Source organism: Sorex fumeus, unplaced genomic scaffold (assembly GCF_029834395.1).
Source record: "Sorex fumeus unplaced genomic scaffold, SorFum_2.1 ptg000009l, whole genome shotgun sequence".
Classification (NCBI taxonomy): Eukaryota; Metazoa; Chordata; class Mammalia; order Eulipotyphla; family Soricidae; genus Sorex; species Sorex fumeus.
Genome location: NW_026606066.1, coordinates 33,066,961 through 33,211,139, shown reverse-complemented (window position 1 = coordinate 33,211,139; position 144,179 = coordinate 33,066,961). Strand labels below are relative to the sequence as shown.

The following is a 144,179-nucleotide window of genomic DNA, read 5'->3' as shown; positions in this document are numbered from 1 at the left end:
GACATAGGAGCTTATATTCAAAATACATATGGAACTCACAAAACTCAACAACAACAACGACAACAAAACAAGCCCATAAAAACATTGGGAAAAGAGTTGAATTGATACTTTTCCTAAGAGGATATATAAAGGGCCAATAGGCACATGATAAAATTCTCACTCTTATTAATGAAAAGCACATCAAAATAGCAGCGAAATAGCACTACACACCTGGGAAAAAGGTCTGCATCAAAAAGGCTAGAAACAAATGTGAAGAGGCAATGAAGTAAAACTAACCCTGACACTACTGTGGAAATGTAAATTCACCCTGCTTCTATGAAAATAGCAACGATATTTCTGAAAACACTAAAAATGGATCAACCCCCTGAGCTGGCAATTCCACTCCTACATATCTATTCAAAGTACACGGAAACACTAGTTCTCAAAAAAATCCTCTATAAAAAGATATATGTATGCATAACTCTGTTCATGGCAGCACCATTTGCAATATAGCCAAGATATGGAAAGAGCCCAAATTCTGGCAACCGAATAAAAGATGTGGCGTATATACATACTGTAAGGAAAAACAACCTTTTGCCTTTTGTAACAATGTGGATGGAACTAGAAGAGACCATGTCAAGTCAAAAAAGTCAGTAGAAAGACAAATATCATATCAGTTCTCTTTTATGTGGAATACAATTAGTAAACCAAAGGAACAGATAAAAACTCGTTGATCACAGACCTGAAATTCCCTGAGGGAGGTGGGAAGAAGAGTTATAAAAGGAGGGGTCAATAGCAAAGGGTTATTGGTACTTTGCTGGTGATTATGAAGTGGTGACACGTACTTTTAAAAGACATGAAACTGTACCCCTAAAATTACACACACAATTGTGTAAATTTTATTTCAATATAAGATAATAAGGAGTGGTTCCTGAGTGCAGAGCCAGGAATAACCCTTGAGCATCGCCGAGTGTGACCCCAAAATAATATTAATAATAAATAAATAAATAAATAAATAAATAAAATCTTTAAAAAATTTTTAGAATTCACTTCCCCAGGGACTAGAGCAATACTACAGCAGGTAGGGCGCTTGCCTTGCATGTAGCTGACCTGGGTTTGATTCCTGGCACCCCATATTGTTTTCTAAGCCCCATCAGAAGTGATATCTGAACACAGAGTCAGGAGTAACCCCTGCTGGGTATGCCCCCAGCGCCCCCCCCCAAATACAGTTTGTCAATCCAAAGAGATAGCTCAGTGGGCTGAGCACATGCTTTGCATATCGAGGAACTTTGGTTCTGTCCCCAGTGCCACAAAGTCTCCAAGTCCTGACAGGTATTGTCTCAGCAACAAGCTGGGAACAGCCCTTAAGCCCTGCTTGAAGCAACTGCTGAGCACTAAGTCAGGAGTAAGCCCTGAACACAACCACGTGTGGCCCCCAAACAAACCATTTTTCCCAGAAAGAGAGGAAGTAAGGCACTTAGCCCTTCATGTGGCCAACCCATTAGATCTCTGTCACCACATATGGTTCCCTGAGCACTAAGCCGGTGTGATCCAAACACACACACTCCTAAAAAAAAAATCAGCATCTTATTTGCTTTTCTTCGTGTACTAGTATCTTTAGCGATAGCACAGCGAGTAAGGCGTTTTCCTTGCACGTGGCCAACCTGGGTTGGATTCCTCCGCCCCTCTCAGAGAGCCGGACAAGCTACTGAGAGCTGAGAGTATTTTGCCTGCAGGGCAAAGCCTGGCAAGCTCCCTGTGACGTATTCAACATGCCAAAAACAGTAACAAGTCTCACAATTTGTTGTGAGACGTTACTGGTGCCTGCTCGAGCACATTGATGAACAACGGGAGGACAGTGCAGTGCTATAAGGTAATATGAAAACAATTTTAAGGGCTGGAGAAGAGTACAGCGGGTAAGGTGTTTGCCTTGCATGCGGCCAACTCGGGATCGATTCCCAGCATTCCATATGTTGGTGTTCCTGAGTACCGCCAGGAGTAATTCCTGAGTGGAAAGCCCGGAGTAACCCCTGTGCATTGCCGGGTGTAACCCAAAAAGCAAAAAAAAAAAAATTATAGGGCACCAGAGCAGCTGATGTACATTCCATTCCCCCATGCCCCAATATTCCTTCTTTCTTTTCCTCGAGATCAAGTCACAAATGACCTCACCTCTTCATAAAATCTAAGAAGATATAAGCACACATCTCTCCACACTCCATTTCTAGCTGTTGAATTATAAACAGGATCATAAATTGTCTCAAGATTGTGTAGTCAATATAAATTACTGAAATGATAGTGTATTTAGCAATAGAGTGGTAGGCACAATGAAATACTAAAAACTCCACACCAAAAGCCTTCAAATTTAAAGGGGAAAAATGATACACAGGTCAGGGAAATGCCCAAAATACCAGAGCACATACTTTGCATGCAAAACCGTCAGGTTTGATCCTCAACACCACTTGGTGCCCCAAGCATCAAACTGGACGTAACCACTGAGCACACCCACTGTGCTGGCTCCTTTCAACAAAAAATATATTAGCCAAAGAAAATACACCAATGGAGTAAATTCTGCTATGGTTCTATCCGTGTTCTCCGTAAGATCTCCTCACACCCCAAAATTCAAGTTTCTGATACAGTTCTCATGGTATGGGAAAAGGCTCTAACAGAATGACGGATTGAAAAGGAGATCTTGGGAACTGATGTCAAAGGTTCCTGAAAGTAACAATAAATGAAGCGACCATCTAGACAGTGCTATTTCTATTCATAAAGCCACACACATTTTGCTTCTATCTGGGACTTTTCTCTGGACAGATGCAAAACAGTCATCTTGCAGAATTTTTCATATTCTTCATATTCATATTCTTAATTTTAAAGAAGAGAACTGTGTAGTGTTTCTCAAAATTTCACTTATGATAGCTAAATCAAAAATGTGACTTAAGGATAAGATTTTACTTTGCACTATATATATACATATATATATCATCACAATTATTTGCTTTAAATATGTACAACTTGGTACTGAAGCAATAGAAAGCAAGTAGGGTGCTTACCTTGTACACAGTTGACCAGGTTCAATCCACAGCACCCCATATCACCAAAAGTGATCCTCAAGTGCAGAGTCAGGAGTAAGCCTTGGGCACCACTGGGTGGCCCCAAAACCCAAATAAATATCTACAACTTTGTTAATAGGCTAAAAAACTAAATTTGAGTTATTTTTCTTTATTTTGTTTTATTGGGCCACACCTAGCTGTGTGAGTTTTCTTTGTTGTTACCATTTTATCTTTCTTCTTCAATTCTAGTAAGAAAGATCAAGATGACTTAAGTGACATAGGAAGTTTCTATAAGTGAACTTAACCTCATGTTTTGTCCAGAAGAATAACCAACTATTTTATAAGATTAGATGAGGCAAAGTGTGGAAAAGAAAATGAATGGGAAAAGGGGAACATTATAGGGGATAAAAGGTGAACATTATAGGGATATAGGAATAAAATCATAATCTGTGACTGGTCCTGGGACTGAGAGGACAAGAGTAGAAAAGAAATGGTGTCTGCCTCAATAACATAGAGTCTTACTCTCCCTATCTTCCCACCTTGCTCCAATCTTCTGCCTTGTATTTTTATAAATTGAAAGATAATGAGAGAATGAGCAAAAAATGAGAAATGAGAAAATTTTAAGAAAGAGAAAAGGAAAGACACAATAGAGAAGGTCCTAGACTATGGTAGAAAGGAAGGAGGTCCTGGGAACTGGGTTGCTTTGTTTGTTTGGTTGGTTGGGTTTTTGACCATTTGGTGAAAGGGAAATCCATCATCAATTTGAGCCAAAGTTTAGGATTGTAATGTTAGCCAAGAAAAGCTTTCACAGGCTTTCATCTTTATATGTGGTCTGCATTCTATAAAGATTCTATCAGTGTTGCAAATTAAGCACTTCAAGATCCTTCTCCCCCACATTTAAAAATGTTCATGATCGGTTACTCTTTAGAAATAGTTTCATGCTACTCTTCACGTAAAAGTCAATTATAGATGGACTTCTTGTCAATTATAGATTCAAAGAACATTTGAAAGTATTCACTTGATTTCAAAACAAAGGTGTGTGTGTGTGTATGTCAGTGTGTGTTTGTGAGTCTGTGTGTCTGTGTGTGTTCATTACACCTGGTTTATGTTACTGAAGTCAAGCGGAGAACTTTTTCCATATTCCTTTAAAAAGAACAAGCTTCCCTTGCTATCTTAAAGTAGAATTTTATTTATTTATTTATTTATTTATTTATTTGTATTAGTGAAACACCATGAGGTACAGTTATAGACTTACAAATTTTTGTGCTTGGGTTTCAGTTATACAATGATCAAGTACCCATCCCTCCACCAGTGCCCATCATCCACCACCACGCGTCCCAGTATCCCTCCCACCCCCTGCCCCCCCAACCCACCCTGCCTCTGTGGCAGGGCATTCCCTTTTGTTCTCTCTCTCTCCTCTCCTTTTGGGTCCTGTGGCTTGCAAGAGAGGCATTGAGTGGCAATCATGTTTGGTCTATAGTCTACTTTCAGCATGCTTTTCCCATCCTGGGAGGATCCTCCCAACACCCTTTATTTGGTGCTCCCTTCTCTATCTGAGCTTCCTTTTCCCCTAGCACGTGTGGCTGGCCTCCAAGTCATGGAGCAAAATTCCTGGTACTAATCTCGTCTACTCCTGGGTGTTACTCTACGATTTTGTTATAAAGTAGAATTTTTTTATTTGGTGCGCTTTGGTAAGTTATTTTTTGGTTCTGGAATGTCAAAAAATTTTCCAGTTAAATTATTTGGTAGCTGCTTCCTTGACCCCAAAACATAATTTACCATATCAAACCACAGAAAATTTCTTTGGTAAAATGGTAAGAGGAAATATGTAATAAAACTTATTGAAAGGTAAAATTTATTAAATATTAAATAAACTAATCCAAAAAATTAGGAGAAAAATGCTTACAGCATTAATTTTTGTAAAACTAAACAAGATATATTAACTGGAACCCGTGGCCTTCACTATTTCAAAAGGAAAAAAAAGGAAGTCAACATCTCAGTTGACAATTTTGCTTGGAAGCCTCTCAGAAACTTTTAACTTGGTACAAACATTTTCTGCCAATGGAAATTATGCAATAATTTTTACAGATTAAAAATTCTCTGCAACTACATTTCCTTTGAAAAAATAAACTTAATAGTTGGTGCACTGAATTATTTAAGAATGTCTTAAGTAGATTTAGTGATTAAATACTTATTTAAAAACTGTCAGACACATTTTTTAAGTTACCATTCAGGATCATTGAAGGTAAAGAGGCAGAAATTTATTATCAAAAATATACTTGACAAGTTGATATTACCTAGCTGGAGCGATAGCACAGCGGGTAGGGCGTTCGCCTTACAAGCGGCCAACATGGCCGACCCGAGTTCGATTCCTCTGCCCCTCTCGGAGAGCCCGGCAAGCTACCGAGAGTATTCGATATGCCAGACACAGTAACAACAAAGTCTCCAATGGAGACGTTACTGGGCCCGCTCGATAGTTCCTAATACCTTGAAAAATAAAAAATGTTTACAAGTCTAAGAAGTCTAAAAAGCTATTAAAGCCATAGTTCCTGTTAACCTAGAAGTTGATCTTTTTATCTGCTGTGTAAATTCAAGGCATTAGAAACAAAATCAAGAAGCAATACACTGGTATAGGTAACAATATTGTATCACCAACTGGCTAGGTAAACAAAACAAAGAACAAGGGATATGAGAAAAAGAGCATTCATATGAGAAGAAATCCACTAGATGATAAACATAAAAAGTATTATGATTTATATTTCTTTGGGGCTGGAGCGATAGCACAGTGGTAGGGCGTTCGCCTTACAAGCAGCCAACATGGCCGACCGGAGTTCGATTCCTCCGCCCCTCTCGGAGAGCCCGGCAAGCTACCGAGAGTATTCGTTATGCCAAACACAGTAACAACAAAGTCTCCAATGGAGACGTTACTGGGCCCGCTCGAGCAAATCGACGATCAACGGGAGGGCCTTTACCTTTACCTATTTCTTTGGGGACCACACCCAGCATTACTCAAGGGCTTAATCTTGGTGGTACTCTAGGAACAATTGCAATGTCAGGGATTGATAAGAACTAGTCATATGCAAGACAAATTTGCCTTACTAAACCCCCTGTATTATCTCTCTGGTCCTGTGATTCATATTTCTTAAAAACAAGAGATTCTAGACTCAGACAAGTTAGATACAAATCTAGGTATATGGTTTTGGATAAGTTACTGATCTCTAAGTCTTAGTTTCATCTGCAAGTATAACTAGATGGTCAAATACTCTAACTGATAGGAGTAATGTCATAGTGAAAGAAACAATAACTTCAAGGGAATTAGAAAAAAATTTCCATAATTTATTCAGTCAGTACATTTTTGCTGTTATTATTTTGACAATCACGGTCATGGTCCTCTTGTTGTTCATCGATTTGCTCGAGCGGGCCCAGTAATGTCTCCATCATGAGACTTGTTGTTACTGTGTTTGGCATAACGAATACTTCACGGTGTGGGTGAGATACTCTCAGTAGCTTGCTGGGCTCTCTGAGAGGGGCGGAGAAGTTGAACTCTGGTCGGCCATGTTGGCCGCTTGTAAGGCAAATGCCCTACCGCTGTGCTTACTATTTTCAGAAAATAGATTCAAATTTGCCAGTAATCTGTAATAGAGTAGCAAAATTTTACAAAGGAATGGATAATAAGGTAATGCTTTTATAATGACTGTTGGCAAGAGTAAATAAATACACAATTTTTAAAAAAAATTTTCATAGATTTAGGCATTAATATGTGTTCAAGTTTATGGTATTAATACACCACCAAATCGTCGATGATCCTCTGCTACTGTCTTTATTTCTCTTCTAATCTGGTCTTTATATCTCTTCTGTCTGGTCTTCATATCTCACATAGTCTGACCTTATTTCACCTCCCCCACTTGCTTGGTAATTGGTTCTATACTCTAATGTCAAGAGTTTGTCATTGTTCACCATTGTGTATCTCTCTTTTGACTTTGCACTCCACAGATGAATGAGATGGTCCTGTATTTATTCTTCTCCCTCTGACATATATCATTTAAAATCCTCCAATTCCATTGAAGTTGCATAAAAGCAAATGTGTTCTTACAGCTGCATAGTATTTTCTTACAGTTGTGTAGTATTTCATTGTGTCACAACTTCTTGATCCATTCACCTACAGTTGGATATTGAGATCATTGTATCACTGTCATCCCATTGTTCATCAATTTACTCGAGTGGGCACCATTCATCCCAGCCCTGAGATTCTAGCAGCCTCTCCTTACTTGTCTTTCCCAATGCTGCAGTATTGGATATATCAGTAATATGTTAATCATTATCATTGTTACACTTCTCCTTGCAACTATATAAGGGAAATCGTTCGTTTGATAAATTAGGAAAGATAAAATAACAAAATAAATATATAAAGACACCTCATGTTTGTGTATGTTTTCGTGATAGAACATTACTAAGTTTCTTTAGGTATTGAAATTAAATATATATATAATAAAACAATCATGTGATCTCTATTGTTTCCATATCATATTGTATTTGCTCTGTAATATTGACTGCACTTAAAATTTTCCTCTCTCTTTCTACTTTTTTCCATTCAGAATCTTTCCCAAGATTTTATTCCTCTAACTTGAATCAAACTCACTTCATCCATTATGATGGGGAATTTCCCATGATCACAGTCTTTTAAAAAAATAAAATAAAACAAAATAATTAACTGTTAAAGAGTAGCCATGGAGCTGTGGAAAGAAAACTAGTCCAGTCAAGAAGGCTGAGTTGTGCCATATTGAAACCTGGCTGCAAATCAATTTTGTCATCTGCAAAGCATAAGAATACTGAAATTGTAATATGGGAAAAATATATCACTTCCAAATTCCTGTTTTTTTAATTTTTGAAACAATTTTCCTCTCTCAGCTTCTATTACAATAGTTCCTGACCTTGCAGGGACCTTCCTTTGCCTCATCCAAATCTAAGAAAGGCAAGACTTTCTCTGGATCAACGCTGAAACATGATCCTTGGATTCAACATTACCTTCATGTGAAGGAGGGTTACAAAGAAAGAGATGGTTTAAAGAAGTGAAGTTCGGTTTGATTTTAAAATAGGATCAAAGTTCTCTTACTCCTCTTTATGGTGAGGAACAAAAGGATGATAAATTAAATCAGAGGGGTCAACTTTCTTGCACTGAAGAATAAAATCAAAAGAGACAAGCATGAAAAATGTGGTAAAATCAGTCTGGCAGTGGAAGATGGAAGGAAGCACAAGACTAAAACCACTCTTGATCTCAATCTAAAATAAAAAAATCCATCAGATCTCTGAGATGATAAAAGAAATGAAGGGTGAGCAAGAATTAATGATGTTCTAAGCTTAGCCACAAGGTACTCAAAGGGTGTTTGAGATTTCTGAGATTGAGAATTTAGTTTCAACCTGAATAATACAAAGGTTCTAGCTTTGAAGTCACATGAGAACTTGACATGGCCCTCTCTGTTCTCCTTTCTTTACATACACACACACACACAGAGAGAGAGAGAGACAGAGACAGAGACAGAGACAGAGACAGAGAGAGACAGAGAGAGAGAAACATTTCCACATACAGTCCCTATGAAAAGCTTCAATTCCTTAAATTTTCAGTCAAAGTTAAGGTTCTAGAACAATGTCTAGAAGCCTGATCTTTCACCCCTCTGGAACTCTGTATGTAGAATCATTTCATTTCATTTCATCATCCTGTTAATCGTCGATTGCCTCAAGCAGGCCCCAGTAACGTCTCTTTCATCCTAGCCCTGAGATTATATTAACGGCTCTTTAGGAGAATGAGACCCATCATTGTTACTGGTATTTGGCATATTTGGTACACCACGGGGAGTTTGCCAGACTCTGCCCTGTGGGCAGGCTACATTCGATAGCCTGCAAGTTTGTCCAAAGTAGGAATGAGATAATAAGATGTCATAAAGAAAATATGTATGTAGAAAATATGTATGTAGAATAATAAAGAAAATAAAGAAAATATGTATGTATGTAAATAAAGAAAATATGTATGTAGAATAATCTATTTTAATCTCAAAGCATTTGGGGGTTTGAGAACAGAGCTTTGGGTATTATTTTTACCTATGCAATCAATATTACCTCACAAGTGAATGCCTATGTACAATCAGAATCCCCCAAAAGATACTCTCTCCTAAAATTACTGCCCAATGTGGCTAGGGAATTTTAAATTGGCAAAAAAGACTTTTAAGTCTATAAAGGACTTTTTTTTTCTCAAGTCAAGAAGTCTTAATGAAAACTGGGAGTGTTACACTGAGTGCCTACACTCCCAAAGATTTATTCTCAATAACCTCAGGGAATGGCATGAGAAGTACAAGAAGTACTCATTTGAATCATTAAAATTGTTAATTATCTGCCATTAACTTGCTGTCATGGTTGATGCAATCTGAGAATGTGTCCTAAAATAATAAATGGGGTTATTTTAACATTAATTAGCTAATACAGAACATTTTGACTTTTATATGTCTTAAGATCCAAAAAGGGTAATGCCCAATTGCTGTCAACAGCACAAAGTCAAAATTTATTTAATTTCTTTCCCCTTTGGCTCTCTCCAAATGTCATCTATGTTGTACTTTTTCTCTTTGAGAAGACCCCCTCAGTACCCAAACTCTGCACCCCTCCCCATACCTCCCAATAGACACAGAAACTTCCAGGTAGGGTCCTCTGTTGACTCACTTACTCCAAGCAGGGAATCACTGGCTAGGAACCTTATTTCACATTCATTTCTGGCTTTTAGTTTTACTGGGTTTTGTTTTGTTTTGTTTGGGTGTAATGGGGGTGTCACATCAGATAGTACTTGGGGATTATTCTTAGCTCTGTGCTGTGGTTTGTTCCTGGTGGTGCCCGGGGCACCATGCAATACAGGAGATGGAACCCAGCGTCCTTGCATTCAAAACACATTGACAGCTCTTGGAGCCTCATACTCAATGCTAATCAAAACCTGACTTCTCATCATACATTCTGCTCTTACCATCTTCTGTTTTCAGTCTGAAAAATTTATTAGTAAGAAGTTAATTAAACTTTATTACTCATTAGTTTTATTTGTTTTATTTGTCATATTAAACACTAGTATATTAAAAACAAATTTAATAAATCACACCGTATTTTTCCACAAGATACTTTTCCAGTGTTGGTGACTAAGAAAACTTCAGAAGTATCTCTCTCTTCAAATATATCACCCAAGAGTTGTGATATGCATTAAGGCACAGTATCCTGAAGGGTGCAGATTAAGGTAACCCTGTAATATGCCTTGAACGCACCCTTTCCCCCAGTATAAGTAGAAGGAAGCATTTATGAATGTAATTAAAAAATCATAGAAATGTGACTTCCCATCCTGCATTTTCCCTTCATTTTCGGTAAACCATGAAGACCCAGTCTTTCAACTTAGGATACCTTTGACTAGGCAACAGGAGCAGGGTACTATCTCTGAGAAAGAGAAAACTATTCTGGATGCCAAGACCTGGGTCTTTTGATAATTTTAAGGGATTTTCATGAAAGAAAATTAGAAGAATATTCAGTATGAAAGTCATGTTTAGAAGTCAAGGTTGCATTAAACCAGGAGCTTTTTCATTATTATATCTCTTGAGAATTTAGGAATAGCAATATAGAGACTGAGACTGGCTTAATGGAAGACAATAGGCCCTCTAAGTGAATCACTAGTCTTTTTTTCTCAACAATAAATTCTTTTGTTTTATAACTATTTCTAGTTCCTTTCTTATTATGTTGCTTCCACACAGTAACTTAAGCAATTTATTTTTGTGTTTATCTCTAGTTCACATATTAAATTTATCATATATTAAATTTCTAGATTTTTAATAGACTTTTTAAAAACATTCCCTTTCTATTCTTCATGAAATCAAAATCCTAAGCCTCTTTGGACAAGTGAAATTTAGATCACTAGAAATCTAGAGATTTTAATAACAAATAAATAAAAAATGATACCCATGAAGCATTTAAATCTATCAATAGAGCTCATGCTATTTTCCCAATGAACACAACTTGCACAGTGATCTTGTCTTGTGGAATACAAGGACCTTAGAAAAGCAATATTATAAGAGAACTATTAACTGAAAGATACAAGAGAAAAACCAGGTATTTCCATAGCAATATTTGAAGACATTGATGCTCATATTTTAAAAGTATGTTAATAAACTATAAAAAATGTAGGCACCAGAGAGCTGGCTCAGCAGGCTGAGTACATATTTTGCAAGAAAGACTCCCAAGTTTTATCCCAAGTACTAAGGCACAAGTCCCTAAACGCAGAACCAGGAGAAGCCTCTGAATACTACCATGCATGACCCCAAAACAAGGATAGAAAAAAAAGATTATTAGCGTGAAAATCGAAGACTTGAATAACACTAAAAACTAACTATATTTATCAGATATTTATATAGTATTATGTCTAACAATAAGAGAATATATCAGTTTCCAGTGTGTATATGAAAGATTTTCCAAGATAAGTCATATACTAATCCGTATAAAAAATCTTGGAAATTTAAAAGAATACAAATAATACAAAACAATGTTATTAAACAAAATGGAAGGCTGGAGCGATAGCACAGCGGTAGGGTGTTTGCCTTGCACACAGTCAACATGGCTGACCCGAGTTCGATTCCTCCGCCCCTCTCAGAGAGCCCAGCAAGCTACCCAGAGTATCTCGCCCACATGGCAGAGCCTGGCAAGCTCCCCGTGACGTATTCGGTATGCCAAACACAGTAACAACAAAGTCTCCAATGGAGACGTTACTGGGCCCGCTCGAGCAAATCGATGAACAACGGGAGGACAGTGACAGTGACAGTGACAATCAAAATGGAATCAAAATAGGGACAGAATGATAGTTCAGTGGTTAAGGTGCTTGCCTTGAATGAAGCTAAATCTTGGCACCACATTTTTTCCCCAGAACCACACATTTATCTTCAGCCCCACCAAAAGTGACTATACAAGCACAGAGGTGAGAGTGCTTCTGAGCATTACCAGCTGTGACCCAAGCCTCCCCCCACAAAAAAATGAATAAATAAATAAAATAAAAAGAGAAATAAATAGTAGGGAAAAAGTGGGATAGCTCATATATTTGGAAATTAAACAATACATTCATAAATAGCTATTGGATGAATAAAAAAATTTAAATTAAAAGGAAAAAGCATATTTTGAGATAAATGAAGATAAAGACAATGAAATTTATGGGATAAAGTTAAGCAAATTTTAGAGAGATTACTACATTTAAAATAACTATATGGGGGCTGGCAAGATAGTAAAGCAGGTAAGGCAGGTGCCTTGCAAGCAGCTGGCTCATGTTCAGTATCCCCCCCCCCCACACACACACACATAGAAAACCCTAAACACCAACAGGATTTATCCCTGAGCACAGAGCTGAGAATAACCCCTGAGTTGAGGTCCCACCAAAGAAAAACCAAATAAATAAATAAACAAATAAATGAAGAAAAGAAAATCTCAAAGAAAAAACCCCAAACTTCTATCTTCAAACACTGGGGGAAAAGCAAATAAAATTCTTAATGAGGGAAATAAAAAAGAATAGAGCAGAAATTAAAGAAATCGAGAAAACAAAAATCAATGCAAAAATATCCAGGAAACTCAAACCTAGTTTATAAAATAATCAACAACACTGACAAATCCTAGACATATCAAGCAAGAAAAAAACGAAAGACATGCAAATTATTAGATTTAGAAATGAAAAAGATAAAACAGAAAAAGGGAAAAAAGGAAGTGGGTAGGAGACAGACAGGACTTGGATCACACCCTGAAGTGTGATTGGAAACAGGACATAGATCACACCTCCTGGACTACTCCCAGCTGGTCCTAGCTCTATATTTGTGATTTTTTCCTAGTTATTCTCTGGGAACCATAGGTGTGTTGGGATCAAACTCAAGCCTCCTCTTGCAAAATATGCTGAAATATCTTTCTGGTTCATGAATACAAATTCTTGCAAAAGAATATTATAATATATTAGACAATTTATATGAACCAATTTTGGAAGAACACAAGCTACCAAAACACCCTCCACCCCCCCGCCATGTCCTTTTTTTAAAGTTCAGCAAAAAGCTGGAGAGATCGTAAAAAAGTGAAAGCACTTGGCTAGCATGTGGCTGTGGCACCAAAACTTATCAAATCCTAGTACCAAGGGTGGTCCATTGAGCACCAGGCATGAGGCCTCTTACCGAAAACTCATGGCTGCAAGTTCAAATATAAAAATGAATTTGATTTACATACACTAGTGATGAAAAATCTGAAACAAAAAGAAGAAAACAAGTCCATCTAAAATAAATGTAAAATAAATTACAAGCACACTTTTAAACCAACAAAGCAGTAGAAAAATTAACTACATAAAGGGGGATGAACCATGATCACAGATGAGAGGCATACTACTGTTAAAATAGACATAAATGGATGAAATACAATTTAGGGTCAAGGTTGGTTAGCCATAGAGACAGAAATCATGTCTCTATGGCCAACTAATTTTCAGTAAGGATTATAAAACCATTTAATGAGGGAGTAATTTAAGGGATGATCCTAGAATTATTAGATATTCACATATAAAGGGTTTAAAGTAGACACTCCCCAACTATATATATAAGATATCACAATCACAACCATCCTGTTATTCGTCGATTGCCTCGAGCAGGCCCCAGTAACGTCTCCTTCGTCCTAGCCCTGAAATTTTTTTTAAAAAGTGCCATATTCAAGGCTCTTTCAGAGTTAGGAGAATGAGACCCTTCATTGTTACTGGTATTTGGCATATTGGGTACGCCACGGGGAGTTTGCCAGACTCTTCTGTGTGGGTAGGTTACATTTGGTAGCCTGCCAGTTTGTCCAAAGTAGGAATGAGATAATAAGATGTCATAATAAGATGTGGCGTGGCCGCAAATGTGGCTGTGCGGTTCTGGGAGCTGGGTTTTATAGTCTCTAAATATATATAGAATATATAAAGTTATATATTCTTTAGAAATATTTTGAAATAAAATTGGAGAGAGAAACTCAACGTATTAAATGTTTATACTATTTTAAAACATAGAATTCTAAAATCAATAATCTAAGTTTCCTCTGTAAGATCTAGATCTAGATCTTATAAGATATATATACGTATATATATATATATATATCTTAAAAAATAACTCAAAATTGTTTGGACAGGCTTCACTGTAAGAGCTAAAACTATTAAAGTCTTTAGAAGAAACTGAAGAGTCCACTAGATCCTGTATTTAGCAAAGAAAAAAAAATCATGGATATGTCATGAATGCAAAAGGAACAAAAAAAATAGTTTAACAATCAGAAAATAGGAAATATTTGCATTTATTTATTGCAAAAATCATTTGCAAATAATATAACTAATGAAGAAAATAGTTCACAAATATACAACAACTTTGACAACTGAATAATAAAAAATCAAATAAACCACCTATTTAAAGGGCAAAATAGCTAAACATATATCCAAGAAATATCTACAAATAAGCACATTATAAGATCCTTAAAACCACACTCACCCGGGAATATAAATTAAACCTAGATGAGATACCACTTCATTCTTACTAGGAAGTTATAACCTAAAGCCGAATAATAACTGTTGCCAAAGATTAGAGAAATATGAATTTTTTTTATGTAGGAGTACTGCCACTTATTCAACCACTGATTAGGCTGGTTGAATTGGGCATGAACTCCACCTTACCTTTTTTTTCATTTTGTATAATTTTATTTACTGAATCACTGTGAAAGAAGTTACAAAGCTTTCAGTTTTAAATCTCGGTCACACAATGAAACATCGGTAACTTCACCAGTGCCCATTCTCCACCACCAAAACCCCCAGTATAGCCCCATCCCACACTCTCCCCCTACCTGTGGGGCAGATGATTTCTACATTACTCTCTCTCGACTTTGATTAATTCAATATTTTGACACCAGACCCACCATTATTATTTGGGATTTTACCCCAACACTCAGATCTGCTGAAAAGGCAACAGTAGACAATTTGTTTTCTATTGCTGGTTATGAATAATATATGATGTTGTGCGGCTGCAGTAGTGGCCCGAAATTTTGAAATTCCAAAATTTTAACAATTAAATCTGGAGGGATTTCTGCCAAAACCTGCTGGGTTCCAAGATTTGTTCCTGAGTCTCTTGGATCATGGTCATTAAGCAGCTTGATCAGGAACCACAGAGGCCATTCGTGAGTGAGACTCGGGGTCTCATTGGGGCAGGGAGGAAGGGCCGGCTCCACCCCATCCCATGAGGCCGCACTTGTCTCGTCACTGTGAGCCCAAACCTGACTGTCCATGTGGCCTCTGGAGGATGGCGGCCACAGGGTGGCTAGGGGGAGCAGGCCAGGGACGAAACCTATTCCCACCTGGTCCAGAGCTGGTAACCTACTGCAGGGACCGGACGCATTTCTGCCAAAAGCCGCTGAGTTTTGAGATTTGTTTCTGAGTCTCTGGGATCATGACCATTAAGCAGTTCTATCATGGCCAGAAAGGCCATGCCTCCAATTATATAGCTGAGCCCGAGGTGGTTTGTGGGTATGTCTCCCACATACCAAACTTGGCCATTTACTTTCTTGGTAAACTTGGCCCCAAGGTTTTTTGGTCTGGCCAAAGACACAGAAGCAATTTTGGGGTATCTGGAATTCTGAAGGCACTATCAGGCTGCTGATGCAGTCGCCTCACAGGTCCAGATTGACCTGCTGGCGGCACCATACCCCCAGAGAAATATAAATTCTATGCACTGCTGTAAAAAATTAACATAAGAATGTAAAATAGAGGGCTAGAGATAGTAGAGCAAATAGGACATTTGCCTTGCATGCAACGAAGCCAGGTTTTAGTCCCCAGCATCTCATTTGGTCTCTTGAAAACCCCCAAGTATAATTCCTGAGCACAGAAAAAGGAGTTATTCCTGAGCATCATTGGGTGTGCCTCCCCATCCCCTCAAAAAGAATGTAAAATAGTACATTTGCATTATTTCTCATACTCTTTTTTTGAGGTGTCATACCTGGCAGTGCTCAGGGCTTACCCTGGCTTTGCACTCAAGGATCATTTCCGGTAGTGATTGGGGATCCTATGGGATGCCAGAGATTGAACCCTGAACACTCACTTGCAAGGCAAGAACAGTGACTGCTGTATAATTGTTCCAGGAGTGATAGTACAGCGTTTAGGGTGTTTACCTTGCGCCAGCCAGCCCAGCCGAGCCGGGTTCGATTCCTCTGCCCCTCCTGGAGAGCCCGGCAAGCTACTGAGAGTATCTTACCCACATGGAAAAACCTGGCAAGCTACCAGTGACGTATTCGATATGCCAAACACAGTAACAACAAGTCTCAAAAATGGAGACGTTACCCGGTCCACTCGAACAAATCAATGAACAACAGGAGGGCAGTGTCTGTTTGTTTATTTGTTTGCAGTTTCTCAAACTCATAAACATAGGGTTAGCATATGAGCAAGCAATTGTACTTTTTATATATGCCCAAAATAATGAACATAGATAATAACTGCACTAAAATGTTTAATCAACATTCTTCATACAACTTCAGAAAGGAAAAAAGATAGACAAAACTCACACCTCTATCAACTGAAGACCGAATAACTAAAAAAAATGACAAATTATATTATTCTATCCACATAATATGCCCAAAATTGAGAAAATAAATAAAAAGTATATTAGTGTTGCCTCGGGCTCTAAAGGGAATAAAAAAAAGGGAAGTAATAACTAAACTACAATCTCTTTATTGAAGTGATGAAAATGTTCTCAAATTGACTGCAGTGAGTGATGACAAGCAGTAGTATGTATTGTGAATACACCGAAACGCAATATAAATTATACATTTTATTAATTTATTTACTTCTTCCCACCCCTGCTTTTAATTACACAGATAAATTACATGGTATATAAACGATATCTCAATAAAGTTGCATTCTGAAAAACACTGCTCTAATTCAAAAAGTAAAAATTATTGCTCCAAACATAAGACAAATAATTAAATGTCTACCAGAAAGGCATTTATTTATTTAATGAAGCATTAAATAATAATTACATTACTCTGCAAAGCAATTTATAGGTTAGAATGTCTTATTTCAAACTAAATCCACGGTAAGACAATTGTTTAGAAATCAGAGCTAACCATAAATTAAACTATTCAAAAAAAACTTTAAAAAAAATTTACATTCTTTTCACTGGGCAGACATTAGATTTAAAGTGTAATGTGGTACATTTAAATTTTATAATATAATACTAGATTTTCAAAAGTTTTGGTAGCTAACAAGTCATAAATTCAATTTTATCAAGTCTTTCCCAATAAGCACATGATCAAACACTTTGCCAATAAAGATGCCTACTGATTTTATTAAGCCTGAGCAATAGCATAACAGGTAGGGCATTTGCCTTGCACGCAGCTGACCTAGGTTTAATTTCCCTGCCCCTCTTAGAGAGCCCGGCAAGCTACTTATTCTGCCCGAGAATATTCTGCCTGCACAGCAAAGCCTGACAAGCTCCCTGTGGCGTATTCGACATGCCAAAAACAATAACAAGAAGTCTCACAATGGAGATGTTACTGGTGCCCACTCAAACAAATCTATGAACAATGGGAGGACAGTGACAGTGACTGATTTCATTATCAATTCCCAGACACACCAGCACATTCTGGTTTCCAGAGACAGGTTCAACTTTCTCCTCCAGACTTTGATCATTAATTCATGCTACAATAGGTAAGCAATAAATGAAGTGAAACTAGGGAAAATGATGATAGATAAACCACTAAGTAATTAGTTTATTTTCATCAAATAGCCTTTATAAGAGAAATTGTTTTTGTGTAACAAAAGAAAAATTAACAGGGTGGGATGGGGGGATGGAGCTGGGAGGGATGCTGGGACCCTTGGTGGTGGAGGATGGGCGCTGGTGGAGGGATGGGTACTTGATCATTGTATAACTGAAACCCAAGCACAAAAATTTGTAAGTCTATAACTGTACCTCATGGTGCTTCACTAATAAAAAAAATTTTTTTTTAATTAAATCTGCATCAGAAAGATAGTAGAGTGTGTAAGGTACTCATCTTGCACATGGCTAACCGAACTTCATTCCTGGCACTGCATACGGTCCCCTAAGCACACAGCCCTGCTTGAGCATGGTTGGTAATGGTTTCAAAACAGAAACAGAACAGGGTGGGTGGGGGAGGAAAGGAAGGAGGGGGGGAGGGAGGGAGGAAAAGGAGAGGAAAAAAAGGAGAGGGAAGAATGAAGGAAGGAAATAAGGAAGGAAGGAAGGAAGGAAGGAAGGAAGGAAGGAAGGAAGGAAGGGAGGGAGGGAGGGAGGGAGGGAGGGAGGGAGGGAGGGAGGGAGGGAGGAAAGGAGGGAGGGAGGAAAGGAGGGAGGGAGGATGGAAGGAAGGGAGGGAGGGAGGGAGGGAGGAAGGAAGGAAGGAAGGAAAGGAGGGAGGGAGGATGGAAGGAAGGGAGGGAGGGAGGGAGGAAGGAAGGAAGGGAGGGAGGGAGGGAGGGAGGGAGGGAGGAAGGAAGGAAGGAAGGAAGGAAGGAAGGAAGGAAGGAAGGAAGGAAGGAAGGAAGGAAGGAAGAAGAAAATTAAAACTACAGAATTCATAGATCGCCGTTGGAGGGATAAAACAGCTGGCAGAGTGCTTGATTAGCACACTGCTGAGCTGTGTTCAAACCCCTGGCACACCATTTGGTCCCCAGAGACCCCTCAGCTATAATTACTGAACACAGAGCTAGAAGTAACACCTGAGCACGGCTGGGTGTGACACAAAAACAAAAGAAAAAAGAATCAATAGCTTAGGGGGTATAACTATTGACAAAAAATGAAGGGAAACTGGTAAGATATAAATATTTCTCTTTGCTAAAATAAAATTTTTGCTATTTTAATCTTTTTAACTCAAACAATTATCAAAAAAAGAATGCTAAAATTAGCTTTGAATATACAATGTCCTATATTTGGATCTCTTATCTTTCTTTCACTGTATAATTTTGGACAGTTTCCCAAGTCTTTAAACTTCAGTCCTCTTATCTGTAAAGGTGGGAAAATTATAGATGAAAGGTCTATGCCTAGCAATGGGAAGCACTCAGAAACTTTTCCACCTAAATCTAGAATCTAAGTGTATCATGGATAAACTTTCAGAACCTGTATTTTGAAGTACAATGTCCAGAAGGATATATATATATATATATATATATATATATAGAGAGAGAGAGAGAGAGAGAGAGAGAGAGAGAATAAGAGAATAAGTGTCTCTGCCATAGAAACAGGTTAGATGGAAGGGTGAGGTGGGGCGTTGGGAGGGAGGAAACCTGGGGACATTGGTGGTGGGAAATGTACACTGGTTAAGGGACAGGTATTGGAAAAATTTATCACTGAAACTCAATCATGAACAACTTTGTAACTGTGTTTTTCAGTTTTTCATGATGATTCATCTTTTAAAATGTGTATCATGGATATATATATAATGGCATCATTGGATCATTGTTTTTTTAGTTTGTTTGAAGGGTTGATTTTGTTTTGTTTTGTTTTGTTTTGGGAGGGTGTGGTTTTTTATTTGTTTTTGGTTTGGAGTTCACACCCAGTAGTGCTCAGGGTTTACCAATGCCTGCACTCAGGGATCACTCCCGTTGGAATTGGGAGATCAGATGGGGTGCCAGCGATTGAACTTAGGAAGGCACATGCAATGTGAACATCCTTCACACTGTGCTATCTTTCTGGCCCCTCGTTGGGTCATTCAATACGTTGCTTGATCCCTTGTAACTAAGATTTATTTTTTTCCTTCAAAAATACTAGTGTTAGATAAGGCATTACTGGTAGTCTCATTTATATTTATATACATATTAACCTTCCTTTACCGTCTACTTTATGATAGCAATGGTAGCAATGAAGGAGTTCTAAAATTATCTCTGTGAAAATGGAGAATAAATTCCAAAGTAGGGCAATTATTGTAGTACACATGATAATAAATATGCAATGTTCCTTGGACCATGCTCACAATAGGATCATTTGGATCATTACTCCTTAGATTGCACATAGTTTAAGGGACTTACAGGTGACCATCAAGCTAAGTATTATTTGCATTACACAAATCCCAGAAGGTGGAGGTAGAGAGGAAAAGTCAGAAAGCATGACTGAAAACTTTCTTTGTCTTGAGAAAGTAACTAAAAGGCATTTAGATCCAGAGGGATGCAATGCTTTTGGTGAACAAAGTGTCTTCGAATGCTCCTCTAGAAGACTAAGGAAACAAATTTATTTTCTCAGGCTGAGGTGCAAACTTAAAGGATATTGTAAAAGGGACAAGTTGACAGAATCTTAGAATATAACAATGCACAGTATCAATATGCATACTCGGATGAGCTGATATTTATTCCATACATTTTCTCAATGAAATTGATATCATGTTCCTTCTGATACAATGCACTGAGAAAAAATTGCTTATTATAATTTTATAGCATTACTAAAAAAATACACTTCATAGCAATATAATCAGGACAAAATACTAGATAAATACAAGTTTAAACACACAAAAGTAATTAGTCAAATGTTCTACAAAAAAATGACATTATTAGGAAGATAGAAACAAGCAGCTCTTTAATATTAAAAGAGACTAAAGTCAGAAAGAGAGGGATAGACATAGAAAGTTTGCATTCATCTGGGGAACATAAAGTAACAAAACAGGAGACTAACACCCAAGAATGGCCGAAATTAGTATCAGGAATTTTGCTCCATGGCTTGGAGGCCAGCCACACATGCTAGGGGAAAAGGCAGCTCAGATAGAGAAGGGAGCACCAAATAAAGGGTGTTGGGAGGATCCTCCCAGGATGGGAGAAGCATGCTGAAAGTAGACTATAGACCAAACATGATTGCCACTCAATGCCTCTCTTGCAAGCCACAGGATCCAAAAGGAGAGAGAGAACAAAGGGGAATGCCCTGCCACAGAGTCAGGGTGGGAGGGGGGGATGGGGGGTGGGAGGGATACTGGGATCCGTGGTGGTGGGAAACGGGGACTGGTGGAGGGATGGGTATTTGATCATTGTATAATTGAAACCCAAGCACAAAATTTGTAAGTCTACAACTGTACCTCATGGTGTCTCACTAATAAAAATTTAAAAAATAAATAAATAAAAGAGACTAAAGAGAAATGACAATTGAAAACAGCATGTGAGCCAGGATTTTTTTTTTGTCAGGAGTACAGGTGTGGAAATAAAATGTGAAAAAGCCTGTAGATCAAAGACAATTTTATCAATTTTTAAACAGATTTTAACTATTCTGTGTTTAAAAAATATTTTATTTTTAGAAATATTATGTATACTATATCACTGTAATCCCGTTGTTCATCAATTTACTTGAGTGGGCACCAGTAACGTCTCTATCCATCCCAGCGCTGAGATTTTAGCAGCCTCTTCTTACTCGTCTTTCCCAATGATTGGAGGTTCTTTCAGGGTCAGGGGAAAGAGATCTGTTGTTGTTACTGTTTTTGGCATATCAGATACACCATGGGGAGTTTGCCAGGCTCTGCCCATGCGGGTGGGATACTCTGAAAGGCATATATATATGTGTGTGTGTGTGTATATATGTATGTACATATATGTGTATATATGTATATATACATACATATATGTATATATACATACATATATGTATATATACATACATATATGTATATATACATATATATATTTCCCTATGATTTGTTACCTACTGTCTGAACCCCATCAAATATGGTGTGGTAATTATGGAAAATGGGTAGAAAGTGTCTCATGATGTGTCACATGGCCTGGAGCATGAAGGTGGTTGGGCAGTGGAGGTCGGCTGCCAGGGCTGGGTCCCTTGGGGCGGGGAGGGCTCTCACCCACTGCCCTCTGGGGCGTCCTGAGTGAAAACAGCCTAGTGCAGAGTCCGGTGGCAGGGCTATGGGAGCCTCATTTTATGCTTCCTTCCGGGAAAAGCAGCCCTGAGTTCTGGAGGGTGGTCGATGAGGAGATTATCTGGTGCCCAGCAGGGAGTGGCTTATGAGAGTGACCCCTGGGTCACTGGAATGAGAAATAAAGATTGAAAAATTTAAAGGAAAAGAGAAGATTTTTTTTACAACTTCCTCACAAATGATTTTGAAAAATATATTATAAATTTTATACATAAATATAACATTGTACTTTGAATAATCTGAGAGGAAGTTCTAAAATATAAGTATATATCATCTTAGATATAATTTACATATATGTTCATATATATAAATATATGAATGTGTATGTATAGAGAGTAAGAAAGAATGATAAAGCAGATATAAAATGCTATGAGAAATCTTGCTTAAGGATACAAAGAATTCACTGAATCATTCTAATAAAATCATATTATTAGTTAACATGGTTACAATACTATTGTATATGGTGTTGATGAACACAGTTACTGTACCTATCACTACTAAATTGTCCTAAGCTTTCCACTACTGTCCTGAGGTTACTTTCAATTCACCTTTTTATTCACCCAGATCCTGCTCAAACTACTACTTGGATATATTGTTCTATAATTCAGGGCCAAAGATTTGTTATCATCTGCTATTCTATCCCATTGTTTTGTTTCTCTCTATGTATACTAGAAATAAATGAGATATATTTTTCATTCTCTCTCTCTCTCATTTATTTTATTAACATGATACTCTCCAGTTTCACGTAAGTTTCAGTTAGCTACAAGGTCTCATATTTTCGTACAGAGGTATATATATACCACAACTACTTATTCCATTCAACTGTCTTTGGACATTTGGACTTTTCTCATATCCTTGCTATTGTACTGAGCACCACAGTGAACATAGGTGGGCATTTATCTTTTCGAATTAAAATTAGTTTGTGTTTTAGTGATAGATGCCAAGAAGTAGAATTCCTGGGTCATATGGAAGCTCTATTCTTACTTTTCTGAGAAATCATCATTCTGTTTTCCATGAAGATCAAGAAAGACTGAAAATTTCCACCATGGTTTCTTTTTTTCACCATATTCCCACTAACACTTATTGTTTTCCAGATAGATAGACAGATAGATAGATAGATAGATAGATAGATAGATAGATAGATAGATAGATAAACTGACAGACAGACAGACAGATAGAGGTATGAGGTAGGTAGGTAGATAGATGATAGATAGATAGATGATAGATAGATAGATAGATAGATAGATAGATAGATAGATAGATAGATAGATAGAGTTTAGGGCTGGCTATTCTGAATTATGGCTTGATGGATGAGGCTCACCTTCAGGGTGTCCGCTACCCGCTGCAGCCTCTAGGGGGATCAGAGTCTAGTTGCTTTCTTAGAAATGGCTCTGCCAAGGGGCCAGAGCAATAGTACAGTATGTAGGGAAGCTTGTCCTGCACGTGACCAACCCAGATTCAATAGCTAGCATCTCATATGGTTCCCCAAAATTGTCAGGTGTTATTCCTGAGTGCAGAGCCCCAAGTTTAAACCACCTTCTGGTGCCACAAGTTTACAAAGCAAAGCTCCATGGTCCAACGAAGCAACCACTGAGCTAAAGCCAGTTTGAGACACCCCAAGTTTAAACCACTCTGTGAACCCCCGAAAACAGTAACAAGAGCAAAAACAGGAATGGTGAAATGCTTTGAATTGAAAAAGAGAGGAAGAAAACAGCACCTTTTCGGACCGTTTGTATTCAGTGTCTTAATATACTGGCACTGGGTTTTAAATCATTTGGTAGGCATTTTTCTTAGTACAGCTTTGACTGTTTGATAGAATATGTCTAGAATGCTAATGTGAACTCATTTTCTGAGTTGATATATAACTTTTGAAATGCTCTGATGTAGTATTAAATTTTAACTTCATCCTTACCTAAACTCCAGGCAGTGAAATCCCTATTATTGCCTTTTCATTCTACTTAATCCAAAGATTATAGAATACATGCTGCAGGATTGAGTAAGATTGCAAAAGCACTTCATAATATACTCAACTATTTTTTGTGACTGAATTGCTCGTTGAAATGTCCGTAATTTCATCAAAGTATGTTATGTCGAATTTAAGCAAGGAAAAGCTCCTCCTCCTTGGTACTTATTTTTCCCTTACAATCTTTTCTTTATACTTAGTCTCTGTCTCCAAATTTTGTTTCAATAAGAAACTGGGTTTATCAAGTACAAGTACAGAGTTGAGAATTGATGGAAGGGACCCTGAGATAACGCTGAAGGAAAGAAGACACTGGTAGAGGGTGTGGATTGGAAAGCTGCATGCAAGAATCCCTATCATTAACAGGATGGGGGTTTTAGGAAAGCAAATAGGAAAGAAAAGCAGACCTACATCATCCTTTGTGCTGTCTTTCTCCTGAGGAATGAGCAATGAAATGAGGAGAAAGAAAACAAATGCTATTATTTACTTTTATTGTTGAGTGAAGTTAACTGAGACTTGGTTGGTTGGATTACTTAGCTGGTAACTGAGGCTTGGCTGGTTGGGTTATTTAGCTGGTATGATGGAGCAGTCTCTAGATGACTCCTGACAGTAAGTCACCTGTTAAACTTATCCCTCCCCTTCTCCTCTTTCCCCACTCGCCCTCTCCCCGTGTCTAAAGAAGAGACTAGCAACTTAATTCCAACAAGGGAAATATGGTAAAAATGATAAGCTTTTGAGATTCACTGTCACTGTCACTCTCCTCCCGTTGTTCATCGATTTGCTCAAGCAGGCCCAGTAACGTCTCCATTGGAGACTTTGTTGTTACTGTGTTTGGCATATCGAATACATCACGGGTAGCTTGCCAGGCTCTGCCCCTTTCCTATTTTTTAAAATGGAAATCAGTGGAATTTTGTGAGCTGCTCCTGGGAGAAGTCCACATCAGTGGTAAGGAACAAATATTTACAACTAATATCCTGAAAAGACCTACGGCTGATCACCAACCATGTGGATGAGCCTAGACATATCTTTTCTCCCAACTGGGCCATGACGCAACTAAATTCCTAGCTACCTTCTTGATCTCAGCCTAGAGAGAGAGACAAAACCAAAGGACCAGATAAAGTAGCATCAGAATTACCAACTTGCAGAAAATCGAGATAGAAATTATTGCTTTAAGCACTGAACTTTAGAGTAATTTGTTACATGACAAAAATTAATATAGCTAGTAAACAAACATTACCGGACACTGGGTGTGTTATACTAAACTCTTTTGCTACTTTTTTGGAATGGGACTCTCAGCCTTTCTTCACAGGCCAGCATTTGCTGCCGGGTTTAGTTTGATCCCTCCCACTTTCCCATGACCCCAGAGAGCGCTGAGAGCCTAGCACACAGCACTAACCATAATCAAAGCCTTCTCTTGCCCTAAAAAAAGATCACTTGTCCTCTTGCCATACCACAAGATCGTCATGAAAGTTCCTGTTGAATTATGACTCAGAAATACCCATTCTTCTTAGTCTTTCATTTATTTCTCTGCTTTTTTTTTTTTCACTTTCATGTTCCTGTGTTTGCTCTTCCCGACTCCTAGACCCCTCCTTTATTTTTCATGTCTAATTTTCCTGTCCTGTAAACTGTTTTTGCACTGCTTCTGATTCTGCTTGCAGAAAAAAGACTCTATTTGCCTTGAAAACTTTAACATTTATCTAAAAAGAACAGCTTTCTGGAGACATCATTAGAAAGAAAAACACAGGTGTTGGGGGAGCTTGGGAGGTGGTGCAAGAGAATCCTCTTCAGTAAATTTTTATTTTGGTTTTGTTCCCACTCACCTCCCATATATCAAAACATCTCCTCTGGCACTTAAAAGCTGTTGGTCACCACAATTAAAGTGTTTTCTTAGAAACTGGGAGAAGTCCACATCTACAACTAATATCCTGAAAGGACCTGCAGCTGATCAAGAGCACATTTAAGCTATTACATGTGTGTTACATAAGCACTGAAGGTTCATTAAAATTTTCAAAATATAATACAAATTAAGTCACAGAATAGTGGGCCAAAACTTTAGCTTTTAGTGTGACTAACACAGTCATCTAAGTTTTAGGCACCCTGAACAAAATTTATCATAAGAAGAATCAATTAAAGGATATCTTGTGTCCTTCCAGGAAACTATACTCTAAGCTTTTGAGAAGATGGCAAAAATGACTTTATACTTAAGTTAACCATGCTTTTAAGTATAGCTCTAACAGCACCAATAAAACTACAAATTGGATATGGGAAGCAACGATAATTCTTTATTAGATTTGGACTAATAACAAATCTAACCACTACCACTAGGCTGCGTGGAGAAAAGAAAAAACAAACCAGTAAGCCACTCCTTTCAACATAAATTCACAGTATGATTTAAATAACAATTGCCCTTTCCATTTTTCTCATGATAACTCAAGGGGCAAAGGTTGCATATGCCTCCCTAGAGCTCTGAAGCACTGCTTGTTCTCTCCTCATCCCAACTTCTACAAAACACCAAGAGCAATTTGTTTCTCCATCCTCCCCCCAACCTCCCCACATGGTGGAAAACTTACCGAGACCTTCCTAGCCTAACTCTACTGCAACAGCAACTGAAAGTACAGGCCTCAGTATAAAGAGAGCAGAAGATAAAATTAAATAAATGAAATGACAATACCATCTATTATGTCACTGTCCTCCCGTTGTTCATTGATTTGCTCGAGCGGGCCCAGTAACGTCTCCATTGGAGACTTTTTGCTGTTACTGTGTTTGGCATATCGAACACATCACAGGTAGCTTACCAGGCTGTGCCATGTGGGCGAGATACTCTCGGTAGCTTGCTGGGCTCTCCGAGAGGGGCGGAGGAATCGAACTGGGGTTGACCCTGTTGGCTGCATGCAAGGCAAATGCACTACCGCTGTGCTATCGCTCTAGCCGGCAGAGTGGTCTAAGGCGCCAGACCACCTATTAGAAAATCACAAATAGTTAGACTCTCTAAATTGCTAGTACAGAATTTTAAAAAGCAAATAAAAAAGAAAACAGATAAATTTAAAGTAGAAAAGTGGGCAGACAAAATTATATAACAGATGGCAATTTGAGACCCAAGAGAATATGACATCATAGAAGCTACCCTGGTAAGCTACATCATGATGAGAACGACCGTTCACACCCATTCTCAAGTACATTAGAATTAAGTAAACCAAGTAAGAGTTCAGAATTTCCATATAAGATAAAGAAACTTTTTTTTTCCCCTTTATTTTATTTTATTTTTTTTAAAGTTGTAGATTTACAATTTTTTGTGCTTTGGTTTCAATTATACAATGATCAGATACCCATCCCTCCACCAGTGCCCATTTTCCACCACCATGGATAATATCCCTCCCACCCCCATCCCCCCATCCCCCCTGTCTCTGTGGCAGGGCAATCCCCTGTGTTCTCTCTCTCCTTTTGGGTGTTGTGGTCTGCAAAAGAGGCATTGAGTGGCAAACATGTTCAGTCCATAGTCTACTTTCAACATGCATCTCCCCTCCTGGGAGGATCCTCCAAACATCCTTTATTTGGTGCTCCCTTCTCTATCTGAACTGCCCTTTCCTCTAGGATACCCGGCTGGCCTCTAAGTTATGGAGTAATCCTCCTGGTGCTGATCTCAGCTATTCTTGGGTATTAATCTCATACTTTGTTACTTTATATCCCCCAGATGAATGCAATCTTTCTATGTCTATCCCTCTCTTTCTGACTCATTTCGCTTAGCATGATACTTTCCATATTGTACCACTTATATGTAAAGTTCATGACTTCATCTTTTCTAACAGCTACATAGTACTCCATTGTGTAGATGTACCAAAGTTTCTTTAACCAGTCATCTGTTCTTGGGCATTCAGGTTTCTTCCAGTTTCTGGCTATTGTAAAGAGTGCTGCAATGAACAAACAAGTGCAGATGTCACTTCGACTACACATTTTTGCCTCTCTGGGATATATTCCCAGGAGTGGTATTGCTGGGTCAAATGGGAGCTCAATTTCTAATTTTTTGAGAATCGTCCATACTGTTTTCCAGAAGGGCTGAACCAGTGGACATTCCCACCAACAGTGAAGGAGTGTCCCTTTCTCGCCACATCCACGCCAGCATCGGTTGCTTTTGTTCTTTTGAATGTGGGCCAGTCTCTGAGGTGTGAGATGGTATCTCATTGTGGTTTTGATCTGCATCTCCCTGATGATTAATGATGTAGAGCATTTTCTCATGTGCTTTTTTGCCATTCGGATTTCTTCTTTGAGAAAGTTTCTGTTCATTTCATTGCCCCATTTTTGGATGGGGTTGGATGTTTTCTTCTTGTGGAGTTTAACCAGTATTTTGTATATCCTGGATATCAACCCCTTGTCAGATGTGTATTCGGTGAATATCCTTTCCCATTCTGTAGACTGTCTTTGTATTTTGGTCACTGTTTCTTTGGAGGTGCAGAAGCTTCTTAGTTTAAGATAGTCCCATTTATCTATCTCTGTTTTCACTTGCTCGGCCAGTGGCGTGGCATCTTTGAAGATACCATTAGCTTCAATGTCATGGAGGGTTTTGCCTACTTTATCTTCAATGTACCTTATGGTTTCTGGTCTGATGTTGAGGTCTTTAATCCATTTTGATCTTACTTTTGTACATGGTGTTAGGCAGAGTTCTGAGCCTATTTTTTTGCATGTAGCCGTCCAGTGATGCCAACACAATTTATTAAAGAGGCTTTCCTTACTCCACTTCACATTACTTGCACCTTTATCAAAGATTAGATGAGCATATGATTGAGGGGAGATGTCAGTGTATTCAACCCTGTTCCATTGGTCTGCAGTTCTGCCTTTGTTCCAGTACCATGCTGTTTTAATTATTACTGCTTTGTAGTACAGTTTGAAGTTCGGGAGGTTGATTCCTCCCATTTTCTTTTTCCCAAGAATTGCTTTAGCTATTCGTGGGGGCTTATTGTTCCATATAAATTTCAAGAGTGTTTGCTCCATTTCTTTGAAGAATGTCATGGGTATCCTTATAGGGATTGCATTGAATTTATACAATGCTTTCGGTAGTATTGCCATTTTGACAATGTTAAGTCTCCCGACCCATGAGCAGGGGATATCTTTCCATTTCCTCATGTCCTCTTTTATTTCCTGAAATAGCGTTTTGTAGTTTTCTTTGTACAGGTCCTTAACTTCCTTAGTTAAGCTGATTCCTAGGTACTTGATTTTCTGGGGCACAATTGTGAATGGGATTGTTTTTTTCATGTTGCTTTCTTCTCTCTCACTGTTTGCGTATAGGAAAGCCATGGACTTTTGGGTATTGATTTTATAACCTGCAACTTTACTATACGAGTCTATTGTTTCTAGGAGTTTTTTGGTGGAAGTTATTGGGTTCTCTAAGTAGAGTATCATATCATCTGCGAATAGTGAGAGCTTGATTTCTTCCTTTCCTACCTGAATGCCCTTAATATCTTTTTCCTGCCTAATCGCTATTGCAAGTACTTCCAGTACTATATTGAACAGCAGTGGAGAGAGTGGGCATCCCTGTCTCGTCCCTGATCTTAGAGGGAAGGCTCTCAGTTTTTCCCCATTGAGGATGATGCTTGCTGTAGGCTTGTGGTAGATGGCTTTAATTATGTTGAGGAAGGTCCCCTCTATACCCATTTTGGCTAGGGTTTTCATCATAAAGGGGTGCTGGATCTTATCAAATGCTTTCTCTGCATCTATTGATATGATCATATGCTTTTTATCTTTTCTTTTGTTGATATGGTGGATTATGTTGATTGATTTCCGAATGTTAAACCATCCTTGCATCCCTGGGATGAATCCTACTTGGTCATGGTGTATGATCTTTTTAATGAGTAATTGGATTCTATTTGCTAGTAGTTTGTTGAGGATCTTTGCATCTGTGTTCATCAGGGATATCGGCCTGTAATTCTCTTTCTTTGTGGTATCTCTGTCTGCTTTTGGTATCAGTGTGATATTTGCTTCATAGAAACTGTTTGGAAGTGTTTTTGATATTTCAATTTCGTGGAAAAGCTTAAAGAGCATTGGGAGTAAGTCCTCTTTAAAGATTTGGAAGAATTCACTAGTGAATCCATCCGGGCCAGGACTTTTGTGCTTGGGGAGACTTTTTATTACCATTTCAATTTCCTTGATGGTGATAGGTCTGTTCAGGTATTCCAGGTCTTCTTGGTTCAGCCTTGGGAGTCTGTAGGAGTCTAGGAATTTATCCATTTCCTCGAGGTTTTGATGTTCCGTGGCATAAAGCTTCTCAAAGTACTCCCTGAGGATCCTCTGAATTTCTGTGGTTTCTGTTGTAATGACCCCCTTTTCATTTCTGATTCGGTTTATTAGGGTTTTCTCTCTCCCTTTCTTTGTGAGTTTTGCTAGAGGCTTATCAATCTTGTTAATTTTCTCGAAGAACCAGCTCTTGGTTTCATTGATCTTTCGGATTGTTTTTTGGGTTTCCATCTCGTTAATCTCTGCTCTGAGTTTTATTATTTCCTTTCTCCTGTTCGGGTTGTGCTCCTTTTTTTGGTCCTTCTCCAAGCTCTTAAGCTGTGAGGTTAGGTTACTTATGTGTGCTCGCTCCTCCTTCCTGAGGAATGCTTGTAGAGCTATAAACTTTCCTCTTAACACAGCCTTTGCTGTGTCCCATAAGTTTTGGTAACTCGTGTTCTCATTTTCATTCGTTTCTAGGAATCTTTTGATTTCCTCTTTGATTTCCTTTCTAATCCACTCGTTGTTCAATAGTGCACTGTTTAATTTCCAGGTGTTTGATTTAGTTTTCTGTTTTTGTGTGTGATTTACTTCTAATTTCAGCGCATTATGGTCTGAAAAGATTGTTGATACAATCTCTACCTTCTTAATTTTATGGAGGCATGTTTTGTGGCTCAGCATGTGGTCTATCTTGGAGAATGTTCCATGTACGCTTGAGAAGAATGTGTATTCAGCTTTTTGTGGATGAAGTGTCCTGTATATATCTACTAAGTCCCTTTCTTCCATTGTTTCCCTCAAATGAAGTATGTCCTTGCTAAGCTTGAGTCTGGTTGATCTATCCAGAGGTGACAAAGCAGTGTTGAAGTCTCCCACTAGTATTGTGTTGCTATTGATGTCTTTTTCCAAATCTATGAGTAGTTGTTTTAAGTACTTTGCTGGTCTCTCATTAGGTGCATATACATTTATTATTGTAAGTTCTTCCTGTTGTACAGATCCTCTGATCAATAAGAAATGGCCTTCACTGTCTCTTATGACCTTCCTCACTCTGAAATCGATGTGGTCTGATATAAGGATGGCTACCCCAGCTTTTTTATGGGAGCTGTTTGCCTGTAGGATTGTTTTCCAGCCTTTGACTCTGAGTCTGTGTTTGCTTTGACTATTGAGATGCGTTTCTTGCAGGCAGCAGAATGTTGGGTTCAATTTTCTAATCCATCCTGCCACTCTATGTCTTTTAATTGGTGCATTTAGCCCATTGACATTGAGAGAGATTATTGTTATGGGATTTTGTCCCATTGTTCTGTTAAAATTTGGTGTATTTGAGGGGCCTTTCTTGCCTTAAAGTAGCCCATTTAGTTGTTCTTGTAACCATGGTTTTGAGTCTATGAAGTTCCTGAGCTGTTGTTTGTCTGTGAAACTGTGTGTTGTTCCTTCTATTATGAATGAGAGTCTTGCTGGGAAAAGTATTTTGGGGGAGGCATTTATTTCATTGAGTTTTTTTACTATGTCCCACCACTGTTTTCGGGCCATGAGGGTTTCATCAGAAAAATCAGCTGTGAATTTTAAGGATGCTCCTTTGTAAGAGATTTCTTTCTTCGATCTTGCTGCTTTCAGAATTTTGTCTCTGTCTAAGGTTTTGGTCATTTTGATCAGAATGTGTCTTGGGGTATTTTTATTCGGATTTCTTCTAGCTGGTACCCTTCGGGCCTCCTGAATGTGGTCACAAGTTTTCTTCAGCTCTGGAAATGTTGTAACAATGATGTCTTTGACAGTTTCTTCTTCATCGAGGTTTTCTTCCTGTCCCTCTGGGACTCCAATAATTCTTATGTTACCCCTCCTGGCTTCATCACGATCTTCTCTTGCCATCTGTTCCCGAATTGTGAGTCTCTTTTCCATTTTCTGCTCTTTTCTGGAGAGTCTCTGAACTTCATCTTCGAGCTCACTGATTCTGTTCTCAGCCGCTGTTACTCTGCTGCTGAGGCCTTCCACTGAGCTTTTCAATTCGCCTACGAGATTTTTCAGGTCTGACATTTCTAATTGCATTTTCCTCATTTCTGCCTTCAGATCCTCTTGTCTTCTATTGGCATTGGTTTCCATTGTTTCTTTTAATTCCCTAAGCATGCTAAGTAGCTCCCTTCTGAATTCCTTGTCAGAGAGGTTGTCTAACACTACAGTACTGTTGGTGTCATCTGGGCTAGACTCTTCAATATGAATGTTTGGTGGGCTTTTGCGTTGCTTTACCATTGTGAGAGGTGTGGTTTAGTCCTTCACGTTCAGTGTTACTATTCTGCTTGATATGCAGTGTGAGTTAAGATAGGCTTATGAGTTATTGGCAACTGTGTTTCTAGTGGCTGAGCTAAAATAGAGAAGTTTCCATCTAAGAAGTTAGCTTATGGTTCCTATGGCATATGTAGTGTGAAAATATTTCGCGGCCGCGTCAGCGGCCGTGGCTCCGGAAATAGTCCCTGGCACTGGGCGAGGAGTTGGGAATGTCTCCTGTTTGGAATTGGAGCCGTTCAGCTTTGTTGCCCAGAGCTGGGCCTCTGTGCCCGTCCCACGCGGATCAGGGGTTGAAAACCGGCTGTCTAGGGGCTGTTTCTAGCTGCACGTGCCCAGAGAGGAACCCAGGCCCTTGGGGGCGGGCTGTACCTGTTGGAATTGGAGCCGTTCAGCTTTGTTGCCCAGAGCTGGGCCTCTGTGCCAGTCCCACGCGGATCAGGGGTTGAAAACCGGCTGTCTCGGGGCTGTTTCTAGCTGCGCGTGCCCAGAGAGGAACCCAGGCCCTTGGGGGCGGGCTGTACCTGTTGGAATTGGAGCCGTTCAGCTTTGTTGCCCAGAGCTGGGCCTCTGTGCCAGTCCCACGCGGATCAGGGGTTGAAAACCGGCTGTCTCGGGGCTGTTTCTAGCTGCGCGTGCCCAGAGAGGAACCCAGGCCCTTGGGGGCGGGCTGTACCTGTTGGAATTGGAGCCGTTCAGCTTTGTTGCCCAGAGCTGGGCCTCTGTGCCCGTCCCACGCGGATCAGGGGTTGAAAACCGGCTGTCTCGGGGCTGTTTCTAGCTGCGCGTGCCCAGAGAGGAACCCAGGCCCTTGGGGGCGGGCTGTACCTGTTGGAATTGGAGCCGTTCAGCTTTGTTGCCCAGAGCTGGGCCTCTGTGCCCGTCCCACGCGGATCAGGGGTTGAAAACCGGCTGTCTCGGGGCTGTTTCTAGCTGCGCGTGCCCAGAGAGGAACCCAGGCCCTTGGGGGCGGGCTGTACCTGTTGGAATTGGAGCCGTTCAGCTTTGTTGCCCAGAGCTGGGCCTCTGTGCCCGTCCCACGCGGATCAGGGGTTGAAAACCGGCTGTCTCGGGGCTGTTTCTAGCTGCGCGTGCCCAGAGAGGAACCCAGGCCCTTGGGGGCGGGCTGTACCTGTTGGAATTGGAGCCGTTCAGCTTTGTTGCCCAGAGCTGGGCCTCTGTGCCCGTCCCACGCGGATCAGGGGTTGAAAACCGGCTGTCTCGGGGCTGTTTCTAGCTGCGCGTGCCCAGAGAGGAACCCAGGCCCTTGGGGGCGGGCTGTACCTGTTGGAATTGGAGCCGTTCAGCTTTGTTGCCCAGAGCTGGGCCTCTGTGCCCGTCCCACGCGGATCAGGGGTTGAAAACCGGCTCAAGATAAAGAAACTTTTAAGGACAGAAAAATCAGTGATAAAAGAGAACTCAGAGTACTAACAAAAGATATGGAACAAAATACAGAAAAAAACTAATAAGCTAAGAAAACTCCATAAGCAGAAGGTAAAAATTTATATTTAGGGGCTGGAGAGATAGCACAGTGGGTAGGGCGTTTGCCTTGCACACGGCCAATTCGGGTTCGATTCCCAGCATCCCATATGGTCTCCTGAGCACCGCCAGGAGTATCTCCTGATCGTAGAGCCAGGAATAACCCCTGAGCATCGCCGGGTGTGACCCAAAAAGCAAAAAAAAAATTATATTTAAATAGAAAAAGTACAGAATTCAGTATGTCAAGGACTTTGACATAAAGGGAAGAGTTCTAAAAAATGTTATTGCATCATTTCAAATAGGGAAAAAATTCACTGAGCTTGATAACATAATGTACAAATGATTCAGGTTGAGAAGAGAGAAAAATAATATATTTTTAAAAACACAGAAGAATATACAACAGATTTAGAAAAGGTCAAATAATCCCAGAAGTAGGAGAGAAATATAAGGGAACATAATATTTATTCAAAGAAATAATAGCAATAATTTTCCAGACCTGCAAAAAGAACTAAATATACAAAAAATATCCATGAAGTAACAGGTACCTGATTGTCCAAACGTAAATAAACATACACCAAAACACAGAGTAGTGAAACTACTATTAAAGATAAATAGTTCCAACCACCACATATGTTCCCTGAGCACCAGCAAGAGTGACCCCTGGGCAGAGAGTCAGGAATATCCCAGAGTACTGCTGGGTGTGGCCCAAAACGCACTCCACCCTCTGAAAAAATTCAAAATACAAAAATAATAATGAAAGAAGAAAGCAATAAGTGGTATAAGGAAGAAAACATAAAGGCTTCCCATCAAAGATTAATCAGATTTCTTATAAGATTTCTCATTGAGTAAACAAGATGCAATCACTTGATCACTTGACATCCCATTACACATTGATTTGCTCAAGCAAGCACCAGTAACGTCTCCATTTGTCCCTGTTGCGTGCAGCTATAGCCCAGTGGCGCCTGCTCACTCCAGGAACACCAAGAGCCTCAAATCGATCGTTCAGGGTCTTGATGAAGAAATCTGACCATCTCATAGGTGGGTGACCACGCGATCTTTTTTTTTTTTTTTTTTTTTTTTTGCTTTTTGGGTCACACCCGGCGATGCACAGGGGTTACTCCTGGCTCTGCACTCAGGAATTACCCGTGTCGGTGCTCAGGGAACCATATGGAATGCTGGGAATCGAACCCGAGTTGGCCACATGCAAGGCAAATGCCCTACCCGCTGTGCTATTGCTCCAGCCCCCACGTGATCTTTTGACGTCCCGTGGAATCCAGACTGTAATGGCTCTAGTCCAGTGGTCATCTCCAAATCTCATTACATGTCCAGCCCATCTGATCTTCAATGCCTTGGCAAACGAGACAGCGTCCCTGATTCTTGACCATCAGTGGAGGTCAGAACTCCGGATTCTTTCTCTCACTTGAGTGAAGCATAATACTCCAAGCATAGCTCTTTCAATTCCTCTTTGGGAGACCCAAAGAGCGTTCTCATCCTGTTTTCATAGGGCCCAGGTCCCTGAGATGTATGTTAATGCAGGAAGAACAGTGTAATCTAAGAGAGGGAGGGAGGGAGGGAGGAAGGGAAAGAAGGAGGGAGGAAAAGAAGGAAGGAAGGCCCTTAATGCAAGTGACACATTAAAAGGAAATTTGTTTTATTTTGGTTTGGTTTAATTTAGCTTGGGTTTTTAGGCAATAGCCAGTGGTGCCCAGGGCTTACTCCTGGCTCTATAATCCTGGAGGTGCCAGGATGGTGTTTGGGGGCATATATAGTGACAGGAATTGAATTGATCTGTCTCAAAGCAAAAACACTCCCTGCTATATTATTGCTCCAGCCCCCAAAACTCCAGTATTAATAAACAAAAACCTGTTAGATTTCCATATGCAAAATAATGAACTGTCAGAAGGAGAAATGACCAAAAAAAATCTCATTTGTAATTTCATCAAAAAGAATTAAATATCTTGGTTAAATTCGGCCAAAGAAAGGAAAGACTTGGTCTTGAAGAACTATGTACTTGTACATGAAGAACTATGGAATTAATGAATAATAATTTAAAAAACCACAGAAGACACAAAGAGATGGATAAGTATTTTGTGCTCCTCATATAGAATAATATACATTGTTGACATTGCTATATTACATAAAGCATTCTTCTATATGTATATAGGAGTTCACCACAATCTCTCAAAGTTCCATTGGCAATAGTCACACAAGTAGAAATAGGATGCAGAAATAAAAATGAAAATAGAAATAGGAAAAAACCATAAACTATTTGAGATTACAAAAAAAGACAAAAACAAACAAAAATACCTCCTGAGTAGAGGCACCTGTTGTCTGTGTTTATTCTAGGTTTTTTGAGTTCAGGGAGATATGGGCAATGAAGAGAAGTCATTACCTTAGCAGAAGGAGTTAACTGATCAAAAAATAGAAGGTTTGTGTTTCAAAAAGGCTGAACCAGTTGGCATTTCCACCAGCAGTGAAGGAGAGTTCCCTTCTCCCCATATCCACACCAACACTGGTTGCTTTTGTTCTTTTGGATGTGCGCCAATCTCTGTGGTGTGAGATAATTGTTGTTTTGACCTTCAACTCCCTAATGATTGGTGATGAAAATCATTTTTTCATGTGCCTTTTGGCCATTTGAATTTCTTCTTTGAGAAAGTTTGTGGTGGGAATGCCAACTGGTTCAGCCTTTGTGGAAAATAATATGGACATTTCTCAAAAACTAGAAATTCAGCTCCCATTTGACCCTGCAATACCACTTCTGGAAATATATTCGAGAGATGCAAAAAATACAGTAGAAATGACATCTGCACTTGTATATTTATTGCAGCACTATTTACAATAGTTAGAAAAAACTATTTACGATAGTTAGAAAAAACCCCGAGTGCCTGGGTAAATGACTGGGTAAAGAAACTATGGTACTTCTACACAATGGAATACTATGCAGCTGTTAGAAAAGATGAAATCGTCAAATTTGCATATCAGTGGATCGACGTGGAGAGTATCATGCTAAGTGAAATGAGTCAGAGAGAGGGACAGACAAAGAATAACTGCACTCATTTGTGGAATATAAAGTAACATAATGGGAGACTAACACCTAAGGATAGTAGAGGATGGCTCCACTGCTTGGAAGCTGGCCTTACATGCTGGGAGCAAAGTCTCCTGGGATAGAGAAATGACCACCAAGTAAATGATGCTTTAGGGCTTGATTGGGATGAAAGATGAGTGCTGAAAGTAGACTATGGACCAAACATGATGGACGCTTAGTACCTGTATTGCAAACCATAACACCCAAAAGGAGAGAGAAAGTAAAAGGGAATGTGCCTGTCACAGAAGCAGGGGAGGAATGGGGTGGGGGTGCCGGGAAGGATACTGGAAATATTGGTAGTGGAGAATGGGCACTGGTGGAGGGATGGGTACTCAATCATTGTATGACTTACAAGTAATCAGGAATGTTTGTAAGTCTATAACTGTATCTCATGGTGATTCATTAAAAAATTAAATTTTGATTCAGCTGAAGAGAAGAACAACATGAAGGGCGAGATCCACAGATCCCGAAGGAAAAAAAAAACAGGTTCCAAAAAGAGCCGAGATCATCGGGAAGCCCCAGATGGGGTAGGTACCGCATCCCGCCTCCCCCAGATGGAACCCCGGTGACCAGAAGCCTCTACAACCACAGCTCGAGTATGCGGAAACTTGGACTTTTCCTCAAATGTGCCAGGACTGCAACTCCCAGGTAACCTCAGATTCCGGAAGTCACGCCCACAGCCCGCCCCCCAGCGCCATATTTACAGCATTCAGCTGAAGAGAAGAACAACACGGAGGGCGGGATCCACAGATACCGAAGGGAAAAAAAAAAAAACAGGTTCCAAAAAGAGCCGAGATCATCAGGAAGCCCCAGATGGGGTAGGTACCGCATCCCGCCTCCCCCAGATGGAACCCCGGTGACCAGAAGCCTCTACAACCACAGCTCGAGTATGCGGGAACTTGGACTTTTCCTCAAATGTGCCGGGACTGCAACTCCCAGGTAACCTCAGATTCTGGAAGTCACGCCCACAGCCCGCCCCCCAGCGCCATATTTACAGCATTCAGCTGAAGAGAAGAACAACATGGAGGGCGGGATCCACAGATTCCGAAGGAAAAAAAAAAAACAGGTTCCAAAAAGAGCCGAGATCATCGGGAAGCCCCAGATGGGGTAGGTACCGCATCCCGCCTCCCCCAGATGGAACCCCGGTGACCAGAAACCTCTACAACCACAGCTCGAGTATGTGGGAACTAGGACTTTTCCTCAAAACCGCGCGGCCGCGTGAGCGGCTGCACGACATCTCTCTATATACAAAGTGATCCATGGGAAGTAAATGACCCAACGTTTCTCTCTGAAAATCATAGTTAAGTTTGGAGCACGGCCACAGCCCAGAAACACAAGGACTTAATGCATAACCCAGCAGCTTGGAGCAGAAAAGTGAACGGGCTATGCGTTAATCCAGGCCATCATGACTGTCCGGAGGGGAAAGGGTGTTGCCCCATTCGCCTTCTCCTCTCTGGAAAGAAAGATGGCGGCCACATGGGAGCCTTGTGGACAGCAGGTATGAGCCGGGGGTGTGGGGGCGACTAAAACCTCATGGGAAAGGGGGCGTTCTGGTCCATCCTTCACGCCCTACCGAGGTCACCAGTTGCCCCCCGCGAGTGGCTCTCCAGCACGGCCACAGCCCCAGAAGCACAAGGACTTAATGCAGAACCCAGCAGCTTGGAGCAGAAAAGTGAAAGGACTATGCGTTAATCCAGGCCATCATGACTGTCCGGAGGGGAAAGGGTGTTGCCCCATTCGCCCTCTCCTCTCTGGAAAGAAAGATGGCAGCCACATGGGAGCCTTGTGGACAGCAGGTATGAGCCGGGGGTGTGGGGGCGACTAAGGCCTCATGGGAAGGGGGGCGTTTCGGTCCGCCCTTCACGCCCTACCTAGGCCACCACTTGCCCGCCATGAGCGGCTCTCCAGCACGGCCACGACTCCAGAGCACAGAAACCAATTTCTTAACTATCTGACTTTCAGTAGAAATACTTCCAGGGTCAATAAGTAAAATAGCAGAAATCCAAAACCAACATATAATTCTTGAACCCAGCTCTAGAAAGCAAATCACTTCACAATGCTTTGTCAGCATGTCTGATTCGGGGGGGGGGGTAAACTCTAAATAATAGTGGTGAATCTTTTATTGAAACAATGAATCTAATCAAAGCAGATAGAGTGTTAACTAGAATTCATCTGCCCCACAGGGACTGGGAGGGGTGGGGGGTGGGGTTTTATTGGGGTTCTTCATGGTAAAAAATAAGTTTTGGTAAAGGGAAATGTGCTTGATATTTGCATGACTGAGACCTAAACCTGAAAGCTTTGTAACCTTTCCCATGGTGATTCAATTAATAAATAAGTAAATTTAAAAAAAAAATTAAATTTTGAAAAGAGAGAGGGTTTGAAGCTACATAAAGTGGTCAAATAAGAATATTTGTAGTACTCAGTTCATCCACTTGTGTACGTCAGTACTTCCTTGTCCAACAGACTGCATCTGGGGCAAAAGTAAAAATACTGAGTGTGAAGGGAAATTATTTTGAGTCTTAAATTTCATACAAGTAGGGTATTCACAGGTTTAATAACTAATACTGGTAGAAGTGGAAGTTAAACCTGAGGGTAACATGTAATGAATAGTGAAGAGGGTGAAGAAATTCAGTTCTGACTTAAGACCAACTACAAAGATGGAAACTTTATAGTTTATTCAAAAGACTCTCTCCTCTAAATGTCTCTTCAGAATCAGAGGCTCACCAGCACCCTGGAGAAACAATTCCCTAGATGTGGAATTTACACGATGCAAAATGTCTTCTGTTCAGGGTCGAATATACTGACATCTCCCCCTAAACATGATCATCTAATCTTTGATAAGGGGGCAAGAAATGTGAAGTGGAGCAAGGAAAGCCTCTTTAACAAATTCTGATGGCAAAACTGGAGAGCTACATGCAAAAAAGTGGGCTCAGATCTCTCCCTAACACCAAGGACAAAAGTAAGATCAAAATGGATTAAAGACCTCAACATCAGACAGGAATCCATAATGTTTATTGAAGACAAAATTGGCAAAACCCTCCATGACATTGAAGCTAATAGTATCTTCAAAGATGTCACACCACTGGCCAAGCAAGTGAAAACAGATATAGACAAATGGGACTCTCTTAAACTAAGAAGCTTCTGCACCTCAAAAGAAACAGTGACCAAAATACAAAGACAGTCTATAGAATGGGAAAGGATATTCTCCGAATACACATCTGACAGGGGGTTGATATCAAGGATATACAAAATACTGGTTGCACTCCACAAGAAGAAAACAACCAACCCCATCAAAAAATGGGGCGACGAAATGAACAGAAACTTTCTCAAAGAAGAAATCCAAATGGCTAAAAAGGCACATGAGAAAATGCTCTACATCATTAATCATCAGGGAGATGCAGATCAAAACGACAATGATCACACCACAGAGACTGGCCCACATCCAAAAGACCAAAGGCAACCTTTGTTGGCGCAGATGTGGTGAGAAATGAACTCTCCTTCACTGCTGGTGGCAATCCTGACTGGTTCAGCCCTTTTGGAAAACAGTATGGACGATCCTCAAAAAATTAGAAATGGAGCTCCCATTTGACCCATCAAATACTACTCCTGGGAATATATCCAGAGAGGCATACACATAGTATATAATATATGTATGTGTGTGTGTATATATATATACATATATATACATATATATAGTAAAGTAAAGTAAAGTAAAGGCCCTCCCGTTGATCGTCGATTTGCTCGAGTGGGCCCAGTAACGTCTCCATTGGAGACTTTGTTGTTACTGTGTTTGGCATATTGAATACTCTCGGTAGCTTGCCGGGCTTTCCCAGAGGGGCAGAGGAATCGAATTCGGGTCGGCCATGTTGGCCGCTTGTAAGGCGAACGCCCTACCGCTGTGCTATCACTCCAGCCCTATATATATATATATATATATATATATATATATATATATATATATAGCACAGCGGTAGGGCGTTTGCCTTGTGCACAGCCAGCTGGGTTTGATTCCTTCGCCCCTCTTGGAGAGCCTGGCAAGCTACCGAGAGTATTTCACCTGACAAGTTACCGGTGATGTATTGGATATGCCAAACACAGTAACAACAAGTCTCACAATGGAGACGTTACTGGGCCCACTTAAGTAAATCGATATATAGTATAATCGAAGTGACATCTGCATTTGTTTGTTCATTGCAGCACTCTTTATAATAGCTAGAATCTGGAAAAAACCTGAGTGCCCGAGAACAGATGACTGGTTAAAGAAACTTGGTACATCTACACAATGGAATACTATGCAGCTGTTAGAAAAGATGAAGTCATGAAATTCATGTACAAGTGGTACTATATGGAAAGTATCATGCTAAGCGAAATGAGTCAGAAATAAAGGGATAGACATAGAAAGATTGCATTCATCTGGCGAACATAACAAAATAGGAGACTAACACCCAAGAATAGCCGAGATAAGTACCAGGAGGATTACTCCGTGGCTTTGAGGACAGCCACACATGCTTGGGGAAACGACAGCTCAGATAGAGAAGGGAATACCAAATAAAGGGTGTTGGGAGGTTCCTCTCGGGATGGGAAATGCGTGATGAGAGTAGACTATAGTCCAAACAAGATTGCCACTCAGTGTCTCTTTTGCAAACCACAGCACTCAAAAGGAGAGAGATAACAAAAGAGAATGCCCTGCCACAGAGGTAGGGTGGGATAGGGGTTTGGGGGGTGGGAGGGATACTGGAACTGGTGGTGGTGGAGAATGGACACTGGGATGGGTATTCGATCATTGTATAACTGAAACCCAAGCACAAAAATTTGTAAGTCCACAACTGTACCTCATGGTGTTTCACTAATAAAATTTAAGAAAAAAAATGTCTTCTGTTCAGACACAGAAATATGCTTCTCATAGACATCTTCAAGAAAGTCTTTTTGTTTTCCTGGGAAGAGTGTGGTTAGGTGACATAGTTCAATTGTAAATTCTTTGAAGCCCACCTTTCATTTCGATGGAGGCCATATTTTGCCTAGGGTGGTTCCAGCCATCACTGAGGAAGACTTGAATATAAAAGTCCATTCATTTTTATCTCAGTGTGAATCTCTCCATCTAGAGCTACCTGGTCCCAAACCAGTATCTTCCCTTCTCACCTTTTACTTGAACCAGTCTCCTCCCTTCTCACCTTTTACTTTCTTTACTCTATCTATCTGTATCTCAGTTGTTGTATTGTATTGTCCTCCCTTTGTTCATTGTTGTTCATTTGCTCGAGAGGCCACCAGTAACATCTCACAACAAATTGTGAGACTTATCTGTATCTCAAATGACTCAAATGATAATCTGTTTACAAGCTTCCTCTAGTTACCCTAGATTCAGCTTTATTGCCATTTCTATTGACAGCTAGAGGTGATATTACCCCAGTTCCTGGGACAAGCTGGTACTTTACTGAAAAACAGATATAACTGTTTACTGATTCATCTTCTGTGCCCTGCACTGCTACAACTAAAATGTATTCACCAGGCAATACTCAGGGACTACTCCTGGTTCTGTGCTCAGGGATTACTCCTGTTGGTGCTCAGGGGACAATACTGGGTTCTAGTAGACTGCATGCAAGGCAAACACCCTACTCTGTATCATGGTACCTTCCCTTACATTTTAAAAGATAAAACAGAGCTTTATGACCAGACAGTACAAAGATTATAGTGTTTGTCTATATGTGGCTGCTGCAAATTTGTTGGTCCCTTGAACATCAGAGGTTACTACTGAGAACAAAGCCAGACACATCCCCTTCAAGCCCCGTACAAGCAAACCAAACAAACACGTTTTTATTATTTTTTAGGTCATCCTCGGTGGAGCTCAGGATTACTCCTGGTTCTGTACACAGGAATCACTCCTTGCGATGCTCCCAGACCCGTATGGGGTGCCTAGTTTAGAACCTGGGTGAACTGTGAGCAAAGCAAGTGTCCTACCCGCTGTTCTATCACTCCGACCCTCACACCTTTAACTAAGGCCAAATAACTTAAATAAGAAAAAAGACAGATAAAATACAGAAATTATCTTGAATGCATATAATATATTGACTAATATATTTAAAAAAAATTTTTTTTTATCTAACATGAAACCCAGTGTGAAATACTTTTCCAAGATCAGTTGTCCATGATGATATTAATAGGCTCACAGGATTTTGTTTTGTTTTGTTTTGTTTTTGGGCCACACCAGCAATGGTCAGGGGTTACTCCTGGTGATGCTCTGGGTACAGTATAGAGTAAAGGATTTTGAACTCACATCAGCTGTGTGCAAGGCGAGGCCCTAGCTACTGTTCTACCTCTCTGGTCCCAATAAGTTCAGGATCTAACCTAAGTAGAGGAATTCAATATTATGTATAGTCTATATACACCTTGGTGAGGTGGGGGGTGCACACCCAGTGATGTTCAGGTGTTACTACTGACTGTGTTCAAGGACCACTCCTGGCGAAGTTCCAGGGATTCAAACTGGTGCTGGGCTTGAATCCAGGTCAGACGTGTGCAAGGAATGCGTCCTGCCTGCTGTATTATTTCTCTAACCTTTAATGTTAATACTCTTTTGGTCCTTGGAAGGTATCAATCTCAAACTATAATCTGTTAGTGTTTGGGAAACCATACTGGTTATACATAATAGGGAAACATAAAGGTACAGGCTTAGGGAAATAAAATACCTCCTTCCCCCACACTAATCTGAATTCATGGGTTTTTGTTACTCTGGGAATCAAATTTTAAATAAATGCTTCAATTTCTCACCTTTTATTTCAATAAAGACTATTTCCAAGGGGGTATGGTGCTGCCAGCAGGTCAATCTATACCTGTGAGGCCAGCCTGATGGTGCCTTCAGACTTCCAGATACCCCAAAATTGCTGCTGTGACTTTGGTCAGAACCCAAAAACTTGGGGCAAAGTTTACCAAGAAAGTAAATGACCAAAAGTTAGGTATGTGAGAGACACACCCACAAACCACCTCAGGCTCAGCTATATAATTGACCTCTCTGGTTCCTGATTGAACTGCTTAACGGCCATGATCCCAGAGACTCAGAAACAAACCCAACGGCTTTTGGCAGAAATGTGTCCAGTCCCTGCAGTAGGGGGCTGGAGCGATAGCACAGCGGGTAGGGCATTCGCCTTACAAGCGGCCAACATGGCCAACCCGAGGTCGATTCCTGCGCCCCTCTCGGAGAGCCCGGCAAGCTACCGAGAGTATTCGATATGCCAGACACAGTAACAACAAAGTCTCCAATGGAGACGTTACTGGCCCGCTCGAGCAAATCGACGATCAACGGGAGGGCCTTTACCTTTTACCCTGCAGTAGATTACCGGCGCTCAGCCAACCCAAGTGGGAATAGGTTTTGTGCCTTGGCCTGTTCCCCTTGGTGGCCCAGTGGCCGCCATTCTCCAGAGGCCACTGGATAGTCAGGTTTGGGCCCGCAGTGAAGAGACACACGGGGCCTCATGGGATGGGGGTGGAGCTGGCCCTTTCCTCCCCAACCCAATGAGACCCAGAGTTGCTGCCCACAAACGGCATCTTTGGCTCCTGATCAAGCTTCTTAATGGCCATGATCCAGAGACTCAGAAACAAAACTCAAAACTTAGCGCCTTTTGGCAGAAATGTGTCCGGACCCTGCAGTAGGTTAATAACACCAGGCCACCCCAGGAGGGAAAGGGTGCTGTCCCTCTACCTGCTCCCCCTTGGCGGCTCAGCTGCCGCCATCCACCAGAGACCATTGAACAGTGAGGTTTGGGCCCTCAGTGACGAGACACATGGGGCCTCACGGGATGAGGGTGGAGCTGGTCCTTTCTTCTCCACCCTAATGAGACCCCAAGTCGTCGTCCATGAACGGCCTCTCTGGCTCTTGATCAAGCCTCTTAATGGCCATGATCCAAGAGATTCAGAAACAAATCTCGAAACTGAGTGGCTTTTGAAAGAAATGAGTCCAGTCCCCCCAGTAGGGTACTGTCGCTGAGCCATCCAGGGGGGAAACAGTGTTGTCCCTCCTCCTGGTCCCCTTAGGCAGCTCGGTGACCACCTTCCTCCAGAGGCCACACGGACAGTCAGGTTTGAACCTTCAGTGACGAGACACGTGGGGCCTCACGGGATGGGGTGGAGCCAGCCCTTTCCTTCCCATCCCAAGGAGACCGTGAGTCTCCACCCATGAATGGCCTTTCTCGATCCTGATCAAGCTGCTTAATGGCGATGATCCCAGAGACTCAAGAACAAATCTCGGAACTCAGCAGGTTTTGGCAGAAATCCCTCCAGATTTAAGTGTTAAAATTTTGAAATTTCAAAATCACGTGGCTACTACTACAGCCACGCAACATCATATGTTATTCTTAACCAGCAATAGAAAACAAATTGTCCACTGTTGCCTTTTCAGTAGATCTGAGTGTTGGGGTAAAATCCCAAATAATAATGGTGGGTCTGGTGTCAAAATATTGAATGTGATCAAAGTCGAGAGAGAGTAATGTGGAAATCATCTCCCCCACAGGTAGGGGGAGGGTGTAGGATGGGGGTATACTAGGGTTTTTTTTGTGGTGGAGAATGGGCACTGGTGAAGTTACGGATGTTTCATTGTATGACTGAGATTTAAACCTGAAAGCTTTGTAACTGCTTTCACACCGATTCAATAAATAAAATTATAAAAAATAAAAAAAAGTAAGGTGGAGTTCATGCCCAATTAATCAGCTAATCAGTGCCTGAATAAATAGCAGTACTCCTACATAAAAAAAAAAAAGACTCTTTCCAAGTGGTTCAAACAATCTTCTTATCCTCATAACGTAGACTATAATGTTAACATAAAATATTGTCATCATCCTTTCCACAGAATAAATTTCTCCTCATTACCTAACAGTCCAGTATTCTCTTCTGCATTAGGGTTTGAATTACACACATCACATCCTTAATTTTTGCTCAACTAGGTCCATGGCTAATTTTTTTTATAAACAACAAAACTGTATCTGAATCTCTATTCCACAAAAAAGTTACTTTTAAATTAATTTCCAACTGCCGAAAAATAGTGGTGGATTAAATTTCGCCAAGCCCTAAATCCAGAAGTCCCCTCACGCATGCACACGCCAGGTGCGTACACAGAACTACAATTCCCGTCCTGCCCTGCGGCTCGTTCGGGCGAACCCATAAAGGCCGCTCTACTTCCTCCCGCGCAGCCGGTGCATACTGGACTTTGTAGTTTATGTCTATTTTGCTTTTCTCGTCCTCTTGGTGAGAGGTAGGTGCAGCCGGATCGACGGCTCTAAATACCGTCTTAAAAAAAAATCTTCTTTAAAAAAAAAAAGCCAATAAGATTACGTAATCCAAGCCCATCTAGGGGCCGAATTCTAGCGCTCACGTTTCGCCTTCCTCTTATCGCCCGGGCCCGGGAAGGGGGAAGTGACGTGTTTCCGGTGTCATGGCGGCGCGGTGGAGCTGCAGGTAATTCCCGAACTCGGCCGACTGGTCGTCGGTCGCGAGTCGGAGTTGGGGGGGATCGCTAGCTGCCGGGCTGCATTGGGGAGTGAGGGCGACCAAAGAACGGGTGTGAGCGGGCTGGCAGTGCTATGGGGGGCGCGGGGACGCGTGTGGCCGTTCGCGCGCCGCGGGTCAGGCCGAGGAGCCCCTGATGGTGGGGAAGTGGCGCTGGCGGCGTCTCTCCGCGCCGGCTCCTTAGGCCCGGCCGCCCCGGGAGTTTCTGGGCAGGGGGTCTCCGCGGCGGGTGGTACCCGAGCCCAGCCCCGCGCGGATCTATCTCTCGGCGGTCGGGGGAATCCCCTCGTGGGGGCGCCCTCGACGCCCCCGCTGTAGGCGGAGCGCTGGAGGAGCACCAGCCAGTGAGTTGAAAATAAAAAGAGTGGAAATTGCGCTCGAGTGCCTCTCTCGCCCAATCGCCCTTTGACAGCTACTTGAGAATTCCACTTCTGGTTCCTTTTGTGATCAGGTGTGCCACAGGTGTGTCTTCTCCGACCCCCTGAGCCCCCTTTACGGGCAGGTCCTACGTTTTTAAGTCCTTGGTATACGCAGAGACTTAGTCTTTGCCCGGGCACGTTTTCCTTCACGCTGGTCCCCCCCCCCCGCCCCCCAACCCTATCCCTTTCGTTGCTGATGACCATCGCTCTGACAGCTGAGTCTTGGGTCCAGCGTGCCACTGTGCCACTGCATCAGTCCACCCCATTCATCGAGGGCACTTAGGTTGCTTCGGGGACTGCCGATGCAGAGAGCCAGGCCTGCGGTGCACCGAGCTCCTGGCACTTGAGTGTTTTTTTGTAGTCTGCAGATAGATTCCTTTCGATGTGTCTGTCGATCCTTCTCTTGTCAACTCCCCGCAGTACGCGGCTGACTCCCAAACCGAGGCCTCTTCTCTCTCTCCCCGGCTCTGGGGCTCAGGAACCGACATAACGAGTCTCTTGCAGAATTAGGGGATGGAAAGTAGAAATTGCATTTCCGTTGTGCTAAGAGTAGAAGAAGCAGTATTGTAAGTAAGAGCACCTGGGTCTCAGGGGGCAGCTAGTATGCCTTATTACATTTTTAAATTTCACCTTTTGTTGTATTTGGTGATATGGTTAAGATATGGGTATAGCCATGTGGTGATGATGTTATGATGGTGTTTGTGCTTAGAGTTTTGATGTATAAAGTCACTGCACATCCATGACCCTCCACTGCTGTCCCTATGTCACCTCTGGTCCAATGATCCCTCAATCTTGTACAGTAAAGTAAACTTTACTACAATTTTAATGTGCCCTAGACTAACTCTACCTATGCTACTCTGTTACTTCCGGTCCACTTCATGGAATGTGTGTGTGTGTGTGTGTGTGTGTGTGTATTTGTGTGTGATATTTTCAGGTCTAATCTAGTGACCAAGGTTTTATTACTAGTTGATACTGTCAGTGCCTTTGATTTGCTTCTCTGTTTACCACATACTAGTGAGGTCAGCCGGTGTTTGCCCTTCTGATTCAGTTTACTTTGTTTAAAATGATACTCTCTAGTTCCATCCAAGTTTCTGTGGGTTGCTTAACATTTTGTGTGTGTGTGCACTTTTTTTTTTTGGTCACACCCAGTGATGCTCAAGGGTTACTCCTGCCTTTGCACTCAGGATTTACTCCTGCCAGTGCTCAGGGGACCATATGGGATGCTGAGGATTGAACTGGGTTGGGCCATGTTCAAGGCAAACGCCCTACCTACTGTGCTGTAGCTCTTGTCCCTTGCTTAACTTTTTTTTTTAATACAACACATCTTATCTGTATTGTATTTAATATTTTAATATTGCCTATAAATAGGAATTAACTTCATGTATCATCCCACTGTGGACAAATGAATTCACAATTGGCATGAAGTGTGATTTTGATTGTAAAACCCAACCAGAAAATGGAGAACTACTTATGTTGGTTCTCTAGTAAGCCAAATTCGCTCACTGGCTAAGCACTTGTGTAAGCACTTGCCTAATATCTCTACTCTCAGCTTTCCCACCTGGAAATGTGGAGAATAATCATGCCTATTTCCAGTGTGTGAGGATGAAGAGAAAGGATGTATTTTTATCACTGCACACAGTGTCTGGAATACAGTATCAGTTGACATGTTTGTAGAATTTGTAGTTTATGAATTCTGCCTGATAGAGTTTATGAATTCTCTTTGTGCTTCAATTCTTATTTTTTGCTCTGAATGTTGCCCTTCCTCTCTCTCTCTCTCTCTTTTTTTTTCATTTTTGCTTTTTGGGTCACACCCAGTGTTGCACAGGGGTTACTCCTGGCTCATGCACTGAGGAATTACTCCTGTCCATGCTTGGGGGACTATATAGGATGCTGGGAATCGAACCAGGGTCGGCTGCGTGCAAGGCAAACGCTATACCTGCTGTGCTATCGCTCCAGCCGTGCCCTTTCTCTTAACTGTTGATGCCACTTTCTTATAGTTTTTTTCACCCCATTTGACTGGGCTGTCAGACTTAAGAGGTCAAGAGTAATTAATTTATCCCAGTAGTGATGAACATCTGGGTTCCTGCATCAGTATCCCCATGAGAGTTGTTAGCAGTGTCCATTCTTGTATCTCTGGTTTTGTTGAGTCAGAAATAGGAAAGGGGGCCCACCAATTCATCCATGTATTTCTCAGGCCAGTTAGATAGTCACTTGCACTTAACCATATGGGATTCTGTTGTATGGGTCACGCTACCTGCATCTCCAACCTGTAGTTTGCTTCCTTTCTTCCTCTAAAGTATTGGATTCATGCTCAGTCGGTGTTTCAGTTACAAAACTGCCACACCATTCTCTGCTTTGGATAAGTTAATTCGAGGCCTTTCTGGAATTCACTCTTAGGTTACTTTACTGTCTTTCTTAGACCCATTTATGTAGCCCTCTCAGTGTTTCTACTACTGAATCGTTGGAGGTTAACTCTTCTCCCTGATGATGGTATATTGCGTAATGACCTTTAGTGGGTTATTGTAACTGAGCACACAGTGACACACTGTGTATTTCTGATGCTCATGCCTTGATTATTATTAGGTATTTATTGCCACTTATGTTTATACTGAATTTTGTACTACCTTATGTATTCCTGTGTTGGTATAAGTCATGGTGGGTAGAGCTAGCCTGAGAAAGTAGTGGTTATAGTCCATGAAGGTGATCCCACTAATGACTTTGAGAACTCCTTTGTTACATTTCTCTAATTTTCTGTTTAAGTCTGAGATTCCTAGCGTGGTTGGTTGATGAGACAAAATGATAAAACAAAACAAAAACGCTTTTGTTTTGGCAGACTTCTAAACTTACTAAGCCTGTACTGCAAGTATTTTATCTCAATCTATAGATTTTCTATGGAAAATAGAAGAGACTTTTTTGGTTCACATCCTATTTATGGGCAACCCTGGCTTTGTGCTTTGGGGACCATGCAGTGCTGGGGATCAAACCCAGGCCTTGTGCATGCAAAGTGCTGTGACATCTGTAGCTATCTTATTTGAGGGGGTGGGGGGCATTGGGGCTGAACCTGACTGTACTTAGGGCTTACTCCTGATTTTGTGAACAGAGGTTATCTCTGTAGAAAATATTTCAATTTTTATGACCTTAATGGAGATTTTTCTGCACAGCTGCAAACTTTAACACAAAATGAACATATTTAGTAGAAAACAGTGAAACCATTTCTTTACCACAAAACTACAGTTTTAGTTTTGCATATAAAGTTGTTATTATGAAAATGGAAATTAATTTAGTTAATTGCTAAATCAGGAACATTTATGATAGTAATATCTGTTCATTGAGTGAGATGGCTATGGTTAAAGAGGAAGACTAAATCATGTTTCCAGGTACTGAGATGTGAACTAGTGCTATGTGGAAAAACTAAGGCAAGAGTGAATTTGGATTTTGAAGTGGCAACAGAGATGTCCCTTAGAGTTTGGTTTTATTTACTAATTAGAGGAACATCTATGAACTATTCATTTAAAGAATAATAGTATTAGGAAAAAGCAAAGGCAAACGGCCAGGGCTCACCAACGACTGTCATCCCAGGGACATTAAAAGATGTGTCAGAAGTGGGATTCGAACTTATGCCTCCCTTTGGAGACCAGAATCCCCGGGGCAGGGAAGCAGACCTTGAGTTTGGCGCCTTAGACTACTTGGCCATCGTGACACCCTGACATCCTGGAAGTTGGGCTGGAGCGATAGCACAGTGGGTAGGGTGTTTGCCTTGCACCCGGCTGACCTGGGTTCGATTCCTTCGCCCCTCTCGGAGAGCCTGGCAAGCTACCGAGAGTATTTCGCCCGCATGGCAATGCCTGGCAAGCTACCCGTGATGTATTCGATATGCCAAACACAGTGACAAAAAGTCTCATAATTTGTTGTGAGACGTTACTGGGCCCACTCGAGCAACTTGATGAACAATGGGACGACAGTGCTACAGTATCAGGAAATAGATTTTTGATACAGGAGGCATAGATACAAAATTTTTATTTTAAGGGAGAAATTGAGAGTATAGTAAGAATTTATTATAGTGCAATGTAGCATATGAAGACTTGGGTTTCCTTACTGGCGGCTTTGCAGGTATTAAAGGGATTTCTTTAGCGAGGAGGGGGTGGAATACAGTGAAACCCTACTAGTTAGTGACGCACAAACTTGTGTATACACACACACACGCACTTCAGTATTGATTTTTAAGGGAAGTTTTTGTTTCTTGATTTTTTTTTTTTTTGGTGGTCACACCCGGAGATGCTCATGGTTTATTCCTGACTCTGTGCTCAGGAATTATGCCTGGTGATGCTCGGGGGACCCTATGGGATGCTGGGGATCGAACCTGTATCTGCCATCTGTAAGCCAAGTGCTCTTCCTTTTCTGCTGTCTCTCCAACCCCTTTAGAGGCAAGTTGTTAAACTAAAATTAATTTCCCTCTTAACAAGAGAGAAAGATAATCTCATCATGGATCTTTCCTGTATAGAGTCTTCTCCCAGCCTCCCACATGCAATAGCAGATCGAATGGGGTGAAGGAATGGAAAGGGTTAGATTTGGTTAATTTACTTTTAACTCAGAAGACAGAAGCAATAGAATTTGGAGACTGAGATTCAGAAATAAGAAAATTTGCCCTTTGACTCATGTAGGGAAAGCTGTTTGAAGTGAAGAAATGAGTTCTAATTTAGACCTGGGTAGTTTGCGGAACCTTTGGGACATCCATGCATGGAGGTCTTCTGTATGCTATTAAATCTGTAGAAAAAATCGGACTGGAGTAAAAGTCATCCCACATGGGTTAGTTGAATATGTGGAGAGGTTGAGATGAGAGGATATGAAGAGAGAAAAGATAGGAATGTTCATTCCTTCATCTAACAGATAATGAAATGAGAACCTTCTGTTTGGGGAAAATAGCAATGAACAAACAGACAAAAATCAAGGAAGGATAAACGATGGACAGTAAGTGTTAAGAGTGGTGGACAGAGAAAGAAAATCAGGAGGAAACTCACAGTGATTCCGGTGAGTCTGGGGTGAATTAAGTGATGGAGTGAGAACTGGATGAAAGGGCTGAATGCTTCACAGTGTCCACTAAAAAAAGAAGGTGTCCCTGTGTTAGCACCAAGGGGTTCCTGTAGTTACTGTGTAGCGTTGGCCAATATTGTGGTAATGTGGAAAACAGAATTGTGGTTGGAAGAGTGGTTAATGGAATTAGAGGCATCTAGTGTAAATTTATTTGTCAAACATCTTGGCTGTCTTTTGCAAACCACAACACCCAAAAGGAGAGAGGGAACAAAAGGGAGTGCCCTGCCACAGAGGCAGGGTGGGATGGGGGAGACGGGAGTGGGGGGGTGGAGTGGGAGGGATACTGGGATCAGTGGTAATAGAGAATGGGCACTGGTGGAGGGATAGGTATTTGATCATTGTATAACTGAAACCCAAGCACAAAAATTTGTAAATCTACAACTGTACCTCATGGTGTTTCACTAATAAGAATCTAAAAATAAATAAAAAAACATCTTGGCTTTGTTGGGTGAGAGTCAGGAAGTATGCCCCATAAATATAATCCATTTACTTTTAATATTTTTTAAGGGGAGAGCAAGTAGTCCTGACCGCTCGCCCCATTCTTTGCCAGTTGGGCTGGACAGTTCCTTGCTAGGTCAAGGCAAGTGCTGGGACCACTGTGTTATCCCAAGGGCTCAGGGGCCAAGCAGCCCAGAGATTGAACTCAGGTCTTCTCCCATGCAAGACATACTCCTGACTGCTAAGCTCTCTCCCTGGCTCCCATGTTATTAAATCTGTAAAGAAGTTCAACCTTTTTAAAAAATACTTTTAGGGCTGGAGCGATAGCACAGCGGGTAGGGCGTTCGCCTTACAAGTGGCCAACATGGCCAACCCGAGTTCGATTCCTCCGCCCCTCTCGGAGAGCCTGGCAAGCTACCGAGAGTATTCGATATGCCAGACACAGTAACAACAAAGTCTCCAATGGAGACGTTACTGGGCCCGCTCGAGCAAATCGACGATCAACGGGAGGGCCTTTACCTTTACTTATTTTAAAAATCTTTTCTTTAAAGCCAGTTGGTAGTAGCACACGTCAAGTAATAGCTAATCAACTGGCCAGGAGGTAGGATAGCAGTCAGGCACCCAAGGTAGGTTCCATTCCTGGCACCACATGGTCCCCCAGGCATCGCCAGGTATGGCCCTCAGGACTCTGGTACTTCCAGGGTGGCCTGAATATCCCCAGCACCTCAGCACCTGAGCAACACAGGTCCTTAGGCCTTTGCACCAAATTGATGCTGTGTCCCAGTTGACTGATTATCATTGGTAGTGGCCCTGGAACTCTGGAGCACCACTTGGGAATATTCATCATTCATGCATCCCTCCTCCTCCCCCCCTCTCCCCCCCAACACACACACACTAGCTAGCAGATTTTAAAGATCAGCAAATAATTCTGGTGCTGGGGCAATAGTACAGCAGGTAAGGTGCTTTCCTTGCACACCTCTGACCCAGGTTCAATTCCCAGTAACTCATATGGCTTGCTGCACCTCCCCCTGCGTCCCAGGAGTGATCCCAGGAGTAAGCTCTGAGCATGAGCATGCAAGGTGTGCGCCCACACCCACTCCCAAGGAAGGGAGGGAAGGAGGGAGAGAGGGAGACCAACACATCCTGATTCATTCAGATTCTTCAGGAGCCTATATTCTGGTGTAAAAGGAGCACACTTGAGGATCTTTCGATACTAAAAGAGAATTAAAACATTATTTTGAGTTGCATATCCTAATTATAGCATTTGCTCTACTCTTTAATTTCTTTAGTTACTTAAATACAGACCAATATGCACTGACTTTCTGATACAGAAAAATGAAGATAATAGCTCCTCCAAATTTAAAAGAGTAATTTTTGGTATAAAATCGCTGAGTTCACTAAAATGAGAATTTTATTCCACCTGTTCCCAATTTTTATTGAGGTACTGTGATTTACAATGCTGTCAGTGGTATTTTCAGACATACATTGTCAACACCACACCACCACAGATTGGCAGCTTTTGCCAGCTTCCCTCCCAAGTACAAGCCCTCCCGCAATCAATCCCTCTGCGCCACTCCCCAAGCTTGGTTCTGTACACTGACTCTCCTCTTCACTGTTTTTTGGCCATTTGTTGAAAATGAGACTTTTAAAATTTTATTAAAAAAAAAAACCCCACACCCGAATCTCATTGTCTGAAGGTGTCTCCAAAAAGGTGCACTCACCCCTTCACCTTTGAGAGACCACTGGGCAGCTTTTACATTGTTTATTCCTCAAAAAGGACAAAACCCAGACAGTCCAAATTCTCTCCAAACAGCTTCCAGCCAGCACTTGGTAATATTCAGTCACTTGAAAGGCTTAGAATCTATGAGAGTTCCTGGTGTACTAGGACTCGGCAGTGGGCTTTGGCCAATGGTATATGGAGCCAAGCCAGGCCACAGGTGCTAAAGTCTGAAGAGTGCTGGACTAGATAACAGAAAACAGGGAGAGTACAAGACTGCATTTGTGTGTGGGCGTAGATACAGATATATACAATGCATATTTATATGTTAAAGCATCTGCTGTAAATAAAAATGTTGAGCCATATGCTTTTGGGGCCCAGGAGAGCATCCTTTAATCAAATGCGGTATTTCTGCAATGCATCAAGAATCGTACTAAATCTGAAGTTGGCATATACCCAGTTTTACATCAACTGTTTTCCATAAACTTAAGAAAAATACTGTTGAGTTTTCAGAATTTTTCAGATTTCACAATTGTAGATAAGGAATTGTCTTTTCCAGGAAGGGAAGGAATGTGTCAGTGTTTTAATTTTCTTGAAATTGTGAACCTCTGTTGAAATCCAGTTACTATGTTATTTTCCTTTATGTGGCATATTATGGGGAAAATTTTTCAGTAGTAGATATGTATCTGAAAATTGCAAGAAAGACTGATAGTTGATTTTTTACAACAGTATAACTACAGAAAGTCCATACCAAGCTTGTCATTAATACTTAGCAGCTATAGTTTTATTATTAATAAGTAACAGAAACTGTTATTATTTATTATAACATTAAATTATAATATTATAATAAATATAGTATATAAATAACTACATATTATACAATAAACATAATATAATAAAGGTAAAGGTAAAGGCCCTCCCGTTGATCATTGATTTGCTCGAGCGGGTCCAGTAACGTCTCTATTGAAGACTTTGTTGTTACTGTGTTTGGCATATCGAATACGTCATGGGGAGCTTGCCAGGCTCTGCCATGCAGGCGAGATACTCTCGGTAGCTTGCCGGGCTATCCGAGAAGGGCGGAGGAATCCAACTCGGGTCGGCCATGTTGGCTGCGTGCAAGACAAATGCCCTACCGCTGTGCTATCGCTCCTAAGTTTATTATTTATTAATAATAACAAACTGTTATTGCTGTCAGTTTCTAGAGAAAAAAATTAGTATTTAGAAGTATGGAGAGGATTTGGTTCAGAAACTTGGGGATTTTCTTGGGTTCCCATCTCCCATTCCTAATTGATTTTTGCCTTTAAAACAAATTTAAACATTTTATTTTGTGTTAATTTAAGTATGGGCTAGAGCGATAGCAGGCCTGGAGCGATAGCACAGCGAGTAGGGCGTTTGCCTTGCATGCCAGCCAACATGACTGACCCGAGTTCGATTCCTCCACCGCTTTCAGAGAGCCCGGCAAGCTACTGAGAGTTTCTCACCCGCATGGCAAAGCCTGGCAAGCTACCCGTGACATATTCGATATGCCAAACACAGTGACAAGTCTCACAATGTTACTGGGTCCACTTGAGCAAATCGATGAACAATGGGAAGACAGTGACAATGAATTTAAGTATCACTTAATATTACCACTAATAATATCATTTTTGAACATCTGTTTGTGTATGATTTATGCTGTAATGTTTGAAATTTTCTAAGCCTGCTGTTAATAATTATAAAAACAAATGCAAACTGAAAGAAGGGGTATCCAAGTGGTTGATTCTGTGTAAAAGCTTCATAATAGTATGTTTCGGTGACTTCTAGTATGAATTTACAACCCCAGTCCTGCTGGAATAATTGAAATAAGTGCATTTTAGCCATTTGAAGTGTATTTTCTCATTTTATATATTTCAAGGTAATTACAGAATTGTCATAGTTTCCAGCTACTAGTTTTTGTTTTCTTTTTGAGCCATACCTAGTGGTGCTCAGGGTTTACTCCTGGCTCTATATGCTTAGGGAATCATTCCTGGGGGGACTCTGGATCATATGTGGTCCAAGTATCAAACCCAGTTCTTTGATGTTCAAGGCAAGCTCCCTTCGCACTGTACTGGCTCTCTGGCTCTCCAGTTTAAAGTGCTTAATTACACATCGATAGCACAGCGGTAGGGCGTTTGCCTTGCACGCAGCCAACATGGCCGACCCGAGTTGGATTCCTCCGCCCCTCTCGGAGAGCCCGGCAAGCTACCCAGAGAATCTCGCCCCAACGGCAGAGCCTGGCAAGCTCCCCGTGACGTATTCGATATGCCAGACACAGTAACAACAAAGTCTCCAATGGAGACGTTACTGGGCCCGCTCGAGCAAATCGATGATCAACGGGAGGGCCTTTACTTTGCTTTTTAATAGTTGCTAAAACTAATGTAAATTTTTTCTTTAAGATTTTGTAATTATTTGTTTTGGAGGCTACACCCAGGGGGTCAGCTTTGTGCAACACAATTTACCTGCTGTACTATAGCTCCAACTTCTAATTTGGTTATTTCTAAAACTACATATATATTGTAAAGTATCTTTCCCAGAAGACCAGGTATGGTTTTGCTGAGTAAGCTACTTGTGACAAGGAGAAAGAAATTTATGATTTCATTATAAAATCCCCACCGTAATGTTAATAGAGTGAGAGAGCTATGAACTCTTAGATACATTCCTCTCTAAGAGGAATTGGTAGAAAATTCCAGTTAGTCTAAGTATTGGGATGCTCATGTTGAACTCTCAGAATTTCCCTACAGGCATATCTGTATCAATCAGGAGAGGATGGATTTCATAAATTTTGCTCTTGTTGTTAGAACGGCAAGAGCAGTCTTTACAGTGTCATCGATTTCATACATTTTGGAGCATGGAGGTGTAACATTATATTCTCGATTGCCAGAAAATTGTTTAAGGGTAGGACAGGAAAAGATGAGAAAGAAGACATTAAGTAAAGTCATTTGAAAAACCGAGTTCATTTAAAAAATTTGGTTCATTTAGAAGAGAAACAGTCTTAAGACTCCACGTGGGATTGAGCAGTATAATTAAAAAAAAGGCAGATCTCTTTTGCAGACCACAACACCCAAAAGGAGAGAGAGGACACAGGGGATTGCCCTGCCACAGAGATGGGGGGATGGGGGGATGGGGGTGGGAGGGATATTATCCATGGTGGTGGAAAATGGGCACTGGTGGAGGGATGGGTATCTGATCATTGTATAATTGAAACCAAAGCACAAAAAATTGTAAATCTACAACTTTAAAAAAAATAAAATAAAATAAAGGGGGAAAAAAAAAAAGGCAGATCATGTATCATAGATTTCAGTGATTTCACCTACTCTTCCTGGTCATAGTGAATTCCAAGTATGCTAACTAATAAAATAATACTTAAAATTCTTACTATTATGCATGTTTTTATAGTATAAGGCATCCAAACCTTTGCTGTCTGGAACTTTGTAAGAATGGGTCAGTTTAGAAGATGAAAATTTTCTGGATGGTAAACTGTACCTATTTGCATTTCACAATTTATCAAATTGGCATCAATGTATTATGTTGACATTTTTATTGAGGTGCAACATCAAATGGTTTGAACATTAGATAAATCATTTTGGATTTAAAATCTGCCATTTACTTGCTGTAATGTTCTTGAACACATTGCTTTAGTTCTTTGTGTCTCAGTTCCACTGACAAATGTCTCTTTCTTTTTTTTTATTGAATCACCGTGAGACACAGTTACAAAACTTTCATGTTTGAATTTCAGTCATAGGATGATCGAACACCCATCCCTCCACCAGTGCACATTCTCCACCACCAATGTGACAAATGTCTCTTTAAAAAACCAGCAAAGGCAATTATGAAAATTGAACATGACATCATCAATAAATTGGCTACTATAATAAGTTGCAAAAAGTTGATAGCAATTTATTACTGCTTTTCAGTCTTGTCATTACCTTAAGGTATAAATCTGACTTCAAAATGGATTAATTTGTTAATGTTACCTTAGGAACATTATAATGTATATAAATTCCGTTAGCATATATCAATTGTATGCTGTAGAGCTACTGGTACATTTGTTCTTGCAATATCTTATTTTCTTTCGTTGTTTATTTCCCCGCCCCTTTGTTGTTTCAGTAATCATGAATCACATACTGTTTGCTGTAGTACTCACACATTTGATAATGCTCACACATCTGGTCAAGTACCCCCACATGTGCTCATAGGGGGCCGCATAACAGGTTGGTATACCAGACCAGTGCTATGCTCTGCGGGTCCCGTAGAGCAAAGTGAGACTACACTTGGTGCATGTGGGCAGCTCCAGGGGTTGAACTTGCAGCCTCTTTGCATTGAGCCATATCAAGTCCCCCTGCCTCGACTGATTTTTAAGCAGTTACAGTTAGCCCACCTCCACCATTTCACACCTGTGGGACATTCATCAAAACATTTAAAAATGTGAATATATACATATGATAATTGTCTACAGATTTACAGTCTTACTGTTACTATATTGTTCCATATGCATAGACAAGCATTTAAGTTCTTTTCAAAGAAATGAAAGTGGAGAGTATTAGGTGGATTAGTGTTAAATTCAATTTAGTGTGGGCTTTATTACATAAACATTTTAGAATAGGACAAATTATTCAATTCAGTATCTATAAACAAGGTCTATATGTTATACTTGTAAGTCGGTCATTTTTATTCTATATTTTGTCCTGTTCTTCCTTGTTCCTGTTTTCTCAACACTCTGTTATCCATTCTATTGGATTGTTGACAGTCATTTGTATTAAGTGAAATCATACCAACAGAAAATAGCTTATTATATTCTGATGTCAAAGTTTAAGTTTATTAATTTGCTGCAGTAAGGTATAAAGATTTTGGGGTTTCTTGGAGGAGTTAAAAATATTTGAAAGAAACATGCACATGTGCTCATTGCAGCACTTGGTACAATTGCCGAGATATGGAAATAACCCAAATGTCTATTTATGGATGAGTGTGTGAAGAAGTTCTGGTGTATACAGTAGAACACTATGCAGCTCTAAGAAAGGAAAAGATTTTGCCATTGATTGCTATGTGGATGGAACTAGAGGGTATTATGATGAGTAAAGTGAGTCAAAGGGGAAGAATGATCTCACATATGTGGGATATGAAGATAAGTAGTAGGGACCAACATTTGTCTAAAGACTACAGATCTCAGCTTACTGGAGAAAGCGTTGAACAGGAGGGGACTTTGGGACCTTGGTGGAAAGAAGTGGGTACTCTGGTGGCGGGCTTAGTGTTTGGAATAATGCATGGATGAAACTAGTATTGTCATTCAGAGTACCTCAAGAAGGATTTTGTTTCTGTAAGCCCTAAGTTCCCTGCTTTGTTTAGGCTTAACTCAACTTTTCTCAAGGATCATACCTGGGAGTGATCCAATGCAGGTTGGCTGCATGCAAGGTAAGGACCTACGTCCTGTATTATCTCTCTGTGCCCGAACTCAATAGAACTCAATAAAGATTTTTAGAGTGGGAAGGGGGTGGACTTACATTTGTTGTGGTTTGTGAGGCAAGATTTGGTCTTGTGTTTAGGCAGAACCTGTAAACTAGTTGCTGGAACAGTAGATGGTCGGATCAATATACAGGTTGCTTTATGATCTCATTTGGAAAAAGTGGGTCTAAACAAACTAGCAATAAGAATGTGATTTAGAATACATGATGTATATTGGGACTTTGATATACTTTATCTGCTTTGCCAGTTAGTGGAATCTCTTTCATTTCCCATAATATACATCTTTCTTGGAAAATAACCAAATAATTTTTCCCTGGAATTTGGATATGAGGTGTTTTGGTTTGCCAGTGTCTGAAGAAATTAGAACAAGAATCTTGGGAATGCCTGAGGAGCTTGAATGTCTTTAAATTATTTAAGATTGTTTTGTTTACTATGGTAACCACTAACATCATGTGGTTATTTATAATTAAATGTAAACTTAAAAATGAAATTACAAATTAGGTGGTTTTTTTTTTTTTTGCTTTTTGGGTCACACCCAGTGATGCACAGAGGTTACTTCTGGCTCTGCACTCAGAAATCACCCCTGGCGGTCCTCCGCCCCTTTCGGAGAGCCTGGCAAGCTACCGAGAGCATCTCGCCCGCACGGCAGAGCCCGGCAAGCTCCCTGTGACGTATTCGATATGCCAGACACAGTAACAACAAAGTCTCCAATGGAGACGTTACTGGGCCCTCTCGAGCAAATCGATGATCAACGGGAGGGCCTTTACTTTGCTTTTTGGGTCACACCCAGTGATGCACAGAGGTTACTTCTGGCTCTGCACTCAGAAATCACCACTGGCGGTGCTCAGGGGACCATATCGGATGCTGGGAATTGAACCCGGGTTGGCAACGTGCAAGGCAAACGCCCTACCCACTGTGCTATGCTCCAGCCCCACAAATTAGTTTTTTTAAAATTTACATTTGTACACATTTGAACTGGTGTAGTTGCCACTGACAATGCAAAAGATAAATCTTCCCATCAGTGCCAAAAAAGTTCTGTTATACACTAGTTTAGAAATATCAATAAGTAAAGAAAGATAAAAGTAGAGGATAATCTAGAAGATAAAGGACCAAATTATGCACTCATAGCTCAAGAAACAAACAAACAAATAAAAATCCGCATGAGAATTAGTAGCTTGTAGCTAGTTTTTATGGTCTTGGCCAGAAGTAATCTTCCTTATTTTCAGGCTTTACCTGGTGGTGATGATAGCAATAAGGTTCATCATTTTATTCTCTGTACATAGCAAAAAACATTTGGAAGAGTCTACTCAGATGTATTTGATGTTGATGGTTCATTTCCTATTAGTTCATAAAAGGGTCTTAGGTCTTTAGATATGTAAAAGCAAGAAGTAGAAGCTGTCTAGTCAATTTCTGTTATCACATTATTAGAACAAGAAAAATGCAGAATCTCTTGAAGTATAATATAGTGTAATTTTGTGTCACCTACCGTGTTCTTTATTTCTGTTGTTTCTGACTGTAGTCATTTTTTAGACTCTCATACTTACCTACCTGTGCTTTGACGACTGCCTCTGCTGTTATTTCTTTGAACTCAGAACATCATCATCATAGTGTCACTAAAGACACTGTCTGAGGATTTGCTGGTGGTATTTATATTTTCGGTAATACTGGTTCATTCATTGATCTTGGTGGGCTTCAGTGTGTTTTTCTCATCGGTCATTGGATTTCTAATGTCCTTGTTGTGTGGGGACGGGGGTGGGGTAGGGTGGGGAGTTTTTGTAGTTACAACCTCTAGCCCACGCAGGAAGATACTGAGGAATTAAGCTGAAGATTGCTCTGTCTTTCTTCTCTGCCCATCCTGGGATCATGGAAAAGCAAGAAGTAGGTCAGGCAGGAGCTATAGTGTGGGTGCAGGGTCCCACCCGATAGGGAGCGCTTCTGTCTCCTCCTCAGGAGAAGGTCCAGTGATGTCTGCTGGAGCTAGGCGTCACCTGGGATGCTGGAGAAGCAATTTACCACAGACGCTCCAGGGAGTCAAAAGAACCTATATGTCATACACACATTGACAGACTTCTGGGCTTTTAATTTCTCCATAAAGCATATCCCAGGTCTTAGTAATTAATAAATGTGCCAACAAAATTTTAGAAAGGTCTTAGTACATGAAAGTGTTTGTAAACTTTGGAAGCTCATACATATTGAAACTTATTGCAAATACATAATATATCATGTACTTAGAACTGAATTTTATGTTGGTTCTTTCCCTAACTTTTTCATGTGTTGTATTCATCTAATGGATAATAAATTTTAATGAATATTTATTATTTGTAAAAATGCTTTTCAGTACTGTGATCATGTTGCAATAGTTTATTTTATCATGATATGAGTTTTTCTTATCTTAATTCTCAAAGAACTTGTAGAAGTCATTGCAAAAGTGAGAAATTCCCCCTTGTAAAACTGAAACCATTAATTTTCAGATTTTAAATAGTGTGATACTGAATTTTGTTTTAATGCCTGTCTGGGCTTCTTACAAGTGAGTTATGAAGGAATAATATATTTAGAACTAGTCTGTCTCTTTCAAAATGATAAATTTGTTTGAAGGTTTGACAGTTCATTTATGCCATGAAGTTGGTAGACCATGGAGTCTGTATATTTTGTCTAAGTGGCTCATGGTCTAAGAAAGTTGAGAGTACAGTATCACACAGAATTGGAAAGTAGAGAAGACTTGTGGAAGAGTTAGCTATTGAAATTAACCTTGTGAATGCTCTGAGAAATGAAATGCCCAGGCGTTTCCCACCCTGACACATAACCTGAGATTTTGTCTGTTATGATTTCCTTTGCTCTGTCTAGTTCAGGCCTGTGAGTGAATAATTCTTAAGTTTCTCTAAGTTGCTTTCATTCGTTTCATCATTAAGTGTTGATCGTGTCTTTTTTTGTTTTAAACCACTTTTCTCTTTCCTGCTCTTTTCTGTGTGTTGCTGTCTGGAGCTCATGTACTTGCTTGGTTGTGGTGTTTCTATACTTGGCTTCAGTGCTTGTTTGGACTCTCTGTCTGGTTTATGAACTCATGGTCATCTGGTGGGAGGTCTTCCTGGGGGTCCCATTTTTTCACATATATGCTCACATTATGCTCCCAACACTTGCATGCTTAGTTTGGAATGCTCATGTACACTGGACCACTGGGGCCCAGCTTAGGCTTGTGGGCAGCACGAGGGCCTCTTGCTTTCAACATAGATGCTTTGCCCTGAGCCAATTCTGGGGCCATTGTCTTCATTTTTTCCGATTAATTTTGCTGTAATGATAGGTGTACAGTTTGTTCTTTGTAATCTCTTATCACCTTTATCATTCATCACTACTTTGTGCTCTCCTTAGTTTCTGATAAGATAACTAATTGGAAATGTTATTTCCATATATGTTCCATTGTTCTTTTTATCAGTTGTGGACCACATAGAGGATGCTGTGTAACATAGGTTTATATTAGACTGTGCTGTTTAGATTAGTCCAGGTAAGCCCTGCGATGTTCATAGAATGATAAAGTCATCTGAATCATTTCTCAGAATGAATACTCATTGGTGAGAGGCCATGACTGGAATATGTTGATTTTTTTGCCTTCTGGATTTTTGCTTTCTGGATTCTATCTTTTTTTGTATTCCAGCAATCTTTTGACTATTTCCCATGGCAGTGTGTGCAAGTATGTTTTTTCAGTGTATTTTTCTTGCCTGGGATTTTCTGATTTTCACAAATCTCTAAATTCATGCTTTTTTGGTGGGTTAGTGGAAAAATTTAGCTGTTTCTTGGACTATTTTTTTCCATCACATTTCTTCTTCCCTTTTCCTTTAGTTACAAACATTAGGCTTCTTTTATTTTTTTATTTATTTTAAACATTGCCCCTCAGGTCTCTGCATACTGTTTATTTATTTGTTTTCCTTTCTTTCATTTAATTTCTCTTAATTGTACTTTGAGCTTTCACATTTATCTTCATTTTGCTGTTAATCCAGTGAATTATTTTTACTTTGTATATTTTTAGAACTACGCTTCTAGTTTTGTTCCATTTTGTCTATTTTTTTTCTGAAATTTCCTATCTTTGTGTTTATTATGAGCATGTGCTCCTTTGTATTTTTGAATGTGCTTAAGAGTTGAATGCTAATTCCAGTATCTGGATCATCTCTCTGCTAAGTGTATGGTTATAACTTTGTCTTCCATTATATTGCCCTGAGTGGTGGTGACTTTTTTAGACAGTTAATTTATAAGACTGAAATTGCAAACACTGTCTCTTAAGCAACTGCACACAACTCATCTTAGTTCTTTTTTCTTAACAGGACTATTTTGTGCATATGTTGGTTTAGGGGTGGTCAGAGATTTCGGAAGTCTTTGGAACTCTCCTTTTCTGAGTATTCTCCTTTCTGGAATTTTCCCAGTGTCATGTTGGCTTAATTACTGTAGCTGTAAATATAAACAATGGATTGCTTTAGATTGATAGCTCACTGCTGTTAGAAAAGAATTTTTTGTGTTGCTATCACTAAATCTTGACACTATGCTCGGCATTGTAATGGAAACTTTTCTTGATTTAGTCATTTGTACATATCCCCACCAACAAATGGTAACAACTCAACAACACTTTATCATGTCAAAACTATTAGTTTGTCTAGTGAGAAGAATATTTGATTGGGTGTCTGTGCATAAGATTTCTAGTTTTAGGTCAACCATTAATTGGCATTTTAGCTTAGAATCCTGAAATAAATTCTCTTCCCTTCCTTATTCATCAATTAAAAAGAAGAAAGTAAACATGTAGCATCCTTTCTGAGAGCCAAAATCTGTTTCTCTTTTAATTATTTTGGTACTAAGCAAAGTTAATTCTCTATATCCTCTACTTCTATTGATCATTCATTTTTGTGTTTTATTACCTTATACCATGACAGTAAACCATATTGTATTTATATCTGTAATTCCAGTGTATCATAGGCCATTTAGATAGCAGCTGACTTGGGTTCTATTGTGATACCACATGGGCCCCCAGCATCACCAGGTATAGTCTCAGGGGCCCCAAGCAATGCTGGGGTGGCCTAAATTTCCCTATACCCTGGGACCCTAGAAGCATGGTATTCTTGGACCCTAGCAGTGAAGTACTGGCCTGGTTGGCTGAGAATTATTGGTGGGGCCTCCTGAACCTCCCGAACGCTTCTTGGGAGGCTCCCCGAGGAAAGCAAAATGGGGCACTGAAAAGATAATGCACTTGCCTTATACACAGTCAAACCAAGTTTGATCCCCATCATCCCATAGAGTTTCCTGAGCCCCACCAGAAGTGATCCCTGAGTGCAGAGCCAGTAGTAAGCCCAAGGTACTGCTGGATGTGGGTGCCCAAAAAAAGAAAAAAATATATATTTAGGTAATAGCAATTATCTTTAACTTAATTTAATACTTTTAAATTTGTTAATTTCACATTAAAGTTGAATATTGAAATACATTTCAGCATTTAACATGCTAAATGACTAGTTTTATTGATAACTACTTTTATTCTAAATCAAATACTTTAGGTCTCATTTGTGCATATAGCTGAAGTTTTAAGCATTTCATAGGTAAAATTAAGTCATATATTAGTTCTTTAAACTTTCATGGGGAGTACATTTATTCAGGAAGGTCATTATTATAAGAACATTGATTCTTTGTTTTATATAATTCTTTTTTGAATTATGTTTTTTAAAAAATAATTTCCTAGTTTCCCAGTTTGGACAAACTGGCAGGCTACCGAATGTAACCTGCCCACACGGCAGAGTCTGGCAAACTCCCCGTGGCGTACCCAATATGCCAAATACCAGTAACAATGATGGGTCTCATTCTCGTAACTCTGAAAGAGCCTTGAATGTGGCACTTTTTAAAAAATCTCAGGGCTAGGACGAAGGAGACGTTACTGGGGCCTGCTCGAGGAAATCGACAAATAACAGGATGGTCGTGATTGTGATCGTGAATTTCCTATTACTGTTATATGATATAGGTATAGGTCTTCACTATTTCCAATTAAGTTATCTGTGGTAGGTTATTAGCTTTAAATCCTTTCAGTCATTAGAATAAAATGCTCTGTGGCCCTTGTATTACTTGCTCCATTGTTCAGCATCTTCAGTAATCTGTGTTCTTTGTACATTGTTATGTGAAACTAAAGGATTCTTAATTGGGGCAGGGAGAGAGATTGGGTCACACCCAGCTGTTCTGTGGGGCCTATTCCTGATTCTGTGTTCAGGGGAGGTCAACCTCCTTCTCATACCTTATCTCCTATACTTTCTCTGGCCCCTTAAGGAGTTTTTGCTTATTTGTTGATTATTTTTGAGTCTGTTATAGTATGAAAAAATATAAAGTGTCCACTTTATGAAAATAAGGTATTGTAATTTCACACACATTTTATCAATGTTAACAAAATTTTATTTGGTGTTTTTTATAGGTGACATTTGCAGACAGAAGAAGTAAAGTATCCAGGAGTTCATGCCAGCTTGTCTTTGTTACTTGGACTAGCTTAAGAATTTATCAGACCAGCTACCAAAATGAAAAGTAGTGTGGGACAGATAAAAGTAAGTGAAACTTAAAATGAGGAAAATAAACAATAAACTTGTCCTCAGTGACCAGTTCTTGGGGGCCCGCTTGAGCAAATCAATGAACAACAGGAGGATAGTGCTACAGTGCTATATAAAATATAATATAGTGAATGCAAAGTCATTATACAATTAGGGTGGTAGACCCAAACAATACACACACTACATGCATCTTATACAATTTCTAGTATGAACTCTTTACCAGATGGGAAGAATATTATGTAAGTAGGCAGTTAAGAGTCAGAGTGCATGTGTGTGTGCACAATCAAAGGAAAACTAACAGGGCAGGAAGTTATACTAATCTTATCAGAGAACAGTAAATGAAAGGCAGATATCTCCTTCCCTGTCAGCTCACTGTTCCTGCATATTTCATATGTATAAACAAGCTTTTTATTCTGTGCTGTATTTTAGGTATTTATATATATATATATATATATATATATATATATATTTGCTTATTCATCAAGTGCTCCCTTAATTCTTGGTATGGTCCAGTGATTCTTCTAAGTACTTCATTTACTGTAATGAATAAAATAGAAAGTTTTGTTTGTTTGTTTGATTTTGGGAGCTGGGGGTATCACACCTGGCAGTGCTTCAGACTTACTCCTGGCTCTGAGCTCAGGGATTGCTCCTGGTGGGGCTCAAAAGACCATATGGGGTGCTTGGGATCAAACATAGGTCGACTGCATGCAAGGCAAGTGCCTTACCCACTGTACTATCACTCTGATCCCACAAAATTAAATTCTTTAATGGATTTTTGCATTTCAGTAGGGGAGCATTAAGTATTAATTGCTTGATTTGTGATGCCTGAAGAAAAGAGATAGGGTGAGACAGATCAGTAGCCTTGGGAGGCTGTGGTTTTTCTTGGATTCTCATTGGGAAGGAAGTGATTTGAACACAGAGATATAGGAAACAAGGGAGATAAACCATGCAGATACCGGTGGAAAGAGCAAAGGGAATAACATGTGCTGAGGCAGAAAGTCTAATATTGCTTGAGCAAGTTAAGAGATGTAGATAGAGGTCAATGGAGTAAAAGCAGCCAGTATCTTCATCTGCTTTCAAAGCTTTCTCTGCCTGTATTTAACAGTAAAACAAATCATTCAGTTTCCTTTTCTTTCCAGCTGCATAGCTCTACAAGTCTGTACATGGTCCTTAGATCTACAAGCACACCTGCCACTCCTCTCTCCTATCAACCTTGACCATTAAACCTACAAAGCTGCTCTGTGTTGAATGCTTAATAAACTGAAAGAATCAACTTAAACTGAACAGGCATTGCTGTCATCTTTTCTAACCTCGCTAAATATGGAAAGACAATCTCTCTTATCCCCTCTAGGTAGATAGGCAGCCCATTACCTCTTTTACCTATTTTTGGCAGGGGACTCCACTGTCCAGAAATCCAGCCCAGTCTGTCAGTGGATGCTCCCATACATTCTGAATTCTGTTTCATTGGGACTTGTGATTAATCCACTGCCACTCAATCATGGGCTCAACAGGTGACAGACTCTCGTAGAAGCAAGGACATAAAGAGAAAGGAGACCCTGTGTAGGACTTATTCTCCACTGATCCATGTTATATCAGAACTCTCAAATTTAGACTGGTTCCTTTTATACCGAGGGAGAGCATTTAGTGTGTCTCATCTTTTTTCTTCTTACACTATACTTTGTCATGTTTCCCGCTTGTAGTCCTCATGGACTTTTGTGGTAACCTCCAGAATAAATATGGGTGCTACCGTCAAAATGCCATTGGCACTAAGTGGCTTCACCCTCCCAGTCATTTTCCACCATAGGCTAGCTGTCTTTGTCTAGCCCACTTACCATAGCAAGTCCACTAGCTGGGTTAGTGGACTTACCTCAGGTGAAGCTTGGAGACCTCATCTCATCTCATGTTCTTGAGATCCTCTCTCAGTTTTTGTTTTGGGGATTTTGTTTGTTTTGTTTGAGCCTTCCTGTAGCTGCTTTTTCTAGCTAGAAGAAAGTTCTCTGCCTCCTTTCCCTTTAACTTGAAGTTTTGTTCTAAAACTTGAAAATTTGTATGTTCCAAGTCTTTGCACTGAGACTCTCTGCCCCTTTTGCTTCCGATAGTGCTCTCCTTATGCTGTCAGACACTGCAGGTAACTCTACAGTGTGTCATATTTATTCTCTTAGGTTAAAATCTTAAAAGTTTATACATGGTATTTGACATTGTTATTTTTGACTGCTGCCTTGATTTAAAATTTAAATTCTGAAAAGGAAAGAAGAGAATTCACATTGCTTGGATTATACTTAAATAAATTTTTTACTTAGTAAATTTCTACTCATCTTTCACACCCCTATTCCACACCTCTTTCCCACAGCCATCTCTGTCTACTCTGTTCATGGTGACTGTTGCCTATTCAGGATCCTGTCACCCCTTGTTATGTGTGCCAGTCATTTGTTAGCTTGATTATATTTACAAAATCCTGATTCACGACTTCAATATTTTTGGTTTCTCTCTCTCTCTCATAACAGCTGTTGCGGAGATGTGTTAAAAATCATTAGCACAGAATTGAGGCCTTCTTCCTAATGTAATCAAAATAATTGTTGTGCCTTGTAAAAGAAAAGCAGTTAGAGTTTTTCTTCTCTCTTTCACAGGAATATCTCTCCTATAAAATTATAAGTTCCTTGAGAGTTCCTTTGCTTTTTATATTACAGTATCTGCACACACACTCTTAGTATCTTCCGATGAATGATATGTAAATACAGTATTTGATTTTATCATGAATTAAATGAATCTGTTTTATGTGCACATTAAGGGTGTTGTGTCAAGTTTTGGGGTTATTTTGTCTTTTTTTTTTTTTGTTCTTGGGCCACACCTGGCTGTGTTCAGGGCTTATTGCTGACTGTGCTCTGGAATCACTCCTGGGGGTGCTCAGGGGACTGATGAGATGCTGGGGTTAGAACTCTGATTGGCCACACGCAAGACAAGAGCCCTACCCACTGTACTGTCTCTTTGTATTGTGCCCATCTAAAGTTGTCCTGTAGGAACATTTCATACAGATTTGAGCAACCCCACTTAATGGTGTTACTAAGTTAAATGATTTTTAAAACTTTCATATATCGTTAGAAAGATTTTTAAATAGTTGCCCAAGTATAAGATAACAGCCATATTATGGCTCTGTAAATTATAAATTTTGATCACATTTTGATTCACCTACATAGATTAGTTAGCATATCCTGCCAAAAATTTCATAGGTAATGAGACTGTTTTGGCAATTGTGATGTTAGAACTCAAACTGTTGCTAATTAGTCATCAAATAAGGGAGTCAGTTCTTGTTTATATTTCCACACAGTATCATTTTCTATTCTTAAATATATCATTTTCTCATTAAGAAGGCAAGCGCATAAATATACAGAACCAATTACTCATTTATTTTGCTTAGATCTTGATTAAATTGCTTTTAAAAACATCTGTTTTCTTTTTATATAGTGCAGCTTATTAGAGCAGTTTTAAGTTTTAGAGCTTGTCAGTGTGAAGGAGTAGTGGTTGGAAAATTTTTTTTCTATAGAGATAAATATCTGACTCCCTGAAGGTATTTGTTTTTTGTTGTTGCTGAGCTTTGTGAGCACTTTATATCTTGAGGATTAGCCCTTTTTTGATGTATTTTGTGCAAATACTTTACTCAGTAGTATGTCTTTTTTATTTTCACCTAAATTTCTTTTGCTGTGTGAAATGTTTTAATTAGATGTAGTCTCATCTGTTTAGTTTTGGTTTTGTTTATTTTGGCCAATGGTCAAATCACTGAAGGCATCCCTGAGCAGATCCTGGAGCATTCTGCCTATAGTTTATGGACTTTGAATCTTGAGGTCTTCGGTCCACTCTGAGATAACATTCATACATGATATGAAATATGGGTACAGTATTTTTGCATGTGACTATCCAGTCAGTTTTTCCTGTATAATTTGTTGAAGAGGCTTTCATGCACCTAGGTCCTTTGTCATAGATTTGCATAGATTAGTGCTCCATAAATCTGAGGTTTTTCTCTGAGCTCTCTATGCTTTTCTATTGATTGAGAATCTGTCCTTACTTCATTACCAGTTTTGATCACTGTTATAGTTAGGAAATGCAGTGCTTCCTGCCATATCTACTCACTTTGTGCCCCCCCCCTTTTTTTATTTGGCCTTGGTTTTGGTTTTATGGTTCACACCCAGGGATGTTCAGGGTTTACTTCTAGCTCTGCATTCAGTATTCACTCCTGGTATTCTTGAGATACTGTGTGGTATGCTGGGGATCGAACCTGGGTTGCCATGTGCAAGGCAAGCACCCTAATAGCTATACTATCATTCTGACCCCTTTGTTGGCTTTTTTTTTTCTGAGAATTTAGATTGTTTTTGCAGATTGACCTTTGTTTTTTAAAGGAAGCCATTCAGTATTCTTTGCAGAGCTTGTTTGGATGCAATTTATCTTTATCTGTTTTTTGTGGGAAAATGTTTTTGTTTTGTAAAAAAAAAATGATTGAGATTTAGTGGTTACAATGCTATTAATAATGGTTTCTCAGGAACATAATTCAAACACCACACCAAAGAATGTTCTTATTAGTCCTTCAGATATCAGTAGTAACCTTGGAGGGCAAAGGATTATTCTTGGTTGAAGCTTCTTTTCATTTAATACTTTAAATTATATCATTCTTTTGGCAGTATAGTTTCATTTAAATGATTTGTTTTGAATTTCTTGTTGTTTCCCTTGTATTCAAGGCTTTGCTTTATCTTTTGCCGCTTTTCATATTCTCTGGTTCTTGCCATTCCAGTTGAACTATGTCTTGGTGTTTTGTTTTCAGTTTGTTTTGCTACTCTTCCTCCTGGATTAGTGCACTAGTCTCCCTTCTTAGACTAGGGAAATTGCTATTGCTTCTTTACTTGGAGTTAAACTGTTGCTCTCCAGTCGTCTTTGGTCAGCGTTGAGAGTTCTCATGTTCTTAGAGAACTCTCCTAGACTTCTGATCCTGGCTATTGAAGACTTGTCAGGAAATTTCTTCATTTTTTTCATTATCTCTGGTACTCTGGGTAGTAGGGATGAACACTGACTCCCAAGTGGTCTTACGCCAGTGATCTGGTGCCTTCTATTCACAGTAAAGTCCAGTAATAGAACTTAGGGCTCTCTTATGTTCTGGGAGCCACCACTGCCTTTTGAAGATTTCTTGGCAGGATCTGTAGGGGTGGAGCTAGGTCCCCAAAATCCAGCAGGCCTAGAGGAAGGACTGATGCCAGAAGTGCAACAATAATTCCGATGTTTTTTTGGAGGGGAGGGTGGGTGGCCAAAGTGTAGGATGTACCAGGAAACCCAAGGAAGGCTCTTGGTTACCTGGCAGTGGGACAGAACAGAATGCAACTGGACTGAGAGTCCTATCTGGAGAGGCGCTTAGGAACCCTAGATGTTATATATGGGGGAGGAGAGAGTGAGGCCAGCAGAGGCGCATCACTTATGCCTTATAACATAATTTTGAAATGCCTCATTCTCCTTTTTTTCTTCTTTGAAGCATTATTCTGAGAGAAGGGAGAACTATCATTCATACCAGAGAAATTCATCTCCTGAAGACAGGTAAACAGTTTTATGTATTCCAAATGCAATTTTCAGGTTTTCAATTAAATTTAAGAAGTAATTTAGCTCTAGAGTTCTAACTTTAGACTGAACAGTATAACTTCTTCTAGATGATAATGTTATCTAGGACAAGTCATCTTAGAAATTTCTTTGTTCTAAGAGTTTCTAATAAGCCCAGATGTTTATAATTGAGGTAACAATGACTTACAATACTGTAAATGTTTGTGTTTTAGGCATAAAATGTAATAGTTCCATATTTTATGTAGTTTTTAGGTGAAAGCGTAATTTGAATAAATAGTGAAGAATAAAAGCTTATGTACCATGTATAAATAGGAATAACGTAATTTTATTTGTGTGTATTTGTATATGGGCTGGAGAGATAGCACAGCAGGTAGGGCGTTTGCCTTGCACGCAGCCAAATGGCCGACCCGAGTTCAATTCCTCCGTCCCTCTCGGAGAGCCCGGCAAGCTACCGAGGGTATCTCTCACTCACAGCAAAACCTGGCAAGCTACCTGTGACATATTCGATATGCCAAAACACAGTAACAATTGTCACAGTGGAGACGTTACTGGGCCCGTTCGAGTAAATCGATGAACAACGGGAAGACAGTGACAGTGACAGTATTTGTGTATATATTTAACCTAAGATTTTATAATTTTCTGACTTTTAAAAAAATTCCAAGAGTAACCTTACACTCTGTATTGCTAATAATCTTAATCATTATCCCTGCTATCCAGTAATCACTTTGAAGAGTAACAACTGATGAAAATAGCCTTTGGAGTGGAATTAAGCTCATCTTTATTGAGGTCAACCAGTGACTCTCGTCTTACTTGTTCAGTGCTTTGATAAAGTGAGCCCATTAAGTAAAAGTGCCATTTTCAGGATTGCCTTTTTTATACTCACATTCAGACATATATTTTTTATCAAGGGTTGCGAATCAGTATAAGTTTAGTTAAGTGACTTTTAGGGAGTGTATTTTTTGTACAAGATGAAATCTTTTATATAGTCATTACTAAATAGATAGTAGCATTACCAATACATGACTATGACATGGTTGTTTTTAGCTTATAACTTGAGTTTTCTTATGTGTTAGATATGCAGATCAAGAACGATCCCCTCGGGATAGAGATTACTTTGATTATAGATCAGATTATGAACGTTCAAGAAGAGGACGTTCTTATGATGGCAGCATGGAATCACGGTTAGTATTTGAAATTCTAACAGAAAAATGAAGGTTTTATAGGTTTCATTTGTGTTTTATAATAAAACCAGCAATAATAGCAGCTAGCAGTTATGGGATGTTTGTAAGTGTCAGACTTTATAATCAGGAATTTATTTGACTTAATTATTGCAGTAAGTATATTAAGTTGATACTCTGTCATTGTTTTTACATTGGAATTGTAAAATATTTGAATATACTTCCAAGTCTTGGTCTATCTAATGTTTAGCCCAACATCTTATTCTTCATACTATACTGCTGAGGAGTTAGCTTAAGTGACAATTTTAGAACCATTCCTGAATGAAAGTCGTTATATTTTCTTGCATGGTAGCAGGTAGAGAGACATTAAGAGTGAATTACCTATCTCTAATCTTTATCTAAATACAATTCTTGTTTAAACTTGTTACATTGTATCAAAAACTTTGTTCTTAGAGTTTTATGTATATTTTTTGATCTTTCTCCCAGCATCCATTCTGTAACTACCAAGACTAACTCCGTCACTGGAAATTTTTATTAAATTTCGTGGCAGTTTGGCATTAAGAACATTACTTGATACCTGTAGCCAAAAATTCCTTGTCACTCCATACCTTCTAAGTACATAAAGTGTCAGATTTAATTAATCTCCAAATGCCAGTCTCATCTGCTTTCACTTTAGTACACCTTCATGAAAAGAATTATTTCCACCATAATTGTGAGCTACACATATTACATATGATGTTCCCTAACACTGTCAGAATCCATGGAAATTGATAGTTTCTCCCAGTTTATGAATAAGAAAATATGTTTGAAATTACTAAATTATGTTTCTGAGAGTGTAGGTTTCTATCCCTATTGCAGAGATGAAAAGAAAATAACAACTAATATATGAATTCAATTTTGACTCCAAGTCTCATTCTTTTCCCATAATTTCTAGCAGTGTTCTTCTTTGTAATTCTGTTTTATCCAGTGTATGTCTCATTTAATTTGCACAGCCACACTGTGAAATAAGTATCCTGTATGGTGTGCAGAATATAATGACTAGCAGTCTAAAAGCATCTGCAAATAGATATGTCTATTCCATTTCAAAGAAAGCTCTGTCACTTCTACACTCTGACGGATCAAACACTGTAATTGTAAGGACAACATTTTATTAGCCACCAAGCTCTCGTACCTGGTGATTCTCAGAGGAATCATAACCAAAGTCAATAAATCCCTGCTGAGATTACTCTCTTGGAACATGTTGCATTCATAATAAGAAGCAACTCATTTGTAAATCAGTGCCTTGAATCGAATCGTGAGTCCCTGCCTCTGTGACTGTGGTTTCCGTTTGTAGACACTCCCCCCTCCCCCCCCCCCGCCCCATTCATCTGCTGCGTATACATTTGGGAAGTTTTCTCTGTATATGTAGATTGTATTACTATATATTAAGACAGATTCTCTCAGACATGCCTTTTAAATTTAGCCAAAATTCACCCAGTGGTTTTCTGGTAACAGTGATAATATAAAATTGATTTTAATAGTTGTTGTGCATATAACTTAAGGTTTCATAAAGCATGAGCTGAGTAATCTTGTTTCCAAAGCAGTATATATCAAAATCACTTAAGGAAACAGTTTATCTTTGGGGAAGTAAGAGCAAAAAAGCAAAGATAAAATGTTTCCTGTTTATTCTTGCTACTTTCAAATAAAAATATCTTGATTATTGAAAGTGTAAGAAAGGATACTTTCACACGATTAGGGAAGATTAGGACTAGAAAATGGTTGGTTTTTTACTTTTAAAAAATTGTAAACATTGTCTCAACCAGAATCTTCTGATATTTCCAATGAGAGTGTCAGTTTTGTCAAAAAAAAAAATAGTTCTGTTACATTTTTTTGATCTTACTTCTAAATCAAGTTTATTGGCGATAAAATGATTTTTCCTTTGTATAGTTTAGGACATATATCACAGGCCACTTTATCTTAGAAAACTATTTTGATAGTGCTATTTTTACCTAAATTATTATTAATGATTTTGCATCTCAAAGACTAACTCATACTGTTCTTTACAACTACTGCTTTACGTGATTCTTTACTATTTCCTTATTATTCTACTCATTTGGTCCCAATACTTTTCCTCAGTTTTTCATAGTTATTCTCTTAATTGCAAAATTTCACCTCCCTTTTTCTATTTCCCTGTTTCTTTGCCTGTCACCCATCTCTCCTTTATATAAATTCTGTCAAGGCTTGTGGATCTAGTTTGTTACATTTTCTCTGTGTGACATTTTCTCGCAATTCCAAATCCTGTCTGAATTTGTGGGGCTGATTATTTTCTCATTTATTTAGTATAAAGTTCGTTTAAGGATGAGTTTCATATCATCTATTTAATCAAGAATAATTAAATTACAGAAGCAGGGACCGAGAAAAACGCAGAGAAAGAGAAAGAGATGCTGATCGGAAACGGTCCCGGAGAACCCCATCTCCTTCAAGAAGAAGCCCAGAATCATCGCTGACCCACAGTTCCTCTGCTCAGGATGAACCTAGTGCGAAGAAAAAGAAAGATGAACTGGATCCTCTCCTTACTCGTACAGGCGGAGCATATATTCCTCCTGCAAAGCTCAGAATGATGCAGGAGCAGATTACAGATAAGAACAGGCATGTCAATATAATATATATAAGTAGTGATACCCTCACTGGGAAAGAAACAGTCACTTATGATATAATTAACTTCAGTTGTTGAGAATTTACTTGAATACATAAGAGATGTCACTTTGGACCTCTTTTGTTCTTCGGTTCACGAACTCAAGCTTTGCATACTGTTTCTATGACTATATGCATATATAGTGTATGTATATGAATATATGCACATGTATATATATATGCACAAGCAAACTATCGTTCCATAGTTGTATGCATAGGTATTATTTTTCATAAATTATCAAGAGTTCTAATTTGCTATTAAAGGCCCAAGATAGAACTTTCCAAGTATACCAAACCAAGAATTAGCAACATTTTTTGGTAGGGGATTGGACAGTAGGGAGTGGGGCTACACATGACTCGGGATATTCCTGTCACTGCACTCAGGAATTACTCCTGGGGTGCCTGGTGGATCATATGGGGTGCTGGAGATTAGTCAGTCATGTGCAAGGCAAATGCCCTAGTGCTGTGCTATTCTCTGGCCCCTAGCAAAAGAAAAAAATTTTAAACAAAAGATCAGATGGTATTTTAAACCTTGCGCATTTTTTTTGTATCTGTTGCAGCACTTGAACTTCACTTGGTATTACAAATATAGTCATAAATATGATGTAAACAAATGAGTGCAGCTATATTCTTATAAAGCTTTCTTTTTTTTCGTTCTAATTTTCATTAAAACACCATGATTTACAAAGTTGTTCATAATAGAGTTACTTCAGGCATACAGTGTTCCAGTATTAAACCCCCAACAGTGTCCCCACACTCCACCAATGTCCCAGGTTCCTCCCCACCCCACAACCCCTTAGCAGGTATATACAAAAAAGTATTTAAAGTCACTAGGTCCAACAAAATGTAAAGAATTGGCAAGTGGAATTATTAGAAAATAAATCAGTAGAAGTCAGTTTGTGATAATTGATTGCTAAATGATTTTGACCACTATATTAAGACATTGCTATAAAATCTCTTAGCAAGAGAGGAGTAAACATACCCTTCTTAATCTAGTAGGAGGCAACCATATTTACCATTGCCATGCTCAGTGCCACACGTTGGGCAGTTTTTCCTATCCTTTAGAAAATATAAAGCTTTAATTAAGAAAACAGGTTATCGGCTTCATTTAGCTTTTGGTTATATGGAATTAAATTGGCTTTTTCCCCATTCTCTTCATAAACCAGAGCATCTTAGTAATTTTTTTGCTGCATTCACACAGTTTTCAATATAGAAACATTTATGCTCGCATTTCTTTCTTTTCTCAGAATAAGTGCAATAGTGAGAAGCTCTGTAGAAAAGTACAACTAAATCTTTAAGACGTTCTCTAGTAGAATGAGTTAACTAGGAAAAGTATGGCTTAAGAGTGAAATAGTCATTAAATTGCTAGTTTTGTAAAATTTAGCATAGTGGGTAGTTTAAAAGAAATGATTCCAAGTGAGCCAAGAAAAAGTATTCTTACACCTTGCTTTAACATTTTAATTACAACTTTGAAATATTTGAGAACCTTATATAAATGAAATCAAAATTCATCTCAAGAATTGACTTGAAGTAGAACTATCATTTACATAAAACAAAATACAAAGATGTGAAGTAAAATGAAAAATTTATGAGCTGGAATGGAATATGAAATTAAATTTAAAATTTCTAAATTTATCTTGATGTATCATATTCCAGTTCTTAGGGGGATGCTTAGAGTGTTGGGTGAGAATGGACTGCAGATGGATTCTGATATTAGTAAGAACTTTATGGGAACATAGACATTCTGCTGTTGGGAGTAATAGGATCAGCGTTAGAGATGTGAACACTTTCTTCAGTACAGCCCAAAGCCATCCTAATTATAAAGGGGAAAAAAAATTATTGATGGGAGTCTTGCTTTCTAAAAAATAGGACAGGCAGAGGAGAACCCGTGGTATATGCAGTCGTAAAGAAATTCCTGGAATATAGCTTTATTAATAATTGACATCTATTCATAGACACTAAAGGGCACAAGGAAAAGTTGAAGTCCCTAGACGTCTAAGTAGTCTCTGTTCAGTAGAATCAGGTGAATTGTAAGCATGTGAATTATGCCTGACTTAAGTATATCAGTCCTTTGATAACTTTGATAAAGGTTTAATAGGACAGGCTGAGGGTTGCAGTTTTTTTTTTTTATCAGTAGTATCTTATTGAATATTTGGCTATTCAAAGGAAAAAATGAAATCATGAAATTTGCATCAATATGGATGGATCTGGAGAGTATCATGCTGAGTGAAATCAGGAGAGGGATAGACACAGAATGATCTCTCATTTTCGGGTTGTGAATGGGGAAAAACGTATGCCCAAATGCAACAGAAAATGATGACTTGTCTTCAGTCAGAAGCTTGGGGCAGAATAGGATAGAGATGATGAGAACACTACTGTGATAGTAGAAAGAAGTCTTCTCATGGCCTTGTTACAGGTCTGTAGGTATTCTAAGGAAAGTACTAAGAGAAGCGGACACCTAGGTAGAGGGTGTGGTATTGGCATAGTTTGTGTATGAAATCCAATTGACAGTTTGTAAATTGTGGTCCTCCTCCTGCCCCAAACAAGAGAAAAACTTACACTTCTCTAGCTTTCATAGCATACCAAAGGATTGGATTTGAGGGGCAGAAGGAGGCGTCTGCTTCAGGTTCAGGTAGTAAGAGGGAGTACATGGTCTACCTCAAATTTAGAAACACTAAAAAGATTAACTGCAAGTCAGTTCTCTTGTGTCCATGCTCAGGGCTTGCTCTGGGCTCTGAACTCAGTGACCACCTGGCAGTGCTGCAGACCATATGGGTTTCGGGGAATCTACTGGGTTGACTTTAAGGCACTTGCCTTGTCCATTGTCCTGTCTCTCAGCACTTTCCTTAGAATACCATTCAGAATAGAGATCTTTAATCTACAGACCTTTAACAGAGTCATGAAAAGACTTCAGGCATTCTGCTAACCTGAGGTATAGGGGCAGGGAAAGATGCATCTTTACTGCCACTAATCTGAAGTTTAGCATTTCTTTCTACTGGGAATCTAGGCAGCAGATAATAGTTAAGCAGACTATCGTTGGAAATGTACTTTATGCTATGTTACTTGGAAGTGACGGATGCTATTACATGTACTGGCACTTCTGTCATTTAATGTTTTAAGAAGTACATTGCATACAATATCGAACTTTTTTCTGTGTTTTAAAAATAACAATATTTTGATATGATTGCTATAATCCTATATATTTGCTTATATTATTCCAAAATACTCAGTTTCACCAGACTTCCACAAGAATATATGAAAGAAAAGAAGTTCCGATTTCCCACAGCTGACAGCATATTCCAGAGAGAAATAATTATATAAACCATAGAATTTTGTAGCTTTAGACATTGTGTTTAACCTCAGGAAATACAATTTAACTTTTTAATTTAATGCGAGATGTTTTTTAAAAGAAAAGCAGCCTGGTAATAAAACATTTAGTTGATACAGCAGAGCGACTACTATCTATGTTTTTTGTTTTTGTTTTCTTAGGCACTATAATTTTAGCAGAGGCTGGACCAGAGAGATTGTATAGTGGGTAGGGCGCTTGTCTTACCCAGGTTGGATCCTGGCACAGCGTGTCGTCCCCTGAGTAGTACCAGGTGTAGCACCAAAACAGAAAAATAGAATGGTCTATTAGCCCCATTACTTAGTATGACTCTTTTTTTCCTGTCATCACTGCCATTTCTGTTTAATTTTTCCTCTATCGTGCTTTTATGAGATAGGAACACAATGAAATTTTCCTTTTTATGGTTTATATTTGATTACTTTAAGACAAGTTTGAGTAAACAAACCATTTTAAGGTAATTGATGTGAAATCTGAATAATAAATGTGCTTTGCAGTCTATCCTTTCAGAAACATCAAACTCTCAGAGGGATGCAATCTCTACATAAATATCTCATGTATACAAATTAACTGTCACTATCACCCCGTTGTTCATCGATTTGCTCGAGTGGGCACTAGTAACATCTCCATTTGTCCCTGTCACGTTCTAGTGTAGCCCGATGGCATATCGGGGGCTCTTTCAGGGTCAGGGAAATGAGGACCATCATTTTACTGTTTTTGACATATTGAGTATGCCACGGGTAGCTTGCCAGGCTCTGCTGTGTGGTATATAGTAAAAATATTAACTGTATTTCAGATATTATTTGTAAGGTAAAGGCCCTCCCGTTGATCGTCGATTTGCTCGAGCGGGCCCAGTAACGTCTCCATTGGAGACTCTGTTGTTACTGTGTCTGGCATTTTACTACACTTGGGGTCATTTTATAAGTTGTTAAAAATAATTTTTTATATTTTCTTATTTTAACCTATTGTAATTATTGAGTAAATTTCAATCTTTTTTAAAATTATTTTTTTTAGCTTGGCCTACCAGAGGATGAGCTGGGAAGCCTTAAAGAAGTCAATCAATGGTCTCATCAACAAAGTCAACATTTCTAATATAGGTATTATTATTCAAGAACTTCTGCAAGAAAATATAGTTAGAGGAAGGTAAGCATCAGTTGTTTTTTATACGTAGCACTTCAGAGGAGTTTTTCAAAGGAACGTATCTTTATTGATCCTTTATTGTACTTCATCTTGAAGATAGTTAAGAATGTATATTTAAAGTCCAGTTCTCATAAAAATGTAAATTAGGGCCAGAGAGATAGTGTATGGGATACATCACAACAGAAAAATTGCAAACTACCCAATAAATAATTTATACTTCACTATTTGAAATTATATAGCATTTTTCCCTTTTAAAGAACTTAATGTCCCGAAATGATTTTTAAAGTCATTTGTTGACTGAATAGTTTCGGTGATTAAACTCACAGTGAATAATTATTATGTATGTTACCTCCAACCACTTTAATTACTAATGAAAGAAAAGTAAAGACTATGAAAGAAATGAGCACGGTCAGCATTAAATTTTAGAAATGCAGTAGAAAAAGACTCAGCATTTTCCGTGATGCCGTTGGTGTTACATAGAAAATATTGTCTTTTCTGTTAACTATTTTAAGATCTAATGGTTGATATTTCGGATCACCCTGATTCTTCAACTCAAAAAACACTGGATGACTGAAACTCAATCATGAAAGTTTTGTAACTCTATCTCACTGTGATTCAATTAAATAAAAAAAAAAATCAAGAATAGAAAATTGATGAAAAGGTAGCCATTGAGTTGTTAGGGTGACCTCACCTCTTACACGAAAGAAGTCCTATCAGCTGTTTTAAGATCTTACATTGGGTTCTCTTTTTCTCATTTTCTACTCTAGTGATTCAGTTGCCTAATTGTTTTCTTGCCTTTGACAATCCAATAATGACTTGTTATTACATTACTAAAAATAACTCCTCAGTTCACTTTGCATTTTTCCTCTTACCAAATGCATATAGAAATGAGTTAGAAGTACATTCTTTTATTTTCTAGCATTGTTTTAGTGTTATTCTTCATTGTTCGATTGTACCTATCATAGGAATATTAAAAATGTTCATTTCAGTAAAATGAGGCTTAAAAGTGGAAGCTATTCAACTGTCTTTAATCACAGAAGTAATTTTATATAAATTTTATATAAATGATAAACCTCTCAAATTTTTAGTATTCCTGAAGCAGAATTCTTTCATTCACACTTTTATAATATTAAATAGAATCTTTCTAAGAAGTTTTAAGAACTCAGTCATGATTAGATACAACAAACAATAGGAAAAATAAGATTATATGCAAAAAAGTTTTGAACAAAAATTAGAATAAAATTTTTTCTGTCTTATGAAAGTACAAATCAAAAGTTCATTCCCCACTCAACAGATTTATTAGTAAAACAACCAATTCTACTTTATTATGGATTTTTAAGCTTTTTTCCACAGTGACTCCTTTTTATCCAAGAAATTTTTATGGGACCCTGGGTATTATATAAATGAGGTATATAAATCAAACATTTAATAACAAATCATAAATCTATTTTAAAGCAATTTTTAAACATTTTTAGTGGCTCCATTTTTCAGTTATACACTCTTATGTCAAGTTGTGACCCACAATTTTAAGATGCTACACCCTAGATAATGTGGTAAAAGTTTAATTTTAATTTAGCTTTTGTGATTATTACAGAGGACTAATATTGCTGGATTTTTAATGCCCAAAAGCAGATTTTAAAGGTTTCTGCTTTTTTTTTTTTCTTTCAACAGGGGCCTTCTCTCCAGATCTGTTTTGCAAGCCCAGAGTGCTTCTCCAATCTTCACCCATGTTTATGCAGCATTGGTTGCAATTATAAATTCCAAATTTCCACAAATTGGAGAATTAATCCTCAAGAGATTAATTCTTAACTTTCGAAAAGGCTATCGAAGAAATGATAAGGTACACAGAATAAACTTGAGTAGACTGTCACAGGGGATAGACTAATAATCTGGTATCAACAATTAATGAAGAGGATTGTTGCTATACTCGTAGGATCACAAATCATCCTGTTATTCGTCGATTGCCTCGAGCAGGCCCCAGTAACGTCTCCTTCATCCTAGCCCTGAGATTATATTCAAGGCTCTTTAGGAGAATGAGGCCCATCATTGTTACTGGTATTTGGCATATTGGGTTTGCCACGGGGAGTTTGCCAGACTTTGCTGTGTGGGCAGACTACATTCGGTAACCTGCCAGTTTGTCCAAAGTAGGAATGAGATAATAAGATGTCATAATAAGATGTCATAATAAGATGTCGCGCAGCCGTGAATGCGGCTGTGCGGTTCCAGGAGCTGGTTTTTATAGTCTCTGAGTCTTGGCCGTTGATGGGATTACACGGCGCCAGGGGGCCAGTTGGTGGGGGTGACCCTCGCCTACTGGAATTTGGAGGATCTGGGTGGAGGATGCTCAGCCCAAATCCGAGTAGGCTTGGAGATCTCGGCCCCGGAACCTGCGTGACTTTGTCCCTCTGCCAGTACCTTCATGTGTGCGGAGAGTGGTCTCAGCATGGTGGTGACTGGTCCTGGAGGTCTTCTGCTGCCGGAGCCCTGGTCGGGGCGGGGAGGAAAGCTCAACCCGCTCCCCTCCAAGGGGCCCCAGCAGCGAGGACAGTCAGGCGCGGGGGCAGGAGACTGCACTGTTCTCTTCCTGGAGCTGGTTTTTATAGTCTCTGAGTCTTGGCCGTTGATGGGATTACAAGGCGCCAGGGGGCCAGTTGGTGGGTGTGACCCCCGCCTACTGGAATTTGGAGGATCTGGGTGGAGGACCCGTAGGATATATTTTAAAAATTATCATAGGAATATTTTGTGCGATTAAATAATATGAATCACAAAAGTTAAGTGTGTAAGCTGTAGAATTAAAGCTAGCTAAAAATGACATGTCTTTTATTTTATAACTTAGAATATAAAAATTATTCTTTTTGCATATTTTAAAATATTATGTAAGTAATCCAGGCGTTCTATAGATAAATGAAAATTGGTTTTATTGTTAAAAATTCAACATTTTTCCTACCATTGTTTTTCAGCAACTTTGTCTGACTGCTTCAAAATTTGTGGCACATCTTATTAACCAGAATGTGGTAAGTAATTATCTACAAAATTAAGTGGTTTGATATCTTGATGCTACTTCAGTGATATGTCTATTTTAGTTTATTATCTCTTAGGAGAGTAGTGAATAATATTTAGCTTTTTTAAACAATAAAGAGTACATTCTTAAATATTAAGAAAAACCAGAACAAGGTATTTTTTTTAATCAAATTGATCTGACCACGTGGTTACTTAACAGCAAATTACTCCTACAAAGAATGTAATTGTTTTTTTTGAATAAGAGCATATCTCTTCCACTGCTTTTCTATGTATCATTTGTTAATAGGAATCTAATAATATCTTGATATCCAGCTAAAATCTGTTTCTCATAGTCTTAAAGATACACAGTAAGGTAGCAACAACAGGTCAGAGGCAACACAGCAGAACTGATGCAAACGATTGAGTTAATGCATCAACTAAGTGAGGGGGGTATTCCTTGTGGGAGGGAGGTGGTTACTCTGGTGATGGGTGTGGTGATCAAAATATGTTTGGTAAACTATTAATAGTACCGTAAATCATAGAATTTTGATCAAAATAAAAAATCACATAAATTTCCCAAAAGGAGAGAGAGAACAGAGGGGAATGCCCTGCCACAGAGGCGGGGGGGATGGGGGTGGGAGGGATACTGGGATCGGTGGTGGTGGTAAATGGGCACTGGTGGGGAGGGATGGGTCTTTGATCATTGTATAATTGAAACCAAAGCACAAAAATTTGTAAGTCTACAACTGTACCTCATGGTGTCTCACTAATAAAAATTAAAAAAAAAATCACATAAATTAAAAAAAAATTTTTCCACATCTAAAAATGATAGAGAACATCTGTCGAATCAGCTTATGAAATATAAAATGTTGTTATTGAACTTCAGATGCAAATGTATTTTTCATTCATTTTTTGTGTTTATTTTGTGTTAATGTATTTGTGTTTTAGATTTAACTCCTGCTTAAACCTAAGATGGTGAATTTCTTTATATCTTTATAAATATAAATATCTTTATATTTCTTTAAAAATTTTCTTTTACATATATATTATCATGATTAACTATAGTTACATATGAAGAAGAGTTTTGAAGTTATTACTTTAAGTAAATTATTCTTTTCTATGTGAAATTTATTCTAATGTTTACCCTTAAAAATTTTTAAATTTAACTCAGTTATATTGCATATTATGGATTTGCCAGGTCCATGGAAACAGTTTCACATTTTTGTAAGCAGCACAGATGTTTCAGTGGTTTTTGAATGTATATTATACTTATATTGGAAATTTTGGCATTGTTGCAAAATAATAAAAATGGTAACTGTTAAGATCATCTCAACTGTGACAGAGGGTGATATTTTCTTCTCACTAATCAAACACTAATCTTCCATTCAAAATAAAAAGTAGATGTACATTTGATGTTGTGTTCAGTGTAAAAAGATATTTTCCGGAGTTGAGAGTTAAATACTTTTCCTCTCCATCCCAGAAAAGGTAGGCGTATGGTGTTTTGAACATATTTCTCAATCCATTAATTTTTTCAAAGTATAGCTTCTCAGAAATTATTTGTACTCCACCTGGTATTGTTTATAAATTAATTTTTGCACAGTCAGTATAATTTAATGAAGAAAAAATTAGGAGTTTTAAAACTGTCATTATGCATCAGGAACTTTTTGAAAATATTTTTATTTGATTGGAGAGATATTTACTAGTTTCTGATAAAATTAATTGGAAAATGGATATCAAGTTGTGATGATGAGAAGAGGATGATATGAAAAGAATCCTATTAGTGAGCCAGAAAGATATTTTAGTGGACTGAGCACATTCTTTGCATACAGGAGTCTAAGGTTTGACCCCTGGTCCTGCATGTCCCCTTCAGCAGAGCAGTCTCAGAATTAGCCCCTGAACAGCACTGGATTTGGCCCAAAACTACCAAAAAGTAAGCCATTGCTATTCATATAGTGATTCTAAAAGTAGCTCAGAACACAAATTAGTATATTTTTTAATTTGTATTTTGACACTAAGTTGGCATTTCCTACAAATAAAGTATCTTCCTCATCTGTAATGAAGAAGAAGAATATTTTTTCTGGCAATATTTTGGTCACTCTAGTGTAATTAAGATTTTTTTTGATAATCATCTGGAAATCCTTGAAAGATGTATACTGAAAGTAGAAAAAAAGTCGCATGTCATTTGTACTAGTTTTTTTTGTGTGTGTGTGTATGAAACATGTATAATATGACTAAAACTTCAAAGATTAACTCAGTATTAGGTAAAATATTTCCTCTTTATGCCTTCTTTCTGTTTAAGGCACATGAAGTTTTATGCTTAGAGATGCTTACTTTGCTCTTGGAAAGACCAACAGATGATAGTGTTGAAGTGGCTATTGGTTTTCTCAAAGAATGTGGCCTCAAATTAACCCAGGTGTCACCAAGGGGAATCAATGGTAAGTTGATTCATCAACAAACATCATCGGTTTGATATTGAGCTCTCATTTCTGTGTTATAGTATTATTGCTTATTGTCTTTTTTTCTGTTTAATTTAAAGCTATATTTGAACGCCTTCGAAATATTCTCCATGAATCTGAAATTGACAAAAGAGTTCAGTATATGATTGAAGTGATGTTTGCTGTACGGAAAGATGGATTCAAGGACCATCCAGTTATCCTTGAAGGACTTGATTTAGTAGAAGAGGATGATCAATTCACCCACATGCTCCCTCTGGAGGATGACTATAATCCAGAAGATGTTCTTAGTAAGTCAGAGGATAGGGGTGGGAAATAGGATAAGATCAAATGTAAATATAGAAAATTAACACAGATTTGTTTTTATCAAGTGTAATTAAGGACACTATGATTTACAAAGTTTTTTTTTTTATAATACCGTTGTTTCAAGCATTTAAGTGTTCCAGCACCACCAGTGTGATCTTCCCTCCCCTAATATCCCCAGTTTCCCTCCCAATCCCAACCTCCCCCTCTTAGGCTATTAACAAATTTACTTTCTATTGCTTATTCCAACAAAACTTTAGAAATGGCTAGTAGAATGATCAGAAAATAAATCAGTAAGAACCAATTTGTGATTGTATATGATTGGCCTATGTAACTAAGAAAATTAAAACCATTTACTATAATATAACAAAATGCATATTGTCATTTACGTATATAAGTTTTCAACTCTGGAATCTAAAATATATTGAATTGAATTTTATATTTGAACCTCATGGTAATAATTATGGCTTACCTGTCAATAATAAAACTTTTAAAGTAGTTCTGTGTTAATATATTTTAGAGTTTACATGGAATAGTAAGGCCTGTATATGTAAATTTTTCCCTTACACTTTATATAAATTCTGTGGTTTACAAAGTTACAATCCAGTACCAATCCCAACACCATTACACCTTTCTCCACCATTGTGTCCAATTTTCCCAACCACTCCTTAACAAGGCCCCCATAACAGGCCCTCAGTAATTTATTCTGTATTGCTTGTTATCAATAATTTACTAACAGAATGATCAAAAACTGTTTCCTTAGAAGAAAATTAGTGTAAACTGTTGTATCTCACCATGGAATCATTAAGTCCTTATGTGAGAGATTAAACCTTCTGTGTTTATGTTTTGTTAATTGAGATTCGTTGCCATCTATGTTACATCCCATCCAATCTGGTGTGCCACTATTGGATTATCAGTGTTCTAGAGATTGAGATGCCGTGTGGCGCTTTTGCCCCGTGGAGTCCAAAATTTCTAAGGGAGTGATATAGCTGGAGTTAAAATTTTAACTCGGTGGTAGCTTTGGCATATGACTGTTAGTGCTGGGGCTTCTGGAAGTACATGGAGATCGGGGGAGGTAGCCCATCCTGACTCCAAGAAATCCTGGAGATTTCAGTCACAAAACCTGCATACCTGAAATTTACAGCGGCTCATTTTCTGGGTCTCATTCTCCTAAAGAGCCTTGAATATAATCTCAGGGCTAGGATGAAGGAGACGTTACTGGGGCCTGCTCGAGGCAATCGACGAATAACAGGATGATTTGTGATTGTGATTTTCTGCATTAGGTTTGGTCTCGAGAAAGTGGACACCTGGCCAGGGGCATGGTGGCAATTTTGGAATGTTGAAGCAAGCAGCTGCTGGTGCTCTGTTTGGAAAAATAGATTTTTTAAAAAAATTATTTTTGGTTTTTGGCCATATCTGTAAGTGCTCCAGAGCTTATTCTTGGCTCTGTATTTAGGGATTACTTCGGGTAGGTGAAGGGGATCATATAGGTTGTTGGTGAACAAGTCCAGATTGGCTATATGCGAGGCTTAGTCCTTAACCAGCCCCTAATTGCGAACTTCAATTTTTCCTTTTACAGATGTTTTCAAGATGGATCCCAGTTTTATGGAGAATGAAGAAAAATACAAAGCCATAAAGAAGGGTATGTGGAATTTTTAAAAGAGATTTATCTTCAATAAGTAGAACAATTTATATATTTGTATTTTACTAATAGAGATATATAGGTCTCTGAGTCATACCTAATGAAATCTCTGCTCTTATGAGGCCATTTTCTTCACTGCTGCGTTGTGAATTATATTTGTGTCTAGTTCTTATCTATGGTACTACTTCATTATAAATGATGACTTAATTATTCCTTTCTTCTGCCTAAATTATGCAACCTTTAAGTCTTGTCCTGTTAAGAAATGATCATTTATTTCTAGTGGCCTTTATTTAGCTTCACTGCTGCTAAGAATTACTATTTAAATTGCCACCCAATTTAATATTAATTTAAGTACTATATTTTCTTAAAGGCAGGTTTTGGTGTCTTGAAGCATCAATCAATGCTGAATACTGTATGTTGTGCTTAATAAATTGATAAATTGATTATCTTTCACGTATCACTAGGTATTATATGCACTAACTTTGAACAGATTTTAGTATTTTGTCCTTTCCGTTTATTGCTAAGTGACCTCGAACAAGTTATTTATTTGCTGAAAGGATTGTGGATACTTTTTTGTTTTCAGATAAAATTTAAAAAAATATTTATACAATGATAATTTATTTTTTATATGTTTATCATTTTCTAAATATTTTTACTTGTATAGTTACAAGTTAATTTTCTTTTGTTTTGATTTTACCTAAAGACTACTACTCGTAATCTCATAATTATTGTATATCACCTAGGAGTACCAACGTACTCAAAAGAGAGAGCAGAAAACTAGAAATCAGTCATTTCCTAGATTCTGTTCTTCAATCATTCAGAGCTGCAGAATGGTGAAGTGGAAAGTAATATTTTATAAACTTTTTACTTCTATTTATTTACCTTAAAATCTGATACAATAAGTATGTTTCCCTCTTTAGTTTCCAAGGACATTTCAGTGCAGTAGTCAGAATTACCAGTCTTCATACATGAAGTTCTGTTTCCTTTTCTAAGGAGCCTCCTTTGTTTGTAGTTTTTCTAAAAAATCCAAATGGTTTTGTGGAATTATTACAATACCTGGTATGACTTTTTAAATTTAAACTTTGAAATTTCCCATCCATTTCTTTTGAGTCTTGGCAGATGTCAGTGCCAGGAAAGTAACTGTTTTATTCAATATCTGTTTAAACTCTTTAGTCACACAACTCTTTTATGGAGCACTCCAAGGAATTTTTATCCATATGGATAATCTCTGTTAACATTTTCTTTTTTAAAACTAAGAATATAAAAATACTAATATTTCCAAAGTAATAACAAGTCTAGTATAAGTTAATGTAAGTAGCACTGTCCTCCCATTGTTCATCAATTTGCTCGAGCGGGCACCAATAACGTCTCCATTGTGAGACTTATTGTTACTATTTTTGGCATACCGAATACATCACAAGGAGCTTGCCAGGCTTTGCCATTAATGTAAGTACGTTTTTAAAAGTAACTATTAAAAGAGACTTTTTGTATAAATGGCATTTTTATGTTTTATACTATTCATGTCAAGCTTTAAAAGGAAGAGTTGAATTTTTATTTCTGATGTCAGTCTGTTGTAGCAGGTTGTTTTTATCGAAATACATGAATGAAATTTTGCCCTTAGTTGGAAGAGAGAAGTTTGTAGTAATCTCATCATTATTGTATATGTACCTCAAAATTATGGCAATGTATAATTGTAATTCCTTTAAGAAATTACAATGAGAAATCTAAAGTAATAGCTGTGAATTTTCATGATTTGTGGCATTAAAATCCATTGACCTGTCACTTTGTATGGATTATTTACCCATGTGTGAGTTTGTAGTTCAAATTGATCTCTTTAAAAATACTAATTCACCTAGTTATATATGTTTTCTCTGTATTAGCACATTAATATACCAAAATTGATGTTCTGATAATTCATATATTATCAGGAACATGTATATGGTGTCATTTATATAATACAAGAAATCATATTACTATCTCTTATCAGAAAAATTTCTGTATTGGAAAACTGTTCAAAGCTAGGATACATATAATTTTTCCAAATTCTAATTTTCTGTTGAAAATTCTAATTTTACATTGTGTCAAAAATGTAAGAAAGAAAAAAATTAGTTACTTTATTAAATCTGAGCCTTTAGTAATATGAATCCAAAATGTGAATTTTATGTAAAACACTTCTGTGAAAGAGGTGTACAGTTGCTGATGATTATTTCAAGGAAAGCCTGTTTGTTTTGCAGTATGAATTAGGTATTTTTATTTGAATCAATAGCTGATAAACAAAAGGCATGAGATATTTTGCAGAAATTTTCAGAAATATCAACAAAGTTTGTCACTTCAAGAAAAATAGACAGTGTTTTGACAGGGCTGAGATTTAATAAAGTTAAATCATTTATTTCTTCTTCATCAAAGGCATTCAGAAGCTGAAGCGGTACATATTAATGCCAGATAAGTGGCATTAAAGAACACCTCCATGCTGCTAATGTAGTTTGATATCTTGACTTGTGCTCAAAATGCAGCACTTTTTATACATACAACTTTTAAACCATCTTTAGTACAGTGACAAGGCAGATGAGATCCTGGTACTATTGTGAAAATAGTTTTAATTTCAGGGGATCACCTGATGGGTCTCAGTGATCTCCCAGGGAAGTTGTAGAAACTGCTTTATAAATGGAATCCACTTGTCATTACCTGATTTCAGTAAATAGATACTGAAGTGAAGAGGTGAGTAGAGGATGATGCAAATGATTCAAGACTTCATTTAACCTTCATTCTTACATGAAAAGTGTTTGTTTTTGTAGGGTTGGCATTTAATAAGATGGCCACAGCAGGATGTGGACACAGGTTTAGTAATTAGCACCTTAGAATAACCCAGTTGTACTTGTGTTTTAGGCCTTAGGGTACTTGGAAAAGTGCCAGCAAGTCTCTCTTCCTACTGTTGAATACTCAGTTTTCTCCTTAAAGTCTTGTCTAACTCATGTTATGTAATAGTAAACCTAGACACTTCTAAGATTGTATTTTGAAGTCACAATTTTTAGTAATTGTTGGCACCATCAACATCTGTTGAGTCGGGGGTCGGTGTCAAAATAATGAGACAAATACATAAGGTGACAAATACACCAGACTTTCCAGGCCTTAATGTAGCTGGGCAGTCCTGCGTAAGCTCACAGCTGGCCATGTATTCTGTACAGCATTGCTCCCCTGCCCTGGGTCCCAACATCTGAATTTTTGTTTACGTTGACAGGCTTTAAGCACATCAAAATTCAAATGGTACTTTTAAGAGAGGAGGCTGGAATATTTCACAAAGCCAATCAGCAGGCACCCTTGAAGTATAACATCTATAGCAGTTTCCTGTTCTGTTTTTGCCTGTGTTGCCCTTTATCTAAGAGAAGATCCTAAACGGTTTCATTCTTGGGCCGTTATTGCTGCCTGGTAATATTCTGAGACCTATGCTCTTTTGCCCTGCGATTATCCTAACCTTGGGGTTGCATTTTTGTTAGGGGCACAATCTCCCACAATTAAAATTCTTGAGACTTGTATGTTAGATAATGACTAAAGGATAGCTTTCCATTTTGTAAAATTGATTCTCATAATAAAAAGTTCTTGCCGCTTAGGTAAATATATATAAAATAATTTTTTTCTCAAGATGAAAAATTTGAATTAAATTATGATTATAACTTAAATGCAAAAATAAAGATTATAATGAATAAATAGTTATTCACCAGGTTTTATCAGGCATCAAGCAAACTTTAAGCATAATACAATTTTAAGACTTTTTTCATTGAGCGATAGCACAGCGGGTAGGGCGTTCGCCTTACAAGCGGTCAACATGGCCAACCCGAGTTCGATTCCTCCACCCCTCTCGGAGAGCCCGGCAAGCTACCGAGAGTATTCGATATGCCAGCCACAGTAACAACAAAGTCTCCAATGGAGACGTTACTGGGCCCGCTCGAGCAAATCGACGATCAACGGGAGGGCCTTTACCTTTTTACTATTAACATTGTGATTGATCTTAAGTGGTTTCATATTTACATTTTTTTCATCCAGTTCGAAATGTGAGTTTTATTTTAAGTGATAATCCAATGATATGTTAATCTAATTTTCATGAAGACCTAGATTTCTGTTTATTTTGTATGAATGGAAATCTTTGTATCTTATTTAACAGTATTTTTTCCATAAAAATCTCATTAAAGTCAACATTAAGTTATGTCATTTTTTTCCTTCTGTTTTTCTGAAAACATTTTTAAGTTTTTTTTTCTCTAGCTCCCCACATTTTTTTTTAATTAACTGTCTTCTTCCTGATAAATACTTTACAATATTCTTAGTTTCCATTCTTAATTTGATTTTCAGTGTTCTTGCTCTTTTGGAAAATCATGGTCAACTTTTTTTCTGTTCTTATTCTTATTTTTGGCAGAGAAATGGTAACATATGACTGTAAGTGAATCACTGATGTTGTTATCTGACCACCTAGACAGTAACTCAGTCATTTATTAATCTTTACTGACTCTTCAACTATCATGCAGCTATGTATGTAGCACTGCCCTCCTGTTGTTCATCAATTTGCTCGAGCGGGCCTCAGTAACGTCTCCATTGTGAGACTTTATTTTTACTGTTTTTGGCATATCAAATATGCCACAGAGAGATTGCCATATGTAAGCAAACTAAAAATTATCTTAGAAGTATCACTTGCTCATTAATTTTTCTAAACTATAATATGTTCTTGCAGAAATTCTTGATGAAGGAGATAGTGATTCAAACACGGACCAAGATGCTGAAAGTAGTGACGAGGAGGAGGAGGAAGAGGAGGAGGAAGAGGGTGAAGATGAAGAAGGTAATGATGCAGATTATTTAAATAACACCATGAACTAGTCTAAAATTGAAATTATTAAGATCTTTTGTTTGTTTTTGGTTTGGGGACCCGCCATCAGTGTTCAGGGCTTTTTCCTGGCTCTGCATTGAGTGATCACAGCACACCATTTGCGGTGCCAGCTATCGAACCCAGGTCGGCCACATGCAAGGCAGGTGCCCCACCCACTGTACTCCAGCCCCTGTTGTGATTTTTCCCTTTCTTTTCCTTTCCCTCTTCTTCCCTCCTCCCCACCCCCCCCATTTCTTTCTTTCCTTTTTTATGTGTTTTTTTCTTTTTTTTTGGGGGGGGGGGCGCGGCTCCCAGGGTGCTCAGGACTTACTCTATTGGGACCATATGATGTACAGAGGGGAAAGAACCTGGGTTGGCAGCATGAAAGGCCAGCACCCTATCTGCTATACTGTCTGCCCAGTCTTATAGCAGTCCTCTTAAGTAGTGGTTCCCAGTCTGTGGTGGTAAGCAAGACTGGCAGTGCAGTTCTTGGACCAGAGCATGTGGTGCTGCTCGGTCTCTGTGATGCCAGGAACCACCTAGGCCACCCGCACAGTTCTTTGGGGTCTTTAGGACCACGCCTGGTGAAACTTGGGACCTTATGTAGTACCTATCATTGAACCTGTCTTCTCGGCCCCTGATTCTGTGACTTTTTGAAAAGGTCGTTCATCGTATATGGAAGCTGAGAATACCGTTCAACATCCTACAAATCACAGGATTGCCCCACACAACAAAATAATATTTAGCCCAACATGTCAATATTGCCACCCTTGGAAACTTTGCTGTTAAAATATTAAGCAAAAGCATATTTGCTTTAGCATAATTTTAATTTGATATTTTATGCCTTTGATTATAAACTATTAAAAAGGTACATTCATGTTGAGAGCTGTGATTTACGTAACCCTGGCATAAATGTGACAGATGAGAATGACTAGATATTTGCTATTCACTTTGGCAAAATAGAGTAGGGAAGCCAAAAGCTATATTTGTACAGAAGAAGGCATGATGTTCTTCCTCTTTCGGCTTTGATTTTGTTATTTCACAGAAAATAAGCTTAGAACTTTTGTAAGTTAAGATCCAATTAAGACAACAACACACATTGACTAATCTTTATTTACATGTATTATATATTACCAGAAAACTGATATCTAAGTATATCTTTTTTAGGATATAGTATAGTTTAGATCTGTCTTAGAGTATACTTCCTCTTCTGTGGTAAATCTCATAAAAATAAATTTTAGTCTATTTATTTAAATATCTTCTATGTGTAACATTTTTATTTTAGAATTTCTTTGTTTTATGTGAAAATATTGTTAAAAATAATAAATATATGTAAGGAGCATTTTCATGGGTAAGGAAACTTCTGACAAATAATAGATATTTATATAGGATCCATATTGCCTCTCATAGTTGTTCATTTTCTCTGAGATAATATCTACCTTTAAGGCTTAGTTTTTCAAATTATAAAAATACTGTTTATAACTCTAGAAGTACTATTTTACCATACAAAAAGTGACTGCATCTTTCTGTGATTTCCAAATGATACAGAAACAAAAAGATTTTTCTTGACCAGCTTCTGGACTTTTTTAGTTAACAGAACTTTTTAAAATTCTCTTAAAATATGACAAGGAACTTGAAAGTTGCTTTGAATTATACAAATAATAACTTATAGTGTAGAAAGTTTTATTGAATGTAGTCCTAGATAGATTTCTGAAAAACATACAAAAATGCATTTTTAGGACTTTACACTTATTTTGTAATTTTATAATTTTGTATGTTTAATTACTTTCAGGAAAAAAATTAACTATTCATGACAAAACAGAAATTAATCTAGTCTCATTTCGTCGTACAATTTATCTTGCAATTCAGTCAAGGTAAGTGACCTAAATTACCTCTTATTTTTTGCTAATCTATGGACAAAGATGATGTTCTTTGAATCAAATGACAGGAAACTAAATACTGATTATTTTAGCGATCCTTACACAACCTGCCTTTATACCTATCTCAAGAATAAGCGATAGATCTCCACTATTTGTTCTTTTCTTCAAAAACAAATCGTCATAACTTACCTGGTAAGTCTATTCATTTTGCATAAATGTTTTATTTTGTTAGTTATGTCCTTTCCTTTTTCCTTTTATTTTTTTAGTTTCCATGATTTACAATTTTACAGTACTGCCAATGACAGGATTTCGTGAATACAACATTCCAGCCTCACGCCCCTTACCAACGTCCATTTCTCTCCACAGTTATCTGAAGTTTCCCTTTATTCCTTTTCCAGAAGCTATATATATATATATATTTTAAATAATTTTATTTACTTATTTATTTTTCTTCTTATAGTTATTGATTGAATCACTGTGGGAAAAGTTACAAAGCTTTCAGGTTTAAGTCCCGGTCATTCAATGATCAAACACCTTTCCCTTCACCAGTACTCATTTTTCACCACCAAGAACCCCAATATACCCCTCTCCCACCCCTCCCAGTACCTGTGAGGCAGATGATTTCTACTTCGCTCTTCTCTACATTGATTGCATTCATTATTTCAACAAAAGATGCACCATTATTGTTTAGAATCCCCCCCACCCCCCAACAATCAGAATTGCTGAACAGGCATTGTGAAATACTTAGTTTTCTATAGCTGGTTATGAGAATCATATAATGTCGCATGGCTGTGGCATGATTTTGGATTTCTTCAGAGAGCCAGATAATTACGAGATTGGTTTCTCTGCGTCTGGTGTTAGGGCTGTGCCGGAGAGCTGCTCGTGGGGGGCAACTTGTGACCTCGGTAGGGCGTGAAGGACGAGCCGGTACCGCCCCTCTTCCCATGAGACTGCAGTTGCCCCGTCACCCGCTGGCTCATACCTGGCTTTCCTATAAGCTCTGAGGCGGCGGCCACCTTGTATGTGGTCTGGATGCATTTCTGCTAAAAGCCGCTGCGTTTCGAGATTTGTTTCTGAATCTCTGGGATTATGGCCGTTAATCAGCTTGATCAGGAGCCAGAGAGGCCATTTGTAGGCAGCAACTCAGGGTCTCATTGGGAAGGCGAGGAAAGGGCCAGTTCCACCCCCATCTGGTGAGGCCCCGCATGTCTCATCACTGCAGACCCAAACTGTCCAGTGGCCTCTGGAGGATGGTGGTCACTAGGCCACCAGGGGGAACAGGCCAAGACACGAAACCTATTCCCACCTGGATTGGCTCAGTGCCTGTAACCTACTGCAGGAACAGGACACATTTTTTGCAAAAGCCTTTGGGTTCCAAGATTCGCTTCTGAGTCTCTGGGATCATGGCCTTTAAGCAGTTCGATCAGGAACCAGAGAGGCCATGCCTCCAATTATATAGCTGAGCCGGAAGTGGTTTGTGGGTGTATCTCCCCATACCTAACTTTTGGCCATTTCCTTTCTTGCTAAACTTTGCCCCAAGTTTTTGGGGTCTGGCCGAAGGCACAGCAGGAATTTAGGGGTATCTGAAAGTCTGACGGTGCCATCAGCCTTCTGATGCACTTACCTCACAGGTACAGATTGACCTGCTGGCAGCACCATACCCCAGAAGCATATTTTTTTTAAGTTAAATACTACTAAAAAAAACCCTGAAAACAACTATGTTATAAATTTATGATAGTATTTTATCTTTATTTTTTTCTAACTTAGTTTAACTGATTCTGAGCAGAGATATACTTGATAGTATAACTTTTGGGTACTGATTTGTTCTACAGATAGAGATAAGTGGAAATGGAGATAGAAGTTAGATTTCAAAACAGTTTGAAGACCATTTGATGTAATCTTAAGTAAGAACTACAATGATGTTGAAGAAACAAAATCTATTTCCATTGAAGACTGAGCTTGACTTTGAAGATTTATTAATATGTTAAATGATTTATGCATCTGTTGTTTTGTATACAGGTCAACCTGTTGATTTAGTAGTGACCATACTTATTTTTACATGGGAGAGGAAGTGTTTTCTCAGCTTTTTTTTAGGTTTTGTGTATTTCCATTTACTATGATGTAATAGCAATAATGATTCATAAGTATGAGTCATCTTGTTTTCAGTCTGTCTGAAAACTTTTTTGGCTTAAACTTTTAAAAGTTATCTAGGCTCTTACCCAAAATTGAGGCTTCCACATTTCATAAAAACTAAGCATAAAAATAGTAAACAACCAAAGTTACTTCTAAGAAAAAAGTGTACTTTATACAGTGCTCATGTAAATTATGTAAAAAATTTCAACACATTGCAACTAAGAAAAATATCAATTTTACCGTGAGCTTAATTCAGGAGTAATATTCATTCAGTATATCTACTTCTCTCTAGACTGTTCAAATCCTTATTCTTTAAATAACAGGGTAGAACAACCACACATTGAAATACTATTATGAATTTAGCATTCATAGTTCATTTGTATTTCTGAGATTCTTACTGGATTTTGTAAGTATAGCTGAGTAATTCATTAACAAAAGTAAACATAGACAAACTGGGAAAAAAAAAGAAGTGAAAAAAGAATTCAGAAGAGCTTTTTATAACGGGTAATATTACACAGTATTGAAGATCAAAAAGTAACTGGCAGTTGGTCAATTTCAATAATATAAATAAAATACAAAGTAGTTTTAGAAAGATATGACATTGCTATTTTTCTGTCTTCTCTGACATTTTATTGTTTTTAGGGGGGATGTGGAGGGGAGGCACTTAGGGGGGCTCCAGGTTGTTCAGAAGATCATGTGGTGCTGACAAGCCTATATACTATAGAACCACTTAACTATCTCTGCACAATTTTAAAACAGAATGGTGAAAAAAACAAATAAAAAAATACGGGGCTGGAGAGATAGCACAGCGGGTAGGGCATTTGCCCTGCAAGCAGCCAACTTGGATTCCCAACATCCCATAAAGTCCCCTGAGCCCTGCCAGTAGTAATCCCTGAGCACAGAGCCAGCAGTTAGGCTAGAGAACAGCCAAGTGTGGCCCCAAAACAAACAAACAAAAAAAAATGAAAAAATGTCAAGTAATTATGAAAAACATGAGCTTTCCTTTTATCAATTATGTGAAATATCTGATGGTAGAAGTTACTTGTATCAAAGTCTATTTTCCTTGTTTTATTTTTAAAAATATGTGATCACTCTGCACAGTTTTACTAAAGTGAATTAAATTTGCCTGATAACTTGACATTTTCATTATCTTAAATTGCTTTTTTAAAAAAATTTCCTAGATAAATACAAATTAAGAAACCAAAGAGGGGCTGAAGGAATAGCACAGCAGGTAGGGCATTTTGCCTTGCATGCAGCTGACCCGGGTTCAATTCCCAGCATCCCATATGGTCCCCTGAGCACCGCCAGGAGTAATTCCTGAGTGCAGAGCCAGGAATAACCTGGCCCCTGTGCATCGCCAGGTGTGACCCACAAAGAAAGAAAAAAAAAAAAACAACAAAGGAAATTGCAAAGCAAAGATGATATAACTGTTTTTATATATTTTTATATGCCATGTGACTTTATTATTATTTTTATATTTATTTTGCTGTGCCAAGGATTTTACCCAGGAACTTGTGGACATAGAGCAAATGTTCTACTGCTAAGCTACATCCTGCCCCTGTTAGATTCTTTATTTCTATTGCAGTATACTATAAAAATAAGACCATGGGAAACACTTTTAAACCAGGCACCAAAAAAAATCTGTAACTTTCCAGGAAACCTCTGATGCTGTTAATGTGTTGTTTCCAGAGTCTGCCTACCTGTTTTATACAGTTAATAGTACTGGTACAGTACTATACCTTCTATTTTCCACCATACGTAATGTTAAATCATCTGCCCACATTGATAGCGCATGATACTTTCTCTAATCAATCTAATTTTTTTTTTTTTTTTTTTTTTTTGCTTTTTGGGTCACACCCGGCGATGCTCAGGGGTTACTCCTGGCTCATGCTCTCAGGAATTGCTCCTGGCGGTGCTCGGGGGACCATATGGGATGCTGGGAATCGAACCTGTGTCGGCCATGTTGGCTGCGTGCAAGGCAAACGCCCTACCCGCTGTGCTATTGCTCCAGCCCCTCAATCTAATTTTCAACGGTGGCGTAAACTGAACATTTTAATTGTGTGGTCAGTAAGACTTCCCTTTTTAATTGGGGGCCACATGTCACAGAGCCTCGACTCAACTCCTGGCTCTGTGCTCAGGGAACCATGTAGTGTTAGTAACTGAACCAGGGCCTCAAGCATGCACAGCATGTGCTGCAGGACATTTAATAATGCACCTGGCACCAACTGCCCTTTTTAATAAACTGACAAACTGGCAGGCTACCGAATGTAACCTGCCCACACGGCAGAGTCTGACAAACTCCCCGTGGCATACCCAATATGCCAAATACCAGTAACAGTGATGGGTCTCATTCTCCTAAAGAGCCTTGAATATGGCACTTTCTTAAAAATCTCAGGGCTAGGATGAAGGAGACGTTACTGGGGCCTGCTCGAGGCAATCGACGAATAACAGGATGGTCATGATCGTGAACTTTTATATATGTAATTTTCTGTCAATATGCAGTTTTTCCTTTTTTTTTTCTTTTTCCCTGTGGAAGGGTGGGGTAAGGGTGGGCAACAGGATCACACCCAGCTGTACTCATGGCTTACTCCTGACTCAGGAGTTACTTCTGCTGGGGCTCAAGGACCATGTGCGCTGCCGGGGATTGAACCCTAGTCAGCTGCATGCAAGAAAAGCACCCTACCTAACTGTGCTACCTTTGCAGCCCCCTATATCTGATAACCATTTTCCTCTCTCTCCTTCCCTTCCTCACTCCCTTTGTTCCTTCGCTCCTTCCCTCATCCCTCTCCCTCCCTCCCTCCCTCCCTCCCTTTTCCTTTTAGTTTGTTTGGTTCTTTGTTCTGGTGCCACATCCAGCTGTGCTCAGGCTTGCTCAAGGCTTGCTCAGGGGAATCACCACGTTTTCAGGGATCACCATGGCTGATTTGGGAGACCATATGGGTCACAGGATTAAACCTGGATTGGGTATGTGCAAGGCACGTGCCCTATCTGCTGTATCTGTTTAGCCCTTCAATAGGAATTTTTTAAGAAGAAGTAATGGAAATGGATCAAGTGAAATTAACATTAAGTCTTTGACTCATGTATATCAAAAGGCTCATCAAATTTATCAGTTTAAACTGCCACCAGTGTTTATGCATATCTCGCGAAAATTATCATTAATACCAAGTTGATTAATTATGTTGATTAGCTATTTTAATAAAAATACAAGGTATTCACCTACAGTAATCTTTATTACTAACCTCTTTCGGATTTCATAATTCTAGTTTACGGACCTCCAAATCATGTTCCATAAACATCTATCAATATTTTTATGTTATGTCCTAATACTTGTGTATAAACCCTAAAGCATAGTAAAGTTTCTCATGTATTTTTTTACAAGGCATTTAGGAACTGAGAACTCTTTAAAAATATCAACACATAGCGGCAGTTATATAATAGTGGCTGTCACTTGCGTTAGTGTTTTAATTCTTAAAATCTTCTGTGTGATTCTGAGATTACCACAGGACAAATAAAAACTAAGATTTCATTTGACTAATTATTTTAAAGCTTCCTCTAACTCTTCCAAATTCATACTAATAGCAATATTTAAAACAGTAAGCCTGATATTCACAAATGATTACAAAGAAAGAAATAAAAGATGAAACTATAATACAGTTTTCTTTCTACCAAAGTTTGCATGAAAATAATAATATTTTGCCTTCATGTGAAAGGCAAAGAAAATATTCCTCCCCCAGAATTCTAGCTAGTATTTAGTTATTCTTTTTGAAAACTCTGGGCATGAACTTAAATAACTATTCAAAGTGATGACAAAACACTAGTGACATTCTGGGGTTCTGGAGTATTCTTGCCTCTTCTTTATTCCTTAGATCAGAGCAAAGTAGAAATACATGGCAGAATAACAAAAATTATAGTCCAATTTCTGTGCTAATGGGTTTGTTTCTTCTAGTATATTATATAACTGAATATGTGGGTCTTTTGTGTCTGCTTTTTTTATTTAGCTTAGTTCAAGGTTTCATGTGTTTAAATATTAGTATTTCTTTGTTGAATTATAAAAGTTTCACAGTTTTAACCATGTAGCAAGCTTGTAATGTAACTATTGTAACCATTTTATCTCCACAGTTTAGATTTTGAAGAATGTGCTCATAAATTACTGAAAATGGAGTTTCCTGAAAGTCAAACAGTAAGCTAATACAATTTTTCTTTTATTTAATCTCTATAATGATAATAGAAATTTTTTGGTAGGTTTTGTAAGTTGAAGCAGTAGTTAAAATTGTTCTAAGTACCCATTTTTAAATAACTCAAAACTTATTCTACTTATTTCAGTAAATTAAATTGGTTATTTGAATGGAATATGGGAAGAGAAAGAAGTTCTCATGGGCTGCTTGTTCACTTTACATAAATTTCAGAATGGTTGCGATAAATCAAATTGTGGATTAAACACTTAGAGAGTTAGTTTTTAAATTACTTGACTCATCTACTTTATGATTAAAATACTTCGATTGGTAAAAACTAAAAGGACCACCATACATGTTACTTTTGTTGGCTAAAAAAAATCTTTTTTCCATTCGTTGATTCATAAAATAAAAATGTGCCTGTCATAAACTGTATGTCAGGTACCATGTTCGTGAAGTGTCAGGGATTCATTATATCTATAAAATATATAAACTTTATACTTCATATATATTTATGTATAAAGTATGTATTTATAATTATACATATAGTGTATATATGCTTTATATTTTATATTATAGATTATACTTTAATTTTAATGACACTGTTTTTCCCTCTTCAAAAGTATATATATATATGTATATACATATGGTGTGTGTATATGTGTGTGTGTGTGTGTGTGTGTGTGTGTTAGTACCCCATAGTAGAACTCATCGTCTTAAAACTCAGTGCACTTAACTTTTCAAAATATAATGCTGTAAAAATAAAGACAGAACTAAATACATTATCTTGAATTATTTTTTGGGGGGCTGGAGCGATAGCACAGCAGGCAAGGTGTTTGTCTCGCACGCTGCCAACCGGGTCAACCCCAGTTCGATTCCTCCGCCCCTCTTGGAGAGCCTGGCAAGCTACTAGAATATCTCGCCTGCACAGTAGAACATGGCAAGCGACCCATGCCGTGTTCGATATGCCAAAAACAGTAATAAGAAGTCTCACAATAGAGACGTTACTGGTGCCCACTTGAGCAAATCGATGAACAATGGATAGACAGTGCTACAGTGCTATTTTTTTCTATTTACCTTCAGGTGTATGTATTTATATATACATTATATATATATGTATGTATCGTCATACACACACGTACATGTATATATATAAAACTGTCTTACTTATAGATTCTATATCCTTGGACTAGGGACCCATGTTGTTTTTACTTTCTTACACACGGTGTTTTATATATAATAGTATAAAGCAGATAACTGAGTTTAAATTCATCAGCTCCTGAAATGAATCAGAGAATATAGAATGTCTTCACTCATGTGTGGGAATATAAAGAAATGGTAGAGGAATAGCTCTGCCTAGTAGCAATAGAAACAAAGAGCAGGAGAACTGGTTCTTAGTGGAAAGTTTGCCACACAGGGTGAGGGGGATAAGGGACCAATATAACAGTGTTCTAGGGAGGTGGTAACTCTGAGTGAGGACCGAGAGCTGATAGGAAGTAAAGTAACATGCATGGCAGCATGGCAGTGACAGTATGGTAAGCTGTCATGCCAACAAAGATGAGGAAGGGATTGGTTGGGACATTGAATTGCCGAAACAAAATCATAAGTTAACAGTGATTCAATTAAAAAGAAATTAATGTATCAACACTAATGTCTGCTGAATTTCTAGGCTTTCTGAGCAAAGTTTTTAGTAGAGAAAGTCCTGTCTCAAGACTTGAAATACCATCTGTTACAACAACCAGCAAGCTGTGGCATAGTCTTAACAGCCCACTTTTGTAAATAAAATTTTATTCCAACATAGCCATGCTCATTCACTGCTGTGTGTATAGTTGCTTGTTCACTCTAGATAATTGTCGCAAAAAACTATATCACCTCTAAACCTTAATAATTTACTCTGCCTATTAACAGAGCTTGCCAGCTTTTGTTTTAGAATATAGATGTATTATTGCAATACTGTGTTACGGAATTTTGCAAAGAGGCTGCTCTTTTCAAATTTTAAAAGCATTGTTTTCCCCTCTTAATAAAGTCAATTTATTGGTAATACTAATTACTAACTTGTTTTCTAGGTGCACATGATGTGGCATCACTGGAAGAAAATAAATTAGCAAATTAACCTTTAAAATTCTGACACTGTAATTGCTTTATGATAAGCTATATTATTTGAGGGATATAATTATTATATAAATTTTATTATTATTAACCAGAAGATAGTTGTTCTGGAACTAACCTCAATATATTTTGATAGCATTGGAAGAATGTCTTTGTGCATTTATTTTCATGCACTCAAAAGATTCTCCTAAAGTTTCCATAATATTTAATTAAAATGTAAAAATATTTAATTATTATAAGCCACAGGGAAGAACTTTTGTAATTGCATTTCATCAGTAGATGAAAGTAATTTGTTTTGCAAGTAGTACTGACTTTATTAGCAATGCTATCAGCATATTACCATGTTATAGTGTTTAAAACCTGGTTAACTCTTATGTTACTGTAAAATACAATGTTGGTAGAAAAAGTTGAGATTTATTTAAATGTACCAAATTAACATGGAAGAACTCAATTTTTATTTATTTTTAGTACTATATTAAATTTTGAAGAATCTATCTTTACAGAACTTATATATATTTATAAAGATTTAATTGAATTTGTGCCCAATTAAAAAAATTTTAAAAATAATCTAGCAGTATAATGACTTAAAAATAAACTTTGGGGCTTTGGAAAGATAGTACAGCAGGCAGGGCAATTGCCTTGCATGCAGTTGACCTGGGTTCAGTCCCTGGTTCCAACTATGGTCCCAGACAATGCAAGGAGCAGCACCTGAGCACAGAGCCAGGAGTACACTCTGAGTACAGCAAGGTGTGCCTGCTCCCCCCAAAAATAAAAATAAACACTTTATGTATTTTTTTATTATTTTTTTATTTAATCATTTTTTTATTAGTGAAACACCATGAGGTACATTTATAGACTTATAAATTTTTGTGCTTGGGTTTCAGTTATACAATGATCAAGTACCCATCCCTCCACCAGTGCCCATCCTCCCCCATCACGGGTCCTAGCATCCTTCCCACCCGCCATCCACCCCCCCCCCCCCCCCCCCCGCGGTCCCACCCTGCCGCTGTGGCAGGACATTCCCCCTTGTTCTCTCTCTCTTCTTTTGGGAACTGTGTTTTTCCAGAGAGGCATTGAGTGGCAATCATGTTTGGTCTATAGACTACTTTTAGCATGTCTCTCCCACCCTGGGAGGGTCTTCACAACACCCTTTATTTGGTGCTCTACAAAACACTACTTCGGGAAATAAAAGAGGACACGAGGAAATGGAAAAATATCCCCTGTTCATGGATGGGGAGAATCAACATTGTCAAAATGGCAATACTTCCCAAGGCACTGTACAAATTCAATGCAATCCCTATAAGGATACCCACAACATTCTTCAAAGAAATAGAGCAAACACTCCTGAAATTTATATGGAACAATAAGCCCCCACGAATAGCTAAAGCAATTCTTGGGAAAAAGAAAATGGGAGGAATCAACCTACCTAACTTCAAGCTCTACTACAAACACTTTATTTTAAAATGAAGACTTTGAATAGATTGTTTTATTAGTGGATTATCTGCCTTCAGAAGTACACTGATAGAACTTTTTATAATGTTAGAAATATTTTCTGTATTAGTAAAGTTGGTCCTAGTTACATAATTTTTAAATGCTTTAACTCTAGAGTGCAACTTCAGAACTAAAACTTTGTGGTTTAAAATAATTTAAATTTTACAACCTCTAGTGACTATTGGCTACTAGTGTCTACAGTTCCATGCTTCTCTGATCCATTTCTCACCCCTACACATAGATGTATGTGCTAATTACATATTGTATCAATTTTCTAAAATACTAACAATACACACATCAGTTGTGTCTAGTGTTTTTCTGTGTGAAAAATTTCAGAATTGCTTAGTAAAAATATAAAAAGTAAAAATTCATGAACAGGCTGTTACTTTTATAGGTTTATTTCCTGTTTGTAGAAAGCAGATTATACAATTACTGTACTTGGATTCACTTACTTTTAAACTTTTCAGTAGAGAAACTGTAAAGAAATACATTTAACCAATTCCTTCGCAGTGATCTATGAATGAATTTCTACCTTTTTTTTATTTTGTCTCTATTGATTTCTCCATGTTTTACAAGTTTAATCTATGTAACTTCTGTAATCATTGTTGACTTCATTAGGATAATTTTAGGATTCGGTAATATTTGTTAATTATGAATTGTCTGTGATAAATAGCATTTCCTGATTCTACATTTATTCAAAATGTGTTAATTCAGCAGATTTTTTTCAAGGCATGCATGTAAATAACTTACTGGACACTATAATATTTTAGCAATTATGGAATAATTTCATCAATAGCTACAAATCCATCCAGGATGGATTTATAGGCATAACATTCATTTTGCTCGAGCGGGCCCAGTAACATCTCCATTGGAGACTTTGTTGTTACTGTGTCTGGCATATCGAATATTCTCGGTAGCTTGCCGGGCTCTCCGAGAGGGGCGGAGGAATCGAACTCGGGTCGGTCATGTTGGCTGTGTGCAAGGCAGACGCCCTACCCGCTGTGCTATCGCTCCAGCCCAACATTCATTTTAGTGATAGAAAATTTAGCTACAGAGGTATTTATGTTTTATTCCTTACCAACAAGAGGATTGCGTAACTTGTAATGAATCTGTGCCCACTTCTGCCTCCGTGAATACTTACTATGTATGCCTTTTTTATACCAATTCAACTGTGTAGTTAAGCTTGCATAGTTAGGAGACTACCAACGGAATTATTAGATATTGTGTTGGTGAGTCTATATTTAGAAGAATTTGCATAACACCATTAGAATATACTTACACTCTCTTCTTACCATCTCTGCGTGCTTTTTTCCCCATGTTGTAGGCTTTCTTGAAGTGCTTCATACTTTTAAGAATTTAAACTTGAGGGCTGGAGCAATAGTATAGTGGGTATACACACAGCCAACCCAGGCTCGATCCCCAGCATCCCATCTGTTCCCTAAACACCAGCAGGTGCTCACTGCAGAGCAGTGCAAAGACAGGAGTAATCCCTTAGCATTGCTAGGTCTGACCCAAAAAGACAAAAGAAAAAATAAAAGAATTAAGACTTTTATAAAGCCAAGCTAAATAATATAAATTACCATAGAAACTGGAGGTTATATCAGATGCTTTAAAAAAAAATCTGTGGGTTTAACATGCATTGATGTTAAGATTTTGCCTTAATAACTAAATTTTATGAAATTTAGAAGTCTTGCTTTTTAAAGTCTTGTGGATGTACACTGTTATTCTGGTGAGTATACTGTATGAATTTATTGCTGTGAATCATTAATGTGATTTCCCCCCCCCCACCTCCCCCAACTAGAAAGAACTCTGCAACATGATTCTTGATTGTTGTGCTCAACAAAGAACATATGAGAAGTTTTTTGGCTTATTAGCTGGGGTGAGTTCCAGTTTCATTTTTACTGCTGCAATTTAATAGAATTACGGAAAAATTCTTAGCATTAATAATTTGAATTAATGTTTCTATTTCATGATGTGTTCCAATATACTTTGCTAAGAGCAAGTTATTGTTTTCTGCCATGGGTTTCCCGCAGTCTTTTTTTTTTTTCCCCTTTGCCTTATTTTTGTAGTACCATTTTTTTATTTAAATCTCATTCCAGAACTTTTGGAATTCTGCATCTTCAAAACAGTTTCCTAACCAATACAGTGAATTTCTGTCTTGAGAAAATTATAGTTTCAGAAGTCATGTACATTTATCAGCTGCTAGAATACTTTTTAAAATCCAAACTACTCACAAAGTAGAGTTATAACTATATATATATAACTATTTTTATATATATAAAAATGCATGTGTCTTTTTCAACTACATGTTATGTTTTAGCATATAGAGCTCTGATAGGGGCAGTAACTTTACTGAATTATGAATCATACTGCACAAAAAGATAAAGTAACATATACAAATTTTCGCTTTTGATTCAATAAACTCAGAGGAATTAATAATCTTGCAATATTAGCATTAAATTTTAATGGGATTGACATTAATATTTTTTATTAGCGATTTTGCATGCTGAAAAAGGAATACATGGAATCCTTCGAAGGCATATTCAAAGAACAATATGATACTATCCATCGCTTGGAAACAAACAAATTGAGAAATGTTGCTAAGATGTTTGCTCACCTTTTATACACTGATTCACTTCCATGGAGTGTAAGTAGATGGTTTATTATTTATATATGCTTCTTAGTTTTTATTATTTTCACGTAGGTATTCAGGAAAGCATAGACTTTTCCTGTGTAGGAAACATATAAATTAGTTGTGTAATAAATTTTTACGACTATCTTTGAGTTCCGTATACTATGAGATTTAAAAGCTAAATAAGTACTAGAATTAGAAATATCTGGATGATGAAAAACTGTCTTCACACTGTTTTCAGTAGCGATATCTAGGGTTGTCTGTTGAGAAATATTGTGTATTTTTGTCTTTTCCACATATATATAGAGATGTGTGCACATTCATATCCCCAGACTCCAGTATTTTGATAGCACATAAATTTTTGACGTTTGTCCACTTTCTGAGGAAATAACACCATTTAGACCATGAGAGAAATCTGTGTCTTAGCAGGCACACTCTTTTTTAGCAAACACTGAAGTTGGGTAAATAGTAGGGAAGAACTTAAAACCATCTCAGGTGAATAAAAGATATTCTTGATGAAGGAATATAGACAGAATTGGAATATGAAATGATTCATTGTGCTGGCTCTTAGTTTTATAACTGCTGCTCATTTAACACTCATTTGTTTAACCATCAACTGTGTGCATATTTACTGAGAGATATAAGGCATCCAATGATGTATGATCCCCGGCCTGGGAGATGGTCCCTTGATTATCACAAAAGCTTAGCATTTACAGGACCTGGTTTTGATCCCCAATACCACACGACCTCCAGTGCAAGGCTGGATGTTGCCCTGCAGGCCCCTGAGTATTGCTGGGTGTGACAATGGAAGCCTTTAAGCACTAGAGGAGTGGCCCTCGTGGTTCTTGGTACCACAGGGTTCAAGCAAAACCATATGGTCCTGAGCAGCACCATATCTTTGTTTCATGGGACCATACGGGGTGCTAAGGATTGAACACGGGTGGCTGCATGCAAAGCAAATGCCCCACCCGCTGTCCCATCTCTCTGGCCCTACTTTTTATTTGTGCTAAAGTATCTGTCCATTAGCTTCAGTTTTAGTGTTCAAACAAATCATTATCACTCTTTCAGTTACCCTAATTGTGTATGTGTTATAGAAATCATAACCTGATATAAATGGCATTTGTCTCAGAATTTCATATACCCATATCTCAGTGCGTGTGGTTTGTGAGCGAGTAATCTTCATGTTCTCCCTACTAGGAAAGCCATACTCGAAAAAGAGAATGGGATCTATTTCTGTAGAATCTTGACATTTTGAAAATTAGCACAAGGGATATAGAGATGGTTGTAATTGAAGCTCAGGATAAGTAATTCTAGCGGAAACTTAAAGTTATAAATATAAGTATAGTTATAAATATTAGTCATTTTATTCTTATGAACACCAAGATAATTTTTTATTTTAATTTTTAGGTTCTTGAATGTATAAAGCTCAGTGAAGAAACCACTACATCATCTAGTAGAATTTTTGTTAAAATATTTTTCCAGGAACTGTGTGAATATATGGGTCTTCCTAAACTTAATGCAAGATTAAAGGATGAGTAAGTGCATCATTAAGCATACTTTATTCACAGTATCCTCAGGTTTTCCCCCACTTCAGTCGTAAAAAGTCCACCCTTGATTATAAAAACAAGAATAATCCCCAAGGATTTTAGTTACAACTAAAGTAACTATTAGTTACTACTCTGAATTTCATATTCTGTGTCACAGGGCAACATATAATTTTTTAAGTTTAGTTTAAGCAGAAAAAATGCGTGATTTTTATTTTTTTAAAAGCAGTTGGGATCCACAAAATTATTTTGGCACACCTGCTAGAGTTTTTTCAGATTCCAGTATTCTATCACAGCTTTCTTCTTTCCTACTTGTTTGGATTGTTCATTGCCACTTGCGCTCCCTACATTCACGCTATTAAACTCATTTCAGTGTTCTCTCCTTGACCACCCTGCTAAATCGAGTACTTCTCAGTCTGCATGCCCTTCCCCTTATCCACGTCACTCATACACTTGCCCACTTGTTCATTTTCTTCTCTTACCGTGGTCTTTTTCTCAGCCTGCCTCTCCAGTGTCAGAGTCCTGGAATCCTCACACTCTCTACGTTATTCATTCACTTGTCTTGACTTCATGTCCCAATTCACTTGACTTCATAGAGCTCATTTTCTTCCTCTCCAGCAAGTTGCACTATTGTCATACCAACATTGCCCAGCTTCTCTTGCTTCCTCACCTGTTAGCAGTGCCGAGAGCCCCATCCCACTCTTAGTCTACCAAATAAACTTATTTTGTTGGTTGGCTTGTTTTAGTTTTGGGTTTTTGGTTCACACCCAATGGTACACAGGACTTACTCCTGGTTCTGCATTCAGGGATCACTACTGGTGGTCTTAGGGGACCATCTTGGGTGCGCAGGATCAAACCCAGGTTAGCCGTTTGCAAGACAAACATCCTACTCACTGTACCCTTGCTAGCAAGCCAAATCTTAATTGTCTCTTTTTATTCATTCTCTTTTTCAACAAAAGAGGATGTTTTTTAAAAAATTCTACAAGTCTGACACTGAAAACCATAAGTTCAAATGCTAATGATCTATTTGTGCCCCTCCTGAGAAAGAATCTTTTTATGCCGCTTTAGCCTTGATTTCTCTCTTGAATTTATTCTTCTCTACGCCTCCCTTAGTTCCTGACACAGGGCATTACATACATATTTGGGTTTATACATAATAAAAGTGTTTGTACTTTTTTCCTCTTTGTGCCCCATTTATAACATGTACGTAATATTCATGTATGTTCTGTCTGTTATTCTGCACTTATGATAATGTCTCTCTATTCCTCTCTCTTGAGGACTGGAGACAAAGCACAGTGGGTTGGGTACATGTCTGCACACAGCCAACCCTGGTTGTATCCCTGACATAGCTTATGGTCCCTTGATCCTCACCAAGAATGAGCACTGAGCATCACTGGGTGTGCCCCACTTTTAAAAAACCAAACTTCCTTTATTAATTGTCAAAAATAACATTTGATAAATTATGACTTTACCTTAATTATTTTATTTAGACAGTGTGTAGCCTAACAGTAAATAGCTTGCTAAGTTATATTTCAGTTACTAACCCGATTGAAAAGAGTTCCGGGACTTTGAGTTTTGTCTTTAATCCATCTTTTCTCTTTTGTTCCATTTTTGTTCATTTTTTAGGACCCTGCAGCCTTTCTTTGAAGGATTATTACCCCGAGATAATCCAAGGAATACTCGATTTGCCATCAATTTCTTCACATCTATAGGTCTTGGAGGGTTAACGTAAGAATTATTCTCAGAATTTTATTTTTGACTTTGTGGATTTTTATCCTAGTTGCTTTCAAAGTGCAGTCTAACACTGTGTTTGTAATCAGGGACGAATTGCGTGAGCACCTCAAAAATACACCCAAGGTCATCGTGGCCCAGAAAGTGGATGTTGAGCCAAGTCAGTCTTCCTCATCATCTTCTTCTGCATCCTCCTCTTCTGAGTCTGACTCGTCTGCCTCCGACTCGGACAGCAGTGACAGCAGCTCAGAGTCATCCAGCGAGGAGAGCGAATCTTCGTCCAGCAGCAGCCAGAGTTCGGCCTCAGGTAATGAACTCATTCATAGTTAACTGTGCGCTTTTCTAACCAGTAAGACAATCATTTTGATTACTTGTTTCAGAGTTCAGTGATTTATTACTCTATTAACTTTATTCATAGCACAAAGTTGACCTTTTAGAGATGTTTTAAATCCAGATTTATCCCGTGTGAACTTTTTTTTTTATGTCTGGCTTCTTTTAATGTCTTGTTTCCAAGATTACATTCATATTGTTGAATTTGTAGTTCATTCTCATTGATGTATAGTTTTCTATCATATGATTATACTATAACATGGTCAACATCCTTTTCATTCATTGGAAATTAAGAATTATAGTATTTCCATAAATACTCTAGTAAATATTAAGGGGGTGGAGGGCGGTGTGTGCATTTCTAGTACCTAGAAGTGAAATACTTGAATTATAGGGTATGCATATTAGATACTACCAAGTAGCTTTCCAAGTCACTTTTCCATTGGCCAGAGAAAACCAGTTAAGGCACTTGCCACTGACCTCCTTGGCACCACATATGTCCCCTGAGTATCATCATGAGTGATCCCTGAGCTCAAGCTAGGAGTAAGCCCTTAGCACCGCTGGATGTGCACTCTTCCAGCCAAAGAAGTCATTTGCCCAGTGCATGCTACTATCGACTGTATAGGAGAGTTTAGTAAATCCCACCCTTGCACTTCAGTTTGACCATCTGTTGAACATTCAGCCATTCTGGTGGGTGTGTAGTAGCATTGCATTTTAGTGTCAATTTGCGTTTTCTTTATCACTGATGAAAGTTGAGCAACATTTTACATAATATAGGCAATTGGAAGACTTTCTTTTTTGGCGATGACTCAGTTATCAGTGGACTTTTTTAAGGTGTCTGATTTGTATGAGTTCCTTATCTATTCTATCGATGTATTGCAAGTAACTAATCCCATTCTATGTCTCTCTCCCATATGGCTTCAGAGCTTGGCTGTTCTCTTTGTCCCCCAGCAGCAGCCCTGACTCTGCTTGTGCTCTGAGAAAGCAGCAGTATAATGTCACTGTAGACATCTGCTTACCTCTACTGTTTTAGGTTCTCTTTAATTTCAGCCTGTCTCATCCTTTGGGGCCTGAATTACTCCTGGCTCTAGGCTCAGGAATCACTCCTAGTGGTCGTGGTGTATCATATGGGGTGCCAGGGATCTAATCTAGGTTGGCTGTGTGAAAGGCAAGTAAGTGCTCTACTGTATGAATACTTAGAACCTTTTAATTTTTTTTACGGTTTTGCCAGCTCTCTGATGTCTCTACTATTTTTTGGGGGGGTGGGGGGCTTATTTTTTTTTTAATTTTTACTTATAAAAAACTGCAAATAGTACAGAAAAATTCCCATATACCCCTCACCCAACTCCCCCCTAATGTTAGCATGTTAGCAAATTACAATCAGAGTTCACTAACCAAACCAGGAATTTAACGCGTGAGCACTATTACTAGCCAAACAATAGGTTTTATCTTAAATTCAGTTCTCTTATTCCAATATTTTATTTTTGGAGATTTGTTTCATTTTTCCCCCCCTCATGATTAGAATTGACTTTTTTTTTAAGAATATCATAGAATGTTTGTGTTCTATTAGTGTGTTATGACTAGAACACATGATTTAAGTAGAACACATTAAGGGGAATTTTTTTTAGGAGAGATTTAATTTATTTTATTGTGCTTTTTATTAAATCACCATGAGATACACATTTATAAACTTGTGGATGATTGGGTTTGATCATCAATATTCCAAAATCTGTATCTTCACCAGTGTACATTTCCTACCACCAATGTTCCCAGTTTCCCTCCTTCCGTTCCCCAACCCCAGTCTGCCTGTATGGCGGCACTTTTCTCTTTGTCTCACGCTCTCTCTCTCCCTCTCTTCCCTTTTGGGTCTTAAGTTTTGTAATGCAGGTACTTAACGGGGTGTGTGTGTGTGTGTGTGTGTGTGTGTGTGTATCCCGGAGCGATAGCACAGCGGTAGGGCGTTCGCCTTACAAGCGGCCAACATGGCCGACCCGAGTTCGATTCCTCCGCCCCTCTCGGAGAGCCCGGCAAGCTACCGAGAGTATTCGATATGCCAGACACAGTAACAACAAAGTCTCCAATGGAGACGTTACTGGGCCCGCTCGAGCAAATCGACGGTCAACGGGAGGGCCTTTACCTTTACCTTACCTTACCTACTTTAAGCACTCAATTCTCGTCCAAGAGTGATCATTTCCAACTGTCATTGTCATAGTGGTCTCTTCTCTTTTCTAACTGGCCTCTGCCCGCAACTTGTGGCAAGCTTCCAACTGTTGGCCATGCCTTGTGGCTCTTTGTTTCTATTGTTCTTCGGTAAGAGGAGATCTTAATACTGATTTTTGGAAATTATTGGTGAGATTAACTGATCACTTTGCTAAAATGGTGCTACTGAATTCTTTCATGATAACTAATTTTTTTGTTATTTGGGTTTTATTTTTTCTTTTTGGTAAGTTAATACTAAGTAGAGAAATAATTTGATAATATGCAAATTTCTTTCTCCTCTTTCATTCTCAAGTTTTAAAACCTCTGGGATTTGTCTGAACTTTATTACTGTGGTGTCTGCCAAATGGTGATTGTTCTCTACATTTTTATGACTGAATTATTTCATACAAAACATTCTTATTTTATTCAAACACTTGTATAAATGTGGACTGGAGACTTATCTTCCTGGTTGGCTTAAGGTCCAAAACTGTCACTAATTCATCATTCAAAACTTTGACAGTTCTTTCAAGGTGACTCCCATATTCCTTATTAAAATTTTATTTAGCTTTTCTAGTTGCTTTCAATGGGAGCTTTAATTTTCTGTGTTCTTTGTCTTGTAAGTAGAGGTACTATAGTAAAGGATTTTTTTTTTAATCTATAAAGGTATTTTAGTGACCCCCAAGTTCAGCTGTGCTTTTCTTCCATCAGAATATCTTACTCTGAATGAGAAGTAGTCCTATTATCCAAAATGCATATCACTTTTTGTACAGCCTTAGGTTAGAAGGCTCGTCTTTATATTATTTTGTCACTGGATTGTTATATTTTTATGCAACAAGCCAGAGGTGCTTGCCTTGCACACAGCTGACCCAGGTTCGATGCCCAGCACCCCATATTGTCCCCTAAGCCCCTCCAGGAGTTATCCCCTAGTGCAGAGCCAGGATTAAGTCCTAAGCATGCCAAGTAGGGCCCCAATCCCCAAGTTGCCCCTTCCAGCCCCCCATACCAAGAACTATGGTTCTCTTCATGTTTTAATTTATATTATTAGAGTTAGATTCTGTTTGCTAATAGCACATCTTATCCTTGAATCGAAGTATACTCAGATTGTACACTTTTACTTTTAGTTCTGTGGAATTTGTTATTTCATGGTGTCTGTTTTGAGAACAGATGATCACACAGCATGAATTGCTGTAATAAGGAAGCTTGCTGATTCAAAATTAATTTCCCTCGTCATACGATTTTAATACAGACTTTAAAATCTTATTAATAAAGTATTAATAGCATAGAAACAGTATGAAGTTCCCACCGTTAGAAAATTTCAAAGAAAGCACTAAAGATAGGAGATTTCATAAGTCTTGAGTTTTAATCTCAAGGAAGCATTAAGTAGTATAGAGTCGGGTCCGAGAAATGTTGATGTAGCACAAAGCCAGATGGTTTCTACTTGGGTAGCTGCAGTTCAGTTGAGCTGCTTGATAGGAATCAGAGAAATAAGTCTTTAATGGAAACCCAACTGACTGAGAAGGGCAGGCATTTGGCAAAAGAAACAACAGTTGATATAGTGAAATTTGGGTTGAGGTAGGACAAGTGCAGGTAGATCTGTACCACATTTTTTCTGTGTGCATAAGAATTTGACAGGTTAGTCATCCATATTATCTTAGATTTATTTGCCCAAACAACACAAATACAGTCACTGTTTTTTTTTTTTTGCTTAAAACATCAGTTACTTAATTTTATTAGTTTACTTAATATTTGTCATTACAGTGGTGAAATGAAATTGTTGGAGACTTTTTTACAAGCATTTCTCAGAAACCAGGCTTTCTTGGCACTCATCAAGCCTATGATTATGAAGTCACCATCACCCCTCCAATTCTGTTCTCTTATAGCCCCGTGCATCTAAGGCCTTTTCCTCTCAGCTCTCTCTTACCAGGAATTCTGAGTCAGAATGCGATCTGTGGTAATTGCCTCTGTTGGGGACCCAGTCAGCTAATCATTCCTGCTCCTGATGCGATGCTGAACCGTTGGATTCAACATTCTCCCTCCAAGGCCTCAATCTTGTCTTCTCAGGGCTGCCTCTAGGGAGGGACAGGCTTCTCTTAAAATTCTGTAGGGGTCAACTGTCTACCGTTAGTGTGATTGATTTGTCATCTCATTGGAGAATTTATCTCTTATCATTTTTTGTGGTGATGGTGAATAATGTATTCAAGGAAACCTGTGAGATTTATTTAAAGCCCTCAATTGTTATTGTATTTACTTGCAAAGGTACTTACTATGTAACAAAATTGGTTGGGAATACATGTTCACAAACTCTCCTTTCTAAATTCTTCCTCATAGGTTTTCCATAGGCTGCACTCAAACACAGAGAGCCTTTTATTCTTTCCTTTCCAAAGTCCTTGTATATACCATTTTTCTTTGAATTTTTCAGAGCTGTCACTTAGCCTGAGTTTGGGATTTACTTCTTTTATCACAGCAGTGTCAGCTTAACCTACAAGAAACTCCATTTTGCCCCACTCTGGAGAGCAATCCTCCCTCCCTCCCTCCCTCCCTCCCTCCCTCCCTTCCTTCCTTCCTTCCTTCCTTCCTTCCTTCCTTCCTTCCTCCCTCCCTCCCTAACTCCCTCCCTCCCTTCCTTCTTTCCTCCCTCCCTCCTTTCCTTCCTTCCTTCCTCCCTCCCCCTCTTCCCTCCCTCCCAACTGTTAATGGTAGAGTTTCATACATAAAACATTTCAGCACCATACTCTTCACCAGAATGTTGCTTTCCTCCAGTTTTATCCCAGTGTCCCCCCCAGCCTGCCATGTGGGAAGCTTCCTTCTGGCAATCAGTACTTGGTTTCTGTTGCCTTTGGGTGTTTATTATTCCCTTACTGGGATTTTTCATATCCCACATATGAGATTGTTTTGTGTCCGTCCCTCCCCTTCTGACTAAGTATACTCTGTGTGATACTCTCCAGATACATACATGTAGCAGTAAATTGCATGATTTCGTCTTTTGTTAAAACCAAGCAGAACTGCATTGTGCCTGTGTATAAAGAAACCAGTTTCTTTATCCAATCATCTGTTCTTGGATACTTGTGTTGTTTACAGATTTTGGCTGCTGTGAATAGTGCTGCAATGAATATAAGAATGCAAATGTCTTTTCTTAATAGTGTTTTGGCCATTGGGGTCAATGCCCAGAAGTGAAATTGCACCCACATCAGACCCTCCGATATCTTCTAGAATTTGCCCTAGTGTCAGCAAGGATACCCTAAGCTTTGGCTTTGCCCCTCTTAGTACTAATTCTGGCAAGACACAGAGATATCAAAACATGAAAACAAATGGATGTAAAAACTGTCAAATATATTTCAGAATATTTCATTTTGGGGTAATTCCTTAGAATTATCTACAAATTTTTACTTTCTGTTGTTGAGTCACACTAACCACTGACCTATTTAATTTCTGAAAGAAAAGAAGTGAGAAGAATGAGCTTAATTTTGGTTGATTCTTAAAACAAACAAACAAACCAAAAATGTCCTAATTAGGTGAGAAGCAAACTTCTCTCTGGCTTTCACATCCACTTGACTATTTCTAGATGTCTGCCTGTATGTTCAATTAGTATGAAGGACCTCTGTGTGTACTCTAATTTATCTAGCCCACACTTTCCTTCAGAAAAACATCGATTTCTGTCAAAAAAACAAAAAAGTAAATTAGTTCCTCCCTACAGTGAAGGTTTTCATCACTAATATTTACACGAGAAGTTTTGTTTAGTTTTTGTTTTTACTTTGGGGGCACACCTGGCAGTGCTCAGGGCTTTCTCCAGGCTCTGAGCTTAGGGATCACTCTTTTGGGGGTTCAGGTGTCCACATGTGGTGCTGAAGATCAAGCCTAGGTCCACTGCCCCATCTAGTGTCTGTCTGACCCCTCTCATTGACTTTTGGGAAAGAAAGTAGAGAGCTTCTCTCACTAGTTGGTGCAGAGTGATTCTCTGTTAGCACCAGAAAACAGAACTTTTATTACATGTTGATATGAGGTAACCCAGTCAACCTCCACCTTTAGTAACAACATTGCTGGCATATATGGTCCTTATATTTTGCTTACATGTCACATAGGATGTGTTTCACATGACATAGTGCCCATAGGCTAGAACTTTTGGATCTGAATAAAACTTATAAGTGAAATATACCATTTTAGCCACTTGATTGAAAAAAAATAGGGCAAGAAAGATGACACAGGACTTTGCATGGAACTGACCCCTGTTCTATGTCCGGCATCACATGTTCCCTTGAACAGCCCTGCTCACTGCGTTGGAGTGCCCCTAATACTGGTAATCCCTGTGACACGGTCTAGCAGCACTGCATCTTTGGGCCTTAACCCAGTTGCCCAGAAATTGCTGTGCTATCTTTGGGGGTCCCCTGAGCATTGCCTGAGAGGCCCCTTCCTTAGCACCAATGCTCACAATGTTTGCTGAAGCTTATTTCAAAACAGAACTTAGATAGTTACTGTTTACTACTCTGTGTATTCTTTAAAATTATAAGTTTTGCCATCACTTTCCATTTATTTGATGACTTTACATTAGTGTATGTGATTTGAATGACAAAGTATTAATAAAGATTAATTATAAAATTAAGATTAGAATTGACACTAACTTTATTTCATTTTACACATGCCAGATAAAGATAAAAGAAAGAAGGCACAAGGGAAAACCAGAAAGAAAGAAGTAGATAAATTGACGCGGAAACAACAGGCCAATGATCGGAAATATGATGACAGAAGAGCAGACCACAGGCACCAAGAAACCAGGACTGAGCGGGAAAGAAGATCAGAAAAGCATAGAGAGAAAAATTCAAGAGATCCACATTGGAGAGATTCCGTATCGGCATACACTTCAGAGAGCAGAGGTGTTCCTTCCGAACGAAATAGCTATAGTAGAGTTATGAATGATGGAGACCAAGAAATGTATACAGATTTGGAAAGTAAGCATGGTGACACCAGAAGGAAGAGAGGAGAAAGAAGAAATTCCTTTTCTGAAAATGAGCACCGACACCGAAATAAGGACAGTGAGAATTTCAGAAGAAGAGAGAGATCGAAGTCAAAGGAAAAGAGTAGAAAACATTCAGATTCCAGAAGTGATGAAGATAGATATCAGAATGGTGCTGAGAAGAGATGGGAAAAATCTAGCAGGCATTTTGAACAGTCTAGAGAATCAAAGAAAAATCAGGACCGACGAAGAGAAAAGTCTCCAACAAAGCAGAAAAAATAATTGTACAAAATGACAGAAATTGACCATGCCTTATATGTAGTTGAAACAAATTATTTTTCACATTGATGAACTTTATAGAGAATTCTTGTATAAAGTACTGGTTTGTATATGTACATTTAAAAACTGTTTTTGTTTCAACACCTTTTATAACCGATGCATCTCAAGGCCCTCTGCTTCAAGTTATTTGAAAAGTTTCACCAGAGAGGGATGTAATTCTTGCTTATATTTTGATAATAAAATATCAAATGCTCATTGAATCAGTGATTTTTTTCATTGACAACGTATTTTTTCTGATAATAATATTTTGAATAGTTTATAAAACTATTAGATTGAATTGTTAGTACCATTTTATTTATAACTGGAGACCAAAATAGAGGGATCGTTTCAAGTGTAACATTTCTGCTTTGTTATTTGTGTGCTGTGATTCATTTCCTAGTCACTCTTTTTTTAAAGTAGAGAAATCATTTCAAGTTTCATATCATATATTTAATAAAATCTGTAACTTTTCTAATGTGTTGGTGAAGATGAGTAGGTGTTTGTTAGTTTTCATCACAGCTATTTGATTTATAACTGGTACATCTCTCATTGATGACATTTCTTCTCTCTGGCCTGGTAGATAACACTTAATTGGAATTCTTTCCCTTATTGCTTTTCTCAGCCTTAAAGTTATATCACTGTTGGTTAGTTAATACGTATTTAATTTTTTTATTTGAATTAATAGGCCATTGAAAAACAAATGGTCATAGGAAATGTAAAAGCCTGTGAAATAATTCCAATTTTGAAATAATTTTAAGAATTTCCAATTGTAATATGTGACCATATTATTTATTACTTTGGGAATAAACTATGTCTTTGAAATTTTAGGTTTGCTGACAGATTTTTGTGCCCCATAGACTGACAGTTTTTATTGCAGTTGAGGTAAAATGGTTTTGATGATGGTAAATGCTTCTGCTTTTGGTGAACCAAGTTATAGCACCTCAGTCACCACTGTTGTGCCAAAGATCCTGTATCACTATCTCATGTCCCTTCTACTTCACTGCTTCTTGCTCCGTTCCCCACCATGATTAACGAACCTCATTTCCTTAGTCAAAATCCAAGGATTTGTTAAAATCATTGGATACTGTCATTCAGTTGCTTTGTTTCTTATATACCATACTTGAGTGAGATCGCATGGTATTTGTCCTCTCTCTGCTTATTTTGCTTAGCACAACACCCTCTGTAACTTCTTCCACTTTATAGCAAAGTACAAGAATCATCTTAATGATAAGTACTACTCCATTGTACATATACTGCAACTCCTTTATCCACTTATCTACCAATGGCATTTGAGTGTTGCCTTTGCCTTTTACTATTGTAAATAGTGCTGCAGTAAATATAAGACTGGTATCTTTTCAAGTTGATACTTTGTGTTCACAGAAGTGTAATTATTGTCATATGGGAATTTTATTTTTAATTCTTTGAGAAGTTTCTGCTATTTCCCAAGAGGCCAAACCAGATAGTGTTCTCACCAGAAAATGGGGCAGTTTTCTTTTATCACATTCTGTTTCTAACAACACTGGTTTTTTATTCCTTTTTTTTTTTTTTTGACTGATGTGGGGAGGAGAGGTTGGGGCCACATCCAGTGGTACTCAGGGTTTACTCCTGGCTCTGTGCTCAAGGATCATCCTGGTGGGGCTTGGGGGATCGTGTGATTCCTGACATCCACCTGGGGTCAGCTGCTTTCAAGACAAGTACCTTGATCTCTGTGGTATCTCCCTGGTCTGTTTCTGGTCTTTGTCTACAGACCATTCTTAGTGTGTGAGATCATTGCCATCTTGATTTGCATTTCTCTATTAACTGATAAGGTTGAACACTGCTTGTTGGCAATCCCCAAGTACTGAGAATATGTCTCTTCACCTCCTCATTTTTTTAAATTGTAGAGCATTGTGTGTGTTTTATGTTTCTTGGAATTAGCCGTTTATCATATGCATGGTATATAAATATTTTCTCCCATTTAGCAGAGTATCTTTTTATTTTAGTCTTGGATTCTTACAATCAGGCAAATTGTGGTTTGATGTACGCTTTTTATTTTTCTTTTTAAATTTTTTTTTCCAGTTGTGTCAGATTATTGAAGACACCTCTTAGGTCAATATTTGGGTTAATCTGTTTTTGTCAATGTATTTTATAGATTTTGGTCAAGTATCAAGGATTTTGAATCAGACTTTTATGGTGTTAAGAATCCAATTTTTTTTAAATTTATTTTTTATTAGTGAAACACCATGAGGTACAGTTGTAGATTTACAAATTTTTGTGCTTGGATTTCGGTCATACCATGATCAAATACCCATCCCTCCACCAGTGCCCGTTTTCCACCACCAAGGATAATATCCCCCCACCCCCATTCCCCCCATCCCCCCTGCCACTGTGGCAGGGCATTCCCTTTTGTTTTCTCTCTCCTTTTGGGTGTTGTGATCAGCAAAAGGGAGCACCAATTTTTTTTTAGGGGTGTGGGTTGCACGTGATTATCCAGTTTTACCAAAACTATTTGTTGACAAGGCTTCCCTCCTCCGCTTAATGGACCTTTTGTTTTATAGATTGATGTCATTATGCCTCAGGTTTTCTTCCAAGCTCCCAATAATGTCCTATTTTTTAAAAAATCTGCTTTTATTCTACTACACTTTATTACTGTAGTTTTAAATCTGGAAATATTTCACATTTAATATTTTTTGTTAAAGTTGCTTTGGCTATCAGGAAGTTTAATGATTCCATTGTAGTAGTGTTTGTTATAAGTCTTCCATGAATGCCATTCGAATTTAGATAGGAATTTCATTGAATCTGTGTAATGCTTTGGGTAGTATGGTAATATTGGCTATGTTAATTCTTCCAATCTGTGAACATGAATTTTCTTTCACTTTTTTGTATCTCACCCGCACGCCAAAGCCTGGCAAGCTATCCGTGATGTATTCGTTATGCCAAACACAGTAACAAGTGTCACAATGGAGACATTACTGGGCCCACTCGAGCAAATCGACGATCAACGGGAGGGCCTTTACCTTTACCTTTACCTATTCTCCTAATTCAAATATATTTAACTCACTACCATGGCCTAGAGACATAGCACAGCGGTAGGGCGTTTGCCTTGCGACAGCCAGCCCGGCCGAGCTGGGTTTGATTCCTCTGCCCCTCTCAGAGAGTCCAGAAAGCTACCGAGAGTATCTCGCCCGCATGGCAAAGCCTGGCTAGCTCCCCGTGATGTATTCGTTATGCCAAACACAGTAACAAGTGTCACAATGGAGACATTACTGGGCCCACTCGAGCAAATCGATGAACAACGGGAGAACAGTGACAATGACAGTATAGTTTAATAGTGATTTAGAGTTTTTAATTTGTCTTTTACCTTCATTGTTAATTCCTTATGGTAATTCATGGATTTGGGCACTATGTTTTAGGGATTTAAGACCCTGGCAAGCTCCCTGTGGCGTATTCGATATGCCAAAAACAGTAACAGCAAATTTCACAATGGAGACATTACTGGTGCCCCTTGGGGCAAACAATGAATAATGGGAGGACAGTCACAGTCACAGTCCTCCCATTGTTCATCAATTTGCTCGAGCGGGCCCAGTAACGTCTCCATCATGAGACTTATTGTTACTGTGTTTGGCATATCGAGTACGTCACTGGGAGCGTGCCAGGCTCTGCCGTGCGGGCGAGATACTCTCGGTAGCTTGCCAGGCTCTCCGAGAGGGGCGGAGGAATCGAACTCGGGTCGGCCATGTTGGCTGCGTGCAAGGCAAACGCCCTACCGCTGTGCTATCACTCCAGCCCAATGGGAGGACAGTGCTACATTATTGCAACAGATTTTTGTGTTACTTTTATAACCTGCTACTTCATTGATTTATTGTTTATAAAAGATTTTTTAGCGGAGTCCTTAGTATCTTATATGAAATATTATCATATGCTGACAGATTATTTAAAGCTATTGAAAACTATTTGTGCTTGTTTACTTTAATGTTACATAAAGATGTTATCTGAAGTCAGGATTTAAGAATAACAGGACTGCTCATGTTAAGGTTTGGCTTTTAGGTATTTTCTTATTCACTTTTTTCCTTCTATTTTTAATGGATGTCTTTTACCTTCGTTGTTAATTCCTTATGGTAATGTATGGTTTTGGACACTGTGTTTTAGGGATTTAAAAAAATATATTTTTATTTGAAATCTTGATGTAACTAGAAGACCCATATATTATTAACCTCTTTCCCTCTTCAGCAATCCAGCCACCACCCCAAAAAATTAGTTCAATATTAGAAAAATGTATAGTTTTCTAATGTGATTGTTACAAGGTGATGAGTGACCTAAGAAAGAACTTTCTTTGACATTTTGCAGAACAAACTTTCTTCGACATTTTGTAGACTAGACAGGTTATATCTTTAATTTATTTTCTAAATATAAGGGGAAAAATTTAAATCCTAAACTTATTTTAGGAGTTCTTTGTTTGCTTGGTTTTTTTTTTTTTGTCTGTTTGTTCGTTTGTTTTGGTTTTGTTTGTTGGTCTTGGTGTTGGGCCACACGGAGCAATGCAAGGTCTTAGTCCTGACTCTGTGCTCAGGGATCACTTCTGGTAGACTTGGGAACCATATAGGGGCCAGGGATTAAATCCAGCTGGCTTTGTGCAAGGCAAATGTCCTACCCATTGTATTAAGATATGTGTTTTTTAAGTATACCTATTGAATTATCTATATACTTAATAATTAAGAACTATATTAAATGGAAAAAAAATTTAAAGCATTTTATTAAGTGTGAGTACTTGTTGAGCTTCTATATTTTCAGGTCTGAATAGGAACTAGAGATAAACCAATGAAGAAATTTTAACCTCAACTTAAGGTTGGAAGGGAGAGCAGTGAAACATAATAAATCATTAGGAGTATAATACATGGTGTAGTGATGAATGTATGAAGAATAAAAAAATTTAATAGAAGAGAAGAAAACCTGTTATTTTTGTTTGTTTGTTTGTTTGTTTTTATCTGAATGCCAGATAGGATCGAAGACACCACAGTGTTTGCCCCAGTATTTGTAGGAATAAGGACTCGAACCTTGGGGTCTGCTGTGGAAGATCCTGCTGAGACATGAATGTTTACCTATAGTAAATATTATCTAGAAAGTTCTGTTAACTTGCATGTATTAGTTTAGATTTTTTTGTTCCCTAAATTTTTATTTCTACAAAAGCACTTACAGAACCTCTAACCACCTCGTAGCAGAAGGATCTTGAGTGAGTTGTATCAGGACAGGCTGAATAGGAGCGTGGGGTGGAGCTGGAGACTTCTGCTCCCAGTGCATTTCTGTGACATCCAAAATGTGTTCACATGCACTGTCATGTCACATACCTCTCAGCTCTGACATCAAATATATGTTCACGTGCACTGCCTACCACCCAGGTTTTTTGCTTTTAACAATTTACATGTGCCTGTATTCGCTGTTTCTGACTTCTTGCCTTTTTTAAAGAATATTTTGTAAGGATTGGGTTATGTACACAAATTAATTTTTGTCTATTGATTGCTCTGTTTCTGAGTTCCTCAGCTCCTTTGAAGCAATCTTCTTACCTCTAATTTGGTTCTTCTCTTGCTATCTACTCCCACAGTCATTTCCTTTTTTTTTTTTTTTGACTTCAAAACCTACACCACTTCTGAAACCACCTCCTTAAGCACCACACTCTGACTTCTAACCATCCAGTTCATCTGCTTTAGTATTGCTAGGAATGTTTTCACTTCACTAAGACTGTACCTGTTGACTTTGTTGTAATTAGTTTTCCTCTACCCCATTTCTTTACTTCCTTCATTCTGTGTTCTCATGTGAATGAGTGAATAATAATTTTTATAGAACAGTGCTGTAAGGAAGTTGGTGCTGTCTTATCCAATTTATGGAAAAGGTGAGTAAGGTTTAGAAAGACTAAGTAGGTTTAGGTTGCAAACCTGTTAACTTATAGTGCAACTGTAGCATATATAGGACTTGAGGGAAATGTTACCAGTTAAAATATTTATTATGTGCCACTACAAAGTTGCAGTAATGAATTAAGAAATAATGTGGTCAAAGGTCTGGAGTAATGAGTTACCACAAAGCAGACATTAAATAATAGTAGCTTTATTTTTTTTCCCCAATGAGTAGCAAAGACTTGAAAGAAAATTGAGGTTCATTGACTTATGATTGCTTTGTTTCATCCCATCTATGACGGTATTTACACTATTAAAAGAAAGGGTTGAAGGGCAATAGTACAGTGAATGGAGTGCTTGCCTTGCACGCCACCAACCCAGGTTCAATTCCCTGCACCCCATATGATACTCAAGCTTCTCTAGGAGTGATCTCTGAGCAAAGAGCCAAGATTAAGGCTGAGCGCTGGCCAATGTATCAAAAAAAGATAAATAAAAGGGTTGTGTTAAAACAGTTGTACAGATAATCAGTGGATTTTTCTGGAATCATATGTAACAAAAACTGTTGTCTTTCAATTTTTTGCAGTTGTAAAAAATCCTAGATGTAAATTCTTTTGGTTCAAGAAACCCAGTTCTTTACCACTTCTGTATCACTATTCAAGTGTACTGTCAGAAAGAGAAAATGATTTGGTTATATCATATAGCCATGAACAATTTTTTGATTTCCTGACTTTAGTATGTTATGTCAACTGCATTCTGAGCCAGGATCTTTTTAGAAACTCAATGCCTTTTCCCTCAATTATATCAAATGTTCTAATACTTAAAATGCTTTCATTCTGGTTCTTTTTTCACACTGAACTTCAGTTAAGTACGCCTTACTAATTTCATGTATTTTAGGATGAATGTACTGTAGGATGAAGCCTGGTGTGCCTGAGAAACTCCAGAAAGCCACTTACCTTTGTATGAAATCATCACATATGCACTTCCAAGTGTTTGCCTCACTTTCTGTCCTCGGGTCTCCAAGAGTCGTGCCCCCTCAGTCTGGGTTATGCTCTACAATTGCCATTTATGCCTACAAACATACCTTTTGAAAGTTGCATATCTCCCAGTTAGAGCATGAGTTTTTTAAAGTTAGTCCTATCTATCCATTCTGGAGAGAACAATTAACATCTTCAGAAAAGCCAAGAGACTCATACCTTTTTTTTTTTTTTGGTCTATCCAAATATTTAAAGATTGAACACACATCTACCTCACCTCTAATTGCTCTGACACAGATCTCAAGGACAACCTTTCCTACTGTGTTTGATGCAATTCAAGGCACACCTGGTAATTAGCCTCACATATTGTCACCAGGGGGCCATGTTTATTACCTTACTTCCTAAGTAGATCCCACATTCTCCAGGGACAGGAGTGTTGTCTTAAAAATGCCTTTCTATTCACACTTTGCTATTGGTTTTGCTATAGGGGCAGTAACGGGTTTCTGAATTTTAGCATTACATAGACAGGTGGGGTCGGTTGTTTTGGGGGCAGCTCTGTGTCTTGTAGAATGTCTTGTAGAATGTTTAGTAGTATTCCTAACTTCCTAAATGTCAGCAACATTGATCTTTTAGTTTTGATGATGAAAAATTGTCTCTCAACATAGCCAAATATGCCCTGGAGGTAAAACCATCCTCACTTGACTACCAGGCTAGAGCGATAGCACACCTGGTAAGGCATTTGCCTTGCACTTGGCTGACCCAGGTTCGATTCCTCTGCCCTTCTCGGAGAGCCCAGCAGGCTACTGAGAGTATTTTGCCCACATGGCAGAGCCTGGCAAGCTCCCCGTGACGTATTTGATATGCCAAAAATAGTAACAGCAAATCTCACAATTTGTTGTGTGACGTTACTGGTGCCCGCTCTGGAAAATCTATGAACAACGGGAGGACAGTGCTACAGTGTTACTTGACTGCCACAGCCATTGACTTAGCACTTAAGAAATACTCTAGAGGAGTAAAATGGTAATGCTTATTCTGGAAACATCACTACATCCACTCATACAGTTGTGTCTACCAGCACTATATTATTTTCATGAAAGCAGGAATTGTTTTTAAAACTATTTAATAGAATGTCAGAGATACTCAACTGATTTTATTTGTCAAAATTTTTGATATCTTGTTCTAGAGGAGACCGTTTTGCTTTATATTTTAAGTAGATTTTCTGCAAATGGAATCATGGTAGCCTGTTACTATAAATAATGCCTTTATAGACTCCAGATACAAGTATTTACTAGCAACACTCCTAAGGAATGGACAGCATCTTACTATGGTCATTGTATTATTTTTAATCATATATTAGGGAATCCAGTTATCTAATATTCAAATTTCTTATTTTTTATCAAGCAGTTCAATAATAAATAGATTGTTAGAGTGAATTAGTCATCAAGTCGGTGAGTTTATGCATTACAAAGGCAGAAAGATTGGCAAATGTGATTAAATCTGCAGCAAAGTATCTCCTTTCCTGAAAAAATTCTGCAGCAAGTATCTCTGGTGTAAATAATTCTTCTGAGTCCTATACGTTGTACAACACCATGTTTACTTAACCAGAGATTTTTCCTTCCTTAACATTATTTTTATGACTGTGAAACCCCTATGAGGACTCTATGGAACATTTGCTGGGTTTTGTTTTTTGTTTGTAATTTGGATTATTTCTCTCATTAAATCAATCTGATACATTTCTCAGTGAAAGAACTCATTGGTAGTATATAGTTCCTGACATTCTGGGCATTGAGTTGATTCAGAAGTATAAGTCAATGTGGGCCACTCAAACCGGAGCATAAAACATCACATGCTGCATAAAGCAGCAGGTGTTTTTTTGAAGGAACATTCAGAGTCTTGTGGAGAGAGCTAATTTGTAAAAGGAACTGAGTTATTTTAAAGGGGTTGAAATGATACCCCTCAATCATGTACAGCCATGTGAAATGATACCCCTCAATCGTATGCAGCCATGTAGCATATTCATTCAGTAAAATAAAAATGAAAAGCTCAAAAATGGGGGTGAAAGGGATAAATACTATCAGTTCAAACAAACATTTCTTTGAAAATAAAAAATTTCTATGAAAAGGAAGCAAAGCTGGATGGAGGAGGGTAGTTCTAACAGGTTTCTTGCGTTTTGAACTTGAACTTGACTAAATATTATACACCAGCCCTTCTGTACTTTATTTGTATCCCTTGTATTAACGGCAAATGTATTAACTCAGATGATTCCTGTTGATACATAGGTTGCAATCATGTAGTAGTCGGGGTAGTTATACCTATCTTACTTTTGCCTACATACTTTTGTTTATAGCCTTGCTTCTGAATATAGATGAAAGTATGAGCCCAATAAATATGGCTTGTGAGAAGAAAGTATTAGAAAAAGTCATCTGTATCAGTTAAATTATGGAAGCATCTAAAATGTGATTTTTAGATGAGGTTGATTTTAAACGGAGTTAATTTTATTACTCATACTTTATTTTTGTAGATAACAGGATCATAGTACTACTAAGAGTACTATGTTCTATAGTATTCTTAGCTTTGAGATATATTGCCCAAATGCAGTAATTCAGATCACAAAAATTAGTTACATATTTCCAAACTGCAGCCATTTGGGGAGCTTTCATACTGCTTTGCTACCAAGATTCTTGAACACATTAACTTAATAACTAATTCTGATCTTTTAACAGTACGAAATACTGAATAGTAAGAACACAGAATGATTTCAGTCTTCCTACACAATATAATTATACTTTGAAATCCCATTGTACACAAATACATGCAGAGACTCTTCCTCAAAATACAGAAAATACATGAATGATAAAAATCACCATAATTTTTCAAGGTTCAAGAAAGATTTTGCTTGTGTTCTTTTTGTTATTATTGTTATTATTTTTACTAAATAGGGAAAAACATAAGTTGCAATTGTTCCAATAGAGAAATAGTATTTTTGGGTTAATGAAAGATGTTGCTTTGCTTGCCTGGGCTACCAAGTGGTGTTGGTGAGTATGAGACATGGGAGAGAAGCGGGCAGTGACTAATGAAAGAGTATTGACTGCCATGGGCACTTCTTGAAGGTCAAGTTCCATTATACATTTCTTTGTATTCTTATGTTCAAACCTGAGTTCTCTAGGTGCTTAATTATCATTTGAAGAACAAATGAGTGAATCATTAAGGTAATTCTGGTATATTTCTCTGCAGGAAGATTTGATCCATTTAAGATTCTTGGATTTTATGAAATAAATTTTTTGATTTTTATTTTTTACTTTTTGTTGCTTTGGAGCCACACCAAGCAGAGTTCGAGCCTTATTCCTAACGCTGCAATCATCCAGGCAGTGCTGGGGACTGAAGCCTGGTCGACCACACGAAAGGAAAGCATCTTCCCTGCTCTACTGTCTTGCTGGCCTGGATTTTATTAAAATTTACATACAAAATCAACTACTTTTAGCACAGTTGTTGTCCAGGTGTATTATTTTATGATAGAGAAAATGAGAGGCAAGAATACATTAATTTAAACATGAAAGAAGTACGCATAAAAATGAAAAATGCATAGAAGAGTATAGTGAACAAATGAGTCAACTCAGTTGAGGATATTGTGTTTTATAATATTGAACATACCTGTTTCCTATGAGCCAGAAATTTCACTCCTACACACCCAATAGAACAGTTAGTTCAACCCCTGTTCAATAAGAAGTTGATTAAAGGGCACCAACTCTCAGCTTTAAGATGGATAATTTAATATTAGACAGTGACTGTGATTGATAAGACTGCTGGAGAACTGAAATTTGATGAGAGTAAAACTTAAATGTTTTCAAAAAAGACGTGAAAGATAACTTGATGAGGATCTTTTCCAATGTCTATGTAAATTAAATCTCTTTGTGATGTGATAAGATTAAATTTATCTTAATTTTATATATCAAGTGTACACAGCTGAAAAACACTACAACAATTGTAGTCCAGCATCCTACCCTCAAAGAAAACAACACTAATGATGGATGCTTGCATACAATGAGAACAAAGACCATTTCCAGTATTCTTTTTCCTCAACAAAAATACATACCTATCTTTCTCATAGAAGTCTATGAGATTATTCAGAGAAGCTTTTTTCAAAACAGGCCCAAATGGAAAGCAACCCAACATCCTACAACAGTAAGGTAAGGTAAGGTAAGGTAAAGGCCCTCCCGTTGATCGTCGATTTGCTCGAGCGGGCCCAGTAACGTCTCCATTGGAGACTTTGTTGTTACTGTGTCTGGCATATCGAATACTCTCGGTAGCTTGCCGGGCTCTCCGAGAGGGGCGGAGGAATCGAACTCGGGTCGGCCATGTTGGCCGCGTGTAAGGCGAACGCCCTACCCGCTGTGCTATCGCTCCACAACAGTAATATTTTATATTCATGCAATACAGTTTTTTTAATCTGAATCATGAGAAGCCAGAGAGGTGTTATAGTAGATTGGTACCTGTGTCGTGCACAGGTGATTCAGGTTGGATCCTGGAACCCCACATTGCCCCCTAAGCCACACCAGGAGTGATTCCTAAGCAGAGTCAGGAGTAAGCCCTGAGCACGATTGGGTGTGGACCAAAAACCAAAAAGGGGAGGATCATGAGTGGGAAATACTTAAGAAATCATGTGTAGAAGTGTTTTCACTGAAAGGAGGGGTTGGTTCCTAGTTGTGGATAGCTATTTGTATGTTAAGATTTTACTTAATAATGTAAGAAACTGCACAACTTTCCTGACTGTATCCTAATATGGTTCTACATTTTATAGTGTGAGTTCTAGTTTTTCTGCATTCTTGCCAACACACACACACACACACACACACACACACACACACACACACACACTTATTTTTACCATCTTAGTAGTTTTGTATTGGTATTTGTGATGCTTTTAATTTTTGTTAAAATGATTAATGATATTGAATGTGTTCTCATGCACTTACTTATTATTTGTGAATATATGAACTATCTATTCAAATCTTTTTCTAATAATTCCCTGGATTTTACATCAACCTACTGATCTTTGAGGATTATTTCAATATTCTTGGTATAAAGTCTTTTATCAGACAGAATTTGTCCTTTTTTTTTTCTAAAACGGTGAGTCTTTGACTCACCTTTTCTTTTGAAAAGTAATTTTCATGGTCTTATTTGTTATATGGGCTGAAGTGATAGCACAAGTAGGGCGTTTGCCTTGCACGTGCCCAACCTGAGTTCAATTCATCTGCCCCTCTCAGAGAGCCAGGCAAGCTACCGAGAGTATCCTGCCTGTAAGGCAGAGCCTGGCAGGCTACCTGTGACATGTTTGTAATGCCAAAAATAGTAACAAGTCTCACAATAGAGACGTTACTGGTTCCTGCTCAAGCAAATTGATGAACAACAGGATGACAGTGCTCAGTGACAGTGCAATACAAATTATCACTGTAGCACTGTAGCACTGTCATCCCGTAGTTCAATTTACTCAAGCGGGCACCAGTAATGTCTATTCGTCCCAGCCCTGAGATTTTAGCAGCCTCTCCTTACTTGTCCTTCCCAACGATTGGAGGTTCTTTCAGGGTCAGGGGAATGAGACCCGTTATAGTTACTGGTTTTGGCATATTGAATACGCCATGGGGAGCTTGCCAGGCTCTGCCCGTGTGGGTAGGATATACTCGGTAGCTTGCCATGCTCTCCGATATATATAATCTGTCACTGTCACTGTCCTCCCATTGTTCATCAATTTGCTCCAGTGGGCCCAGTAATGTCTCCATCATGAGATTTCCTTCTTGTGACTGTGTTTGGCATACTGAATATGTCACGGGTAGCTTGCCAGGCTCTCTGAATATATAGATATAGATATAGATATAGATATAGATATATAGAGATATATATATATTTCACTTTATAAAAATGATAAAGATAAAAAAACTAATAAAACCATAGCTAAGTTTCATAACATGGATGACTCTAGCAGGCATAAATGTTTAACAAAATAAGTTAGATTCAAAGGAATATGCACTACATCACCCAACTATATGAGAAGGAAAACAGGCAAAACTAATCAAAATAGTGGTTTGCTTTGGGAAAGAGAGCGGGATGGTACTGGAAGGAAGAATAAATGACACTATTTGGCTGGGTGCTAGCAATGTTCTATTTCCAAACACAGGTGTTAGTTACACAAGTGTCTTTGTTTTGTGCTATTGCATCAACTTATAGATGCTTAGGGTTTGCACATTTTCTGTCCAGTAGCAAAAGCAAGCCAAGAAAGACAAAAAAAAATACAAAATTTCCCCCCAGTAAACTTCTTTTAGCCTTTGAAACTCAAGTGTGCTGAAATTACTGCCTCTTGCTTACTTGTAGACAATGCTGTGTCATAATAAAGAATGCATGACAGCCATGAAGATCTATAATCTTTCACTACATCCCTCATATCATGAGAGTTGTATTCCATATCCATCATTAGACCCAAAAGACATACTGAACAGAGAATTTACCTTAAGCCTTATTAGAATTTCTGCCTTTTTACAACAGAAAATATTTTGACATCCTGATAAGAGGTCGAATCTCTGTATATAACCTGCTTTGAGAAATAGATCAACATCAAACAATGCACAGGAAAGCTTTTGCTTAATTCTTGTGTACTTGGCCTCCCCTGATGCTAGAAATCCTTTCTCTAACAAGTGCCTGAGTCCCAGCTGGTATGATGTCCAGTGAGGCTCCATGGACACCCCTCTAGCAGACAACTGGAACAACTCTGAGGGAACACCCCCTAAACCAACCAGCTCATCAAGCACCAGATATGAGTAAGCACCAGCCTGGGTGGCACACACAAGAGGAACCCCCCACTCAACATTCAGAAGCTTAAATTTTAATAGATGTTTTCTCTTATAACCTATCTATTTAGTATTTGTTACAGAACAAAAACTAGTTGGTATGTATCAGTAGTGCTAGATACTAATTGACACTATTTTTAATAATTAAAGAGGTAATTTCTTATTTTTCTAGGGTATTTTTTTCTCATAAGTTTTGCTACAGAATTCCCAAGTGAACTTCACAAATGTTAATGAAGTATACTAAGTGCCTATTGAATTGTTTTTAACATCTTGTTTTATTTTATTACACAGGGCTCTTTGGAAGGAATACCCTTTATCTATGTTAAGGTTCTCCCCCAAACCATGTCTGACTTCAATTTTTTATCATTTAGAAAATAATAGAGCCCTGTTGTTGTTGCATGTTGGCAGTATGCCTGTGTAGGTATGAGATGATGAGTTTGATCCTCCAGCACTACCCCATATGCTGAGGTAGTATAATCCTCATGAATCTGCTGTGTGGTCTCCAGAACACTACAGCCAAGTGTGTGCAAACAGCACAGCCTCATGTGTGACCCATGGTGAGCAAAGTGTGTGTGAGAGATCTACAATTAAAACATGGAGCTCCTTACAACAACTGCAACCAAGAGTGTGTGATTCCCTACCATCCCAAGTCATCTCTATTATTAAAAATAAAGGAAAAGAAGGGAAGGGGAAGAGTAATTCGAATTGAACTTCAACAGCTGCATGATACTTATCAGGAATCTATTTCCCTGTCAGAGAACTAATGAATGAAATTACTCTGGAGAGTTGTAGAATCTTTTTCCTTCATTGCATTTTTATCTTCAGTTCCTTTTTGACCCTTCCCTTTGTTCCTTCTATTGTTGAGACGATCAGGGGTCATGCATGCTTGCTTGAGGTGTCCTAGACTTGAGCACCTTGGTTACAGCGCTTACACATGCAGCCATGGTGTTCTCATTTTTGTTGTAGTGTTTACTCTTCCCTAGCTCTTGGCACCATCCTTCTGATCAGAGGTGCCGAAGGAGGAAAACTCTAGTGAATGATTAAGAAAGCAATGTGTGACAGTAGAGAACCTGCACAAGTATATCCTCTAATTATAGAGGTTTAAAGGTGGCTTCTTTAAACAATTCTTAGCAGTACTGTCTCCTCTTGCTGTTTCTACTGGCTGAAAGTACTTTAAAATTCAAAAGAAGTTTAAAATTTTGTGTAGTGATATTATAAAATATGAACGGGCACTATTTTTTCCACCCCTTTCCCCACTGTCTACTACCCAGTATCCTTTTCAGCTTTTAACTTATTTTGCAAGCAACCTATTGTTCTCAGTGGGAGGTGCCCCTTTATATCCTGGGAAACAAGATGTCAAGTCTTGGCTCTTGAATTATAAAAGACATGATTAAAGAGTAAGACAAAGATAGTTGGAAATTGTGTGAGGGTAGAACTTTTTTGAGACATGTGGGTGGGGGTGGAACTTAACAAACATTGATTAGCAACTACTTCTGGTTCTGTGCTCAGGAGTGACCTCTGATGGTCTTTGGGTCCTGGGGATTTGAGCCAGAATGGGTGAGGGGCAGGGAGCAAATCAAGCATCATAATCCCTGTACTATCTCTTTAACCCAAAATTAATTTCCTGTCACCCCCATATAAGATAAAGATTCTCTGAATTGTAAAAGAGAGCAGAGAACCTCATGTAAACTCAAAAGCCTCAAAATTAGCACTGTAGCACTGCGCTGCCCTCCCGTTGTTCATCGATTTTCTCGAGCGGGCCCAGTAACGTCTCCATCGTGAGACTCATTGTTACTGTGTTTGGCATATCGAATACCTCACAAATAACTTGCCAGGCTTTTCCGTGTGGGCAAGATACTCTGGGTAGCTTGCCAGGCTCTCTAAGAGGGGCAGAGGAATCGCAGAGGAATCTAGCAGGAATAGAACCTGGCTTGGCAGGCCGGCCGCAGGCAAGGCAAACGCCCTACTGCTGTGCTATCGCTCTAGCTCCTCAAAATTAATGTATCTCAAGAGTCTGCGGCAAATTTTGAGTTTCCAGGAAAGATGATAAATGCCAATTACTTATAAAACTATAGCATTGGAGAGTACGTAGGACATTGTGGAATAAGGAATCGATAAGAAATTTAGGGATTCATTCAAATGTCTTACAAAACACAACTTGGGGAAGGAAGTATCCAGTAGATTTTAGTTGCTTATGACACTGAGAACCAGTGAGTTTTTGTTTTGGGTCTCATGATGGGGAGAAAAACAAACCAGGAGATTCATATGAAACAACAGTAATTAGAGATGGATGAGAAATCAGTCATTACAGAATTTGCCAATATAGAAGCATTGAAATTTCCTAAAATGGGTCCTGTTACAATAAAAAAAAATAAATGAAATGGTTTAGAGGGATAAGGGAAAAAGGAAATCTTGACTTCACCAGATTTACCCAAAATTAAACTATATACTTTTCTATTACTGGAAAAGGAATACAGATGTTGGATGAAAAATTTCACAGCTTATGATCTAGGTAGAAATAACATGCTCAAGTAATATAAAATATTGCAGTGTGTGGCAATGGTTGTGGGATCCTTGAATAACTTCAAAGCTAGTTATAGGATAGGCTATATTGTAGGAATGATTTCTCAACAGTGTGCCAAGGGTAGTGGGAGACAAGATTAAAGAAGGAAGCCTACATGATAGAGTAGAGGGTAGAGTGGCTGGGAAAAAGAAAGGAGAAATCACTGTTGAGAGGAGCCCTTATGGTAAGATTTACTTATATAGATATGACCTCCGTGACAGCACATGGCATTTGGGTTATGTTGAACTTGCCTCATCAAGAAAAAACTGAAGGACCCACAGAAGTGATCTGAAGAACATTATATTGTATTGGAAGGCTTGATAATTATGTTTAAATATGTATGCTCACCCTTCAGTATCCACTTTGAGTATAAAACATAGAAATTCACAAGAAAGAATGGCTTCCACCATAACACTAAGAACAAACTGATCAACTTAAGAACAGTTTACTTTGTTTCTTTGGTGCATAGGAGAAAGTTAAGAATATAAAGAAACTGAGTGAGTAATTCAGAAAAAGAGAAGAGCATCAGAGATGGCCCATTCTAGATACAATATCTGGAGAGGAGAAAGCTGTTAAGTTAAAAGTCGCTGAGTTTTAGACACATTTCTCCCCTTTCCCTTCTCTTTATTGCTGTTGTTATGACTGGGGGTTTGCACACACTTGGTTGCAGAGCTGGGAAAGAGACATGCGCATTAATGGTGGTGTTAATGTACAGTTGCATTGGACTGAAGATCACAGAATTTATTCACACTTTATTCTGGCTCTAGGGATCCAAAAAGGTGGAATCACACTCAGAATGGGAGGCAGTGCAGGGGTCAAACTCCAGGCCACATGTCTAAAGGCGAATGCTCTACTACTGAGCTATCCTGTGCCCTTTGAACACAATTTTCAAAGGCTGACACTGATGATTCTGAAACCTAATCCCCATACACCAATTTCTTTCTCTCACCCAGCAGATTTTCCCCATGGTCTTTTACTGAATCGTCATAGGAAAGATTGGGGAAAGAATAAGAAAGCGGAGAGATATAGCATCCATTCCTACACCTGCAAACACAGACCGACACATGCAGGCAGGAGAGAAGAACTGAGAAAAACGTTCAAAATACTCTTGTCCTTAAACTGGGAATAAAGTGACTTTCTATGGCTGGAGGAGGGCCAAGAAAGTTGAAAGAGATACCCACTAGCTTCCCCTAGGAACAGTTGTGCTGAGCCTACTGAGGCTTGAGAGTAAAGTAAGAGAACTGCAGAAAAATTTCTGGCATTTCAGGCCTCAAAGGTCCAATGCAGCATCCCCTTGAGGTTGGGAAGGAAGGGTGAGAAAGGGCTGACTGCAAGTCCCTTGAAAAACAGGCACACAGTGTGCCGAAGGCTAAAGGCAGGGAAGGAAATGTTAGAGAAACCTTCTAAATACTCAGATCACAAGCAGTGCTAAAGGGAGTGTTGTAATTCTTTGAAATCTGGGTAAACAGAATATATATAAAGCACTGGAAGTCTGTACCCATCTCATAAATGACCTAATGTAGCCCCTGTCCAAGTAACCTGAAGAAAACATCCATTTTTTATGGCCAATAATAATAATAAGTCACTAAAATTTCTTTTTTTTAAAAAAAAGACATGTAATGTTAGCACTCAATTAAAAATTATATGATCATATATAGGCAAAATTGTTGAAGGAAATTAAAAGACACACTTCTGGTTATAAAATAAGTAAGTCCTACACTACAAAATGGAGACCCATCCCCTGCTCATGTATTGAGAGGGTTAATATCAAAATGGCAATACTTCCCAAAGCATTATACAGATTCAATGGGGATCCTATAAGGATACCCATTCCATTCTTCAAAGAAATAGACAAAACACTCCTGAAATTCATTTGGAACAATAAAGCACCAGGAACAGCTAAAGCAGTCCTTGGGAAAAAGAAGATGAGTGGCATCACCTTCCCCAACTTCACACTGTACTACAAAGCAGTAGTAATTAAAATAGCATGGTATTGGAATAGAAACAGATCATCGGACCAATGGAACAGAGTTGATTATTCTGTCACAGACTCTCAAATATATGATCACTTAATCTTTAATAAAGGATCAAGAAATGTGAAGTGGAGCAAGGAAAGCCTTTTCAACAAATAGTACTGGGAAAACTTGACAGCTACTTGCAAAAATAATGAATTTTGTCTAATGCCAGGCACAAAGTCAGATCAAAGTGAATTAAAGACCTCAATATCAGACCTGAATCCATAAGGTACATTGAGGAAAATGTAGGCAGAACCCTGCATGGCATTGAAGTTAAAGGTATCTTTAAAATAAAACACCATTGATCAAGCAAGTGGAAACAAACATCAATAAATTGGACTACCTTAAACTAAGAATCTTCTGCACCACAAAAGAAACAGTGACCAAAATATAGAGAGAGCCCATGGAATGGGAAAAATTATTTACACAATACCCATTATATAAGGAGTTAATATCCAGGATATACAATACATTAGAACTGTACAAGAAAAAGCCTCTAAGCACATCAAAAAATGGGGAGAAAAAATGAACAGAAACTTCTGGAAAAATGAAATACAAATGGCAAAAAAGCACATTAAAAATGCTTTATATCACTAATCATCAGGGAGATGCAAATAAAAACAATAATGAGATATCATCTTACACCACAGATACTGGAACACATCAAAAAGAGTGAAAACAACTGATGTTGGCATAGATGTGGGAGAATGGACCTTTCATTGTTGGTGAGAATGCCAACTGGTCCAGCCCTTCAAGAAAACTATATGGGCATGCCTCAAAAAACTGTAAATTGAGCTTTCATATGACCCAGCAATACCACTTCTAGGAATATATCCTGGGGTGCAAAAAAGCACAGTAGAAATTGATCTGCTCTTGTATGCTCATTGCAGCACTATTCACAATAGCCAGAATCTGGAAACAACCCAAGTGCCCCAGAACAGATGACTGGTTGAAGAAACTAGAGTCCATATACACAGTGGAATACTCTGCAGCTGTTAGGAAAGATGAAGTCATGACATTTGCTTATAAGTGGATGGACATGGAGGGTATTGTGCTAAGTGAAATGAGTCAGAAAGAGAAGAACAGACATAGAATAACTGCACACATTTCTCGAATATAAAATATCATAAATGAGACTAACACCCAAGGACAGTAGAGACAAGGGCCAGAAAGATTGCTCCACAATTGAAAACCTGCCTCATGAGCTGGGGGAGAAGGCAGCTGGGATAGAGAAGGAACCACTAAATCAACGATGGTTGGAGGGATCGCTCAGGATAGGAGATGTGTGCTGAAAGCAAATAAAGGACCAAACATGATAGCCTCTCAGTATCTTAATTGCAAACCATACTGCCCAAAAGTAGAGCGAGAGTAAGAGGGAAATTGTCTGTCACAGAGGTTGGGGGTGGAGTGAGATGGGGTAGGATAGGGTGGCAGGAGGGAAACTGGGGCCATTGATAGTAGAAAGTGTTCCCTGGGTGAGGTATTGGTATTTGATCATTGTATGACTGAAACTCAATCATGAAAGCTTTGTAACTATATCTCACAGTGATTCAATAAAAAAATTACTAAGTCGTAGATATGTAATATCCCACAGGGTGACTGCAATAAATAATACTCAATGGTATATTTGAATGTTGCTAAATGGAGTGATAACACAGCGGTAGGGCGTTTGCCTTGCACGCAGCCAACATGGCCGACCCGAGTTCGATTCCTCCGCCCCTCTCGGAGAGCCCGGCAAGCTACCGAGAGTCTCTCGCCCGCACGGCAGAGCCTGGCAAGCTCCCCGTGACGTATTCGATATGCCAAACACAGTAACAACAAAGACTCCAATGGAGACGTTACTGGGCCCGCTGGAGCAAATCGATGAACAACGGGAGGACCTTACTTACTTTTACTTAGAAAAATTAATTTGTGTGATGATATTTTTAGTGCTATATTATTTTAACCTGTGTAGATGTGTGAGATAATTATTATGATATATTCACAGTATATAGCAAATACTAAATCACTATGCTGTACACCAGGGATAAATATGTTAAATGTCACATATATCTCAAATATTTTAGAAGAAAAGCATAAAGCATACAGAAATCAAATATAACTTATCATCAAATAAATATCACTGGAAATAGAACCAGTATTAGTGTTATAGATATCAAATAAGGAGCTTAAAATAACTGAGGTTGCTGAACTGTGGTTGTAAATGGAAGAGCACATTCCTGGGTTTGAGTCTCAGAGCATCGCGTGATCCCCTGGGAACTGGCAAGGGTAACCTGTTGGTACCTAGCACCACTCAGAGTGGCCCTCACTACAAATAAGTAAATAAATACCTGAATAAACAAAAGAGCTATGATAACCATATCAAAATAATGAATGGCAAAGACCAGCAATGTATGTACAAAATCTTGAACTTTGGTGGTAGGTATGACAAGGTATACATATCAAGGTGTGAGCTGTACTCCTCTAAGGCTTTTGTAGTATTGCAAACCAATACTACAAAATGAAGATAGTAACATTTTTGAAATATGCACATGCATGTATTTGTGCATTGATTGTAAAACAAAAAATATCAGGAAATATATAACAACTATAAATTACCAAATTAATGGCTTAGAAATGAGAATTATAATGATCACCAGAATTTAGATGAGAAAGAATTTTATTTTATTATTGTTCTTGCTTGAGGGGTGCCAAATCCAGCAGTGTGTAGGGGCTACTCTCTGCTCTATGCCCTATGTTTGTTCCAGGTAGTGCTCATGGGACCATGTGGTATTAGGGATCAAATCAGAGTCAACTACATGCAAAGTAAGTGTCCCTAAATTTTATATTGAATTTCCATCCCTTGAAAAGAACAGTAATAGGCTTACAAAGTCAGAGAACATAAAATATGAGTTACTGTACTTATACGAATGTTAATAATTGCATCTAAATTTAACACAAGAAAGAAATTTGAGAAAGACGAAAGGTAAACATACGTCTGAGACAAGTAGGACAATATAAAATGATAAATAATGCATGTAGCTAGAATTGTATAATTGAAGAAAAGGGGTCAAAAATTCTAAAATTATAATATTTCTCTCTACATATCTTATATTGCTGATAAAATCAGGTAAACAAAGGCAAGGATATTGAGTACTACCTCACTAGAATAAATTTGAAGCTAGAAGATTATAGAGTAGTATCTCTCATATCTAAAATGAAATTTAATATTTGATATCCAGAAGAAATTACCTTTTAAAAATGAAGGCAAAGTAAAAGTAGATAGACTAAAGCAGAAAAGGACTCATTCTCACTTTACTTACAATAAAGGATAGGCTAGGAGAACTCAAGATCAAAAGGAGCACAAAAATGTGCAAGTCTGCAACTGTACCTCAGAGTGTCTCACTATTAAAAATTTTTTTAATAAAAAAAGGAAAATATCAGCCAGAAAAGACACCAGAAAAATCCATCAACGTTTCAAAAAATAAAGTTTGTTTTACATAAAATACATGCATATATAAAACTAATTTTAGTTTTAAAACTAAGAACAACTTAAAAAACAAAAAAAATTTTATGAGATTTATAGCACATGTAAAGTAAAATGCAGGAGAAGAAAAGCACAGAGGAAAAAGAGGGAATTTTACTATTGTAAGGGGCTTACACAGTTTATGAGTTAATAGAAAAAAATATAATTTATATTGTGAAAGATAACTGTGTATACCCAGGGCACCTACCAAGAAAGCCACAGGGTCAGAATTCTGTTTTAAAGAAGCTGAAAATAGATTTGTTTTGTTTTGTATTTGGAACCACACTGGGTTGAGCTCAGGGCTTACTCCTGCCTCTGCACTCAGGAATCACTCTTGGTGGGTTCAGGGGGTCATATGGAATGCAGGGGATCGAACCATATATTATATGTATGTATATATATGTTGCCTATGTATAATTTTATGCCAGTAAATTAAATAATTTAGTAAATAAAAATTAAAAAGTAAATGCATTTTTAAAGAACTTGCATGATAATATTTAGAATTTCCTATTTGTCTTATAGCTTTTAAATAATTCAAAGCCTTTATTTAAAGACATGAATATTAAAATTATTTTCTAAAACAATTTTAGAATACTGGAAAAGAAAACAAATTTCCCTGGTATCTAGGCCAGACAAGAACATCAAAAAGAGAAAGTTGCTATCCATGATAAAAAGTCTCCATCACTAGAAAGGCTCAAAGGAAAGTCATTCACAATGCCAAATGTTGCCAAGGAATAGATTAAAATTCTTGTATTCATGGTGGGACCATAACATGGTGCAACTACTTGGATGAAATATCTGGCAGGGTTATTGCTTTTTAAGTTAAATAATTACTCTCTAATATGGTAGTTACATCTCTTCATATTTAATCCAAAGTAAATTAGAGCATATTGTTCACCAGTGCCTTGTGCAAAAGTATATACAGAAACTATTTGACCATCAATAGGAATATAATGTCACTGTCACTGTCACTGTCCTCCTCTTGTTCATCGATTTGCTGGAGCAGGCACCAGTAACATTTCACAACAAATGGTGAGACTTGTTATTACTGTTTTTGGAACATTGTATATGTTATGGGTAGCTTGCCAGGCTTTGCCGTGCTGGCAAGATACTCTCGGTAGCTTGCCCGGCTCTCCGAGAGGAGCAGAGTAATTGAACCCGGGTCAGCCGCGTGCAAGGCAGACGTCCAAAGCACTGTGCTATCGCTCCAGTCCAGGAATATAATACAATTCAAAAAGAAGACAAATTTTAAAACACTAACCTGGATGAAAGAACCTGGATACAAAACTGAATATTGCATTTTTTTTCTAGAAAAATCAAATCCAATGAAAAATAATAACAATCAGAACAGTGGTTGCAAAGGTTATGGGCCGATGGGGGAAGGACAATAGTGATGGAATGATGGAAATGGTTTATATTTGTATAGATGTTTGGTCATGCATTTGTTAAATTGGGTTGAATTTTACATTTAATATCTGTATTTTGCTATAATGATTATAGCTCAATAAAGATGACTAGAAACCAAGATAATACTTATGGCAATGTAATATAAGCTGCTTAAAATTAAAATTGCAAAGTAAAACATAGTTTAAAAATAGGAACAGTATTTACCTTCCATCATATTTATATATAAAAATATATACGTGTATATATATTTTTTTCTTTAAATCGCACCTGGCAGTCCTTAAGACTTACTTCTGACTCTCCTTTCAGAGATCACTTCTGGTAGTGCTTGGGGTAACACATGGCGTGACAGGGATAGAACCCGGGTTGGCCAGGTGAAAGGCAAGAACCCTGTCTTCTCTACTATTGCTCCACCATACCCTCCATCATATTCTAAAAAAAAGTTTATGCTTTTGTATTAGAAAATGGAAGCAACTTTCAGTAAATTTTCTTTTATTTTTTTATTTCATGTTTCTCTTACATGAATTTGCAAAGTGTAGTTTGAATTTTAAATTCAGAACTTGAAAAAATGCCTTTCTTTTCTCTTTGGGACTTGAATATTCAACAAATTATTTTAAATGCATTGACGCTTAAGCAAATTCTTTTTTTAATTTAATTTTATTTTTATAAAGTTGTTCACAATAATTCATTACATTTAATATTCAAACACCAATCCCACCACTATTGCACCTTCCCACCACCATATTTTGAATGTTTCCACCTCAAATCCCAAACTGTGGTCCCCCCAAGCAGAACCAAAACAATTAATTTTGTATTGTGTGTTATGAATAATCCGCAAAAAATGGCCTAAAATAGTTTCCTTAGAGGAAAGTGTTGGAGTACACGGAGCTTGGGTTTATCAGATTGTACCCATCACAGTGCTCCCGAGTCACTCCCATTACTTTGTCTGTCTGTGACCTCTTCTATGCTCTCTTCCCCAACCAATTTGTAAGGTCTCATCCTGCTTAGACACTGAAGCTGTACTGTAAGTTAATATTGTCTTTCTCCTCTCCTTATGTCTTTTGAGCAGTTTACTTTAATGCAATGTCCTTTTGTATGTCCCAGGGACGCCAGTTGTGTAAACACACAAAAAATAAAAAGGCCGGCGGTCAGGCCGTTTCCCCACTCCAGGGAGGTCGATGGCAATGGTCAGGCGAAGGAAGGAAACGAGGCCAAGCTGGTTGGTCTTAGTAGCCGTTTATTACATGGAAGAGATGTATGTCATGGAGGCCTTAGGAATCCTCGAGCACGTGCTCCTTTGTTCTCTCTGCTTCTGTCCTCAGCCCCATCTTCCCAGGTTCTCTGATGCACGTGTCCCCCCAGAGAGCCCTGAAATCTCCCTTATATAGATCATAGTACCTCTAAAGGGCGCAATATAGTGATGTCATCAAAAGGAGTTACAGAAAGAACATTGAGGCGGCAAACATACATTGTTTCCTTACATCCGCAGGCCAGTAATCCTGGCCTCACCTTTTCACAAGCTACAAGCACTTAGATTAGCACAACAAAGACCAGTCTGCAAGAGCTTGGAATCTACATCTCCAAAAAAGCAGTCTCATCCAAGCTAGTCAGGACACACAGGAAACTGCTTCTAGGACGTGTTTCTCCTCTCCTTGTCCAACCAACATATAAGCATACATAATATTAATCATTTCGTATGGACACAGTAAGAAATACTTTGAGTTTATAGAATTGCTCTCCTAGGGCCATCTCGATCTCAGACTGCAGTGCTCAGGCCAGATATCTTTCCTATTCCTAGCAGCAGGACCCTAGTCTTGTTACTTTTGGATCATGACATCATTTGCCTATGATCAAACTCTTAACTTATAGTTAAGAATCGTGGCACCTTGGCCTGGCCCATCGCGATGCCAGGGTAGCACATAACTTACCAGCTTGCCCTGGTTCCATCCAGTCCCACGTCGGGACCCTGCCCTTGGGGTGCTAGGAAGTGAGGGCAACTGAGGCTTAAGTTGAGAAGGCAGATGCCCAGGAGTGAATAATATTCAAAGCCAATCAATTCCTAAGTTACGGAGCATAATATTAATTAATTGTCTTCCTGTATCTATACAAAAGGACATTGCATTAAAGTAAACTGCTCAAAAGACATAAGGAGAGGAGAAAGACAATATTAACTTACAGTACAGCTTCAGTGTCTAAGCAGGATGAGACCTTACAAATTGGTTGGGGAAGAGAGCATAGAAGAGGTCACAGACAGACAAAGTAATGGGAGTGACTCGGAAGCACTGTGATGGGTACAATCTGATAAACCCAAGCTCCGTGTACTCCAACAGGAAAGTGTGTGAAATCTTTGCATTTCATCCTGGAGCCATTAATCCCTTGTATAAAATTACTAACCTATTTGTTAAACCCCATCAAATGTTATGCACTACTCTTGGTACATCAGTGGTATAGAGTATGAGAAGTTGTGTGCATGCGTGCATGCACCCCAATAATTCTGAAATTTAGACTATAATTATAAGAGCAGATTAACTCAGGGGTGAGGCCTACATTGCTCTTTTCCAGGAGCTTTATTTCTGAGTCTCTGGATCTTGGACATTGACAAGATTTTATGGCGCCAGGGGCAGTTTGTGGGTCTGACTGCCAAGCTACTGGTAAACTTGAGAGCTGGGGGTAGAGGGCTCATTTCCGCTCCAAGTGAGTTTGGAGATTTCAGTCACAGGTCCCACATACCTGAGTTTTTCTGCAGATTCACTCATGGGTGAAGTTCATCTGAGCCTGTGGAAAGCGATCATGAGCATGATGGAGGTTGGGTTCTGGAAGTTTTCAACTATCGGGGCTCTGTTGGGGTGGGGAGAGAAACTCAACCCTGCTTAAGCAAATTCTTAATCTAAAAATCTTACCAGAGCTTTTTTACCAGTTCTAACCTCTTTATCTGTAAAACATTAAGTCAAAAATTAAATCAGTTTTATCTTCACCAACTCAGAAATAAATTTAAATCTCAGTAGTCTTATTATAATTTTACCAGTCCCAGGTCTCTAATTAATTTGTCATTAAGTGTAATTAAAGAACTGTGGTAATTCTGTTTAAGAACCTACATGATAAACAAAGAGTAATTAAAAAGCTTTCTTAATTCATTGTAAACTTGATCTTATGTTTTTATTCACCAGAGAAAACACAACACAAAGAAACCTTC

The 144,179-nt window shown here is 38.4% G+C and overlaps 1 protein-coding gene across 2 annotated transcripts; it reads left to right on the top strand.

The window, feature by feature from the left end:
• Positions 1 to 46,373: 46,373 nt before the first annotated feature.
• Positions 46,374 to 118,635, top strand: CWC22 (CWC22 spliceosome associated protein homolog). Of its 2 annotated transcripts, none has more exons than XM_056110151.1 (20): positions 46,374 to 46,408; positions 66,030 to 66,156; positions 71,669 to 71,730; positions 72,825 to 72,932; positions 75,312 to 75,557; positions 79,960 to 80,088; positions 81,757 to 81,925; positions 83,046 to 83,099; positions 85,385 to 85,520; positions 85,622 to 85,828; positions 87,421 to 87,483; positions 92,204 to 92,308; positions 94,128 to 94,209; positions 100,468 to 100,528; positions 105,922 to 105,999; positions 106,615 to 106,767; positions 108,160 to 108,287; positions 109,923 to 110,024; positions 110,117 to 110,334; positions 117,194 to 118,635. In XM_056110151.1, the coding sequence occupies exons 2-20, from the start codon at positions 66,130 to 66,132 to the stop codon at positions 117,781 to 117,783; spliced, it is 2,718 nt and encodes a 905-aa protein (XP_055966126.1). In that variant the 5' UTR covers positions 46,374 to 46,408; positions 66,030 to 66,129; the 3' UTR covers positions 117,784 to 118,635. The 2 variants fall into 2 exon arrangements, with proteins under 2 accessions (XP_055966126.1, XP_055966125.1); XM_056110150.1 differs by lacking the exon at positions 46,374 to 46,408 and adding an exon at positions 58,332 to 58,353.
• The last annotated feature ends 25,544 nt before the right edge of the window (positions 118,636 to 144,179 follow it).

Excerpts from the sequence above, each read along its gene's own strand:
- CWC22 (XM_056110151.1), top strand. The coding sequence starts at position 66,130 with ATGAAAAGTAGTGTGGGACAGATAAAA. Across the intron at positions 85,829-87,420 it reads TAATCCAGAAGATGTTCTTA|ATGTTTTCAAGATGGATCCC; the intron begins GTAAGTCAGAGG and ends TTCCTTTTACAG. Across the intron at positions 110,025-110,116 it reads ATAGGTCTTGGAGGGTTAAC|GGACGAATTGCGTGAGCACC; the intron begins GTAAGAATTATT and ends GTTTGTAATCAG.